This window comes from Rattus norvegicus, chromosome 9 (assembly GCF_036323735.1).
Source record: "Rattus norvegicus strain BN/NHsdMcwi chromosome 9, GRCr8, whole genome shotgun sequence".
Lineage (NCBI taxonomy): Eukaryota > Metazoa > Chordata > Mammalia > Rodentia > Muridae > Rattus > Rattus norvegicus.
The window spans coordinates 47,482,439-47,603,771 of NC_086027.1; the positions used below are offsets into that span (position 1 = coordinate 47,482,439).

A 121,333-nucleotide genomic window follows, 5' to 3' on the forward strand; every position below is an offset into this window, starting at 1 on the left:
TATACAGTAAATACGTGGGCTCTAAACTCAATCATCACGCTAACAATGGGAATCTGGTCAGGAGCTATGAGTGTGGAGGTGTGAGGAACCAGGGCAGCTAAGAGGTCAGGCTCTGGTAGCTGAACATTGAGAAATACTGGGAGGAAGTGGGGACTCTGTCTCTTGACTCCACTGAGGGCATCATTATCACCACCATCCAATTCTTTCTTCTTCTACCTTGCTCTCTAGTGCTGGCTTGCATCCGGATCATCTTCTCAGAAACAGACTGACCAAACTGAATGTCTTACTTCTTTAATAGTTTTTTGAGGGCATTAACTTTTAAAGAGTCACCTTTTTGTTGGCTTATACAAACCCGTAACCGAAGGATGTATACCATGCTTCCTACAAGTGGCTGCTTAGTCTGTAATCTGTTACTTTGATAGAATACCACAGTTTGGGTAACTTACAAAGGAAAGAAATTTAGTCTGGAGCCTAAAACATCTAGTATAGAGATGCTGTCCACTGGTGTGTGCTTTCTGCCCTATTATAACACAGTGGAGTGCATCGTGTGGTAGGAACAAGAATGTGTATGGTCAGCTCTCTCTTCTGGGAAAGCTGATAATTTCACCAAGAAGGAACATCCCTCATGAACCCACCTAATGCTAACTGCCTCCCAGACACTCTTCCACCAACTACATCCACATATGAATTTGAGGACTAAGTGTGTAGCACTTCAAACCAAGGAAATAATTTCCATTGAATTCTTGAGGATCAGCAAATGTCTACACAACAATGAAAAAATGCTTGAATATCTTAATTTAAAACCAATTCTACATATAAGTGTGTATGTAACACACACACACACACACACACACACACATGATGATGGTTGTAGACACTGCACACAACACAAAAATTTCTACTGGTGAATAGTCAGTGTCCAAGGATAAAAGTTGAAAGCAGTTCCAAAGTGTATTACATAGTCTTGGCAAGTACATTTCCCGTCGGTTTGGGTGCACATGAAGATGTATAATTACATCTATAAACAACCTTACAGGTGCCACAGGGTCCACAAAGGTGTAATGACACTAGATGCTCAATTAGGCTGTGTGACCTGTCTCTAGTATTTACTCTCCTCTCAGGACAGAGCCAGGTTTGTTTAGAGAGCATTGTTTATACAAGAACAAAGCAACTTCTGCTCACTCACCATGATCCTGAGGTTACTACTACAGTACACAGAAGTACACAATTCATTGCAGTCGTAGAGACTGGAGAGGACTTTTTATTGTAATGGAAAAGCACGCCGTGGTTGAGACTGCATACTGTTTTCTCAGAGGACCAGAAGGTATCACATAGAACTGGAACTGTAGTTGGTGGCTCCCAGCCACCTGTATTCCAACTCTATGGGACATGATGCCTTCTCCTGGACTCTGCAGTCACCTGCCCTCAACACATGTATATACCACACATATACACATAATTTAAAAAGTAAAAAGTTAACTCCAGGTCTGATTTCTGCATTCACCAGGCTACATGTGGTACACATACATAAGTGCAGGCAAAACACTCATGAATATAGAACAAAACAGATTTTAAGAAATAAAATAACAGATCTTTTAAAAAATCCAAAATTTTAAAAATTCATGGGAAACAACAAAATAAAACTACTAATGTTGCAAAAATTAATATAATTTGGAACACTGGCAACATATACTACAGCAGATGTCATGTAAGACAGGCAGAATATGTATTATAAATCTATTATAATCTATTAATTATGTTTGTAAAATTCACAAGAATTGGTTAGAGTCTCTAAAATTGAGTTATAATGTTCATTTCTGCCTTAGTTACATTGCTGGTGCACTAGGCCAATTAATATTGTAGTATTTTTCTGTGGAGGTGTCTAGGTTGCTATATAAAATGAAGATTAGGAATTACTGACTAGGACAATAAGCAAATAATATCTTTCTTCCAATCTTCATCGGATGGCCGTCTGTAGTCGGAGAAGGCAGGGTTACTGCACGCTGGCACTCTCTCTCCCTACCACAGATTTTATTTTTAGATTCAACCAAGAAATCACATTAGTGGTAATAAAAACTTACCTAAAGCATCTTGTGTGATTTGTGTCTAATAGAAGAGGTCACGCTACCACACATGCATACTTGACTATCTCTGGCTGCACTGTCATCGTGGGATTGGATGTGTTCCTTCTTCTGTGAATTCTAACCCAGTGAGGTACACCTAAGACAAGTGCTCTGCTGCTGTGGTGACAACCACACTCTGGTTCTACAGTCTTGTCATTTCAGGAGACTTTTGTAAGTTATAATACACCTATAGAGTGCTTTCCCTCAAGAGTAAACAAAAAAATTCATTTTTAATTCAAGAATGAATTGCCAAGAAGGCGGTGGGCGAGTTCACGCTGACCCATGGACTCAGACTGTCAGTGGTAAACTTTGAACGCTGTTCATTTAAAGGACGTGGATTATGTGAGGCTGGACATGTGGAGATCACCTCTTCAGACAAGCTGCTTTGGGAGCTATTTAACATAAACGCCTTCTGATAAAACATGCTGCTTTTCCAATTCAATTTGGAAATTACATAAAATTTAAAGATAATTGGTCTCAGGGGCAAAGGAGTAACACATGCAGGGGCTGAGAAGGTAGGTCAATTACCCAGGGGTTTTTATGTGCTTGTGGTGTGCTTTTCACATCTTGAGACCCAGATATGGCAAAGGTTTAAAACGTTCCTCTCTGATAGTTTGCGATTTGTCTTGTGGCACTCGGTGACCTTTGGTTTGCTGTGAGTACTGATACACAGTGGGCTGCAGACAGGTGGGCCGTGAGGACTCTTGCTTTGACTGGCAGCTCTTATCCGACCTTGCTGTGCTAAGAGAGTCTCTTCAAATTAGTTACAAATGTTTCTGATCCTGTAAGGAATGTAGCTTTGAGCACAGCATTAGGGAAGCCAGGGAGACTCTATTAAAGTCAGGACCAGATTTTCCAGGGAGACACACCTGGGACAGGAAGGAAGAGCAGACACCCATACGGACTCTGAAAGCATCGATTCTCATGGTTGGAGTAACATTTTAGTTAGTTTCAACCTCTGTGTTATGTAGTTGGCACTGTCTGAAAAACAGTGGACTTGTTATGTATTCCGATTGTTAAATTTTAATAAAGGGATATTCTGTGGTTTTAAAAGCTGCAGGTGGAACCTGGGCCTTTGGAAAAGCAAGGCAAACTCTACCATGGAGCCACACCCAACCTCTAATAATTTTATTATAATCACAAAACCTAACAGGCATTCCCTTTGAAACGCTGTCTTATGAACATCAGCACAGATTCTCATGCTCATACTTTACTTCTGAAAGAAAACTGGATGAGGGTTCATAGTAACTCAAGACCAAAAAAACCCCAAGGGTACCTAGAACTTTAAAATGGACTTGTTATAGAACGGTGCTTTTTGAGGTAGGTTCTATGTAGCTCCAATTAGCCTAGAAGCCACTAGCTAGCACTGTAGTACTGGTCTTAAACTTTCAGCAATCCTCCTGCCTCTGCCTCCAAATCCTAGGATTAAAGGTGTGCACAGCTCAAAAGGTATTTTGCCCTGTGAGTTAACAACACTCTTTATCAAGGCTTGTTTCAGCAGGAGTTGATATTTTGTATTGAACATAACATTTCTGAGCTTAGAGACCTTTTCAGGAGATTCGTTGCTGCTGTGTCCAGGAAAGAATACGTTTGGTGTTCTGTGTTTGCAGCCAGGCTTGACGACATCAGCAGGCTACTACATACTCATATCAAGCATCAAGAATCCCATTTCAAACAAATATTCTTGACTATTATCTTAATGAAGAGAGTGCCTTCAAAGTTTCTACATAGAACACAGGCAAGGCTCTTCTTGCCTCTAGGTAACAGTGGTCCCTTTGTACATAACAAAGAATTTTCCTTTGAAACAGTTTGTAACTTGGCACAAGCCAAGTACAACTTTAATCAAGTACGAGGATACTTTCTTTTTTTTTTTTTGTTTTTTTTGTTTTTTTTTTGGCGCTGAGGACCGAACCCAGGGCCTTGTGCTTGCTAGGCAAGCGCTCTACCACTGAGCTAAATCCCCAACCCACGAGGATACTTTCTTACACACTTTATTCCCATGCCCTCTCCTAAACCTGCATATAATCTGGCATGTGTGTACCATCGGTAACATTCCGCTCTTGTTGGCTTTCTAGGTGAACAGATTAGTATTAGCACTGTGATCCAAGGTCACTGGATCACCTAGTAGAGGTTAATTCTGCAGTATGTAAATCAGTATGTTCTGTGATATGAGCAAGAGAAGTTACTTTGCACATTAGTTTTAAAGCATTTATGAACAGGTGATCTTTTAGCCAGTCTGTAATGATTGTCTAAAACAGGATGAATAAAGGTTTGAAATGCCAATCTAAAGTGAGTATATGACATGAATTTGTTATAAAGTATCAGAATACTAATGATTATGTTCTGATGACATAAGATCTCAAGAGGCTGCTACCCTTGTCCCTACTGCCATATCGAATAATGACTAGATACAATGAGAAATGGGCCATCATATAATACTATTAATGACAGGGCTTGCTTTTTTATTAAAATGTAAGAATACAAATAACTTATATCAGTAAAATACAGTAGCATTCAGGCTCTAATATCAACAGTAAATCGGCCTACGGACACAAAAAACGTAAGAGATGCAGGTGAGGCAAAGGAAACATCTTGTCACTCTAGATTACAGACAGCTGCCACAGGCAAAAATAAAATAAAATAAAATAAATAAAATGGCAATTAAGTTCATTGTGGTACTCGAATGTTTTGAAGAAAACTTATTGAGAATACATATTTTTAAAAAATCTTACATTCGGATAGATAGACCATCACCTACCTTTCTAACAACAGTAAGAGCAAATGCTATTGTGAAAATGCTTGGCGCCTGGGCTGCGAGCTGCAACAGCGTGCACCAGAGCGTGGCATGCTCGTACTTTGAAGGCAGACTGTGGCATGGGAACTATGGCAGGTTGGTTCCAAAATGTGACTCTGGGTCCCAGGCCAGTGCTGCTGGGCTGTGCCCATCTTGGCCCAGCTTCCCGAGCCATGAGAATATACATCACAAAGAAAAAAAATGTAACCAACCAGTCATTTGAGATAGCAAGGAAGGAAAGGAAATCAGTTTTGTAAAAACACTTTTCCCTCTTTTTTAAGCTTCTTTATTTACTCCGGACAGTTAACAAAACAGTGCTCAGTAGTGAAGTAAGCAGATTTTACACTCACTATCACTGTGTGGATAGAAAGAACCATATGCATTTCGTTTGCATACATCAATCATCCCAGATTTCTGTGGTAGGGCACTGGAGAACAGACTCAGAGGCACAAAGTTAATAAATACATTTAACCCTGTCAAGCATTCAAAAGATAAATGCAATCACATAGCAAAAAATCCATTTGTATCTTTGACCTTCCCAAGGCTGTGGAGAATCTTTTCACATGTCAGAAATCTCTATAGCAAAGATTCCTATAATAGAAAAAACAAAACAAATCAGATTAAGGTTTTAAATTAAATGACGTTAGCATGTGTAAAAGGAATGGATTATGTGTTACTGTAGCAGTTCTTGGGTTTTATTCCCTCAACTTCTGGGAAGGGAAGTGACATAGTGAACGTGTTCATAAAATATGGTATGTTCACACCATAGAGTACTAATTCAACTTCCTAAGAATGAAATACTGAGACGTGCAGTTTGCATAGTTGTCATGGGCATTACGCCCAATGGAAAAAGTCTCAAAGGTTGTGCTGTGTGCACAGGCTCCTCAAAGGGATGGAATTATAGTGTGGAGAAGTCAGTTGACCATCTGGTAGATACACAGGAGGTATGGATCCTAATGCTAAGGGGATGGGTGCCACAAGGGAGGATTTTCTTTTACACTTGATGTTTTTAATTAATAATGGGCATTTGCATACATATGTTATTTACATTTTTCTATTGTATCCCTGCCGCAGTGCCTCTCCCACCGTCCCCATCTGCAGGTCCTGTTATCCCATAACAGCTGCCCCTTCTGCTTTCGCTCACCCTTCCTTCAGACCTTCTCCTAAGTAAGTTCTCTGCTGCAGATGGGACAATTCAGTATCCAGTTATTAGTAAGTGATGAATACCAAGACTGCGCATGTGTGAACATGTGTGGACACTGAATACATGTAAAAAGCTAGGAAAATATGAATAAAGTCTGTGCACTGAGTTACATCAGTACTGACTTCCTGTTTTGCAAGGAATTGATGCTGTGGGAACTGGAAAAGATCTATGAAATTCTCTGCCCTGTTTTCACTTCTGCCTCTAAGGCAGTAGCCATTAAAAACATTTATGGTCCATCCATTCATCTGATGAATTCTTTTTTTTCGGAGCTGAGGACCGAACCCAGGGCCTTGTGCTTGCTAAGCAAGCGCTCTACCATTGAGCTAAATCCCCAACCCCTCATCTGATGAATTTTAAATGTTGCTCAGCAGCTAAAGGAGACTGCAAGACTCTGTCCAAGACTTGAAATCTATTATGTTGAGACTAAGTCAGTGCCAGAGGCTGTATGCTGTGTGAGAGCAATTCTTTCACAACCTGGTAGAGATGAAACTAGAGGCAGAGGAAACAGAACTGAAGGTGGGTCCTCTGGCAGAGCTGCAAGCACTCCTAATTACATACTCATCTCTCCAGCCTCGGGGGTAACAGTTTAGTTGACAGTGAATGATGAAGTTTAAAAGTAACACATAAAATACAAACCTTTCTATAACAAAAGAAAACCAATCAAATGGAGAAATACCGGAAACAACATAGTGCAAACAGCAAACAAGATATTGTGAGCGAGTGAAGCCAAATGGAACAGTTACAGCAACTGTGCAACGTGTTTTATCTCTATTAAAGTTTTTAACCTTAGTAAAAAATTAAATGGCATATAAAGCAAAACTCAAAACAATACTTCATAAAAGAGACAAAGCGAGACAGAGAGATCCAGAAAGAGCTAAGGGTATTTGCCAGGAGAATGGAGACAGTAAGAGCGGATCAGCAACTTGGACACACAGTATCAGGCACCAGACCAAACAAAGAATATAAATGTTTCAGAGAAGAACACTTCATAAAAGTTACACACAACAAGGAAGGATGGCAATTCAGAGTGTCCAGGCAGCAAAAGACAGCAAACCATATGGGAAATAATCTCTATGAGAGAGACAAATGCTGGTGCTTCGACAAGCACCACAAGTAGAGAGGAGACAGAAAATCAATGACCTGTGCAGCAGGCTGGACTTGGGACTGACTTCCCAGCAGTGAGATGCTGTACCTGTGCAAAAGAAAAAGGGAGCGCATCTTCCAAGTTCAGTTCAGTTCAGTTTGATTCAATAGCCGGACCTAGAAGGTGATTGATTAACAGCAACTAGGTATTCAGGAGTGAGGCTAAGTTCCAAGGTGATCCTGTTGTCAAGAAAATGAAGGCTGGGTAGATGGGTCCATCGGTAGAGTGCTTGTCTTGTAATCATTGAGACTCATGGTGGTTCTTGCTTGTAACCCCAGCACTGGAGACAAAGTGATGGGGAGCCTAGGGGTGACTAGATAGCCAGCCTAGACTAGCTGGAGAGATCCTGTCTCAAAACAAAGAAAAATAGTGGACAGTACCTGAGGAACAACAGCCAAGGTTGGCCTCTGGCCTCTGTATATATTTACACAAGCATTCATGCACCTACCCCTCACAGAAAGAAGACTATTCTTTGAAACTTTGGTCCAGAAGCAAGTGAAGGAAACCACGGCTTCTAAAGAAAGCAAGTTCCTGCCATGAAGTGCTAGCTCCTGGAGACTGCTGGTGCTCAACGTCTCTCATTAATGTCTTATTAGAATTTGATAGATTAAAATCCCTAGTATTTGATGCTTCTGAAATTTCTGACTTTTGAAATTATGTTTTGTTTAGCGCAGCATGTAGACTAATATTAGATCTCAATAGTTTTTATTCCAAACACGTGTTAATATATGCAAACATACTTACTAATTCTAAACTTTTACCTCTAGATCCTTTCTTCTCAGCATTTACAACCTTGCCATCTTTGAGAACAATCCCTATGTCCCTGTTTCTATGTTCAGGGCTCCTTTTATTTCACCACTCTTGACATCACTGCAGACCTCTAAGAGAGTTGGTGTTAGTGGTCACTATTCTATTTTTGAAAATAAACAGGATTCTGTGCCCTGAAACATAGGAGGATGGAGAAATTAAGACATTCAGGAGACTTTAAAATTCTATTCACAAGAGAAGACAGGCCAAGTAGACAGAAGGTAATCAGATCTGCTTAAAAGATGTGCATAAGCCACACAGTCAGTGCGTTGTAGATGTACTACTACGCTGCAGACAGAAACATGCTGCGCAGGTGCACACATTTGTGAAGACTGGTCCTGTGGAAGGTGTGTGACCACAGAGCTCAGGAGACAGAGGTGGTAAAGATAGCATTTCCTAGTCATGATGTGAACACAGCAGAGAAAAAACCAAAACTGAATACACCCATCCAACTAGAAATGCTAAGATCTCCCATCAACTCATTGACAAAAGTGAAAAAACAGAAATCAGAGTCTCACAAACAGGGTGACAGAAAAGCAAGACATTTCAGAACACATTCAAAGATCATTCAAAGCAGCAACAATGAAAATGGAGAGCTCTAAACCTCCAGCAGTTAAACAAAGAACAGCAGTAAGTTATTCATTTCCAATCCCAAAAGGTAGGAGAAAGCTCCAACAAAGTAAAAAATAGCAAAGGAAGAAAATGATAAAAAGAATAAAAATTAATAATAGAGAAAATAGATCAAAAGTAGTAGATTAAAATTCTGGGGTGTGTGAGGCTAGAGACAATTCAGTGGTTAATACGAGCCAGGTGTTCTTCTAGCTGACTGGGTTTCATTCCTCATGGTGGGTCACAGCCTTCTGTATCTCCAGTTCCAGGGAACCAGATGCCCCCTTCTGGCCTTTGCAGGTACCAGACATACATGCATGCAAAATACCCTTCCATATATATGCATGCACACACACGCTCGCACATACACACACACACATGTGCATATATATGTGTGTGTGCGCGTGCGTGCATGTATATGGATATATACATTATAAAGTGGGGGTGTTTTTAGTATTTAATGTTTTAGTATTTTTAGACTATTACAGAAAACACATTATGCCCACAACGAGTTATCATACAGGTATTAGTGGATCATAGGTGAATACAAGAAAAAATTTAAGTCATTCATGAACTCGATATTTGGTTAATGCTCTCAGGAAAAATAGGATTCAAGGACAGGAATGACGGCCTGCAAACAGATTCTGATCTTTTCCATCATTCTATTTCCTGAACTGATGGTGTTGGAAACGTCCAGAGGCTGTTCAGACATGCTGTGGGCTGAGTGAGTCAGGAGTGGGGATGGGTGTTGTTGGTGTTGAGCCTCTGTCCTCGTGGTGACAAACACAACATGAGGAAAGACAAGATGGATGCCCACCCATGGACGGGGTTGGGGGTGGAGTGTGAGGGATGGGAGGGGAGAGGGAGAGAGAAAGTAGTGATAGGGGAAATATGCAGTAGTGTGGGTACATGAGACACTTCTTTACACAATAAACAAATGGGACAAAATGGTAACAATAGTAAATTGAATGCAAGGTATTTTCATTTTTATACATTTAGTTCATACATGTTTTTGAATTATTCCCAAATAAAACTTTCAAACATTTGTGAAATGTAACAACCAAGTCTGCAATGAAAGTAAATAGTAAATACTTTCCTGGTGCATATGTCTTCTATGGTGCAACAGCAACTAACCCACACTTGTAATAGCTATCCAGGAGAAGAAGTAAAAAGAATTCCGACTTTGACCACACAGCATGCAGGGGACGGCCCAGGTCAGCCGAGTACCATGAGGCCTTAGCTTTCACTTCAAGGATTACAAAGGAGAGGAGGAACGGAACACTTACAGCACAGAACTGGGTAACCCTGGGATCCATTTCATATTCATATGAAACACACTTATAGACAAAAACCCTTTAGTTTTGGTGTCACCATGTCTTATTAACCAGGTTTAAGTATCAGTTTCCTGGCTTCCTCACACCTCACTGTGAACACCGCTACACTCCAGGTCCTGGGCACACTTACTCTTCCAATGATCGGTCGAGGCCTCGGTCAGGAGATCGATGGTGAGCTCGCTCTGGTGAGTGACACTTTGTATTTGGCTTCATTGAACCCAAATGATAAGCATTGCTTGAGTAATTCTGGCGGCGAAGTTCTTGGACAGCCCTTTCCCTAATAGTAATTAAAAATAATAATAATAATAATAATAATAATAATAATAATAATAATGCTTTAAATTTTACATTCAGTGGTATTATTAAACCTGTCATAAAACTGTAGCTCACCTCAAACTTTAAAATCTACCCACTATGAAATAATAAACTCCTGACTGAGCCAACAGACTCTTATAACAGCAGCATTCTGGAGGCTGAGGCAGGAGGATCAGCAGTTTGAAGCTAGCCTGGGCTAGAATGAGACCTTGCCTCAAATAGGAAAACAAAAAGCAAAAACACAAATAAGACACACATGTACACACACCAGGAGCCCCTAAAATAAGCCAACTGTTAGCTAAGAAGCAACATATTTAGGCTGAGTATTATACAGAGGTTAACTCACCTTTCAAATCGTTCTGTCCCTAGTTGTCTTTTTGTAATGTCCAAATCTGCTTCTAACTGTGTTACAACGTTTCTGAACTGTGCCACATCTCTACTCTGGATGGCCCTGTGCAAAAGATCAGAGTGAGAGTTGATTAAACTCAAAATATGCCTGCAACCCCAAGAATACATTAAGTATAGTAAGTAAGCCATATTGCCAATGGCATCTTAGCTGGATCCAAATACATTGTGGGTTTTGCAGGTTATTTCATGAGTGTGTGGTATGTGTGATGTGTGTATATGTATGTGTGGTGTGTATGTATGTGTTGTTGTGTGTGGTATGTTGTGTGTGTGGTATATGTGTTGTGTGTATGTGTTGTATGTGTTGTGTGTGCGTTGTATGTATTTGTGTGGTGTGTAGTATGTGTATTGTGTGTGTTGTGTGTATGTATGTGGTCTGTGTGTGGGAGGTATGTATGGTGTGGTTGTGTATGTGGTTTGGTGTGTGTGTGTATGATGTGTATTATGTGTTGTGTGTGTGTTGTATGTGTTGTATGTAGTGTGTGAGTGTGTGTGTGTATGTATGCGGTCTGTATGTGTGGTCTGTGTGTGGGGCTGTGTGTATGTAGTGTGGTGGGTGTATGTGTATGTGTGTATATATGTGTTGTGTGTGTTGTGTGTAGTGTGTGAGTGTGTGTGTGTATGTATGCAATCTGTATGTGTGGTCTGTGTGTGGGGCTGTGTGTATGTAGTGTGGTGGGTGTATGTGTATTTGTGTATATATGTGTTATGTAAATGTTGTGTGTGTTGTGTGGGGGTGTGTGTATGTGGTGTGTATGTGTGTATGTGTATATGTGTGTGTGTGTGGGGTGTGGTATGTGTATGTGTGTGTATGTATGTGTGTGTGTGTGGTGTGGTGCATGTATGTGTGTGTATGTGTGTGTATGTGTGTGTGTACGTGTGTGTATGTGTGTGGTGTGGTGCATGTATGTGTGTGTATGTGTGATGTGCGTGTGTGTATGTGTGTATGTATATGTGTGTGTGTGGTGTGGTGTGTGGGTGTGGTGTGTGTATGTGAGTTTGTGTTTGTGTGTGGTGTGGTGTGTGCACACTGAACTTGCTACTTGCTACTGTCTGTGTATATGCACATGTGGGGTGGGAAAGGCCAGAGGCTGAGTTGGGCCTTTTGCTCATTCACTCTCCACTGTATTTTTAAGAGGGTCACACACACACACACACACACACACACACACACACACACACACACACACCACATCCATCTGGTATGCTGTCTGGCCAGTGTCAGGGATCTGTCTGTTTGCAGTGTAGTTGCTGCTGCTGCTCCCCAGTTTATATGGATGCTAGCAGGAGAGCCAAACTCAGATCCTTATTTTTGCATAGCTGGCACCTTACTGACTGAGGTAGTCCTTGGTCACGCACACACTTTTTGGGGCAGATTTACTGGTGTGTGTTAGATATATTCAGTGCACACACTTAATTACTTGAAAGGCCTCAGCCATCCCAGTCATGTTCAATCAAACCTTGTCCCAGTTCTGTACCCACAAACGGGGCAGCATTATCTATCACCAGTCTATATATTCACTTGTGCAAATGTTCTTCACAAATGTGCTGTTTAGAAAGTTCCCACATAGGCTAGCTCTGAGTTGCAGTGCTCAGCAGCAGTCTGACACTGAGGACAGCTCATGGTGGGAGTTTTCCTCTTTATTAAGGTGTGTCTCCCCTGGGCAGTCTGAGAAAGGGACCCTGAGGGACCTGCTGAGATTCACAACAGCCTCTGACTGGAACTGACAGAACAGCTCAGTTACAGCCAGGAGGAGCCAAGGGACTGTCAAGGAATGAACTGTGGCTTGGGGTCCTTGGTGGCTGAGTGCTGAGAAAGCACTTACCATGATGGCCCAGGTACCAGGCTCAGGTGTGAGGAAAACAGGGTGACAAGCCTTACAGGTGACCCAGAGGAACAGAGGCTGAGGACCCATTAGTGACCAATTTCATAAACTTTCACTACCCAGACACTGGGATATCAAACTAAGGGTGTTTGAATTAAAGGCTGGTATAACTGAGGGTTTAAAAAACACATACTAAGATAAAAACACACACTAAGATAAAAATTCTGAGGGATTCCTCAGTGTCTGTGGGCTCATTTCCTCTGGGCACACACAGGGAACTGTGATGTGACAAATGGGGGGACAGACAGCAATACTAGACGGCCATAAACACAAGAGTCCTTGTGGTTTCATGGTGCTTGCTTTACATTTCTTCATGGCAATATTTTATATCAGACCACTATGTTCAAAACAATCAGCAGAGATCATTGCATTTAAAAATCTTAGATTAGAAAAACTAGACTATGGCATTGAATCTTGGGCAAATCACAATATTCCCATTTCTCAGCCTAATTAATGGCAAACTGGGTTCCAACCTCTAGATCCCAGCTTTAACATTCTCCTAAATGACACTGCGGGCCGGCTCACATTTTGTTCTCGGCCAGGCAGAGGTGCTCCTTCAGCAGCTGGATCTCAGACTCCTTCTCCTGCAGAGCTATCTGAGACTGGTACTCTTTGTCTCGGTTGGCCACCAGCAGGGCCTCAAGATTCTGCATGGAGATCCTCTCGTTTGTCATCTGACTCCGGAGCAGTTCTATTTCAGAGCGTGCTGAATCCAGCTCGTTCTCCATCTGTGTGAAGGAAGACAGCCATGCTTATTCCTGTCCGCTCACTCAGCTGACACATTATCAGGGTTCTGTGGTGTACCCTGAGCCATTGTTTCTTGTTAACAATGGCACACACAAGGAACATGTGTTGCCACTTTCCCCTCAGGCTTTATCAGAAAATCCACTATTTAAACATTCTGTCAGTCCCAATTGCAAACACTTTCCATTTCCAGTTTTGGTACTTTCTCTTGTAGCTTTGTAAAACTGACAAGATGGTGCTTGTGACTCCAGCATCATCCCAAACTGGATGTGTTAGGACTAAGTGCCTTATGACATATCACTGTACTGTAGTGGCCAGGAGTATGAAGGATAGACGTACCATCCACTCTCTAACATAAACCTCGGAAAGACTTGCCCTTTGGAAAGGTATTCTGAGCTCAAAGTGTGCTCGATAAGCTGACTATTTCTTCAAAAGAATTATCAGTTAAAAGATTGATTTCTTGTGTAATATGTAAAACTTTATATGCACTTTAAAGCTAATAAAGAGACAAGAATAAAAATGACATTACTAGGGGAGGGGCAGATACCTCAGTAAACAGAAAGAACTTTCTAAGTTACATAATGAACTTGCATAAACTGAGGAAAACTAAAAGTAATACTATGCTCAGAAAAAAATTTAAAAATACAGTTAAATAGCAAACACACTGGGGAGAAAACCTGTGATCTAGTTTTTTTTCTGTTGTGATAAACACCAGGACCAAAAGCAACCTGGAGAGGCTTCCTTTGGCTGACATTTCCAGGTGACAGTCTGTTACTGAGGGAAGTCAAAGCAGAAACCATGAAGGAATGGTGCTGACCAGCTCCCTCCTGCTCATGCTCAGCCAAGCTTTCTGATTTAGTCCAGGACCACGTGCCTAGGAGTGTCGCCACCCACAGTGGACTGGCCACTCTTGCATCAGTACTTAACAAAGACAACCTCTCACAGGTAAGGACAATCTGATGAAGGCAGTTCTTCACTTGAAGTGCCCTCTTCCCAGGTGACTCCAGGTTGTTCCAAGGTTACAATAAAAATTAACCAGAATGCCTGGGTCGTAAGTTTCAGAGGGAAACAAAGAACCCATCTGGGCTATTTAGGTGATATTTTGGACTAGGAATCTGTGCAAGTGAAACCTAGGACAATGGCTGCTGACGATCTGGGGCTGAAGAATATCTGTGAGTAATAACAGATCAGCATCATCAAGGTGGCATCTCCTGAGAAGAGAACTGTATTTCCTCAGTCAGCAAATAGAAGCTAGTCTAAGGAGACCAAGGAAACAGCTCAAGATGGCAGGTGAACTTGGCAATGTGTAAGAGTCCTCACATGGTACTGGCTTTGAAGGCGCAGAAGAGAGTCATGGAGAAAAGATGGAGCTGGGCAGTGTGGCGGAGTTCGAGTTTCCCTGAGGAGAAGTTAAAAGAGGCCATTGGTAGGTGAAGACCCCAGGTTTGCAGGGGCCATAAAGAGAAATGGAGGTTTGGAACAGTGTGTTAGCATTGGAGTCTGTGGTGGACAATGTCAAATGTGTGGTAGAGCCATCCTGAGCCTTGGAAACAACTCTCTGGTTGAAGGTGGCCAAGCTAGAGACATAGCCTGTCCAAGCCTTACAGAGGCAAGGCAATTATGTATAAGTCCTGAACGCTGGGCTACTGGGTTTTATTTATGTTGATTTGGGGCTTTTAATTTAGTCTCATTATTCCTATGTTCTGATTCCTCTCTCTGGAGTAAGAAGTATTTAACATGTTATTTTTTTTAACTTTATAGGAGTCTGTATACAAGATACTTTGGATCCTTAAAAAAGAACTTAGGCTTTAAAACTACTGAAAACTGGGGTTGGGGATTTAGCTCAGCGGTAGAGCGCTTGCCTAGCGAGCGCAAGGCCCTGAGTTCAGTCCCCAGCTCCGAAAAACAGAAAAAAGAAAAAAAAAAAAACTACTGAAAACTTTAAAGATCGTGGGACCTCTAAAAATTGGATGTGTTTTGTCTTGTATTACTAATATTAACATGCAAAAGAAGGAGACAAACTGAAGACAAAGCAAGGAAAGGTTGCCATTAAATATGCATGTCAAATAAACATGTCTGTGCTTAGGTTGACAAGGGATGGATTGTGCTGGTTAGTTTTTATTGCCAAGTTGACCTAACATAGGGAATTCTACCCAATTGGGAAGAAGAAACTTCAATAGAAAACTTGTCTCAATCAGATTGATCTATGACCAATCACACTGACTGATGTTTGATAGGGAAGGGTCCATCCCTACGTAGGCAGCACCATCCCAAGGTAGGTGGGTCTTACTGTATTAGAAAGTTAGCTGTAAGGATGGAGAGATGGCTCAGCAGTTAAGAGCAGGGGCTTCTCTTCCAGAGGACATGAGTTTGATTCCCATCACCCACATGGCAGCTCACAACTGTCTGTAACTCCAGTTCTAGGGTGTCTAACACCTTCTTCTGGCCTCCACAGGCATCAGGCAAGAAAGTGGTACACAGACAGATAGGTTGGCAAAACACCTGTCTGAGTTAATGCTTTGTGAAGAGATACCATGACAAGGCAATTTATAAAGGAAAGCATCTATTTTTGGAGACCTGCTTGTAGCGTCAGAGGATTCGCTTATGATCATTATGGTGGGGAGCATGATGGCAGGAAGGAAGGCCTGGTGCTAGATCAGATGACGAGAGCGTACTCTTATTCGCACCACAGAGCACAGGAGACTAGGTCTGGTGTGGCCTTTCGAAACCTCAAAGTGACGCATCTTCTTCAATAAGGCCACACCTCCTAATCCTTCCTAAACAGTCCATCAACTAGGAACCAAATATTCAAACATTGAGGTGTATGGGGGGCCAAACTCATTCAAACTATGACAGAGCGTAGACACACAAAATAAGAACAATTTAAAAAGATACTGAAAGAAAGAAAGCTAGCTGAGAATGAGCAGAAAACAACCATCCAGTAAGCAGTTCCTCCACGGTTGGTTTCTGGTCTAGGGACCTGTCTTGAGTTCCTTTCCTGACGTCCTCCCATGATGGATTGTGACTTGGAAGCATAGGAAGAATATCCCCTTTCTTCCCCTAAATTGCTTTTGGTCACAGCAGCAAAGCAAATTAGGACACCCTGCTAGTAATCAAACAAATACAAAAAACAAAAAACAAAAGCAAACAAACAAAATGAGGAGCTATTTCTAGTCCAGAGTTTCTTATCCTGACACCCTATTTACCATGAGAATCACACTTTAATTTGAATGACTCTGCTTATGGAGCTGCCTGACCTCTATTCACCAGACGCCAGTAACATTCCCCACTCTAGTCATAACAGTCCAAAACTGTATCTAGACATTACTAAGTGTTTCTCAGTTGAACTTAAAGCCAACAAGACACTGTTCTTGTCTGTCAACTGACTTAGTCAGTTTATGTTCACATCACAAAAATGACAAGGATGGTCTCCTATATTATGCTAGCAGGACTATGAAATAAAACTGCAATTTCTTTGGCAGCAGCTTTATTGGGGTATAATTAATATGCCATACTACTCATGCAAATGAAGTGCCCAAGTCAATAACTTCTAACATATTAGTATTACCAAATATTAGTCACTGCCAAATTCAGTAAGAGATTATTTTATTCTTAAAAAAAAAACCACCCACAAAAACTCAAAAGTATAGTTACACTAGTTGACATGCCGATGTGGATGAAGCCCCACCCCTAGGTGAAGAGATGTGGCTCCTACAGAAGCGAATCAGTCCTCTCCAAGGGACAAACCCACTGATAGGTTATCCTACTGCAGATGTTCATCCCTGTGTGTATATGCACATCAGCAACACTGAACAAGCCCGCACATTACGTGTGTGTGTGTATATATGCATATACGTGTTAATTAAAGAATAAGGTCATCAATTTGAGGGAGTGGGAGGAACATAAGAAGAGTTGGAGGGATGAAAGAAAAGGGGAAATGATGTAAAACTATTTGTACATGAAATTTCCCCAAATTAATAAAAAATATATTGGGAAAACTGGAGAGATGGCCCAATGGTATAGAACAGTTGTTATTCCTATAGAGGACCTGGGTTCAACTCCCAGAACCCACATGGTGGCTCACAACCACACATGACTCCAGTTTCAGTAAATATGACACCCCCTTTTGATCTCTGCAAGCACCAGACATGCACATAATATACATGCAGGAGAAAACATTCATACGCACAAAATAAACCCACGATTCTTAATGATATATTTTAAAAATAAAAACAAATGAATAACTAAACAATCTGCACATCTACTGTGTCTCCATAGTTTACTCTACTGCACCTCCATGGTTTACTCTACTGCACCTCCATGGTTCATCAAACTGTGGATGTCTTTCCATTCATTCAGTTGATAATTTCTTTTAACAATAATGTGTTACTTGTAAAGTGAAACTTTTATACTTCAATATATTTCTTCCTAAGCTGGAAGATGGCTTAGAAAGTGAGCACCTGCATATAAGCCTAGAGCCCTGAGTTTAATCTAACACCTACTCGTGTAAAAGAAGAAGGAGAGAACTGACTCAACACTTGTGTTCTCATCCCTACATGCATGCCATGGCATACCTGCCCACATACATGTGCCATATATATATATATATATATGCACATAGTAATAAATAAAATTTAAAAATTATTTCTAAGAACTATGTACTTTTCTGATGCTGCCTTTTTATGCTATTCAAGTTCATGGAACTGTTTTTATTGTCGTTTCCATTTGATAATTGCTCATAGGTGGAAGTAAGAATTATACTGAATTTTTTGACACATTGGGCTAGTGTTCTACGATTTCATGGTTGTATTAGTTCTAGTAAGTTTTTAGCAGTTTCCTTTCTGTATAAAAGACCATGTGACCTCAGAGACAGTTTTGTACCTTTTTCTATTTGAATGTCTGTTGTCCCTCTTTCTTGCCTTGTTACTCTGGCTAGACCCTCCACTAGATAGATGTTCAGCAAAATGCTGTGCTAGGCATGTATGTCACTGTCAGGGAAACGCCAGCTATCCACAATCAAGTATAGTGGTCACTGTAGGTTTTTCATAGGTGCTTTTTATACAAATGAAAATATTTCCTATATTCCCAGGTTATAGCTATTCTTTCTTACTTAAAAGTATTGGATTTTGTCAAATTCTTTTTCTTTATCTATTTGAGAAAATCAGTTTTGTTTTTGACTATTCAATATGTATTACATTGATTGGTTTCAAGTACAAACCAATCCCCTACATTCATGGGATAAGTCCCATTTGATTAGTGTATAAATTCGTTTTATAGACTGTTAGATTTAGAAAGAAAAGAGGAATATGTGCATGCCAAAAATGTATGTTGTGCATGTTCACATGTGTATAGATAGAGGTCATAGGTCAACTTAGGTCTCTTTTACAATTGCTTTTCTACCTTACTTTTTGTAGACAGGGTCCCTCACTGAACCTGGAGCTCACTGATTGGCTAGAATAGCTGCTCAGTGAGCTCCAGGCATCCACTTGTCTGCACTACTGTAGGACTTCTACAGGCCCCTCCAGGCACCCAGATTTTACATGCGTCTTGGGATCCAAATGTAGGTCCTTAGCATTAATCTTACATTCCTGGCCTGCAAGCATTTTACATAGCATAATGTCTTCCCAGTTCTGTATTGGTTTTGTAGTTATCACATTAAGAGTTCTTAAAGAAATTATAGTCATAAGAACTACTGGTCTTTAGTTTTCTTTTCTTGTGATGACTATGTAAGTAAATATAAACTGTAAGTTGGAAATACAAGGGGACATCCTGAATCATAAAAAGTCATCTATGAAAAGTCTACAACAACCACTATACTTAAGGATGAACACCTGAATGCTTTTCTGAATTGACACAGAAACACTTCACATGCCATTTCAGTCCAATATTTGAGTAGGGGCTCCAGCCAGGGATGGGCATCATATTGGTGTCCTGGAATGTGTTAAGACATATTTTCTCTTATTTGGAGGAGTAAAGTATTTTTGTATTACAGTATCCTTCAACATTCAAGGGAATTCACAACTAAAGCAATCTAGATCTCAATTTGCTTTCTGGAAGTTTTCCAATTACTGTTTGAAGGTCTATTATCTGTTTGGAGGTTTATCCAGGTTTGCTGCTTTTCCCTAAGCCAGTTTCAGCATTAGAAAGCCAACAAAGCATGAGAATATAGACAAGTAACAGGAGACATGCAGATGGTGAACAATGTCACAAAGAAAAGATCAACTTTGCAATCCAGTAGTCCATGCATATTTAAATCACCCTGATACAGTGCTGTATGCACAGAAGATTGCTAAAGCCCTATAATTCAGTTGACAACAGGTTTGAACAAGGATGCAGAGAACTAGATCACTCATTCATCATACATAGACAGGAAAAATGACAAATACTTAGGCAAACTGCATGGAACTTTTCTGAAAAAGTAAACCACATAATTAACATACCACCAAGAAGTAGCATTTGTGAGCATTTGCACAGAAATGAAGACTTTACAACCAAGTCACATGGTGAAAACCTGTCTCAAAAAGCAAATAAAAAAGAACAGAAACTGCTCACAGATGTTTATAGTAACTTTATTTTCAAAAATTCCAAACTGAAAACACCCAGATGATCTGCAGTGGGAGAATGGCTAAGCTGTTATACCAACGGCACAGAACATTCCTCCACAGAAATGGAGGAGCTATGACAGACACAGCAGCCTGAGTGAGTCACAGTGTGACTTCATATATATTAGCATTTTAAAATTACTTTTAGTTGGCATAGAGTATTTCATTATATCTGTAAATACGTAGTATGCATTGCTGTTGTTTACACCCCTACGGCCTTCTTTGTCCTTCCCACACTCTTGCTGGTTCTTGAAGTGACACAATTACAGAAGTGGGGAACAGGCTAATGGCTGACAGAGGTTAAGGAGCATGTGGATAGGCTGTAGTAGAGAACTATGTAAATCTGCAAAAGGCAAATGTGATAGATTCTACAGTGGAAAGTCTCCTGTTTGCCTGGATCAAAGTTAATAGTACAATTATATCAGACTATAGTTTCGAAAGCTGCAATCACTAAGGGAAACTAAGTAACAAGTACTCTTCATATAATTTATTAAATCAGATGCAAATCTATAACCTTAAAAACCACAAGTTGTCTTAGTTACTTTTTGTTGCTGTGATAAGGTACAAGGCATCTTATAGAAGGAACTGTTATTGCTTTCAGTTCCAGAGGGTGAGTCCATCACTATCAAGGCAGGGAGCATGGCAGTGGGAAGAGCTGCGAGCTTACATCCTTATTAACAAGTAGGAGGCAGAAAGACTGCTAACTGGCAATGCTTGGGCTTTTGACACCTCAAAGCCCAGCCACAGTCCACCTCCTAACCTTTCCAAACAGTTCTTGAAAGCATTTGAACATACGAGCCTATGATGACTACTCTCATTTAAACTACCACAGAATGTTTTAAAATCTCCACAACAACTGAAAGTTTCAAAAATAAAAGGATGATCCCCGCATCTAACATCACAGCTTACCAACAAAATCAAGACAAAGATAGCTCAGTGTCTCGGCAGTTAATGTCTCAAGTAATTCTGAAGAGCTAGGAAGAGGAAGCTACATTTACAGTGAATGGGCCCTTCAATTATGCTGTTTTCAAGCTTTAGATAACAGCTGTATATAAGCCCCTGTGCTGGGGGCCATGATGGAAACTTTAAGACTGCTGCGGAACTGCACTCTTCTTTCAAGTGGCATGCTAGCTTATAACCTCTGAGATTGTAACTACTGCAAGTGCCATTTTATATCATTTCAGTTGTTACAGTAACATGCCAAGACTTTCCCAATTAAAATAAATCAAGTGAATGTTTAAGTAAAAGGTTACATTTTTAAGTTTTTACAGTAGCAAATTAATCTTTCAAAAGTTCATGATGCAATAAATAGTGGAAAAGGAGTGAGGGTTTGGGCAGATGGCACTTCATTAAAAGATTAATAGTAGATTCTTATAAACTAGACACATGATTCTCAAATGCACCATAAAGGGTGGATTAACAAGATAAGAAATTCAATAAGGTTTTATAATAACCAATAACCAAGGTGACCAAATTTGCTGACATTTCAGTTACACTGTACAATGTCTACACACTCAGAGTTGGATTCATCTCTCCAGGTTTATTTCCAGATAGTTCTTCTTACACTAAAAAGTACTTATTTCGGGGGCTGGGGAGATGGCTCAGTGGTTTAAGAGCACTGACTGCTCTTCCAGAGATCCTGAGTTCAAATCCCAGCAACCACATGGCGGCTCACAACCATCTGTAATGGGATCTGGTGCGTCTGAAGACAGCAACAGTGCACTTATATATAATGAATAAATAATTTTTTAAAAAAGTACTTATTTCCATTCAAGAATCTACATGGACCTCTCCACCATCACCGATGTGGGAGGTCCCAAGCTCCACAGTAATTCCTATAAGCTCCTTCTATTTCTCCGATTATTCGTATGCCAACATTGGGAGGTCCTGGGGAGCCCAGGCCTGTAAGGTCTGAATATTCTATCTGTAGTGTAGGCAAAAAGTAGATACAAGCGAGCGCATTACAGCGTCAGACCTCAGCCTGTTATCTCATCATGCTCATTACTGAGATGGGGAAGGTTTGTGGTCCCTCGCTCACAGCTCCGTCAAAGTGCCTTATAGTTCTAGCTAAATGTAACTGCAATCTACAAGTTCAAAGAAAGGGTTTGCTTTATGTTCTTGAATTCTTTAGAATAAATTAACTTTTTAAACTTTAAAAATAAAAATTAAAAAGCAAAACAAAAACAAAATTTAAAGCTAAAAGGCATAAATGTCTGATATAGTATTTTATGAAAAAAGCAAAATGCTTTTTTCAAAAGTAAAGTACTGTTACAGTAGCAGCAATCATAGACATACTACATACCATCTCTATTTCCTGATCTTTGGCAACCAGCTGTCGGTTAAGAAGTTCTTTGCTTGAGTCGAGTTTAATGCAGAGTTCCCTTGTGGAAGACAAATCTGCGAGCGCAGACACCTTTTCAAACTGAACCTTCTGAAGCTCCTCCTCCATCTTCACAAGAGACTTGTGTAAAGTTGCAATCTGGGATTTGTAAGAGCGCTCTGCGTTTAAGTGCTGCAAGGACAAGGTGAGTGTTTACACAGATGGAGAGAGTTAGGCCGTAAGAACGTCCAACAGGCAAATCTCTCATCACTGGGACAGCTGACTCAGCACTCAGGTGCTGATGTGACACACGTCATGCTCTCAGAGAGACAAACTGAGGCTTCAGCTTTCCTTCAATAAATCCTATGAGTAGTTCTTAAAGTGCAATTACGAAAAAAACTGTTTCCTATTAAAATGCCCACAGGTTCAATGCCAGTGAAATATCTACAGTTTGGTCTGCAGTTGTATCTGCATTTCACGGTTTGCATGGTCTACAACACAAATATTGCTGCTGCCAAAAAAATAAATAAAAGATGCTAGCCACTGCCTCACTCAGAGAATTCTTTTTCAATTTTTGACTGACAGGCTTATCTCGGTCACGCTATCATAAAATGAGGACTGATAATTTTCTAACACTAATACTTTTGAGAGAAAACACTTCTGAGCTAGTACAAATTAAACACAACCAATTATGGGGAAAAGCATATTTTTAAAACCGTAATATGAGATTCAAGTTACATAAATGCTTTCAAATGTCCAAAATAATTCCACTCTCCACACCCTTTTCTCCTAGCAGGCTGCTGACGTCAGTGCACCGCCTCCTACGGAGAGAAGTATTTGTTTGCTACAGCATCAAGATAACAGATCTGGGAGGCGACAGCTGTGTGTGCTTTCACAAGTGCTTCTGCACGAATAAAACACTAAAAATTGTTCCTGGCACATTTCTTTGCCATAATTCAATGACCCGTCCATTCTTCTGAGCTCCCTTCCTTCTGTAGCCATTCCTACTCACTCTTCACATTATCTGTCTAGCTGTCCATCTACCCATCACATCTTTACAGAAGACTTTGGACGCTATAGTCACTGTGCCCAGAGACAAAAATCAGTGGGAAACAAAATTACCTCTGTGTTGTTGTAAAAATATAAAAATAAAAAAGAGTAGTTGTCTTTTACCCAGCTAGCTCTACACTGCGGTGCCCCAAGATATCTGCTAGGTATCTGGGCGGAAACACATCCTAGCCGCACACTTTCTTACACTCAAACCCTCACATTAAAGAACACACAACACAACAATCTTTGACCCAATTGGTAAGATATAATTGCCCACTTAAACATACAAAGCCCGGTACTATCCATCCCTTGAGAACATTAATAACAACCTGTAAATACACAGAGCAGAATCTTAACATCTCCTGCCATCTTATCCTACCACGGCTTCTCCCTCTCTCCCTCCTATCTCTTCCTCTCTCCCTTAGTCTCCTCCTCTTCCTTCAAACTTCTCTCCCGCCCATCCTTCCTCCTCCTCCTTCTATCCTGTACCTGCCCCTCACCAGTACTTTACAAATTCAATGGAGAGGTAATTCTGGTGAAGTGACCTGAGTTCTGAGTCCTTGACTAGGCAGCTGTCCTTGGGGCAGTGGAATTAGCATCAAAATACAGTAACTACTGGGCAAACCACAACACCTCTGTTCTCACAAACCTCTACTACTGAGGGAGTCTGGTAGCAATCAAATATGCTATAGATGAATGTATAAATACAGACCGTATGAAGCTCAAGAAGAAGGAAGACCAAGATGTGGATGCTTCAGTCCTTCTTAGAAGGGGGAACACAATACTCAGGGGAGGGAGAGGGTAGGGGGGACTTGGGAGGAAGAGAGGAGGGTAAGAGGGGAAGGGGGAAAGGGGAGCAGGATAAGGTATGAGAGGAGATGGGGATGATATACAGAGGGGTCAAGAAACTGAACAGAGGTGTGTAGCAAGCGACGGGAAATGGGTAAGTGGGGGTAGCCACCAACAAGTCCCAGATGCCAGGAAAGCAAGAGGCTCCCAGGACCCAACAGGAATGAGCTTAGCTAAAATACCCTACAAAGAGGAGGGAGAACCTCCAAAGACCATATTCAGAGGTTAGGCAAAGCCCCCAGTTGGGGGATGGGGCCACCCAGTCATTTCCAAAATTTTTAACCTAGAATGGCTCCTGTCTAAAGGAAATGCAGGGACAAAGAGTGGAGCAGACACAGGGAAAGGCCATCCAAAGACTGCCCCACCTGGGGATCCATCCCACATGCAGTCACCAAACCCAGGCACTATTGCGGATGCCAAAAGTTCATGCTGACAGGAACCGAATACAAGCTGTCTCCTGAAAGGCTATGCCAGAGCATGACAAATACAAAGGCAAATGCTCGAAGCCAATCACTGAACTGAGAATAGGGTCCCCATTGGAGGAGTTAGAGAAAGGATTGAAGGAGCTGAAGGGGTTTGCAACCTCATAAGAACAACAATACTAACCAGAGCTCCCAGACACTAAACCACCATCCAAAGAGTATACATGGGACAGACCCATGGCTCCAGCCGCATATGTAGCAGGGGATGGCCTTGTCAGGCATCAATGGGAGAAGAGGCCCTTGGTCCTGTGAAGGCTCGATGTCCCTGTGTAGGGGAATGCCAGGGCGGGGAGGTGGGAGTGTGTGGGTGAGTGGGGTAGCACCCTCATAGGAGGAGTAGGTATGGGATAGGGGAAACCAGGAAAGGGGATAACATTTAAAATGTAAGTAAACAAAATATCCAATAAAAAAGAACATATTTCTGGAAAAGTAGACAACAAAAGTACTGGTGTATGCTGAAGGACTCAGAAAGTCAGGAATGGCCTCCCCAGGGAAATGACTGAACAGTGAGCAGACAAGTGGCAGGAGCAGGCATTTCAAGCTGAAAAAAATGCAAAGCACCACAGCTCTGTTGGATGCAAGAATAACATGCTCCAAGAACTGAAAGAAGGGAGTGTGAGTAGAGCTTAGAGGTCACAGAAAAGTAACAGGAGATGCAGAGTCAGGCAGGCTTTAGTAAGTTGTGCTCCTCAGCCAGTGGTGAGGTGATCAGGCTTCTTGTGTTTTTGGAAGCTCACTCTGGAGGTTGTAGATGCTACTAAGATGATTGGCTAAGCTGAGGAAAAACTCTCAAGATGATACTGAGCAACAAACATCTTGTGTGTTTTGATACAAGGTCTCACTATGTAGTCCTGGCTGGCTTGGAACTCACTATGTAGACCAGACATAGACTAGGCTGGCCTTGAACTCAGAGAGTTCCTCCCACCTCTGCTTTCCTGTAAGAAAACATTTTTATCAATTTTATATCTGAGCTTACAGAGAAGAAAGAAATTCTCATTTCCATAAAGGGAGCAAAGCAAGAGAGCACTGAGGTTTTGCAGTTCAGAGATACAGCACTTTGCCTAGCAAACATGAAAAACTGGGTCACACGCATACACACACACACACACACACACACACACACACACAGAGAGAGAGAGACAGAGAGACAGAGAGACAGAGAGACAGAGAGACAGAGAGACAGAGAGACAGAGACCAGCTTTGACATCACATGGTAAACTGAGGTAGACTGTAAAAGGGTATGGTGATTGCAGTTAATCTGATAACAGCCAATTGGCCCCCACCACTTGCTGATAGTGGTGGGCAATTTTTGGGGTCAGCACTACTGACAGATTAAAACTTAATTGTCTGGGTTGGCCCAGAGAGAAACTCTGAACTCTTTCAACTCTTAAGTGTACATGCATACAGACAGAGAGACATACCTCCATTTGATGGATAGAACACAGTCCTAACAGCCACACTTTAATTTTTCTCTCAGTCTTTTTATACCTTCTGACAAAAGTTCTTCATAAAATTATGCATAAATAAAATGTTACATAGAAGGGGAGTTACAGAAGGACGTCCATAGTAAGTTTGAAGCAGTGTTTTATTCTATGAGCTCATTATAAGTTCAATGCAACAGTCTCACATGGCCAAGCTTTATCATAGTACACACCTGTGGTCTCACCCTTGGATCTCACTTAGAATGAATGTTTTTTCCCTTGATCACAAATCTGTTCCAAGCCTATTTCTCTTATTAGGTAATTGATGAAAGCTCATTGTCGTCCTTATTATGCAGCCTTTACTGACTGTTTTGGGAGGAGGGGGCACATTCTTTTCTTTATTCTAACTTCATTACATCTCTCTAGCTGAACAACTAAAACTTTCTCTTTAAACTTTCTTTGTAAAATTATTTTAATCAAATCAGGAATTCATTAATTCATCTAAACAGCATTAATTCATGAAGTTCATCTTCATGTTATCTGCAGGAGATTCGTCCTATAGGGTGGGCTGATGCCCAGGAATCACTAGGCTATATGATAGTGGCAGGAAAGGCATATCAACAGTGAGACACAATCCTGGGATAAAGTCTGTAGGATGTGCCTCTCCAGAGTGCAACCATTGCAGCCATGCAAACTGTGGGCCCTTTCCAGAGCTTGCTTGCCACAGCCTTTCCTATATGACTTCTGTCAACACACACACACACACACACACACACACACACACACACACACACACACACACAAAAGAACCATGACCTCTATATAACCTGGGATTCTTGGATAATGTGCTATAAATGAAAAAGGGGGAAGTCTATTTAGCCATACAGAAACCACCAAAAGCTGATCTGGACCCGACCTCTGGATAGGAAAACAATGTCTTCTGTGATAAACATAAACTTTGATTCTAATAATTTTGAGATGCTACGCTACTCATCTCTACTTCTAAATGTTAACATACAGTTTGTGCCCTGTCAGTAATAACCTGGAGTCACTGTACAAAAGCAAACCCACGGCACCACATGAGATTCCATGCAGTGGAGGATTCTGTTTAAGAAAAGTCTGAGAATACAGGAGGCCAAAATCCAGCTCAAAGCGGAGTCAGAGCAACAAAATAAGACCACACTTCCAGAAATCCACATTACTGAGCAAAATGTGCTGAAAAGTACAAAGTCATTAAGGAAGGAATCTGAAAAGAAAAAATAACACATGGAAAAATGGGCACATTTGAAAAAAAATAGTTGAACATCACTTCTAGAAAGAAACATAGTGTCTCTAGTGAAAACCATAGGAAGGACCAAGAACAGACTAGAACAGATGAAAAGGGACCAGTGCTGTGGAAGACGAAGCACAGAACACAGACGTGCACTCACTATGACAGAACCAATAGTGAAGGGAAATGAGTCAAGATAAAGCAAGACTTGAGGGGACAGGAGAGGGGACTTGAAAGCTGGAATGTTCAAGAAGTAATATCTGAAATATTTCCAGAACTAATAAGAAGTACACGTACTCTGAATGAAACAGAGAAAGAAAAATCGAAAACACCAAAGCCAGAGGAAACAAACCCCACACATGGCAGAAGAATTTAAGCAATGAGAAAGACAAGACCATAATGGGAATGTTGACAGAGGCAGGCAGTAGAGGAGAGAGACTAGAATGAAAAGAGATCTACCAACAAGGACAGGGGCTACTGTCTTGAAGATTTATTTCTAGTTTTCTTTGTGTGTGAATGTGTGCATGTGTTCACCATGGACATGCAGGTACCTGGAAGCCAGAAGAAGGCATCAAATCCCCTGAGTATTAGAGGCAGTTGTGAGCTGTCAGATGTGGGTAGGGGAACTGAGCTCAGGTCCTCTGCAAAGGCATTCTTAACCACTGAGTCAGTCCTCCAATCCCTACCAGGTTATTTTTAAAGTTATAAAGGGAAGTATTCTCAGTCCAGAATTCTATGTTCAGCTAGACTAATTCTCAAGACCAAGGCTACACTAGTCATTTTCAAAGAGCTGGGAAAATGAACATCCTGGTTTCTGCAGAAAGGAAGGCCAGAAAAGGAAACTGAATAAGGAAGAAACAGAACACAAGAAGCAAGTGAACAAAGGATTTATACGCTTCTATGTACATACAAACAGTACTGATCACGAGAACAGCAATGATTATGCACTGTGGTATATAAAGACCATGAAACTAAAATAGTGCATGATAAGGTCGTGAAAATGTGGGGGAGGTGTGACAGAGAAAAGACAGTGTATGCTAGTGAGCAGGATGTGGTACTCATTAGTCAAATATTGCTAAGGAGTTAGTGATGTTAATAATTATTTTAACATCTAAAGGAAAAGGTATACAATGTGTAACCTATAAGCAGTGGCAGCCAGAAATATATAAAGAAGACAAATATATAAAATGGAAAAATAGAAAGAAGGAAAATGATCACAATAAATAGAAAGGATGAATCAAATGACAGTGAAGCTAAGTGTGCTGCCAACGTGACAACTTATTAGTGAACGGAAAGGTACTGTGCATTTTGAGAAACACCTAAAGAAATGTTCAACATCTTTAGTCATAAGGGAAATGCAAATCAAAACAACCCTGAGATTTCACCTCACACCAGTGAGAATGGCTAAGATCAAAAACTCAGGTGACAGCAGATGCTGGCGAGGATGCAGAGAAAGAGGAACACTCCTCCATTGTTGGTGGGATTGCAGACTGGTACAACCATTCTGGAAATCAGTCTGGAGGTTCCTCAGAAAATTGGACATTGAACTGCCTGAGGATCCAGCTATACCTCTCTTGGGCATATACCCAAAAGATGCCCCAACATATAAAAAAGACACGTGCTCCACTATGTTCATTGCAGCCTTATTTATAATAGCCAGAAGCTGGAAAGAACCCAGATGCCCTTCAACAGAGGAATGGATACAGAAAATGTGGTACATCTACACAATGGAATATTACTCAGCTATCAAAAACAACGGCTTTATGAAATTCGTAGGCAAATGGTTGGAACTGGAAAATATCATCCTGAGTGAGCTAACCCAATCACAGAAAGACATACATGGTATGCACTCACTGATAAGTGGCTATTAGCCCAAATGCTTGAATTACCCTAGATGCCTAGAACAAATGAAACTCAAGACGGATGATCAAAATGTGAATGCTTCACTCCTTCTCTAAAAGGGGAACAAGAATACCCTTGGCACGGAATAGAGAGGCAAAGATTAAAACAGAGACTGAAGGAACACCCATTCAGAGCCTGCCCCACATGTGGCCCATACATATACAGCCACCCAATTAGACAAAATGGATGAAGCAAAGAAGTGCAGACCGACAGGAGCCGGATGTAGATCGCTCCTGAGAGACACAGCCAGAATACAGCAAATACAGAGGCGAATGCCAGCAGCAAACCACTGAACTGAGAATAGGACCCCTGTTGAAGGAATCAGAGAAAGAACTGGAAGAGCTTGAAGGGGCTCGAGACCCCATAGGTACAACAATGCCAAGCAACCAGAGCTTCCAGGGACTAAGCCACTACCTAAAGACTATACATGGACTGACCCTGGACTCTGACCTCATAGATAGCAATGAATATCCTAGTAAGATCACCAGTGGAAGGGGAAGCCCTGGGTCCTGCTAAGACTGAACCCCCAGTGAACTAGACTGTTGGGGGGAGGGCGGCAATGGGGGGAGGGTTGGGAGGGGAACACCCATAAGGAAGGGGAGGGGGGAGGGGGATGTTTGCCCAGAAACCAAAGAATTATTATTAAGTATTAAATAAATTTAAAACAAACAAACAACAAAAAAAAAAGGTACTGTGCATTTTTTAAAAATCGGTTAAACTGGATTGGTGACCCGGGCCTGTAATCTCAGATACTCAAGAGGCAGAAAGGTCCAAAGTTCACAGCTGTCTGCACTTTACGGCTCTCAAAAAGTGAGAGGACTAGGAAATGAATCAGCGGGAGAGGGTTTGTCCAGACTCAATCATCAGTAACATACACAAAAGGAAATTCAAGGCTATGTAGCAAGTTCAAGTCAAGTATGTGCATATTGAAACTGTCTCAGAAAATAAAACTGACAATGAATGTAAATGTAACATTTCAGACATATAAAAATTTCACAAAAAATTGTGTCCACAGCCAGAATGAGCATCAGTCATTGTAAGCAGATGTAACACTGGAGAGAGGGCAGGACCTCTCTGCAGACAATGAGCAAAATACGCAGAGACCTACCCTGGCTGATTCTGTGTTGTACCCGTTTCAGCTTTCAGTGTCCACCTGACCCCTGAATGACTACATTTTACATAGCAACAGCCTTGACAACATGAGTTACTCCATTTTAAATATCAAGGAGTGACTCTACGTTTTCTCTCTTTGTCTGTCTCTGTCTCTCTGTTTCTCTCTCTCTCTCTCTCTTCGTGTGTGTGTGTGTGTGTGTGTGTGTGTGTGTGTGTGTGTGGTCCAGAGACCAACACCAAGTGCATTCCTTAGTCACATCCATGTTACTTTTTTAAGATGCATTCTCTCACTGAGCCTGAAGCTCACCAATTCAGCTAAATTGATTGGCCAATGAGCTCTAAGGATCATGCCAATGAATAATGACACTGGAAAACATGCCACGTTATGTTACAAAGACCAGCCTCCTGAGGAGAAATATGCAGAGCCTTCGTAATCTGCAGAACAGGATCAAGTGGCCCACACATTTGTACTTTCAAGTCCAGAATCTTAGGCAAAAGAGAAAAAACTATCAATCAGAGCAATGGAACCTTACCCCAGACTTTAGAAGAAGCCTTTCAAGACCAAACATTGGCAGGCCCTCTGCCTGGTCAGTACCTTCTTATGAGTCTTGTCCAGGAAAACTGCCATAGCAAAGGACCCCTGTCTCTGCCCCTGGCCTGCATCTAGATCCTGCCTTGAGCAGCTTTGCCCCTGTGGTCACAGAAACTCTTCTTGTACCTGTGTTGAGTCTCTACCTCCAACTCAGAACAGCCTTTCTAAACTCTAGTGTTTTAAGCTCTTTCGGGCATTCTATAACCCTGTGCATGGATATGCACAGTATTAATTACGTATTAGCAAATAAGAAAGGTATCGAGGGGCTGTTGGCGCCAGCAGCTAGCTATAAGGCAGAATTGGTATCACTGGGCAAACAGAAACTAATGAAACCAATTTAGGTTGTGAATGTGTTGTTATTCAATTAACTGTGACATTGTATAAAGATGCAAATGTGCTCGTCTGTTTTTTTACTACATAACACACTCACAACACACAAAAATAGCAATGATACAAAAACAGAATCCAAAGACGAAAAGACAGGGAAATGTGCAGCTTTCATAATCTGTGGAATAGGATCAGGTAATCCATACATTTATACTTTTTATTCCAGATCTTAGAGAAAAGGCAAGGGGAAAACTACTTGAGTAAATAAATGGCAAAAGATATTCTCAATTTGATGAAACCAAGCAAGTGTGATTTATCAAATAAAATAATTATAAAGATATACTGTGTAGTTAAATCAATTCAACAAAATTGACAAATTACTAAATGACATGAAGTATTAAAATTAATAAAAGAGAAAAAGAATAGGCCTGTAACAAAGAGTCTGACTAGCAATTTAAAAACTTTCCAGAAAGAACAGGTACAGATGGCTTCAGACTTCGATTCTACCAAACCTTTAAAGAATTGGCAGCAAATACATACAAGCTCTTATAAAAACTAGAAGCAAAAGGAACATTTCCAAGTTATTATATGAAGTCAGTGTCATGTGGATCCTACAACTACCACTTGGATCTTATACAAACATAGGTTGTTACAAGAGAAAAACTTCAACAAAAATCACTAGAAAACCAAATCTAGCACCAAAAAGAATAATTGTTATTCATAATGAGCAAGTAGGATTTATCTTAGAGATGCAAAATTATACTTAATACCTTGTATAAAATTTAACCCAGCATGGATCAAAGACATGAAAGAAAGTGGAGTGGCTGGTTATGACAGCTAATGGGCACACTGTTTTTGTTTTCGTGTGATGAAAATGTTCAAAAGTGGTCATTTTTACAGGGTCATAACACATAATATTCCAAAGACCACTGAATATACCTTAAATAGGACAACCGTATGGCAGGAATAATTCATGATAAAAGGTATTAGAAAAAGCAGTAACTTTAAAATTTGCAAGGCCGGTGTGGCGGTACATGCCTATAATCTGGGAGACATAAGCAGACATGAGTTCAAGGTCAGCTTGGGCTGTACACTAACATCCTATCTCGAAGGAGAATAGAGGACAGTAATACTCTGTAGCTGAAGACACCACACACGTTGGTCACCAGACATGACGAAAGCAAGCTGGAGCTGACCAGGGCAGTAACCATATTACTGGAGTGTGTCATGCAGGCTGCTGGGAGTGGACAGTCATCAATGGTCTTACCCAGAACTAATAGTTAATAATAGCATTGACCCTGCAAGCTATAATAGCAACTGGCATGGCAAGATACACCCTGGATGCAGAGTGGTGTGGCTGTTTTGAGGATAACCGTCAGGTTTATGGTCTACCCCAGGTAGGGAAATTCATGCCTAGTGCTGGAAATCTGGGTAAGAACCTGTGGCTAGAGGGGCCCAGGTCCCAGGGTAAGCCTGCTACAACTGTGGTCCTCATCAGAGCAGCAAGTGTCTTTTCCTTTGGCGATAGTTAAAGTAGAGACTCCACTTGATCAAAGTGCAGAGAATAAGTGTTGGGATGCTCAACCACAGATGGGATGCATGTGTCACTGCCTCCCTCAGACCCAGAGGTATAGAGCGGTGACAGAGATGTGCTTATCCACACAAGTACATTTTCAGGATAATTTTTGTCTTTAAGTTGACATCATATTTGTGGAATATAATACATTCACACAGTATGCCATGATCAAAGCAGGGTAACAACAGATGTACCTCCTTTGATATCAATTTCTGATATCAAGCAGCAGTCGTTCACTGCTGTAAACTGTACTAACCTAGAATACTGATGATGTTATAGGCATTTCCCTGCCTTGAGTGCACTTTGGTAATGATTACCCGCTTTTCTCTATCCTCCCTCTCTCTTATCTGTCTCACCCTCTACATAAGTTTAAATGAGCATATAGGAACATAGCTTCCAGGTCATAGGACACTAAAGAATTACTTAAGGAAAACGTAATTCATATGGGAAAGATTCATAATAATTATAAGTGCATCTGCATTTCTTTATCTCGCAAATCAACGAAAAGACAAGTTAACTGTTAAAACGGGGCTGTGATCTAAAATATTACAGAGAATTCCTGCCACTTAATAAGAAAAATGTACAGCCAGTGGTAGTGGCAACGCCTTTAATCCCAGCAATTGAGAGGCAGAGGCAGACAGGTCTCTGTGAGTTCAAGGCCACCCTGGTCTACAGAGAGAGTTCCAAGACAGTCAAGGCTACATTAAACAAATAAATAAACAAAACCCTGTCTTGAAAAACCCACCCACCAACCAACCAACCAACCAACCCCAACCAACCAACCAACAATTGAATAGAAGCAAGGTATACAAATGTAAGGAAAGAAGAATCATCCCAAGGTCTGGAGAGACTGCACAATGGCTGACAGCGCTTTCTGCTCCTGCAGAGGACCAGGGTTTGGATCTAGCATCAGCATGGCTGTATACAATCATCTGTAATTATTTCCCACAGAATCCGATACCCTCTTCTGGCTTCTATGGGACCCATTGACACATACATCCTGGCCAACACTCATGCACACAAAACTTTAAATTTTTAAAAATGTATTCAAAAGAAATTTAAGAGAAAACCCATCTGAAAGGTGTTGTGGATTTGGTCTAATGTTTACATTATGTTATTTGGGTTCCCAAAATTTCCCAAGAGTCAGTATGTAAGTAAGATGCTGACGGTTCCTGCCCCCTGTTGGTTCTGGTTGGTACATAAAGTTGCCAGCAGCCAATGGCAGGGCAGGAAGACAGAGGTGGGACTTTAGGATTTGTGGTCAAGGGGACCAAGGGTAGAAAGGAGATTCGCCATGCCAGAAAGGAGTAAGATCCAGGCTTGAGAGCTGCAGAAGAGAGAGAGCGCATGCTGATCATGGAAGAGCCAGGGAAAAGCGGCCCCAGCTTCCCCCAACACCCTCCACTGGGTCTAGGGTAGCAAACATGGAATATAAATTTTAGTAAGTAATAACTCAGGAGTACCGGAGGGGAGGCGTTAGCGACATGGAAGTTTGGGAGTGGCCCAACCATTAAGCTGTTTAAGGCATATTAAAATAGAAGGCAGTGTGTGTGCATGTGTTGTGCATGTGTATGTGCATGTATGTGTGTGTGCCTTTCATTTGGGAATCCAGAACATTGAGGCGGCAGCAAGGAATTCACACCACCACCACTGCCGGGACGATTTAGAGTAGCGTTAATCACTAACAGCAACAAGAGGAACCTTAACTGGTCAATAAACACTGAACCCTGTAACTTGTGTCTTTACCAGACATGTGCCACCCGCTACTGACGAAATGTGAGTCAGACAAGTGTCGGCCAGCCTTCTGCCAGGAACTCCCGGCTTCCTGCTATTGGGCTGTTAGTGCTGGTTTTGCTCTTGCCGAAGGGAAAGCCTCAAACATCTTAGCCATATGTGGCGGGAGTTCCTTAAAGAGGTCCTACATATCCGTCAAAGATATTTATAGAACACAGTCTTTTTGGCACAGCGGTCGCTTACTCTAGAAAGTGCTTTGCTAACAATGTATAGAAAGGAAACTTCCAAATGAATTTCTGGTGCACAGTTGCTTCTGAGAGTTTGTGTAATTTTCGTGGGTTTAGAGGACACATTGTTTTGGTAAAAGATTCAGTTGTAGTTTTTAAAAAGCAGTATTAAGGGGCTGGGGATTTAGCTCAGTGGTAGAGCGCTTACCTAGGAAGCGCAAGGCCCTGGGTTCGGTCCCCAGCTCCAAAAAAAAAAAAAAAAAAAGCAGTATTAAAAGACATTCAGTTTCACTTGTAATCTAGGAAACAAAACACAACTGTGGAAAAAAAATAAGGCCCATAATACTGAATATAGTATTTAAGCAAATTATAAGCCATGATTTCTGGCAAGAGAAAATTTTTAGAAAGCAATTTAATAAACTAAGTGAAATCGTGTGTGTCTCAGACTAGGCCCTCACTTTCAAACATAAGTCTAAGAAAACAGAGCCAGAAGAAATAAAAAAAATGTTTGTTACAGACCCCTTCACTATGGAAAAGGGGGGGAATTCCCCTTAATAAGGGGATAATGTAAGCAAGAAAATATTTACACAACGAATATACATCACTGTTTGACGTATATGTGTAACGAATCAGATGAAGCTTTAAAGTTGCTGCTGACCTTACAAGGGCTGGTTGCAAACACATAACTAGTATATTTTATTACTTAAGTAAAATTATTTGTAGTGCCTAGGATAAATTTGGGCAAGTACCCAATACTGAACCAAATCCCCAGCCCTAACAAATAAAGACGGCATGACAGAGACTGGAGAGACAACTCAGCAACTAAGAGGACATATTGCATTGCCAACCAAAAGCCTGATTCCCAGCACCCAGGTCAGGCTGCTGACAACCATGTGTAACTCCAATGCCAGGAGATCCAACACCATGGGCACTGTACTTACATGCACAAACACCTTCCCTCTCCCTCTTTCTCACATATGCACATACATCATACATACATACATACATACATACATACATACATACTTACATACATACATACACTAACAATAAAAAACAGGGCTAGAGAGATGGCTCAGTGGTTAAGAGCAATGACTGCTCTTCCAGGGGTTCCAAGTTCAAATTCCAGCAACCACATGGTGGCTCACAACCATCTGTAATGGGATCTGATGCCCTCTTCTGGTGTGTCTGAAAATAGCAACAGTTTACTCATATACATAAAATAAATCTTTTTAAAAAATAAAATCTTAAAACACACACACACACACACACACACACACACAAAGGGGTAGGGAGTAGGTCTAGGAAGATAGCTCAGTCAGTAAAATGTTTGCAATGCAAACCTGGGGATCTGAGTCTGACCTCTCAGAAACTATATGTTAAAAAACAAACAAATCCAGACATGGCTGGCGGGGCACACCTGTAACCCCAGTACTGGAGAGCAAAGAAGAGGAGCTTTCTGGGGCTTTCTGACCAGCCAGGCTAGCTGAGCTGTTCTGCTCCAGGTTCACTAAGAGACCCTGTCTCAGAAAACAACAAGAAAGGTAGAAAATGACTGAGGAAGATGCCAGTTGCCAACCTTGGCCTACGCACACGAATGCACGCAAGCATTTACAATGGCAGGTGGTACACACATGCACATCTGCAAACCTGACCTGAAAACAGAAAACATATGTCACTGGTAGGTGAGAGATGCACAGAAAGAGTGTGGGCTCATGAGAAGCAGCCCGAATAATGTCAAAGTTACACGTCCCCAATACGTGGGTGAGAAGCTTAATGTCCAGTAGACTCAATGTTTGCTTTCTTTTGATTTGATTTATCGTGTGTGTGTGTGTGTGTGTGTGTGTGTGTGTGTGTGAGAGAGAGAGAGAGAGAGAGAGAGAGAGAGAGAGAGAGCGAGCGCTCATGTGCTCCCCACCCAATGTGGCTCCTGGGAATGGAACTCAGGTCCTCTGGAAGAGCAGCAAGAGCTCTTAACCACTGAGCCACACTGCTCCTGACTCTGGTGATATTTCATGAAAACACGTGAAACAAATGCAGCAACATGCTAATGCTAATGTTCTTACACATACAGGATAGAAACAGATCTAGTTTATTGCTTTTTTTAAAAAAAATTTTTTTAATGGTTCCCAACTAAGAAAAAAAAGCTGGTGATTACTCTGTTTGTGGGTACTGAGAACCAAGGTGGGTAGAAGAACAATCAAGAAGTTCTATCTTACAATGCATTTATATAACTCAACTGTTTGTCACTATGTTGAGCCCAACCAAACTCACTAATGTGACATGTGGCACCGTGTAAGCACATTTCTACACTTACTTGCTCAACTTCTCTGTTAAGGGCATCGACTTTTTCCTTCAGTCTGTTGCCCTCGGCTTCCGCGGTGATAAGCTCCAGTTTGAGTGTGTTGTTTTCTGCCTCTAGTTGGCGGGCCTTATTTTCCCAGTTTTCAGCATCTTCGTTGGCTTTTCGGAGTTGTTCCATTATTTGCCGGTTCTCAGATTCCTAAAAAGCAAATCTTGTGTGTTACTTTAAAACCTTGAAAGTGTTTAACATAAAGTGTGTATGGAACAGTGTGATCTGGGCCTTGGGAAATCACTTGCTACACAACCCTGAGGAAATCCTACTCACCTGAACCTAGAAAGGGCCTCCTGTAAGGGATATAAAGAAGTGTACTCCAACCTGCGTCAGTCAGGCACCCTCTCAGCACATGACTCATCTTCAGGACTGGACACACAGCCCGTGCTTCTTCTTAGGGAATCTTCCCTCCATGACTGCTCACTGAACCCTGATGGCCTCAGCTGCCAACCTCACACCATTCCCTTGCTTCCAATCATTTTATTGAGCTGTATGTACTGGTCACAGAATTTCTACATGACCCCTTCATAGCTCATGACCGCTTCATAGCTTAAGTGTCAATTTCTGATGAGATTTATTTTTATTGTTTTTAAGTGGGGTGTGTGTGTGTGTGTGTGTGTGTGTGTGTGTGTGTGTGTGTATTCACGTTGACAGCTGGTGCCCTTGGAGACCAGATATTTGGGTCCTCTTGAGTTGACCTTGGCTCAGAACACTGCCCTTGAGTCCTCTGTAAGAGCGCTCTTCACCACTAAGCCATGTCACCTGACTCTGAGGCATCATTTTCTTGTCACAGACTATAATCTTTCTTGGGCTTTCTACTATTAAGCTGTCAGAAATTGCTCAAAAGTATTACTCAAAAAATACCAAATGTATGCTCATAATATACACCTATGTGTAAGTTGTGCGTACAATACAGAGCCCAATCATTTTTGGCAGTCCTGGGACTGAATCCAGGACCGTGTACACACCAGGCAAGCACTCTTACTACTGAGCTGTATCTACCACCTGTGGGAACCAGATTGGTTTTTTAAATCTTCAAAGTGATACCATAAATAAATTTAAGTAAGACCTGCTTTCTATAGGCAAAATTCAGTTCCATAAATAATATACTATGTTAAATAACCACTGTTGGCTACTTCAAAACCATATCTTACCTTAGGGACTGGAAAGATGGTTCATGCTGCTCCTGTAAAAGCCCAGGTTTGGTTCCCAGCAACAATATTGGGCAACTCACCACTTTCTGTAGCTCCAGCTGGAGGGCATCTCACCTCTGCGGGCGTCCACACTCACACACAGGTAGACACACATGTTCACACGGAATTCACATGCATAGGAAGGAAACAGCCTCAGGACTGTAGTCTGCCCAGCCTGCTCTTTAAATATCAGTCATTATCTCAGTGATGTCTGTCAGGAAGGCTCTCCTTCCAGAGACAGTGCATTCCCCGTCAGAAATCCTCAGCTAATAAAACAACCAAAGAACAACAAACGAGTCCCCACTATTTCTAATCAAACTCAGACCCAGACGTTCCAAAGCTCCTGAAGCAACAGGCACAATCCAGGAATCCTAAGAATGCCTTATCTCACCAAGCCCTTAAAAATGTTGTTTAGCTGGGGATTTAGCTCAGTGGTAGAGCGCTTACCTAGGAAGCGCAAGGCCCTGGGTTTGGTCCCCAGCTCCGGAAAAAAAAAAAAAAAAAAAAGAACCAAAAAATGTTGTTTATGTATGTTATGAACACATGGTCAAAATATGTTTGTATGCAGATATTAAGTGAAGTGTTAAATGAAATACACAGCTAGGGAAGTAAAGTTCCCACAGACACTTTGAGTCTCATGTGGGACCAAAGTGTATCACACCACACCTGTGATATTGATCTATTACACTATGTTAGACATTTTATCTAAGTACATCTCTGTGTACTGAATACACAGTAGTACTAAGTGCATCTGATGTTCAGACAAGCTGTATATTACAGAGCTCACACACTCCCAACACACACACACACACACACACACACACACACACACACACACACACACCTTAGATCAAGTAGTGGCTAAAGAGATGTGCAAATGACAGCAACCTAATGGTTCTTAGAAACAGATGGTCTCAAAATAGTGTGATCCATTCTGCTCTGTCCAACAGGAAGAGCCACTTTTGTCGTGTATAACAGAAAACACAGTATTTTATGCCCCTTGTTCTTCAATTAGAGAGAATCTACTTACCTGGGCTGTTTACTCTGAATTTAGCAAACTGAAAGGAAATGTGCTCAAGAGTCATCTTACAGGACACTGGTGATTCTGAATGCAAATGGTTAATCTGCACAGTCAAAACTGTAATATCTGGTTAGATAAAGGCTTGGTTCCCAATTCTGGTGAGGGTAGTAGATCACTAAACTCGGCCTTATGAAAACTTGTGTTCCGAGCAAGGAGACCCATGTCTGCATACCTCAGACTTTAATATGTTCTTCAGCTTGTTAACCTCCAGGTTCGTGTCCTGGACCTTCTGCTTTATGTCGCTGAGCTCATTATGAGTGTCATTCAGTTTTTTGGACAGCGCCTATGGGAAAAAAGATAGCTAGATTTGACTATAATAAATAGACACTACTATATGTGAAAGCATCTAAAGTGTAAATATCTGAATCGGATGATTATATAAAATTAATATAGTAACCATGTCAAAATCTATGTGAACAAGGTTAAAAACAAACAAAAAACAAAAACAAAAACAAAATACCAAAAGAAAACAGGCAAAGAGCCCAGACGTCAGGGAGCATGAGTTGGTAACACTAAATTAAGCTTTAGTAGTAATCAAAAATATGCTAATTAAGACAACAGAATAGCATTCTGGCTACCAAGTTGGTGAAGAGTGAAAGTTTCAACTGTGGTAAGGAATGGGAATTTCCGCACATTGTTTACTGTAAAAGAGTTTTCACAGAGAACTTGTGAACCATTCTCATAGAGACGTGCTGAGCATTTCCAGATGCTCAGAAGAGAGAAGCCATTCTCTGCATTTGAAATGTAAAACATTCTAGTCACAATGTTGCTATGAAATCAGTAAAAATACACATGAAAAGCTAACACAACAGTAACTGGATGGTTAAGACCCCAAGAAATATTTCTTTTTCCTTTCCTTCAAAATAAAAGTTCTATAATGAACTTATAATTCTGTTAAAAGGTGTGGTACTAAAAATAAAACTTTCTAAGGTTCCCATTTTCCAAAATTTCTACATTGTTCTTTCTTAGCCTGTGGTTTACAAAAAGACTTCTCTTATATGACCTACGGGAAGAAGAAAACTACCCTAGAGCACATGTAAACTCTTATGATGATAGTTTTCTTCTGGAGACCAATCAAGAGTATGCAGTTTAAGGAGGCAGAGAAATTTATGTCATGGTCAGCTAATAAGTGACATCCCGGACACTATAGTAAATGCTTCCCTTGCCATCCACTTTACAGATCATGCCTTTCTTAGAATTTAAATGCATGATAATACAGTCCAGCAAAGAGAGCCAACCCCATGTGAGCTTAGATAACTAGGTCTATTGCCTCCTCGCATAGAAAGGGCAGCCGGTTTCATTCTACCTACATTTAAAAAGTGTTCGTAAAAGCAGTATGGTGGCTTAAAGGAGAGGGGCCCCATAGCCTCATGTGCTTGAAGGTTTGGGAAGGATCAGGAGGTGTGTCTTGTTGGAGTGTTGTGGCCTTGGAGGAGATATGTCAGTGGGATGAGTTTGGGTTTCTAATGCCCATGCCAGGCCTCTTTTTCTCTCTGCCTGCTACCTGCAGATTAGCATGGGAACTCTTAGCTACTGCTCCAGGAGCATAGCATGCCTGTCTGCCTATCTGCCTGTCTGTCTGCCTGTCTGCCTGTCTGCCTGTCTGCCTGCCTGTCTGCCTGCCTGCCTGTCTGCCTGTCTGTCTGTCTGCCTGCCTGTCTGCCTGTCTGCCTGCCATTGCACTCTGCAATGATGATCATGGACCAATCCTCTGAAACTATCAGCAAGCCCTCAATTAAATTACTGCTTTTATAAGTTGCCTTGGTCGTGATATTTCTTCACAATGATAGAACAGTAACTAATAGAATTAGAATTTTGAATTTAATGAAATAAGCAGAAATACATGTTAAATGTCAAAAGTAGCTGTTAACTCAAGTACCCCAGAATGACCTCAAAGTGATTACAGCCAAGCATAACCTTGGGCTCCTGGTCTTATGGGTTCTACATCCTGAGTGCTGGGACTAGGGGCACCAGTACCTGGTTTTGTATGGTTCAGGGTGTCAAACTCAGGATTCGTGCTTAACAAGCACCTACTAACTGAGATGAGTCACTAGTTTCTGTTACTTGTTTTCTATTTTTTTTCAAGAAATAGAATGTTTTAATGTTCAAATTTGTAGTGTTATTAGAACTGAAGACTGTCACTGAAATACATTGTGTTACAGAGTAAAAACTAGAATTTCCCTAAAAAGTATCATAGTGCTAAAAAAGGTCCAAAAATGTACCATAGTCCACACATAATATTTAATCACAGTAATACATAGTCCATCATAAATATGCCACTGCTTTAAAGCTTTCCATAGCTTTTAATCCTTGTTTGTTTATTCAAATACCCTTTGATACAGAAGTTTTTCTAAGGTTTAAAACAAACCCATTCTATTCCATTCCTCTTTCTTTAATATCTAATACTTTCTGTCTGAGACTTTCACCTAGAAATTATATGTCAATCTGTTATAAAAGTAAAAAACAAGAGTGTTGTGAGTTTCAGTGTCTGGGCTTTTCTACAAAATGAAATAAGGGCTGTGTCTCTGAAGAAATCATTTTTTGTCTTTGAGAAGAATATTCTGAGAACAAGAAGTATACCTGGTTTTCTTGTTTGACTTTGGCAAACTGTTCTTGAAGATTGTCATTCTCATGAGCCAAGATATCTCTCTCCCTGGCGATCTGCCCCAGCTCGTCATTCGTTTCATCCAGCTGCCGGCGCATTCTGGAAATATCTTGTTCGCACATAATTAGGGCTTCCGTAGACTGTCTATTCCGCAAATCAAACAGTACATAAGAAGAATAGCTTACTGAAATAGAATGACAGATTCTCACAGGACAGAAGATGGACAGTTAAAATGAAAACTAACTGTAAAGGTTTAAGACGTTTACATTTAAAGGAGCTAACGCTGTAAAGACACTTCCCTTCTCTCTGGCAGTCCCACACTTCAGTATGGAAAGTATAAACAGACAAGTCAGGGGGTGGGTCACTGCATCTCAAACTTCTGACACATATGGGAAGTTCACCATACTTCTAGCCATTTTTTTTTTTTCGGAGCTGGGGACCAAACCCAGGGCCTTGCGCTTGCTAGGCAAGCGCTCTACCACTGAGCTAAATCCCCAGCCCCTATTTCTAGCCATTAAGGCTGACTCTCCTCTGCCACATCTTCTTCCCCTGTGCCTTTAAAAGTCCGTTTTCATTTATTTGTTAGAGTCACACCAAAGTATTTTCTATTATTTGTGACTATTGTGAAGGGTGTTGTTTCCCTAATTTCTTTCTCAGCCTGTTTATCCTTTGAGGAGAGGAAGACTATTGATTTATTTGAGTTAATTTTATATCCAGCACTTTGCTGAAGTTGGTTATCAGGCTTAATAGTTCTCTGGTGGAATTTTGGAGGGTCATTTAAGAACACTATCACATCATCTGCAAATAGTGATATTTTGACTTCTTCCTTTCCAATTCGTATCCCTTTGACCTCCTTTTGTTGTCTGATTGCTCTGGCTAGGACTTCGAGTACTGTATTGAATAGGTGGGGAGAGAGTGTGCAGCCCTGTCTCGTCCCTGGTTTTAGTGGCATTGCTTCCAGTTTCTCCCTGTTTGTTAATGCTGAAGCAGCTCATCTCATAGAATAGTGGAACAGCCTTTTAAGAGCGAGTTAAAGCACCTAATATGTGGCAGTAGCTCAGAGGGTTAGGGCAGGGCTTTCCAGAACACTGTGTATGTTCTGAATCAATGTCCAACATACGGTACTATTTCCCTTTAGCCAGTATTCATGGTCCGAGAATTGAAAAATGGAAATCAAAATGGTACCACTCCCCATTACCCCTAGTGATCTACTAGAATGTTTACTTCCTATTCCCACAACATTATATTGTGGTACCCTCCAAGCTTTGGTTCTAGAGTGGGGAGAGGGTTTCAATCAGGAGGTACAAGAACCATTCCACTGATCTGTAAGCCAAGGCATCCTCCTGGCCACTTTGTGTTCCTGAGTCAGCATGCTAAGAAAGGAATTAAAGTATTAGGATTGATTCAGAGTACCAGAGGCAGACTGACTGGTGTCCCACAATGAAAGAAAATAACAGCATGTCTGAAATGCAAATCTTTTAGGGCATCTCTTAGTGTTATGATGCCCTTTGATTAAGTCAATGGGAAAGAAACTTCAACTTAACCTAGGTAGGATGATAAAAACCCCAGGTCCTTCTCGAGTGAAGGTGTCACGCCCCCATATAATGAATCTAGACTTACTGAGGCAGTTTTTGAAGGCACAAGAAATGAAACATGAATAGTACATTATCAACTACAGCCACATGACTAGTTACAGAAGTCAGGATTCTAATTACCACACATCTCCTCTGTGTGTGTGTGTGTGTGTGTGTGTGCGTGCGCGCGCATATGTGTTTGTGCATGTGTACATGTACATACATACTTATTGAGCAGATCTGTGTTTTTCTTTCCTGTATTACAGTTTATCAGATAATACACTAATTTAGTTGCTTTCAGAACTTATGTGCCATTATATCTATATTATCAAGTTTAATTCATGAATTATCAAAAAAATAAACATTCCTCAAGGGACTTTGCCATTTTTATGGAGGAAGAATTAGTGCATTTTCATTTGGACACAGGATGGGTATTTCACATCACCTGGACTTATGACCTTGTTACATTCTTCATTTAAAAATTAAAAAAGACATTAGATGTGACTGTGTGTCAACTTGGTGAGAGATAGACTTGCGATGGCTGGTCTTATCAACTGGGTGACACTTAAAGACCCTGGAAAACACACCTCTAGGAATAATGTCCAAGATGGTGTTTTTGGAGAAGCTTAACATACTGGGGAAGCCCCACCCTCAAAGTGGACAGCACCCCTTAAGTGGCTCTTCCAGGAAAGCAGTGCTGTGTGGCCCCAGCCCTTCTTACTGAATGTATGCAGCCATAGCTGCTCCTGCTGTCAACAGACTCCAGCTTCACCAGTCCTTCGATGTAGACTGAACACCAGCAGCTCCAAGGTGCTCCAGTCCCCAACCCTGCTCTCAGGCTGCTGAGGTGTCTAGCTTTATGGACTGGGCCGACACAGAGCTCTGCTCCTGCAGTATGCCCACCACTGTTGTAGGATACTCAGCCTCTGTTGGATTCTGTCCCTTCTGCGCCTGGCATAGTTCTCAGCTCCACGGACCCCTCAGAATCATTGTCTTCGTGGTTAACTCCCTGCTAACATTGCAGATGCTTCCTGGACATGTCTACAACAAGTTCTCAGAGGCTCTTTAAATTCAGAGGCAAAATCCTTTCTCTGAACACACATCCTGTCGTGTGGGACCTGGAAGCCTGGTGTTTCCTAAAGTCTCTCATCATAAACAACTCATTCCTTCTATTGTTCTTCTTTTTTTTTTTTTTTTTTTGTTCTTTTTTTCGGAGCTGGGGACTGAACCCAGGGTCTTGCGCTTCCTAGGCAAGCACTCTACCACTGAGCTAAATCCCCCAACCCCCCTTCTATTGTTCTTATTTCTTCTAAAGCCCAATTTAGTACCTCTTCTTCCTGTAGTCCAATAAAAATTACTTTAAAACTTTAAAACCCCTAATAGCCTTTACTCCCAAAGGATGAAAATCAAACTCGCTGTGTATTGTACAGGCCTCTTCGCATGTTTGGCTCCTCCTTTCATCATTTCTTTTTATCCAAAGATTTAATTTCCCATGTGTGTGTTCTGCCTATAATTTTGCATATGCACCGCATGCATGCCTACCGCAGACAGGAGAGTATAGGATCATCTGGACCACCATCCACTGCAAGAACAGAACATGCCCCTAACAGCTGAGCCATCTCTCCAGTCCCTTCACTTCACTCATACTTGAGGGAGCTGTGATCCTTGCTACTATGTCTGCTTTGGAAGCCCTGCCCTTTATTTCTCCTGGTGCACACCATCCTCTGCTTTACTCTCCAAGACAACCTAGGCCTCTGTTGAACATCAGGCTGGATACATAACACAGCCTCCTGACTTTCGGTCTCTTTGTATTATACGTAAATCCTACTGACTCCAGTAAGAGCTCCAGTATTGTTGAAGCATTTACCTTGATGCCTGTTCCATCTCAGCAATGATATTCTTCATGCCTGAAATGGTCTTTTCCTTAAAATTAATAAAAATATTAAGTTAAAATTATTTAAAAGTAGTTCCTACTAAAGCTGAATGAATAAAAGAACCCTCCCCCATGATTTCCATTTGTCTGTAAACACTTATACCATATTTTATATACTTTAAAGCCTATAATCAATGTATATACTTATACTAGGTAAAGTTAATATATTCATAAAAGGGAAGAATATACTTAAGTATATTGATATGAGATCATATAACTAATATTGTGTTAAAAGATTTGTGCAATCATCCAGCTATAGAAGACCCCCATAACTACCATGTTTTAAATGAAATATTCCATACTAAATAGTATTAATTTTTTCTATATGTTCCTTATATTATAAAACTTGGGAAAGTGAATGATATGTAACTGAATTTGTTTCTTTTTAATTATTTATTTCATTTTTAAGAATATAATATAACATAATAAGGCCATTTCCCTTTACCTTTCCTCCCTCCAAACTCCCCCATGGCTCTCTTTCAAATTCATGGTCTCCTTTTTTTTTTTTACTCGTTGTTGTCATGTACATGTATGTATATGTATATACACACATATCCCTAAACACATAAATGCTAACTGCTCAGTCTGTATGGTATGTGTATGTGTGTTTTCAGGGCTGACATTTAGTATTAGATAACCAATTGGTGAGCTCTTCCCTAGCCTCAATCCTACATATAGAACCATAGGCAATTATCTCTTAGAAAAAAAACAACTGAGTACATTATTTATATTAGCAATATAAACTTCAAATATCTGTCCCAGTATATTTCAGAGCTGTTGTGAAGAAAATACAAAGAGTGGACTCAGTAGAGGCTGAAATGGATTTGAATGCTGCCTCTGATACTATTGCCTTCAAACCCTCAGTGAGCATGCCCTGTCTTCATGTGCCCCACTCTAGGCGATCGTTAGCTTGTGCTCTTTGATAGAATGATGAAGACTCTGTATGTGACAGTGTGACCAAACATATTTGGCCAGGGTATTATTACAGCCCCCATTAACAAAACAATTCATACCGCTGAAGAACAAACTCATGGAAGAAAACCTCACGCATGCGCACACACACACACACGCACACACACACACACACACACACACACACACACACACACACGCACACACACAAAACACGCACAGTGGGAAGGTAGCTCACTCTGTAAAGCACTGCTGTGCAAGCCTGTACTAGCATGAGGGCCTCAGTTGATCCCAGCAGCCGTATGAGGTGTGCACGTGCGATCCTAGCTCTGAGGTGGAAACAGGAGATCCCTAAGGCTTGGCAGCAGCCTCCAGCCAAATTAGTTGCTTTGGGTTCAGTGAGAAATTCAAAACATAAGGCATACACATATCACATGCGCGCACGCACGCGCGCGCGCGCACACACACGCACACACACATACACACACACACATACACACACATTTTTAAAAAGTAAAAGAGTCAGTTTATACAGGGTTTTAAGCAAGTTGTGATGTCATACATTAAAAAGTGAATTTAGAAAACTTCACTGAACATCTAGTGCCTTAAAAGACATTACATGATTAGGTACAGATTATACTTTATATCCCTAAACAGGGCCTCTTTTTTTAATCAAAAGGATAAAAAAGTGAGATTCTGTAGGAATATATAAAATATCCAGGGCAAAAATTATTGAGTAGAACCCAATAATATATCCTCTCAGACAATTTTTTCTTTTAGTAGAATCCTAGTATCACTATTCTTCAAACCTACCAACATGAGAATATTTAATATTCCTAGAAATAAAAAGAAAATTTAAAATCATTTGCACAACCTGAGTGTGTTCTTCCAGTGAGGAGCACATGCTCACATAAACTGTTAAAACACACTTATAAAAGAAGAAAAGCTAAAACTTTTCAATTCTAGCTTTTCATACTCAAAAAAGGCTATGTGTTTGCTCTATTTTCTACCATTAATTGATACCAAGTAGCAAAACATGTCTTAAAACTAGGATTGGCAAGGGCTGAGATTTGTCCCAGTCGTTAGGAGCACTTGCTACTGTCCAGAGGACCAGAGTCTGATTCCCAGCACCTATGTCAGGTGGCTCGGCTAACTGTAACTCCAGTTCTAGGGATCCAACTTATTACTATGGCCTCCTCAGGCATTCACACATACTTGCACATACTCACAGACACATACACATGAATAAAAATAAAACCTTTAAAATTAAAGGTAAGATTACCAGGGTAAATCAGTTTATTCACTCTAATGCAGAGTACTCCAGATTACCTTATTTCTGTATGGCGACATTAGACTACGAAATGTCTTACTTTCTACTTATGGGCTCTGGTAGTTCAGTTCTGAAGTGTCACTAAAGTGTCACTACAGAGGACATATCACTTTTGTTTGTTTGGGTTTTTGAGAGAGAATCTATATATCTCTGGCTAGCCTGGAACTTGCTGTGTAGTACAGGCTGGCCTTGAGCTCACAGAGACCTTCCTGCCTAGGTGTCTGCCTTCCCAGGTTTACAGGCCTGTGCCACCATGCCGGGCCTCACTTTTAGTTCTCTAATGCTATCTTAACAAATCATTTTCCCTTTAGACGATGTATGGTTCATACAACCTGTAAAAATTTAAAAGATAATTTCAGCAAGAAAACACACACACAGAGGCACACATAGAGACTAACACAAAACACAAGTGCATGTACACACATGCACTGAACACACATGTATGTGTACATATACACATGCAGGTACCATTTCCTTCAATGACTTCAATTATACTTATGATTTCAAATTTATTTTCAATTTTCACTCTAAACCTAAATTCCATCAGCCTCTAAGTATGACATTTACAGGTCCCAAAACCAATTCCAATCAGGAGGTCAGAGACCACTCTTCCCAGGCATGCTCTGTTTTTTGTGTTCCTTCCTCACACACAGGACTACTGAGGAGGCAGAAAGCAAATCTCAGTCCTACTTCCTTAACAGATCTGTTCCTCTCATGACCTCACAGCTTCTGAGGACGGTTCTCATGGTCCTACGCTTTACTAGTCCCTGTCTCTCAGGTCCTCATAGTCCAGCTTTCATGCCAATTTGTAGCCAATAAAATATTCATTCTAAACAGAGATACAGCTGTAACCTCTCCTCACATCATCACGGCTATAAAGTCCACAGTCCGCATCACATGGGTCGTTGTGATTGGCTCTTTCTCTATTCACTGGTAGCTCTTTGCAGCCTATGCTCTAGCCATGAACTCTCTGGACCTGTCCTGAAATTCTCCCACGAGAGTCAGTGGACTCTAGTGTAAGCGTCTCTGTTTGTCTATCACATTCCCACTGTCCTTTTTCCCTAAGTCCTCTCTGGCTTATTTCTAGTCATCTCTTATAAAAATTTAGATATGTCCCTCCCTAGAAGGCTTCCTAGACCTTCTCCTGACCCAAGACCCAGGCTGGATCAGATGTGCTTCTCACAAACTCCAGTAACACATGGCAAACATATGGTCCAACCCTGTCCTATAATAGTAGGACCATCTCTCTATTACCCTGTGGCCCCATTGACCCTCAATTTTTATTATATCACCCAGGGCATGTTAATAAATACCTGTTGAAAGACTGGATGGACAGATGGATATATTAATGGGTTAGTTCCCTTAGATTAGAGAAAGCTCCTACTTCAATGATACAATTTTTGCTAACAACAGATAAAAACAAACTAGACTTGCATTCAGGATCACTTCATAAGCTAAAAGGGGGCTTTCGTGTTTTTCTGTTTTCCTCATAAAAATCTTCTGTTATTGTTTGACAAGAAAAAAATCATGGGTGACATTATTACCCAGCTTTATGAAAAGGAAACACACAGCCTATTCTCAAAGACTGACAATCTGCACTAAAACATGTGCCCCAAAAATACCTTACATAAGCTGGGCTTGGTGTGCACACCTCTAATCCCAGCATTTGGGAGGCAGAGGCAAACAGACCGCTGGGAGTTTGAGGCCAGGCTGGTGTGCACACTAAGTTCCAGGTCATCCGGGGCTACATCGTGAGGCTTGTCTCAAAAAACAAAATATGTTCCTATTTTATAACCACAAAGGAAGTTTTAATGGAATGAACGTATGACATTCTAAGGCATTCTAAAATGTTTGAAAGAAAAAACCATTCTTATCACTTTGATACTAGATTTAATCATTGTCAGTGGATATGAATCACTAATTCATGATGGAAAAGAACATTTAAAACACTAGCTAGTAGATTTGCATGCATGCTTTCTAAAACTTGCTTAAAACATTTCAACATCGGATTTTAAAGTTTTTTCTTTCCAGGAAAATCTGAGAAAATCCCATTCTTTATTCAAAGTCAAGTAACCCAGTTTCATATTTAAACATTTCATTTAAGCATATCTTGTCTAGCAGCTCTCAGAACATACTTTCATTGCCAAACTCTCTCCAAGGGATGCAATGTTCTCAGACTTTTTATCCAAACATGTTTGCAGGCACTCCTTCTCTTTAGCCAGGTCATTGAGGGTTGCACCAAGGATGCTGATTTCTTCTCGCTGTGCAATATTTTGCCTCGTAAAATTATCTAAATAATTATAAAGGCGTTGTTTTAATCAGGATGGAGTCCTTTTCTAGTTCATCAGACTGCGATAAAATTATCTAAATGATTATAAAGGTGTTGTTTTAATCAGGGTCCTATGTTACCCAATCACCTAAGAGCACTACACCCCAGATAAAGTCTTTGTGTGATTACAAACAATAGTGAATCACAAAGTTCTAAATGCCCATAAATGTAAAGGCACAATTAATGCCTTTGAATTATAGCAAGGGAAAGCCCTATATCCACATCTGACCAGACTGATCTCCAAGGGGAATGCATGAGGCAGGTGGACTATCGAAACAACCTACAGATTTTCTCCATTAACTTCCTCTCCCTTCTAGCCTAGAATGCAAATTGAATATAAAGTTGACAACAACATTTAATAGAATATTATAATCAAACCAGCTTAGAGATAATTGCTTCCCAATATTTTGATTCTTCCTTACTTTTCTAAAATTTCTAAGAAAGAGAATCATCTGTGGTACTCTCTTTCTGAGAACTCTGACAAGCCAATATCAATGTTGAAGGCACGAATAACTTTTACAAAGCAGAGATTTTTAAACTGTGCTTTATCACCCAACTCTGTCAGAATCACCTAAGAAATACACATTGTTATGCTTTCCATGGTCCTACTGAATCAAAAGTTCTGATAGTGGGCACAGCAACTTGTATTTCAGCAAGCACGCCATGCGCCATAGCCCACAGTGGTTCTAATCCACAGTAGGTGAGACCTGTTGGAGAGGCAGATGCTCTAGGACAGCAGAATTACCTCGCATAAACCTTCAACAAGTCTGGCTCCAATGATCTTTGTTAACCTTCTAGGAGACTGTGTCCCACGCCAGAGTGTGAGGAGCACTCTTCCAGTGCTGAGAGGAGAGTGCTGGTAGACCAGTCCTCTAGAATGCTGCCTATGGAGTTAATCCCTGTCAAGAGCCATTCCAGCGCAGCGCTTACTAGGTAATACCATTCTCTCCCATACAGTACTTAACAATGGCGTATCTTTCTGTATGAGCAGTAATGACTCCCAGGCACACACATGTATTGTTGTTACTGTATCTAAATACATTTCTACTGAAAACCAGCCAACCTATCATCCAGCTATCATGGTGATGTCCACAAAACGATCTAGGATTCATCTGAGACAACGGTCTTTTGGTATGCCTATATGGATTTCTCTTAATTTCATTAATTGATGTGGAAAGACACTTCTGACTTGGGAGAGGGAATATCATCTAGGCAGTAGGTCCTGAACTGCATAAAACAGTAGAAAAACGTGAGCTGAGCAGCAAGCACGTTCCGTTCCGTTGCTCTCTTCTGTCTGTAGACATGTCTGCAGCTACTGTAAGCTCCCACTGTCTGGGCTTCCCTGCATGATGAGCTGGTACTTTTGAACTGTGAGCTGAAATGAACCCTGCCTCCCTTGAGGTTCTTTTGCCAGACTACTGTGTCACAGCAACAGAGACTCCTGATAGCCATTTCTTTAAAACTCTAAGCCTTAGCTTGATGCCTTCGTATCTCACTGCAGCTACCTCTCTGTTTTCTTGATACTTTCCATTTCACTGTATTATGCTGGTTTGAACTTTTTTTGTTTTGCTGGGTTTTGAGACAGGGTCTCATGGCATAACCTCAGCAGCAGACTTGGGACTTGTTAAGTACCCAGGCTGCCTGGAACTCATGGTCTTCCAATTTCAACCTCCCAAGTGTGAGACTATGGGTATGAACTACCATGCCGGATTCTGATTTTTAATTGTTCGGGATTACAAATAAAATTACTTGGATAAAGTTCCCATGTGTGTTGATGTGATCGTACCTAACTCTACTTAGAAGTAACAGGTAAATTTTTGTTAAGTTTATGGAAGATGAAATCATTTCTAATATTTGGAATTTTCAGAAAAAAACTAGCCTCCCTAGGGAAGAATACAGCAATTTATTATCCAATATAAAATGTCTCAACAGTCTAGCCCTCTATTTTGTGTAGCCATATATATGTATATGTGAGTGTGTGTGTACGGAGGCATCTGTACTGTTCGATCTGTCATAAAGTCTCAGGCTGGTTTTACTTCACAGCAGCCTCTACCACTGGTGGGCAAGCCCTGGCATCTTCAATATGAGATCATCTCATTGCTTTCCTGGACTCACTTCAAGGATTCTGACCCTATTTCATGGTGCAAATGTGTGTCTGTATATATTTTAATGTATATATATGCATATACATACATATATACACAAGTCTCCGGACTTTTCTGTTCTTTTCCACTTCTATTTGAATTCCCATTCATTCCTGAATCACTGCTTCTTCCACAAATAACACTCCAGGCTTTTCTTGTCACTGTTAACAAAACAGCCAGGGAGCTAAAGCTGACTGACATTTTTAGCTCTGTGTTATTTCACTTTCCAAAAGTCTCTAACAAGAGAGCACACCTCTGCTTTAAAACACCTTTCTTTCCTGCCTTCCAAATGGATTCACTTCTGGGCTTTTCTCCTACTTCTGTGGTTTCTTCTCATCCTATTTTGGATTCTCTTCTTCTTATTCTCTGCTTTTTCCCCTCCCCCCTAGGTGACTTCATGGTTTTAAAATGCCCGCTTACATAAGGTATCTTATTATATTATCTTCCATATTTCTCTTTGACTATTTTCATGTCTCAATCAGTAGCAATCCCACCTACCTAGCTACTAATGCTAACATTACTAAACAAAAGAAAGGAGTTTGAGTAATTACTTTTTGAGATTATAATTAAATCATCCAACCTCCTTTCATTTCTTTCCCACAACCTCCCACATAGCCCCCTTGTTCTGTTTCAAATTTATGACCTCTTTTTCTTAACTGTTATACATATGTGCATGTGTAAATATTTAGATCCAGCCTGCTCAGACTACACAGTGTCACTTGTATGCATGTTTTCAGGGCTGACCATTTAGGATTGGACAATCAATTGATGTACTTTTCGAGGTAAAGACGACTTTTCCCTAGAATTCTGAATCATTCCCTTTTGGTTTTCCAAGACAGGCTTTCTCTGTGTAGTTTAGGCAGTCCTAGAACTGGTTCTGCAGACCAGGCTGGCCTCAGATTCACAGAGATCTGCCTGCCTCTGCCTATCAAGGGCTGGGAGTAAAGGTGTGTGCTACCACCACTCAGCCCTGATTTTCTCTTCTTTAGTCTTCCATAATCCAGAGAAAAACTTATCTGCCGCTTGTAATTGCAATAAGACGTTCCCATTATCATAAATGGGAATTTTTACCAAAGTGATTTTTATAAACTCAAATACTATTGTTGATATAACTGAATTATCATACAGAAAAAGGGGCTGTGGCTTTAACTATCTCTTGATTGATGAAATTCAAGTCATAGCTAAGTATTTTCCTTCTAAATCTAAGTTTTAAAATGTTACAGTCAAGTAAAAATGCATTTTCCATTAATCTTATTCATAAACTTAAGGCTAAGGACTTCTCTTTCAGTCCTTAAGAGTGTGTGTGTGTGTGTGTGTGTGTGTGTGTGTGTGTGTGTATGTGTGTGTGTGTGTGTATACTTCATATATGTATACTGTATATATACTTTAATTGTAACATTGAAAAATGTATATTTTGGGGTTGGGGATTTAGCTCAGTGGTAGAGTGCTTGCCTAGAAAGCGCAAGGCCCTGGGTTTGGTCCTCAGCTCCGAGAAAAAAAAAGAAAAAGAAAAATGTATATTTTACCAAACTTAAGAAAAATAAAAGGCAATAACAGAAAAAAACTTACCAATTTTTTCATCCAAGCACATAATTTTCTCCTGAGTAAGCTGTAGTTCATATTTTTTCTTAGCAAGATGTCGCTGAGTATCAGAAAGATCTTTTTCTGTATTTTCATATAAAAGTCTGAAAATATTTTAATAATAAAAACTAATTCTGGAATTTTTATGTTTTGTCAATGTTTAGTATATTTAAATCCAAAAGCTCTAAGTGCACTAATATGTTTTCCCCTTTAATATTGACGTCCTTATAAAACCACACTACAGAAAATTTGCAAAACAAGGAACTGGACTAGAAAGATAAACGCCCTACTGCGCAGACTGAGGACTGAGTTGAAATCCCAAATAACAGGCTGGCAGCCACTAAGGATAACGCGAGCACGGGGCTGGGAGAGGGCAGGGAGCATACAGTTCTGAAGCTCACTGGTAGGCAGCCCACCCAGTCAGTGAGCTCAGGATTCACAGAGAAGGACTGCAACTCAAAAGTAGATAGAGAGCAACTGAGGAGGGCTCCCCATGGTGACTTGTGGCTTCACACACACAGACAGACATACACACAGACACTCATACACAGACGCACACCACGTGCACACACACACTCACACACAGACACACTCACACACAGACACACACACTTACACCCCCAGAGACACACTCACACACAGACACACAGGCATGCGCACACACACGCACATACACACACTCACACTTAATATTTTTGCTTTGTCATGTTTGCTATGCACATTTTAGAGTTATGCTATAAAGATAAATTGAAACATCTTACCTAGACTTAGTATTTAGTACCTTTAAATCTTATGACACAGCTCTCCAGACCGTGATTTTCTGGCTGAAAAGTATCACATGAGTGGTAATCATGGACTTTGAAGCAGGATCATGGATTCCTTGTTATCAGACTTCTAGGTTTATTCTGGGCTTTCACCTTTACAGCTAAATCTCCCGTAAACAGATTTTATTTACCCCACCCACATTGTCTGGCATGTGTAAGCACACTGGCACTAGAAGTTGAGGAAACAGTGGTGAACGGAGTTGGCACTGTTCATAGTCTCAGGAAGTCCACTGTCCCCGCTGTGGAAGTAAAGCGGCCTCCATTTCTTGAAATATGGAAGCCCATTTATCAAAACCACACTTAGGCATTTTGAAGATAATGTGAAGCCACTTTATTTATTTATTTATTTATTTATTTATTTATTTATTTATTTGGTTGGTTGGCTTGGTTTGGTTTTATGAGACAGGATTTCTTCATGTAGTCTGGGCTGTCCAGGAACTTGCTCTGGCCTTGATCCAGAAATTCACCTGCCTCTGCCTCCTAAGTGCTGGGATTAAAGGTGTCTGCCATCACTGTGTGATACTACACACACATGACATGGTATGGGAAGTCTGCTTGTGCACAATCTCAGCCATGACACTTATACTAGTCATAGTTCAGTTTGTCTGACTCGATGGCCTACAAAAGAAAAGGGTGCCACAAGATATCTCTATCATAAAGAATAGACTGAAGTAGCCCACAGAAGCCCACTGAGCTATACCACTAATGGAAGAACAGAATCTGGAAGTTGTTAAAAGCCTCAGGGAACTCTTCCTTGTGAAATTCTTAGTTTTAAAGAAAATAAAAGTCAAAGTTGGTTCCAAGTTGGACACATAGATTGTGATTCTGGTGAAGCTTCTCTGGAGGCACTGCTCTCCGTCCAGGTGAAAGCCGAGGCTCAGGAGCAGTCCTGCTGGAAAAGGTCCCCACCTCAAGTGACAGACTGTGCTGGGAAACAGTGCACACTCAGTAAGAGGCTAAAACTAAATTAGATAACCCCAAATTCCAGAGTGCAGCACTAACGAACTGAAGCTTTAAAACAGATGTGTTAAATACAATCATAAAATAGAACACACAATCAAAAGAAAAACAACTTTTAAAAATATATCACAAAATTAAACTAATACCATTAAAAATTTTAAAACAACAAAGCTCAATGAACAAGTTAACAGATAGAGCTAAAGAGAAAACTAGCAAAACGGAGCAAACCAATCAGAGGGAATCTCCTTTATTAAGAGCACAGATAAGAAGGCAGGAAACTGAGAGAAAGAGACATAAAGATGGAAATGTGAAGGTCTGCTGTCTATCAAGTCAAGTCAAGGAAGAGGATCAAGGCAGTGTTCAAAGGCATGGTGGTTAATGAAAGACGGAGTCTTAGAAAAGGAAGCACTAATCTGAATCTATTAGGGCAGACGTAAGTGGATAAAAGTAAAGAACTTCAGAGGAATGAAAGGAGGGTAGGGGCAGATTAACCAAAACTAAGGGCATGCAAACATTATGGAAGCCCACTTGAAAGTGAGCTAATTAAGAATAAAGCAGCAGGGGCTCTGGAGGCAGAAACACCTGTCGCTCTTGCAGAGAAGTCAGGTTCTGTTCCAGCCCCAGAGGGCTTCACTCCACCCCTCATTCCACTTCAAGAGAGCTGATGTCCAATTTAGACCTCTACGGGCACCAGACACACATGTGTTACATAGGCATACATGCAAACAAAATACTCATAAACATAAAAGACTGTCACAAGAATGAAAAAGAAGTTTGAACAGAGGTATCCTGCGTGAAGAGCCATGCTCCAGAAGACATAGGTTACTAAATGAAACTCTCAATGTTAGGCATAGGCTACCTCCCTATGAGTCAATAGTCAGGGATGCCCCCAGAGCAGTGGTTCTCAACCCTCCTAATGCTATGATCCTTTAACACAGTTCCTTATGCTGTTGTGACCCCGCTCAACCATAAAATTATTTTTGTTGCTACTTTATAACTGTAATTTGCTACTGTTATGAACTGTAATGTAAATATCTGATATTTCCAGAGGTCTTGGGTGACCCTGTGAAAAGGTCATGACTCACAGGTTGAGAACTACTGCCCCAGAGACACATGCTTAGGGAACATCGAGAAAGAGAAGGCAAGAAGACAGTAAGAGCCAGAGGGTAGAGAGGAGTGTGTAAAATGCTGTCTTCAGGACATAATATGAGTGTTGAACACATGAACTCAAAACTACGCTTACCTGTACAAGATCAAACTGGTTAAAAATTCTAACATGGTGGTGGGAGTGACTCCCAAGGCCATGACTGCAAGCCAAGGATCTACTGGTAGTTGATTGCTGCTATGAGAGGGAGAGTCACTTTTTTAAGGGGTAGCTATTGGCAGCTTGTCCATGCCCCCAGTAGACAGCACCATAGCTGTATGCACCCTGGCAGCACTGACTGGGTTTACTGGATGTATATATTTTTGGAAGACTTGAATACACACACACACACACACACACACACACACACACACACACACACATTTGGAGGGAGGGAACAGAAGAGTTAGAGGTAATAAGTATTGTATATATCTATGAAATTTTCAAGTAAAAGAGAACTTTACAGGGAAGCAAATTTCACCAAAAATAGTATACTAACACAGTAAAAATATAATACACCCATACACATCAAATTCTTCAATGTCAAGGAAAGCACTTAAAGTCAGAATTAATGAAAACAGGAAACAAAACTTAAAATGAGAGAATGGAGTCATATTCACAGCTGCACTAGATGAGTCCACTCTACCTTGCTTTTATAGCCCCACACTGAAACAATCTGGATATGCTTACAGTTTTCATGCCACCAGAAGGCACCAAGAAAGCTTCCAAAGAAGGGAGGCTGTCAACGGCCCTACCCAGTAATGATGCCTACTGTCCACATCAACAACCAGCAGGACATGAAACCCTAAGGTGCAGCAGTGGCACACACAGCTTGGCGGTAACCAACAGCTCTCTGAATGGACTTTAGATGCCCTTTAGAAACCATGTCTGGTACTGGAAACCTAGCTAACTACTTGGTGCTAGTGAGTCATGGCTATTGGAGGAGAATCTATAACCTCTAATTTACTAAACTAATATCGTCCCTGACAACCTATAAGCATCTGTCCTTGAACCCACACTTCCCCCTCATCAAGGAAAGCTCTCTCTACAACAGACGGACAGCACCACAGAAAACCACAGCCAATCAAACTGCAGAGCTATGGAGCCTGGTCCAATCCCAAGGGACACATCGACAGACACTCCCACACCTAAGGCTCAGAGAACACTGCAGAAGATGGGCAAAAGATGGAAAGAACCAGAGGGTCAGGGAGTTTGCCATGAGGCTGTTTCTCCTAGTAACATCAGAAACTATGTCCATCAAGTCTGACCAATATGACCACCCAATGTGATCCAAACATGTAAGACACCAATGGACTCACCAAGGTGGACAGAGGAGCCTCAACCCTACATAAAGAACTACAGGCAACTGAGGCAACTGAGAGTCAGAGAGGCAGTGTTCCCTTAGGAAAGAGCACACTAATTGGTTGTCCAGTGCCAGTCAGCCAGCCCTCTAAACATATATACAAGTAACATGTAGCCTAAACAGGTCATACTTAGCAATATATATGAATATACACATATACATGCGATAACAGTTGGTGGGGGGAGAAGAAGGTTATATGGGAGAGTGTGGAAGGAGAAAATGTTATAATCTCAGAGATAAAAAGAACAAATGTACTGTGTCAGGAGAATAGTTGAACTACTTGTGGTACAATCATCCCGTTGAATACGACTCAGCAGTAAAAAGTGACTTTAAAAATCGGATGGGTAATTTATTTTGCTTTTCAAATTTCACATTTCAGCAAGTCCAGATATTTTTTAGAGCAGTGGTTCTTAACCTTCCTGATGGTTTGTGCATTCACAGGTTTTGATCAGTATGCACCTTTACATGTGTGCTGATTTCAACTTCTGCATATCTTCAAAAACATTCTCGACACACTGTACTATTTTATGTCAGTTAATCATGTATGTTTCTCTTCTTTGGGAATTCTTTTGTGTATCTGAAGGAAATAGAACACGGAAAGGTTTTCCCATGGTTTTGGTAGTACTGGTGGGTTTATATAGTTTTTGTTTTGTTTTAGTTTATTGGGTTTTTTTTCATTCATGAGGTGTCTCTGCCATACACACTCATGCATGTCTTTGACCAAAAACAAACAAACAACAAAAAACAAGACTACTAAAACCTCTCCCGTCTGCTTACGTATAGGTGTCATTCCAATGTGTGTCCTTTCCCAAAACTGACGAGTCCTTGGCAGCCAAAGCCTTCCCCATAGGACATACATCCATAAAGGTTCTTTCCCATGGGAGTCCCTGTATGATTCCTAAGAGAATGGAGGAGACTGGAGGCTTTATCATAGGCTCGTCTTTCTAGAGTTATCTTTATAGGGTGTCTCCAGTGTGTTTCTTTTCATTGTTTCTGGAAATAAGGTTTTCCAAAATTCTAGTTGGTTTTTGTTGCTGTGAAAAATCATCAGCAAATGCAGCCTGGGAGGAGAGGGTTTATCTGGTTTCATTCATGATATGTAAGGAGGGGAAGTCAGGGCAGAGCTCAAAGCAGTAGCTTGAAACCATGGAAGAATACTGACTGCTGGCTTGCTCCTTGTGGTCTACTCAGCTAGCTTTGTGTACAACCTGTGCAAAGATAGTACCACCCACTGTGGGCTGGCCCCTCCCTTGCAATCCCAACAACGCCCACAGACATGCGCACAGGCCAATCTAATGAGAGCAACTCTTCAACTGAGGCTCTCTTCCTAGGTGTCTCAGCTGACGACCAAGGCTGGCCATCACAGTCACATTTTGCTCCAGTCTCCTCCTAATCATACTACTTTTTTCTCTGTATGAGTTCTGAAGGGTGAGTTTGGGGAGGAATGACAAACACAGACTTCTCTCTCTCTCTCTCTCTCTCTCTCTCTCTCTCTCTCTCTCTCTCTCATACACACACACACACACACACACACACACACACACACACACACCACCACCACCACCACCACCACCACCACCACCACACAATGGGGGGGTTGGCTTCACATGCAGAAGTCATGTTAAAAATATAATCTAGATTTTAATAACAGTTTCTTCACTTGTGATCAGAATATCTCTACTCCTTGAGTTATGCTGTGGCTCTTGTTGCCCCCTTCAGTGTTCTGCCCTCCTTACTTATTTTGCAGCACAGAAGACACATTTCCAAGGCTCTTCTACCAGCTGACTTGTATGTATCACCCAGGACTTTGGTACCATCTCCAATATTCTGGTCTCCACACATTTTTTTCCCTATAGAAGCCATGCTCTGGAAGGTTTCCTACATCACATGTCTTCTGGGAAGGATTAAAAAAAATCATTCCATGGCATGAAGTTGGCAACCACAGCTTTGAAGGTCAGTAACTACTTCCGGTTTCTGGTGTTCCAGGTTCTCCAGGGCTCTGAAAGCTTAGGAAGGTCACAACACAACAAAGAAGGAGCCACCAGAGTCTCTCCGAACAGCACACATCCAACAAAAGCTTTTAGATGAATTTACGCAGTATTAGTCTGAGTTTTCAAACTTATCTCAAAATCTATATCCATATAACTATATTGATACAATTCTTGAAGTGGCAAAATGATAAGGCATGTTAGTGAGAGCCAGCTGTACGGTATTTGGAGGTAAGGAAATGAGGTCTATGAGGAATACCAAAGAGAATCACTTTGTAGGGGTGCACCGGCTAGTTTTGTGTGTCAACTTGACACAAGCTGGAGTTATCACAGAAAAGGCGCCTCAGTTGTGGAAATGCCTTCACGAGACCCAGCTGTAAGCATTTTCTCAACTAGTAGTCAAGGTGGAAGGACCCAGCCCATTGTGGGTGGTGCCGTCCCTGGGCTGGTGGTCCTGGGATATAAGAAAGCAAGCTGAGCAAGCCAGGGGAAGCAAGCCAGTAAGTCACATCCCTCCATGGCCTCTGCATCAGCTCCTGCTTCCTGACCTGCTTGAGTTCCAGTCCTGACTTCCTTTGGTGATGAACAGCAATGTGGAAGTGTAAGCTGAATAAACTCTTTCCTCCCCAACTTGTTTCTTGGTCATGATGTTTGTGCAGGAATAGAAACTCTGACTAAGACAAGGGGTAATTCTGTATCTTTAATATGGTGACTGACATAAAATATTCATATGGTAAAATGACATAGAACTATATACATACCCATTTGTGCCTATGTAGATTTCCGGATTTTGATATTATAGTCTAGTTATGTAAAATATGATACTGGTAAAAAAAAATGGGCAAAGGATAAATGGGCTTTTCTATATTTTGCAACTCTTGTAAGTTTTATTTTAAAGTACTAAAATAAATTCCTGGGTCTAGATCACAGAAATAAATTATTAAGTAAAAAGCAAATCTATGGGAGTGGAAAGCAGGTAACACTAATTTTTTATAAAAGTTCTGCAAAGGAGGCTGGAGCGATGGTGTGCTGGCTAATTTTATGTCAACTTGACTGACACAAGCTAGAGTCATATGAAAGAAAGGAGTTTCAACTGAGAAAATGCTTCCACAATATCCTGCTGTAGGCAAGGTTGTGGGACATTTTCTTGATTCGTGATTGATGTGGGAGGGCCCAATCCATTGAGGGGGGGCACTTCTAGGGTGGTGATCATGGGTCCTATAAGAAAGCAGGCTGAGGGGGAGTTGGGGATTTAGCTCAGTGGTAGAGCGCTTGCCTAGCAAGCGCAAAACCCTGAGTTTAGTCCTCAGCTCCGGAGGGGGGAAAAAAAAAGCAGGCTGAGCAAGCAAGAGGGGAGGAAGCCAGTAAGCAGCACCCCTCCATGGCTCTGCATTAGCTCCTCCTCCAGGTTCCTGTCCTGTGTGAGTCTAGCTCACAACCATCTGTAGTTCCAGTTCCAGGGAGTTATAGTTGGAGACCTGACTAACTTCTTCTGATTCCTACAGGCACCAGGTGTGCATATACATACACACAGGCAAAACACCTGAACATAAAATAAAGCAAATAATACATCTAAAAGTTATGAAAAGTTTCATTTACTTTGTCAAGAAGCATACAAGTGCAAATCCGACAAAATATATGTTATAAAAAGGGGTAGTTACTTCTCACACTTAAGCATATGTAAAGCACTGCTATATACCCTAGCTAGCCTTGCATTACTAAAGCCACACAACCATATATTTTCTTTTAAAAAGATCTCTATAAAACACTTGTGACCTATATAAGAAAAAGAGTAGAAAGTTGGAAACTATATATAGTCATCAAAATAGTCAAATTAAAACTCACAACAAACTAAACCAAATCTTCAAGTAGGCATTCAGAGATATGGTGATAGTGGCTCCTATATGACCATGCCTTGGGAGTTTCTGGAAGCATGAGGATCAGGAGTTCAAGATCATCCTCCACTCAAAGTAAGTACAGAGGCAACCTGAGCTTCATGAGACACTCTAAAATAAAATAAATCAAAGTATTCCAGAATCTTGTGGTTCAAGTGTCAAAAAAATACATCAGAGAAAATCCCCCAAGATATTTGGCTAAGCTACCATTTTTCTCACATGCCCATTTTTGCATATTAAAAACAACTACTAAACTGGCAAGGTGGCTCAGTAAGTAAAGGCACTCAGAACTTGGGCTGATAGCCTGTGTTGACCTCTCAGCATACACTGTGGCACATGTACACCCACACCGATCAGCATCATCAACATCAAATATAATTTTAAAATCCCTCATCTTTGTGTAACCTGGACAGAAGATTTGAAACGAAGACCCTTTCAAAGGAGCGGAAGGATCTCAGAAACACACACACACACACACACACACACACACACACACACACACACACACAGCTGGTTAGTGTTCAGCTGTTACCAGATGCGGAAACGACGAGGAGAGTGCACATGTACATGACAAGATGGCTCGGCAGATCAAAGCACTTGTTGCGCAATCCCAGTGGACTAAGGTGGGTTGGCAAACCTCCCTACTTTGAATGGTTTACAATATGGAACAATCACAAATTCAGGAACCTGGGGACAGCTTGCCCCTGCCTCATGATGAAAAACAAGCCTAGGAGGCAGTCATGGCAATGGGGGTAAGAGGAGGGCCCTGTAGGGGGTAGTGATGGAGAGGGAGGAGCTGGGATGTTGACCAGTGAGTGTTTCAGACAGCAGGAAGGTCAGTGGGGCAGTGAGCTGTAAGGGGTTAGCTAGTAGCTTTAACTCTGGCTAGGAGATGAGGGTAACCATGGAGTCCTATGGCCTCAGCTTGAGGTCAGAAAGCAGATCAGCTGCTAGAGACATGGTTCTCAACCTGTGGGTCAAGACCCCTTTAAGGAATACTATATCAGATATTTACATTACAGTTCATAACAGTAGCAAAATTATTGGTACTAAGTAGCAATAAAACAATGTTATGGTTGGGGTGACCACACATGAGGAACAGTATTAAAGGGTCACAGCAGGTTGAGATAGGAAGGTTGTGAACCACTGCTCTAGAGCCTTCTGTCACTGCTGAAGGCCTGAGAACTGTGGAGCGCCAGTGCTATATTTGGCTTCCACAGCACATACTATGACCAAAATGGCTTCATTCCCTGGATGGGATTTTAAACACAATGGAAGAAAAATAGGCTGTTAATCTTATCTCATTGTCGTCTGGCCGTCTTTAAAAAAGTCTCTCTCTCTCAAACACTGATCCTACTGCCGTTAGACCAGGTAGTGGGGCTGGCTCAACAGTCAAAAACATGCTTCTCTTGGACCAGTTTGGCTCTCAGCACACATGGTGTGCCCACAACTACCTGTAACTCTGGCTCTATGGACATCTGACATCTCTGACATCAGGCACCTACAGTCTGTGCATATGTCCATACTCTGTGGCTCGGGGCTCATACAGCAGTTCCTGAGGATCAAATGCCCTTCTCAGGCCTCCATCGTCACTGCACTGTGACTTTGCAGACATATGCAGACAATATGCCCACATACACAAAACAAAAATAAGTAAAGAACAAAAGATTTATATAAAAGATATATACCTGCCTTGTTCCTCAGAGTAAAAAACAAAGTCATTAAGCCAAACATTCACCAGCTAATTGAATGAACACGTGTAGTATTATCAATTCCACAGGGCAGTGCATAACGATTTAAAAAATATTAAATCACTTAAAATGTCACAGATGACTCTAAACAGCATTGTGTTGCAACAATAACATATACATTTGAAAAGCATATTCTCCCAGTCAAATGTAGTCACTTTGAGTTTCCTGCCTCTCAAGGACCATAAAATGATTGTATAAGAAGTCCAGAGTTGGGGATTTGGCTCAGTGGAAGAGCGCTTGCCTAGTAAGCGCAAGGCCCTGGGTTTGGTCCCCAGCTCCAAAAAAAAAAAAAAAGAAAAGAAAAGAAAAAGAAAAGAAAGAAGTCCATGCAGAGAAATTTTTAATAATCAATAAAAAGTTTTCACAGTCTTTAAACATTTTCCAGGCCGGATGGTGTTGGTGTTGGTGGTGTGCACCTTTAATCCCAGCTGTCAAAAAACACAAAAGGCAGAGACAGGCAGGTCTCTGTGAATTCAAAGCTAGTTTTGTCTATAGAACAAGTTCAAAACCTTGAGAGAGACAGAGAGAGAGAGACAGAGACAGAGAGAAGGAAAGTTCTGCTCAAATGTAACTTTCTTGCTATTAGTCATAATCATATAATAGAGAATTAAAACATTAAGCCAGTATATATGAAATACATTAACGATTAACATGTGTAAATCAAGAGGATGTTTCTAGTGATCCTGGAAATCAACATGTAAGTTTCTAGAAGAAAATTTAAAACTAATCTACCGTACGAAGCAGAAGAGACAACCTGTAAACTCATGGCCACAGCACTTAGAAATACTGCTGGAGAAGTGATGAGTGAAGAAGAGTGAGGACCATGGACCCTGGAGAGAGCTAACAGTCATCTGCAGGAGGGTAGAGAAGATGCAGACGCTAAGGAAACACTGACTGAGACACCACACTGGGGAAAATATAACATCTAGATATGAGCGTCACAAGCCTCTTAGCAAAACCAGGCATGGTATTATACAACACAGATCAAAACTGCAATACCACTTCACTCCTATAATGACAGCTACCATTTATTTTATTTATGTATCGATTTTGGTTTCTTTTTATTTCTTGTTTTTAAACCCTTCCCTCTACTCTTTCCAGTTCCTTTCTACCTTCCCTCCATTCAAACTCCCTTTCTGTCTCTCATTAGAAAAGAACAGGCTTCTAAAGATACTGTTGAATTATAACAAAATATTATAAAATAAAAACTATCATATCAAAGTTGGACAAGACAGACCAACAGAAGGAAAAAAGGCCAAAAGAAGGCACAAGAAGCAAGAGACCCACTTGCTTGCACACTCAGGAATCCCATAAAACACGAAGAGGATCTGGTGCAGACCCATACCAACCCTGTGCCTACTGCTCCAGCTCTGCGAGTTCACATGAGCTTTGCTCGTGTTGCTCATAGAAGGCCTTGTTTTCTTGATGTCCCCATCCCCTCTGGGTCTTACAATCTCTCTGCCTCTTCTTCCACCAGGTTCTCTGAGCTCTAAAGGGAGGATCTGATGGAGGCACCCATTTGAGTGGGGCTCAGTGTTCCTCTCTGCATATTGTCTGGCTGTGTGTCTTTGTGTTTGCTCCCATCTGCTGCATAAAGAAGCTTCTCTGAAGATGGCTGAACAAAGCACTGATCTATGAGTATAGTATTTTATATTTTTAAAAAGTGCTTTGAACACTGAAAGATACAGCTACCCCACTGATCTAGTCAAGCTGCTTATGTACATATTCACCCGAAGAGTATTTGTCTCCACAGGCAGTGGACCTTCCCTGTGAGTGACCATATAATCGGTCACAAAACAGGCCTCAGCAGATACAGGAAGAGAGGAATAATCCCATGCATCCTATCAGATCACTACAGACTAAGGCTGGTCTTCAATAACAATAATGACAAACACCCACATATACATGGAAGTTGAACAATGACCTACTCAATGATAACTTGATCAAGGAAGAAATAAAGAAAAATTAAAGACTTCTTGGAATTTAATGGAAATGAAGATACCACATACCCAAACTTATGGGCCACAACGAAAGCAGTGCTAAGAGGAACGCTCATAGCTCTGAGTGCCTGCAGAAAGAAACAGGAGGGAGCAGCAGCAGCTTCACAGTACACCTAAAAGTTCTAGAACAAAAAGAAATAAATAGGGGCTGGGGATTTAGCTCAGTGGTAGAGCGCTTACCTAGGAAGCGCAAGGCCCTGGGTTCGGTCCCCAGCTCCGAAAAAAAGAACCAAAAAAAAAAAAAAAAAGAAATAAAGAAAAGAAATAAACCCAAGAGGAGTAGAAAGCAGGAAATAATCAAACTCAGGGCTGAAATCAACCAGGTAGAAACAAAAAGAAATATACAAAGAATCAATAAAACCAGCAATCCCACTAAAATCAGGGACTAGACAAGGCTGCCCACTCTCTCCCTACCTATTCAATATAGTGCTCAAAGTCCTAGCCAGAGCAATCAGACAATGAAAGGAGGTCAGGGGATACAGATTGGAAAGGAAGAAGTCAAAATAGCACTATTTGCAGACAATATGATAATCTATTTAAGTGACCCCAAATGTTCCACCAGAGAACTACTAAACCTGATAACAACTTCAGCAAAGTGTCTGGATATAAAATTAACTCAGACAAATCAGTAGCCTTCCTCTACTCAAAAGATAAACAGCTAAGAAAGAAATTAGGGAAATGACACCCTTCACAATTGTCCCAAATAATATAAAATAACTCGGTGTGACTTTAACTAAGCAAGTGAAAGATCTGTATGACAAGAACCTCAAGTCTCTGAAGAAAGAAATTGAAGAAGATCTCAGAAGATGGAAAGACCTTCCATGCTCATGGATTGGCCAGATTAATGTAGGAAAAATGGCCATTTTGCCAAAAGCAATCTACAGATTCAATGCAATCCCCATCAATATTCCAACTCAATTCTTCATAGAATTAGAAAGAGCAATTTGCAAATTCATTTGGAATAACAAAAAACCCAGGATAGGGAAAACTATTCTCATCAATAAAAGAGCTTCTGGGAAAATCACCATCCCTGACCTCAAGCAATATTACAGAGCAATAGTGATAAAAAAAACTGTATGGTATTGGTACAGAGGCAGATAAATCAGTGGAATAGAATTGAAGACCCAGAAATGAACCCACACATGTATTGTCACTTGATCTTTAACAAAGGAGCTAAAACCATCCAATCGAAAAAAGATAGCATTTTCAACAAATGGTGCTGGTTCAACTGGAGGTCAGCATGTAGAAGAATGCAAATCCATCCATTCTTATTGTCCTGTATAAAACTTAAGTCCAAGTGGATCATGGACCTCCACATCAAACCAGGTACACTCAAACTAATAGAAGAAAAAGTGGAGAAAAGTCTCGAACACATGGGCACTGGGGAAATTTTCCTGAACAAAACACCAATGGCTTATGCTTTAAGATCAAGAATCGACAAATGGGACCTCATAAAACTGCAAAGCTTCTGTAAGGCAAATGACACTGTCATTAGGACAAAACAGCAACCAACAGATTGGGAAAAGATCTTTACCAATTCTACATCTGATAGAGGACTAATATCCAAAATATACAAAGAACTCAAGAAGTTAAGACTCCAGAGAGTCAAATAACCCTATTAAAAAATGGGGTACAGAGCTAAACAAAGAATTCTCAGCTGAGGAATATCAAATGGCTAAGAAGCACCTAAAGAAATGTTCAACATCCTTAGTCATCAGGGAAATGCAAATCAAAACAACCCTGAAATTCCACCTCACACCAGTCAGAATGGCTAAGATAAAAAAACTCAGGCAACAGCAGATGCTGGTGAGGATGTGGAGAAAGAGGAACACTCCTCCACTGTTGGTGGATTGCAAACTGGTACCACTCTGGAAATCAGTCTGGAGATTCCTCAGAAAATTGGACAATCCACTTCCTGAGGACCCAGCTATACCTCTCCTGGGCATATACCCAAAAGATGCCCCAACATACAACAAAGACACATGCTCCACTTTGTTCACAGCAGCCTTATTTATAATAGCCAGAGGCTGGAAAGAACCCAGATGCCCTTAACAGAGGAATGGATACAGAAAATGTGGTACATCTACACAATGGAATATTACTCATCTATCAAAAACAATTACTTCATGAAATTCATAGGCAAATGGAATGAACTAGAAAATATCATCCTGAGTGATATCACAAAAAAAAAAACAAATACCACATGGTATGCACTCATTGATAAGTAGATATTAGCCCAAAAGCTCGATTTACCCAAGATGCAATCTATAGACCACATGAATCTCAAGAAGGAGGATAACCAAAATACAGATGCTTCACTCCCTCTTAAAAGGAGGAACAAAAATATCCATAGGAGGAGAGATGGAGACAAAGTTTAGAGCAGAGACTGAAGGAACGGCCATTCAGAGCCTCCCCCACATGTGGCCCATATATATATAGGCATCAAAACTAGGTAAGATGGATGAAGCTAAGAAGTGCATGCTGACAGGCACTGGATATAGATCTCTCCTGAGAGACACAGCCAGAGCATGTCAAATACAGAGGCGAATGCTAGCAGCAAACCACTGAAACTGAACTTCCTGTTGGAGGAATTAGAGGAAGTATTGAAAGAGCTGATGGAGCTTGCAACCCCATAAGAACAATGCCAACCAACCTGAGCTGACTAAACCACTACACAGACCCATGGCTCCAACTGCATATGCAGCAGAGAATGGCCTTGTTGGGCACCAATGGAAGGAGAAGCCCTTGGTCCTGGCAAGGGTGGACCCCCAGTGCAAGGGAATATCGGGTGGTTAGGGGGGCGGTAAGGGTGGGTGGATGGGGAGGTGAACACCCTTATAGAAGAAGGGAAGGGTAGGGGCTTATGGACAGGAAACCAGGAAAGGGAATAACATTTGAAATGTAAATAAAGAAATATCTAATAAAAAAGAAATAAACAGGTCTTTAATGATAAAAAATAAAATAAATAAAAAATAAAAAATAAAAAGAAAGGGACAAAGGGCCAGAAACGAATGCCTAGTTGCTAGCACTGAGTACTTACCTGTACAAACAGGAGCTGGGAGCAGAGAACACAGCAGGCAAGTTCACAAAGTATCATTTCACAGTACATCAAAACACTATACTGTAGTCTTTAAATACATACAATTTCTATCATTCCACATTAAAGCTAAAATTTTTTATAAAATTTATAAAAGAACTATACAACAAAGTAATAGCTGGTGTTAAAAATGAACTGCACATCAAATGCCTGTAAGATTATGTAACTACTAAAAACTCAATGCTACTGGAGAAATGCACACTACTACAGCCACACTGAGAAAGACGTTAATGGTTTCCCCGAAAGGTAAACATATACTTAGCTATTTACTCCTAGATATTAATCCAAGAAATAAAACATGTCCACACAAAGACTTACAAGGGCCAGGACTTAGCAGCTTTATTTATTATAGCCACAAGCTGGAAAGAGTGCAGCTGTCAAAGCACACGCCCACACTATGGCACACAGCTCAGCAACCAAACAGGATGGTCATATGCAACATGAATGCATGAGGAACAAACTTAAAATAACCACACCAGGGAAAGTAGCCTGATGAAGCAACATAGACGACAGGATTTCAATGGCTTAACTTTTTAGAAAATTCAAATCCCTCCATGCCTGAAACAAAACCAGTGGTCACCCGAGAATCACTAGAGTGTGAAATTGCAGGAGGAGACTTACGAGTGCAGAGTAAGCTAGAATCTGACTGTGCTGCTGGTTTTAAAGGTTAAAGTTTTCCAACCTTAGTATATCAAACATTGACCTTCTACTCTATGTGCTTCAGCTATACGTCAGTAAGAGTTTTCGAATAATCGAGCATACATAAAAAAAAAAATCCCTGGAAACCACTGGGCAGGGTGCACACTGCTGTCCTAGAGAAGCAGGGACCTGCAAAAGTGCTGAGCCACACAGCAAGGCCCTGCATCAAGGCGCAAAGCACAGCCAGGCTACCACCATGTGTAAGACCTTCTAACAACACAGAAGGCCTGTGGGAACAAATTGAAAATGCCAGGTATCAACTGCCTCTGGCTGAGCTCAGTCACACGGGAAAACTCCGTGCTTCACTGGACACATTTCTTGTTAGAAGCAGTTCTACACTAACCTTCTCCCTTTTATATAGGTGACTTTAACCTTTCCTTGCTTCTCTTTATTTCTCAAGGCTTGCATTATTATTGTTTTCTTGCTTTGGTATCACTTGCATTTTGTGTGAGCTTACAGCAGTGTTATAAGGAAGAAGTTTTCCAAGGAAAAGCAGGAGGTTGAGTAATTATCTGCCCCGACAAGCGGTTCCTACTATGCATCACAGGTCCTCAAGATCAAGGGCAGACTCTGGCCCAATTATTTTCTGTAGATTTAATAATATATTACACATTTACATCAACTAACATTTTTCATGTTTACAGATAAAGAGGAATGCATCTCTACTGAAACTTGAGTAGTTTTGTTTCACATTAACAAATTCTAACATAGGATCTCAGATATACAAGTGTCTTCCTGCCCACACAATGCTCTAGCAGCAATCCTCCTGCCGTTATACTTGTGCAAAGAAAGGATTAATCAATTTACTCCTATTCCTTAAGGTTTTGAGTTTGGGCTTTCTTAAACTGCTCAGTATATGAGGATTTTCTGGCTAAGTGACTTGGGGACACCATTACATGTTGCTGAGGTTTCTACAACTGCTTCCTATAAATGTTTTAAATGGGAGATAACAGATAATCAAGTTTTCACTATGAAATGTACTATGAAGCAGAGTGGTTCAGTACAGCAAACTTTTGGTTGTTTAATGGCAATGTAGGTTTACCTCAAAGAATTATTCTCTGCTTTCTGTCTGCCAAGCTCACTCTCGGTGTCCATTGCCTTTCTTGCTAAGGATTTCATTTCTTTTTCCACAGTGGTTATGGTTTCCTTCATCAAAGTCATGTTTGACATCTGTTCCATGCGCTCATCATCCAGCTACACAAGTGGAATGACAAAGTGAGCCACCATCAGTGTGCAGCCTTATTGGTCCAAGCCGCAGAGAGGCAAAGCGCAGGCTCTACACAATCAGACAGTCACTAGGGTAGACCTGACCCCTGCAGAAGGCTTTGTAAAGTATTCCACAGTAGGAGTAAAACCAAGTCACCACATAGCGTCACTATAAAGCCTGTCTGTCTCAGTATGTCAGTCTACCTTTCTCAGTGAGGTTCAACTTGACTATATGCATAATGAATATGCAAAAGATTCATTCATTAGCCAAGGTTAAATATTACATATAAAGCAGGATTATGAAAATAAATATTTTCTCTTCTCTGTTTTTTACATATAGGAAAATACCTCAAATGAACATATCATACATTCAAACCTGTAACTGTTTTTGTACTGCAAATATGTATCAAGAGCATCTCAAATGCTTGATATACTCATATTTAGCAATATTATCTTTAACTGAACACAGAGATCAGAAAACAATGAAAATTAGCCAAGCGTAGTGGAACTATAATGCCAACACTCAGAAGCAGCAGAATCATGGGTTCAAAGCCAACCTGGACTACATAATGAGACCCTGTATCCCCCCAATAAATAAATTAATTAAAATTAATACTTCTGAGACTACATCTTAACAATGAAAACAAAAAAGCTGTGCAACCAAACACACCAACAATAAAAGGCTGCAGCCATTTCTAGAGGAGACTGAGTGTGTGAACAGTGACGGAGGACTAAGGAAATAACACATCGTGCAGACCACCTTAGACAGTTTAGGACTGCAAACACAATCTTAGAGAACTACAGGGATTCTTCCTAAGGCAGTACGAAGAGAATGGAGGGGACATGGGAGCATGGGGAGCAGGAACTTGGTTTTACGTTGTGAACTGTGCACTCCAGCTCCTCTATCCGCTGTTCCAAGTGAGCCTTCTCGTTGAATGCCGTCTCTTGAGCAATCTGTTTAAGACACAAGCACAACAAAGCACGCTCAGTGCTGCTGCCTTCATGCTGTACCACTGAAGACACACGGAATACTGCCACACCTTGAGCCTTTCCCTCAGACTATCTCGCTCGGTGGTCATTCTTCGTAAATCAGTGAAGGCGACATCTCTTTCCGTCTCGACGCGGCGAAGAATAGCATGTGCTGTAGTTGATTTAGGAGACTTGCAGCTTTTCATCATTTCTCGTCGAAGTCGAGCAATTTCTTCCTGTGCCTATGGTAGAAATACATAGAATTTTTAAAAAGAAAAACTTAAATTACACATAGAGCATATTCAGTTGGTTAAAACCAAAACCAGAATAATATGCAAGCATTGAAGAAATAAGAAAATGGTAGAATTTTTATTTTCAAGCGCTCACAAATAAGTGTGTGTGTGTGTGTGTGTGTGTGTGTGTGTGTGTGTGTGTGTGTGTGATATGTATGGTTGTATGTGTGCATGTGATATATATGTATGGGTGTATGGGTGTGTGTGTGATATGTATGGTTGTATGTGTGCATGTGATATACATGTATGGGTGTATGGGTGTGCATGTGATATATATGTATGTGTATATATGTGTGTGTGATATATATGTGTGTGTGTGTAGCTAAGATAGATGTGGTATATTCCACTTACCCGCTCTGAGACATAAATTGGACCTCAGCACACCTTGGTGGAATATCTGTCTAATGGCATCCACAGTGCTTCTCTCTCTCTCTCTCTCTCTCTCTCTCTCTCTCTCTCTCTCTCTCCCTCCCTCCCTCCCTCCCTCCCTCGCTCCCTCCCGTCCTCCCTCCTCCCTCTCTCTTGCTGTAACTCTCTCGATGCTATTTCTATGTCTTGGTACAGCTACCCTGAGAGAGCTCCACCAGTCCTTGCTCACAGCTCACCATGATCTCTGAACACTTACTCAACAATCCTGAGGCCCCAGACCCCAGAGCTGCCACACATCTACAGATGATTTTATGTCCCACTCTGTTCTCTGACTCTCAGTTTTGATGACTATCTACTCAGTGGGTGTGGTGGTTTGAATATGCTTGGCCCAGGGAGTGGCACTATTAGGAGGTGTGGCCTTGTTAGATTAGGTGGACTACTATGGGCGTAGACTTTAATAAACTCCTAGCTGCCTGGAAGCCAGTCTTTTCTAGCAGCCTTCAGATGAAGATGTAGAACTCTCAGCTCCTCCTGCACCATGCCTGCCTGGATGCTGCCATGCTCCTGCCTTGATGACAATGAGATGAACCTCTAAACCTGTAAACCAGCCCCAATTAAATGTTGTCTATGTAAGAGTTGCCTTGGTCATGGTGTCTGTTCACAGCAGTAAAACCCTAAGATAGATGGTCTCTTGATTTCAAAAAAAAGATACACAACTTTTCAATATCTATATTGGCCATGCCTAAAACATAGATGTGCAGGAATGAACATGGAGGAGAGACTGAAGGAATGACCAACCAATGACTGGCCCAATTTGAAACCCACCCCATGCGAGACAGCCAACTCCTGACATGATCAATGATACTCTGCTATACTTGCACTCAGGAGCCTAGCATAACTGTCATCTGAGAGGTTTCATCCAGCAGCAGATAGAAAACAATAAGAAACCCATGGCCAAACATTAGGCAGAGCTCAGGGAGTCCCGCAGAAGAGTCAGGAGAAGGATTGAAGGAGCTGGAGGGGTCAAGGACACCACAAGAAGACCTACAGAGTCAACTAACTGGGCCCATGAGGGCTCACAGAGTCTGAACCTCCAATGAAAGAGCACATGTAGACTGGACCTAGGCCACCTACAAATATGTAGCAGATGTGCAGCTTGGTCTTCATGGGAGTTCCCCAAACAATTTGGAGTGGTGGCTGTCCCTGTCTGACTCTGTTGCTTGTCTTTGGATCCCTTTCCCCAATAGCTGGGCTGCCTAGTCTGGTCTCAGTGTGAGAGGATGTACTTAGTCTTGATGAGACTAATTGAGCTAGGGTGGGTTGTTACCCCGGGCAGGGTGCTCCCCTTCTCTGAGGAGAAGGGCAAGGGAAGGGGGAATGTGAGAGGAAAGGAGAGAGGGTGGATCTCGGTAGACAGAAGGGCTGCTATCAGGATGTAAAGTGAATAAATAAATTAATTAATTAGTTAATTAATGAAAAATTATTACACTGAAAAAAAGAGTGCCTTGAGAACAGGGCTGTGGATGTAGCCCAGTGGTAGAGTACTTGCCTAGAGTACCCAACCAAGGTCCTGGGGTTTGATTCCCAGCACCACAATAAAAGAAGGAAAAGAGAATATCTTAAGAAGAAATATAATTCCGAGTGTTAGATTAATTTGACTGCCATGTTTACTTGAGGTCATAAAGCCTACACAGTAATTGCAAACCTCTAGAAGTGAGTGCTGTTACTTACACAGTCTGTGTATTGTGTGTTTACCTGCTCATAAAGGAGGAAGGTCTTGTCTCTCTCAGATGTGAGAACCTTGACATTACCCTGGATTTCTGCCAAATGGCGTTCATATTTTTCCAGCATACACTTGAGCTCTTCACGGTCTCTTGCAGTTGACTTCAGAAGGTCTACATCACAGTTGGCGGCCTAGAATTATTATTTAAGATGGCTCAAGTTCTTGCTCTACTTTCTGCTGCTGAGGCAGAGTCTCAGACAGTTCAAGCTGACCCTGAGCTCACTGTGAAGCCGGGGCTAACCTTGAATTCCTGACCCCACCTCTGCCCACCAGGCGCTGAGAGGATACACCGTGTGGTCAACAGTACTCCTGGCCTGACATTCTCTCACACAGCTCCGAGGAGACAGTGTGGCTGCTGGCAGTGCAGTCTCTCCTTAAGTGACCATAACCACAGTTAAAAGGAATGGAGAACAGCAAAATCGCCTTTTACAACCTCATCCAAAGTGCACCATGCTGGGCTAATTACCCCAACCACACTTTTACTAAGAATTAAGACCTTTGTTGTTCACTGTGCCATCAAACAGACCTGACTCCCAACCTCTCTGATACTGCAATTTATACAAAATCACATTAGTTAGTCCCAAGTTAGATAAATCAAATAATAAAAGTCAGAACTTGAGAAACAAACTAAAAGATTAAAAAATGTCCTCCCGGGGTTGGGGATTTAGCTCAGCAGTAGGGCGCTTGCCTAGAAAGCACAAGGCCCTGGGTTCGGTCCCCAGCTCTAAAAAAAAAAAAAAAAAAGTCCTCCAAACCTACCCGAGAAGTTGGTGATGGGCGTCTTGGACTCTTAGATCTATTTCTCATCATTTTTCTCAAATTCTGAGCTTCAGCCTTATAATAATCTCTGTCTGCTTCTAAAGTCTTGACAAAGGAATCAAGTCTAGAAGGAGATGTATTTTGTACTTTTTCAGTCTCTAAAATTATCTTGCCAAGGAGGGAAAAGTTAAGCAATTATTTTAAGCTAAATTATAGCATCCTTTTAAAAATAGAAACACAAAAAAGTCTTCAAAATATTAGTTAATATTTTAAAAAATAGAACATGTAAAAACTTACTATTTTAAAACATCACACCATTTTTTATCATGTCAAACCAGGAGAGGAAGAGAGGAAGAGAGAGAGAGAGAGAGAGAGAGAGAGAGAGAGAGAGAGAGAGAGAGAGAGAGAGAGGGAGAGAGAGAGAGAGAGAGAGAGAGAGAGAGGAAACATCACACCATTTTTAAAGCAATTTTCGCCATTTTGGTGAGTTTTATTTGAATAAAACACTATATTTAGTTAATCATTTGGAGAAGAATATATGCTAGTATATATTATATGTTTATTATATATTTTATTTATATTCAATATGTAATTATATACATACAATCAAACAAACATACATACATAATTAGGGATTTCAGAAACAGGCAGACCTGAAGCACATCTTAGAAACAGAATGACTGACCCTGGAAATCTTCACTACTGTATCACTCTTCAGTGTCTGTGTTCAAGGAACGGATGTGTAATAAATCCTGAACAGTCGTCCAGACATTCAGTAGTCATGCCATGAATGCCCATTCACATGGACATTTAGAAAAACTTTTAAGATATTTTTAAATTTGTTTTATGAATACTGAGAAAAAGTTGACGTGTTTCAGATGGTGTTTTAAGTATTTTAAATAACAGATTAAAATAATTAAACAGAAGACTTTTCATTTCATGCTCTAAGATAAATAAAACATCAATTGGTACTAAGTAATAATTTATAACTTAAAAATAATTATGAAAGACATAAAAGTACAGAAGAACGTACCTTATATATCAAAATTTAAAATTCTGAAGCCACCACTTTAAAGCTAGTAACAGTTAAAAGCTCTTTGCTAAAGCCCACCAGAGGTTATTGCCACCAGCTAGAAGGAAGCAGTGATGGCAGAGAGGCAAGAAGGCGCCCTCTAAGACAGGGATGCCCAGAAGCCTCTCAGTGGGAGTTAATTAGAAAACGCTGTTGTACTGCTCACAAAGGCACAAGTCAAAGGGTGTGTTTAATTCTTTTAGTGACCTACTAACTAAATAAAAATGACTACTTACCACATACTTAGGAAAAAGCATACTTACTGACTTAAGCTTTTTAATTGTATCTTCTAATACTGTTATGTTATTTTGCTGGCAAATGAGTTCAATCTGAAAAATTAGAAATTCTGTCATTTATACTGAAGATGCTTAAATTGGTTTAATTGGAAAGAATATAAAGAGGAAGACATTTAAAAATAAAAGCGTTCACACTGAATACCTTAAGCAGAAGGTAACCTGTCCCCTATGCTTGCCCACCTTCAGCAGTAAAGGAACCCAGTCTTTAAAAAGCAGTTCCTTTATCCAATGTTCTTCATAAAATATTAATTTATTATATTGTACAAAATTATATCATTAACTGGATTGAAATGTTGAGATTAATTATAATTCTGAGGATTGTAACAGGAAAGCAATATAAGACTGGAGTGGGGGCTGGGGATTTAGCTCAGTGGTAGAGCGCTTACCTAGGAAGCGCAAGGCCCTGGGTTCGGTCCCCAGCTCCGAAAAAAAGAACCAAAAAAAAAAAAAAAGACTGGAGTGAAGTATTTTCAAACTCCTATTCAGTCTTCTTTCTCTGATGAACTATTTTAATGCATTACTTCACTCAACCCATGAGACACTTTTTACATCAATTTTATGATTGAGCATATACTCCATTTACAATATAACTATCATCTATAGCTATATATGTCACACATCTATGCCAAATGTTTCAAAACAAATGACTTTTTTATTACAGATACTAAAGTTCTCTGCTTAAAGGCAGCAAAGAAGTTCAGCAAACACATTTATAATTAATTAACATCACATTATTGTCTCATTATCCTGAACTAAGATAAACATATTACAATTTAAATTAGAATTTCCTGGAACAATTAATTACCTTTGCTAGGATCCAAGCTCCAGGCCTCACAAACACTAATTAAAAGTCCTATCAGTAAAATTCAATATAACCCCATTCCATTTTTCTTTATTATCCTTCTAAGATCCTTCTAGAAGTCCAACCGAAGTTTATAAAATATTAAGGGACCCTAATGTTTGGAACATAACTTATAGTTTGTATACGCTTTGTACAACTCTGAATCACTAATTTTCAGGGTTTTATTTTATGTTACCATGATGGTTATTCTTGGTTGTCAACAACATCTGGAATTAGCTAAAGGGAAAGCAGGCAGGCACACCTCTGAAGGACTTTTCTTAATTAAATCATTTGAAGTGGGAAAAAACGAACTACTTCTGGATATTTGAGATAGAAAGATGCACCTTTAATCTGGCCACACCTTCTGGTGGCAGCCTATCTAAGGACATGGAAGGAGTGCTTGCTCTCTACTTGTTATTATTCTCAATGGAGAACAGGGCATTCCTTGTTTCTTCATTCCTACTTCTTTGAGATTCTGTCATATACTGAGGACCAGCTGAGGCATCCAGCATCAAGGATGAAGCAGCTATTGGATTCTTGGACTGTCCGTTGGTAGACAGCCATCGTTGGACTAGCTGGACCACAGCCTGAGAGCCATTCTAACAAATCCTCCTTCCTATATACAGATTCATTTTACAACAAACATATAGAACCTTTATAACAAAGGTGCTAAGCCTACCCTGAAAATAATTATAAATGGCCCAAAGAATAAGTGTTAATCCTGTGTTTTTTGCCTTCCTAACAACTGGTTAGTGGTTGCTTACTGTGTGTGTCTAACGGTGTGATCTGATTCATGCTGGGAAACATGATAAAGAATCTAGGCAAAGAGAGAAAGATGATAGTCAAAATATATATCAAGTACTGCCTATGTCACTCAAAAATACAGAATAACCACTCAGATTCTAAGGCACTTGTGATATTTTTAAGATTTATTTTATGCATATGGGTAATTTTGCCTTCATGTGCATCTGCACACAAGAAGAGAGCATCGAATCTTATAGAACTATAGTTATAAACACTGTAAGCCACCATGTGGGCACCAGGAATTGAACTCAGGACCTCTAGAAGAGAAAATGGCAATCTTAACCATTGAACCATCTTTCTAGCACCCAAGAGATTTTTTTTTTAAGCACATAAAATAATTGAAAGTTTTTGACTTTAAGGACACCTAATATTCCAGCTGGGAGAGATAAATTTGCTAGCTTGAATAAGAATGGCCCCCATAGGCCATTTGCACACTTAGTCCCTAGCATATAGAGTTGTTTGAAAACATTACATGGCGTGGCTTTGTTGGAGCAAGTGTGTCATTAGGAGTGGGCTTTGAGGTTTCAAACCATACTAGTCAGTCTCCCCTCTTCCTATGGTTCCCTCTCCTGCCCCTGCAGCCCAGGGTGTAGCTCTTGACTGCTTTTCTAGCACCATGCCTGCTGCCATGCTCGCCACTGTGACGATAATGGACTGACCCTCTGAAACTGTAAGCCAGCACACAGCTAGAAGCTTTCTTTTATAAAAGTTGCCTTAGTCATTCTGTCTCTTCAGAGCAACAGAACAGTAGCTAAGATTTTTTAAGTTAAAATAAGTTAACATCAAGTTATAAATCATACTGACCAAGGAAAGCAGAGCTAAGGGTATTATGATTATGGAAAACAAGACTGGAATTTGGAACAGAGTTATCAGGGAGTCTCCACAGACCGGCATCCTTGAGCAAGGTTTAAATAAGAGGGCACAGGAACATCTGGGTGAACATTCCAGGGAAAGGGTACTGTAACAGCAGATGTCCAAGGGCACAGGAATCCCTAGTGAGTTCAGTGAACAGTAAGGCGGCCAGTGCTGTTGAGGCAAAGTGGAGGAGGGAAACAGTGTGGGAAAGAGCTACACAAAGAATAAAGCTAGGGGCTGCAAAGAAAGCTCAGCAGTTAAAGGAGCTGTGCTCCTGCACCCACATAACGGCTCAGAACCATAACCAACTCTAGTTCCAGGGGACCTGATGCCCTCCTCTAGCCTCCACGTGCATAAGGAACACACGTGACACACAGACACACATTCAGGCAAAACAATCATATACGAAAAATAAAATAATTGTAAAATATATTTTTAAAAAACAGGATATGGATTTTACAAATATAAATATTAAGTTTTACACAGTATTTTCTATATGGTAGGCTCAATTATTTTTGGCTGATTGAATGCCATGTAAAAGTAACAATAATAAAAGGGTATCAGAGATCTGGTTCAATAATGGTCCCATGTCAATTAGGGAGAATCAGTTTTCCCCAGAGATAAGCCTTCTAACTGGTTACCAATACCAACTGGTCATCCCTAAAAATATGTACATACAAGCAACACTAAATGGACTCAGTAGGTTATATTTGAGTATTTATATGTGTAACATAATAATTAAAACAAAGAAGACATGAACTTGAAAGGGAGTGGGATGAAAAGGCATATGGAAGGGGCAGGAGGGGAGGAGGAAGTGGGATATAGTACACACATATGATATTTTCAAGAAATTAAAACATTTTAAAGTACGCATGCTGGGGCTGGAGAGATGCGTCAGAGGTTATAAGCATTTGCTGCTCTTGCAAAGGATCTATTTTCGGTTCTCAGTATCTACACAGTGGTTCACAACCATGCACCATTCCAATTCCAAGAGAGAGATCCTTGGTGACCTCAGCAGGCACTAGGTGGTACATATGAGGTGCATAGACACATGCAGGCAAGGAACTCAGAGTCAAACATAAGTAACGAAAATAAAAAGGAGCCTTACAGTAATAACTATAATATCTCATATAGAATGTATTAAATTTTAAACTCATTGGTGCCATCTTAGAAATGTCTTTTAATTAAAGTCATAATTTAGTTGTGTTCAGTTTAATTGCAAATATCACTGAGCATGATAGCTAGTCACCTTTCAGTGACTTGTGGTTTAGGTTACTTTTCCTTAACACTATCACTGTTAAGTTGTGTTTCAAACAGATGTGTGTGTGTGTGTGTGTGTGTGTGTGCGCGCGCACGCACACTGACATATATGGTATATGAAATTAACAATGCTAAACTTGCAATTCTACTCTTCGCACTACAGAAGCTGCTGTGTTGTCATGGATGCTAACTGAAGCTGTGAGGACAAAGGCGAAGGGCTGCAGTTTTGATACGTGCTCAAGGTCTAATGCCACTGCGTAAGAAAGGCCTCCCCTTTAGAGCAGCTTCTAGACAATGCCACTTTGTTTTTCCCTGGATTGGTCTTTCTATGCAGCCCTGTGAACTGCGAACTCACAATTGTCTTGCCTTAGCCTCTCCAGTGCTGAGATTACAGCGTGAGCCGCCACGCCCAGCCCTAGTGGCTCACGTGAAAAAGCAGACTGCAGAAATGTGCAGTGCAGAGCCCGGCTTCTCGGCACTGGTGGGTCACTGGCTCAGGAAATGGAGTCAACGTCACTGTACAGAAGACTCCTGCTGAGGCCCCTCACGACTGCGGGAAGCTATCTGAGAAGCAAGTTCTCTAGTAGTAGTTAGTGCATGACTGCCAATCTGGCCATCACCTTTCTTACAATTTCCTGGGAAACTGAAGCACAAGCACCACCTCACTTGAAAACTCACTTAGCTTCTGGGGCAGCGTGTTACATAGCAATAAAGCACACTAGTAAACAAAGGCAGTTTAATGCAAGAGGTTACTGCATGAATACTTAGAAATAAAACCTACCAAAATAAATCCTTCTCAGTGAATAGAAGTGATCCTGTCATTAGCCTTAGAGTCTACTTGTACATATCTGACTATGATAGGAAACAGTAAGAACACAAGCATTCAGCAATCAAATCAGAAATGACTTCAAATTCTCTCCCCAAACTCAGACAAGTGTGTGTAGTGATAACCATAAGCCTACAACACAAAGAAGAGGAGAACAGTGCTGGTGTCCACAACCTAATGGTCCTGCACCTTTCTCTGCTCTGTTCCGCCCTACAGTGTCCTAAGGTTGTTGCTCTCCCACTTCAAGGTGCCAATCCTAAAGCCACTCCTCTTTGATTTACTGTGCTTGCCCACATTCTCTCTCCAGCAACACTACCCCAAAGATGCTGGGAACCTCTTTCTCAAAAGCTCAAATAGCTTTCAGTTTTCCAAGGTAGCAGAAATTCTACACCATACATGAATACCATTTTTCTAGAGACATTCTTTTCTGAACCAGGCAAAATTTCAACCTATGAATTTAATATTTCATTTTTACTTAAAGCCTATGCTTTATAATTCAGAGGGTTTCCATTCCTGGAGTTCCTCCTTTTAACCCCAAGAATTTACCCTGACACCTACCTCCTCCCTGCTCCCATCTGCTCAGTAGACCCTAAACAGCCTCTAAAGTAGATGCTTTCTGTAAAGAGCACACTCAGGGTTGGAAGTCAGCCAGTCATGTTACCTCTTCAGTCTGGGAAGGAGTCAGTTAATTTTTAATGTGAAGAATGAAGGACAGTAAAACTCTCAACTTGACAATGTTCCCAGTCAAGATGAAGACTGTACTCTGTTAACCACTAAGCTATGCTTGAAAGGTCAAAATAAACTGACCAGTTTATTGGGAAGTATTGAAAATGTACAAAGTGCTTTTAGAGCCTTTTCAATACTTGTGTGGTGACCATGTGATGTACATCATTACAGGCTGGAGATAAGTCCCAATTCTCACTGGGACTTCTAGGGTCTTCTCTAGCCAAAGTCTTACAGATTAGTGTCCTCAAATGAAAGGACTGAGCTTTATATGTTACGAAATGTAAAGGTGAATTTTAGAAGTTAAATTTATAGTTCTTGACATAATAAAGATCTTCCTACACAAAAACTAACTCTTAAGTCAACCAAGATGAACATATTAGCAACATAAAACACTTCTCTTTTGGTTAAAAGTCAAATGATAGACCATTGTGTGTACAAATTAGATAGAGCCAGGCATGGCACCTGGAATCCCTGTCCTCAGAAAGCTGAGGGAGGCAAGAAGATCCAGAGTTGCAGGCAGGCCTAGGCTAGAGAGCGAGCCCGGTCTAATGAAGGCGGGGGGAATGCATCCGTCTGCAGAGATACAAGGAGAAGAAACGGGAACGCAGAGCAGTACTGTGTATACAGACTATTCTTCTTGCTTTGAAATTTTCAGAATAGCATCATAAAACTTAGGGGGAAATAGGAGCAAGAAAATTATAAAAAATAAAGTATGAGAAAAATATAACTTAATCCTTATGATAAACAATATAGGCCAAACTACAAAGCTTCTAAATTATATGAAATTTTCACTTTTCCAATTTTCTTTCACAATCTCATGTTTAAAGCACAACCAAGACATTATCGGTGGTAAATTTAGTTACCTTTGCTTCTTCAAGTTCCTTGTCGGCAGTGTCCACCACAAAATTCTTTTCTTTTTGCAATTGCTCTGCTAGTTGGTCAAGTTTAAGCAACTCTTTACAAAGATGCTCATTGTGGTTGGTTAGATCATCTACTTGAGTGCTTACCACCTCTTTACTATCCAAGAGTTTCCTAACACATTCTTCCAGGTCATGATTTGTCTGTTTGAGATCTTCAATCTGTTATAATCAGAAAGAAAGTAATCACGTTAAGAGAGTCCCTTAGCTTCCTTCTGAGAAAAGCAATTGGGTGTTAGAATCAGAAATTGCTTAACTGACAAGAACACCTACCTAATGGTACAGTCTTGGTGTCTTTTATCATTTTGTACCATGTGAATATTACCTATCTGGAAAAAACCACTAAGTGAGAATATGAATTAAATAACTAATCAGTGTGGTAAGGGTCAAATCTAGGTCGCCATGCATGGCTGGGAAGCAGCCTAAGCCACAATCCCAGCCACCAAATGATTTTTCTTAATAACTGCATCTTTTGTATCAAATTTCAGGGGTTATATTTTAATAGAAATACTATCAGTGACGGTGCATGTCTCTAATTCCAGCACCTGAGAGGCAGAGGCAGGCACTCTCTGAGTTTAAGGCCAGCCTGGTCTACAGAGTGGATTCTAGGATAGCCAGGGCAACACAGAGAAACCCTGTCTTGAAAAACAAAACAAAGCATAACAAAATTAGTGCTTTAAATAGCTTTAAAAAATACTTGCAATTTCTCTTTTCAGAATTTCACATAGCATGTGATACATTACACTCATGTTCTCCCAGCCCCTCCTGGATTCCACTCCTATAAGTAACCCTTACTACTGCCTTACTATAGCTTTCTAAGCAAATTATTGTTAAAAATGTCCAAATAACCAGGCATGATGGCATATGCCCATAATCCAAGCACTCAGAAGGCTAAGGCAGGATGATCACATCATGACTTTAAAACTAACCTCGCTATATAAAGAGACCTTGTCTCAAGGGGGAAAAAGCCAAATAATTTATCTGCAGTAAAGAAATTACAGTTAATTTGAATAATTAATGACATTTACTTCTCAAGAATCAAATTTCTACTTGCTGTTCAAAACTGTTAACTCTTTAGAAAAGTCCTTTTGAACACAATAGCTTATTTGCCTAAACTAAATGCCACATCAATCTGGTATCTGCTGATTAATAAGGAGGACAACAGTTTCCAACCCAGTATCAAACTATCAATAGGTGTAAAAAGACATGGACACACACACACACACACACACACACACACACACACACACACACACACACACAGAGCAGACTCACTGAACAACAGGAACACCAGAAAGCACATGGAACTCCAAAGACCCCAAGGACAGACTAGATGCCTACTGTCAGAGAACTTTGGTTTCGTTGAGGCACAAAGCATTCAGCACAATAATAGGGAAGCTTGTGAGTCACTCATATTTAAGTTATCTACAGAGCACACACTATATTCAAGACCCTGTGATGGTCTCCTTCAGAAGGTTAACTCAATTTAAGTAAGACGTATGAGCAACCCTACTCCCTGCACCCTGCACCCCCCCCCCTCCGCAAAGCAATCTAAGCCTTTGGGTAGCACCTGAAATTGCTAAACGTCTAGGCTTAGTTTTGAGTCAGTCAGCCTTAGCCTTGAATGTTTCAAGTAACTGCAGAGGTAACTTCTTTCAAAACTGAAAGTACTTTAAAGTATAAACTGTATTTGTCCCTCTATGAAGAATATCCTATAGTTCATGAATTATTCCTTTTTCTGTTTTTGTTTTGTTTGTTGTTGTTGTTGTTGTTGTTTGGGTTTTTTGTTTTTTATTTTGACATCTGTGTACTTTATTTCATTTTGTAGCAGAGTTACAAACATCAAAATGGTTTTACTTAAAAACACAAAACTGTTATAATTCTCAAACATTCTACTTATTTATTTTAGTAGATAATAGCAAAATAGAGATGCCATGATGAATAAAAAGAATCTTAAATGAGATTTTTAAAATTCTTACAATGAAAACTGTAAAACTATATGTATGAACAAGAAACTAGTTAACAGGAGCACATATTTGTGCATATACATAAACATTATATATGAACAAAAATATGTTTTCTATATTAACAAATATAGTATTTCATACTTGCCTATATTTTATTCATGCACACAAAAAGATTTTTGAAGTACTATAAGAAAATGGAAGTAATATCTAATACCAAAAGTATTTCACCAGAAAGGCATAAATGGCAGCCAATAAAAATGTAGTAACACAACTTGTTCTTCATTCTTTCAACAAAACATGTAACACATATCTAAAGCATAAGATAAATCACTCATATTTTATAACTATCCATAAATATACTAAAGATAAGCATCCATAAGACTTGTTCAACTTTATCTGGTATTCAACAGAGCAATTAGCTTTTTTTTTGGATATTTCTTTATTTACATTTCAAATGTTATTCCCTTTCCCAGTTTCCTGACCATAAGCCCCCATCCCCCCCTCTATAAGGGTGTTCCCCTCCCCATCCACCCATCCTTACCGCCCCCCTCCCCTGACATTCCTCTGCACTGGGGGTCCAACCTTGGCAGGACCAAGGGCTTCCCCTTCCACTGGTGCCCAGCAAGGCTATTCTCTGCTACCTATGCAATTGGAGCTATGGGTCAGTCCATGTATAGTCTTTGGGTAGTGGTTTAGTCCCTGGAAGCTCTGGTTGGTTGGCATTGTTGTTCTTAAAGGCTTGCAAGCCCCTTCAGCTCTTTCAATCTTTTCTCTAATTCCTCCAACGGGGGTCCTGTTCTCAGTTCAGTGATTTGCTGCTAGCATTCACCTCTTTATTTGACATGTTCTAGCTGTGTCTCTCAGGAGAGATCTATATCCGGTTCCTGTCAGCATGCACTTATTAGCTTCATCAATCTTATCTAGTTTTGGTGGCTGTATATATATGGGCCATATGTGGGGCAGGCTCTGAATGAGATTTTTGTTTTTTTGATACATGGTCTCACTTTTAGCCTTGGCTCATCTGGAACTCCCTGTATAGATCAGGCTGGCCTCAAACTCAAGAAATCCATCTACCTCTGTCTCCTGAGTGCTGGGATTAAAGGTACGCACCATCATACCCAGCAATGAATTATCTTAACTAAATATGTTGCAATGTCATTCATTATTCTAAATGGGTCACGTTAGGAAGTACACAAGGTCATTACGGTAATCCACCCATCACTGTGGTACTTTGTGAATCATACTAACATGTGAGATTTAAAGTCTACATGATCAAAACCAGGAAACAAAAATAGGAAGGGGAATCTATAAATACACAAAGAACTTCCCCAGTTCAATCTTTTACGGTGACTGGCCTGAATTTCTCCCAATACCTTCTCTTTTGGCCTACTTCCATATACCAATTAAAGAAAGTTCTCTGAACCACTAAAAGGACTCATAGGAAATTTGAATATATAGTTGTTTTTAAAATAGTGTGTATAGCTATAAAAGTTGGACTTATTTTAATTTTAAAAGAAATTTTTTGAAAATGTAAACTGGAAGTAACCGTGTCACTAAGAATTGTGACCCCAGCCTTTCTCATCTGTGCACTCTGGGTTCACTGTCACCAGTGTGTGCACCTATGTTGCAGACACACTATAACACTTCCTGTAATGGTCTAGAAACATTTTTATATATTTTTTATTTACATTTCAAATGTTATTCCTTTTCCCAGTTTCCTGTCCATAAGCCCCCAGCCCATCTCCCTGGTCTAGAAACATCTTAAGTATTATAGTGCTACATCCTATATATCATAAAATCATCTTCATGATCAGTGTCAGGAAAACTTCAGGGAAGAAACTGGCTCTTTCCTGACCTAACAGGTAAAGAGTGTTTAACATTTTCTTCCTGCTTCCTGTATACCAAATGTGCAGCCCAACTGCTGGGAACCTGAACAAAAACCTCATGCTAAACTACCTGCTCTCCATTCTACCACCAGCTCTTCACAAAGCAAACTGGAGTCTTTCCTGGACACTGTGACACAATTCCTGAGAGAATAACTTAAGGTGGACACAATTATCTGGGACCATGGTTCTTGAGGGTCTATGAAGGATGTGGCAGAAGTTTCACATCAAAGTCATCCCAAGAAGCAGAGCACTCAGGCAGGTTTAACCTGAAAGGTCCGCCCCCAAGTCACTCACTTTCCAAACTTAACCCAATCTCTCAAAGGTTTCTCAACTTTCAAACACTGTTCCAGCCAGGGACCAGGTGCCCAGAAACTTTCAACCTCTGGAGGACATTTCACATTCAAATCATCATACCAAATTTCTTCATTTTCCCTACCTTTCTTCTCTCAGGTACTGTGATCAATAGTGTGCTATTTTTAATAAGCTGTAAGATGTGAGTGTTGAACAATTCCAACAATTCATCTGTCTTCACAGTTCTGTTGTATAGGTTATTCTGGAGTAGTGTGTGGCCACACAGGTGTGCATTCACATGTATGAGCAGGCGGGGTGAAAGGGTAAATGTACACATGTGTACGCATGTGGAAGAGAGCGTGTTCTCTTTAACTGCTCTCCACCTTATGTACTGAGGCAAGGTCCCTCACTTTAACTCACTGCTCCCAGATTTACCCCGTCTAGCTAGCTAACTGACTCCCGAGTGCCAGGGCTATCAGAAGGCCACCAGCCTACTCAGCATGGATGCTGGAAATCTGAACTTCATTTCTCATGCTTGTACAGCAAGCCCTCCACCTCCTGAGCTGTCTCCTCAGCAACCCCTCCATGCTATGAAAATGTGTGGTGTGTACTACACATATGCTCATACATGTGCAGGCCAAAGACAACCTCAAATGTCACTTGTTAAGCACTGTCTACTTTGGCTTTTTATAGACAGGTCTCTTGGTGTCCAGAGGACCCCAGGGATATGCCTGCACCCACCTCCCCAGAGCTGGAATTACAGGCAGAATTATCACCATGCCTGGCTTTTCCACAACAGGTTTTGTGGTTTAAACTCAGGTCTTTGTATATGCATTATATTGAATTAACTTCTCAGCTCTTTCTTAGTATTTTATAAGATGCATTAAAATTATTTATTTACCTGTCCTTTCCCCTAACTTCTAAGCAAAATACAGAACTCCTTTATGCATCATGAATTATGTATTCTGTACATAATGCTCATTTTATGTTAAGTGGGCAAATAAAACAAGTATATCATTGATAAATACATGAAAATCCTCCTTGCCCCCGACAGTAAGCCTGCTATTATTCAATTCACGATATAAGTACTTTAGAAGAGGCAGGCTGGAGTCCTCCATGCCTGGAATCTGGTGCATGTGCATCACTCTGTAAGTTCCAATGGACGTCAGTATCTCAGCTCGGCTAGGCCCTGCTGCCTTGAATGCACAAGGGCTCTCTTTGGGCAAAACCTCCTTGGTGATACAGTTTTCCTCAGCAGATATCTCGGCTCCTTCAAAACTCCAACGTCCTGAGTCTTTACCACAACTTGGAATTCACCTTCAAAGCTTCATGCAAAGTCACTGAAGGATTCCCTGTAGGGAATCTGATCATGCTACTCGCTGCTTTCCTTTCCAGACTTTTGTCAAAAATATTGGTGTAAGCCTCCAAGGTAACTAGAATTCTTACCTTCTGCATGCTGCCAAATTAGTACGTAGATGATCTTGTGTTGTGTTGTCAGCTCAAGAACTGGGACCCAGGGACAGCAGCTTGAGTAGCCTCAGAGTGCCTGTGCACTGAAAATCCTTCCCTAGGTCGCCTCAAAGAAAAATCTCTGAAATGGCTTTTCAGTTTTGCATCCTGGAGCCTTTCATGCATCAGGTGTCCCCTCCAGGCACCTCTTGCCGCAGTACAAAGCGAGTGAACGGCTCTTTAACAATGTGTGCACACGCTTCTGCTGCAGTTTTGAACATGTGCATGCTCCTAAACTGCATGTGTTGCACATCTTTCTCCTCTACATCCTGTCCCTCATAGAAACCTGACTGCACATAGTAAGCAACAGGCATGCTACAGCCCAAATATTGTGCAGTCTTGAAGCTTCCTCTTCTGAGATCCGGGGCATTAATTCAATGAAGAGAGTGTTAAACATGTGCAGGGCCCTGGTTTAATTCCCACCACCACACCAAGAACATTTGAAATTTCCTCCACCAATAAATTAGTTCATTACCTTTTAATTCAGCCTTACTGTTCCTGACACAGGCAGAATGCGCTGGTCCACATCTTGGTGGACTAGGAAGCAGAGGGCAGACTGGAAGCATGGGCAGTCCCTAGTGGGCTACTTCCACCAGCCAGGCCCCACCTCCTAAAGACTCCCCCTCTAAAATAGTGCCACAAGCTGGAGACTGCCCACTTGATACAGAGCCTATGGGGAACAATCCAGATTCAAATCAAAGGAGAGGCCTTGTTGAGAAATGAAGTCCTAACTGCTCTGACTCTCCTCTGACACCTCCCTAGCAAGAAGGACGGGTGGGTGCCTCTTACTACAGGGTAGGGCAGATGCTCTGGTGCCCTCTGTGGTCTCTACCGACCTCAGAGACGATGCACCTCCCTACTCCCTGATGGAAATCAAAGTCTTGGTTGTTTACTTAGTTTCCTGTGACACCAACTCTTCTCAGGGGTAGAGGTAAGGAAATGAGGCCAAGGAGAGGCACAGTTGAGGATCCTTGTCGCCACCTGAAAGGATCAAAGTCTAGATGCTGGCAGGAAAGGTCTGCAGTCTTCTTTTAACCTGCTTGCTTTTTAGGCAAGCAGTTATTATCTTAGTCATTCACTTTGTGTTTCTCTGGGATGTGTTTTAAGTCCACATTTTATACATTACCTTATATGTGGATATTAGCCATTAAAAAATGATAACCAAGGGCTGGAGAGGTGGCTCAGTGGTTAAGAGCACTGACTGTTCTTCTAGAGGTCCTGAGTTCAAATCCCAGCAACCACATGGTGGCACACAACCATCTGTAATGAGATCTGATGCCCTCTTCTGGTGTGTCTGAAGATGCTAATATATATATATATATATATATATACATACATACATATATACATATATACATATATACATATATACATATATATACATATATATATATAGTCTTTTAAAAAAATGGTAGCCAAGCTCTACAATCCATAGATTCAAAGAAAATAGGTATAGAGGAAGGAACACACAGATAGACAGACAGGCAGACAGGCAGACACATAGACACAGACACAGACACAGACACACACACACACACACACACACACACACACACACACACACACACACGAATCTCCCTGGGAGGGGAATCAGAATAAATATCAAGGGTGAATGGAGTGTGGGGGATATGAGAGTGGGAGGCTGGGGTGAGATATGGGATTTAGGAAGAGAATGAGTGGAGAGGCAACTAGGAGTGGTATGGAGACCTAGTGCAGTGGAAAGTAACACTAAAATGGCTTCTAGTGATACTCTGCTCCACTCATACATCAGTGCCTTGTTCAGTCAGCCATCTTCAGAGAGGCTTCCTCCTGCAGCAGATAGGGACCAATACAGAAACCCACAGCCAGGCATTATGCAGTGAGAGAGACCATGGCACACACAGTGCTAAACACGTCTTCATCAAACCCCTCCCCTCAGAACTTAGGGAACCTCACAGAAGATGAAGCACAATCACAGCGCCTGCAGCAGCTCCCTGCACCACAGCTTCAGTTTAGTACTCTTATGAGACTGTGAGAATGAATGGTCTGGTTCTTGTGCCCACTCTTGGGGCTCTTTTAGTTTTCTGTTGATTGGCTTGTCCAACTTTCAATACAGTGTGCTTTATTTTCTGTTATTAGATTTTACATGTTTTATGTTTGTTGTTATCTTGTAGAGGCCTGTTCTTTTCTAGTGGCAGACAAAAGGTGAGTGGGTCTGGATGGGAGGGGAGGTGGGAAGCAACTGGGAGGGGTAGAGGGAGGGGAAACTGCACTCAATGTACTATATGATAATACGGTGTAGTGTTTTTTTTTTTTTTTGGTTCTTTTTTCGGAGCTGGGGACCGAACCCAGGGCCTTGCGCTTCCTAGGCAAGCGCTCTACCACTGAGCTAAATCCCCAGCCCCGGTGTAGTGTTTAATAAAAGGGAAAAGTGTTATACTGCTTTATATCTCCCGTGCACAATAGATGCTGTATTTAACAGGAGGAAACAGGAAAGGAGATGATGGATCCACTTTATGTTCCCCAAAGTCCCTGCTTTCCCACCTCCAGAATGAGAGTCTCCTGGAGGCCCTGGCTGGCCTCAAACTCATTGTGAAGTCTGAGTATTACCTTCAACTTCTGATCCTCCTGCCACTACCTCCTGAGTGCTAGGATTACAGGCGTGTTCTACTCTACCCAGTCTGTATGGTGCGTGGATCAAACCCAGGGCTCTGTGAGTGCTAAGCAGATTCTCAATCAGCTGGGCTGTACCTACTCCGGGAAGGTCTGTTTCAGAGCCTTTGTTGTATCATGTGCTAGATGGGCTCAAACCTGTAGCACAGAGCACTCTAGTTAAATCCCTGCTAACTTGGAAATACAAAGAAATCCTGTCTGACATTTGCTAGCTAAACGGCATAACTCTTTAACCACTGGAAATTTAACTGCAGTGTGTGTCAATAGAAATGGCCACTATTTCACATGGTTGTATATGGCCAAGTAAGATTCTGCAGTAAAAGCCAGCGGATAGGGGGCTGGAGAGATGGCTCAGTGGTTAAGAGCACTGACTGCTCTTCCAGAGGTCCTAAGTTCAATTCCCAGCAACCACATGGTGGCTCACAACCATCTGTAATGGGATCTGATGCCCCCTTCTGGTGTGTCTAAGGACAGTAACAGTGGACATAGACACGTAAAATAAATAAATCTTTTTTTTAAAAAAAGCAGCTGAAGTGCCTGGCACAGTCTCATCACTGTAACTCTAGAATTTGTGAGGCTAACACAAAGGAATTACTGTGAGTTGAAGGCCAACCTGGGTTGCATAACAAGATCCTGAAAGGAAAAAAATACTGCATAATACATAATTTCCACTCACTAACTCTGAATCTATTATATCAAACTCATTAAAAAGTTGAATGAAGCCAGGCAGTGGTGGTGCAGGCCTTTAGTCTCAGCACTCAGGAGGCAGAGGCAGGAGGATCTCTGTGAGTTCAAGGCTAGCCTGGTTTACAAAGAGAATTCCAGGACTGCCAGCGCTGTTACACAGAAAAACCCTGTCTCAAACAACTAAGCCCCCATCCCAAACTGAGTGATTTTAGAATCTTTAGATTTAAAAAAGCTCTGAATTAGTAATTATTTACTCTACATCTTCTTGCTCTAAAATAAACCCACATGTCGAATTAGTTAGGAAAAGTATTTATGAATACATAAACCAAGGCTAACCTGTAATTTCAGTGTAGAGATGACTCTATCTTGGGTTCTCCCTTCTTGTTCTAGTTGGAAAGTATTCTGGTTTCTTCCAGCTTCAGAAACTGGAGCCCCGAGACCAAACTGATGTTCTTTGGTGGTAACCTAGCAAAAAGAATGAGATATAAAAAAAGAGCTGTAACTTCTCATTTCAGTAAGTTTTGAAAACCAGTAACAATCTATTTCATTCATATTTTCTACTGTTTTTAACTTTCTCCTCTGTAAAGCAGAGTTTACCAAGTTGTACTTTCTTAAGAATTTATGGTGTAAAACCTGGGGCTAGTGAGATGGTTCAGCAGTTAATGGTGCTTACTCAGAGGACAGTTAGATCCTAGCACTCAAACTGAGGGACGCAGCTCATAAATGCCTCCAGCTCCAAGAGATTTCATGTCTCCTTCTAGCTCCTGTGGCTGTGGGCACCCTTGTACACATGCATGCATATGAACACAAACAAACACACCCACATAAAGTAAATCTTTAAAAACAAAAGAGATAATTCAATAGGAGAGATATCATGATATCCTTCCTAATCAGTGCCAGTGACATCATGGTTATTGGAGGAGAAACCAATAAATTGTACAGATTTACTAAACCAGCATAATCCCTAACAACAATCTGTACAGACTTGTCCTTACATCCACAGATGAGCATAGTCTTCACCCCTCATCAAGGAAAGCTCTCTGTACAACAGATGGAGATCATGACAGACAACCACAGCCAATCAAACTGCAGAGCTGTGGTTACATCTACAGACACGCCCACACCTAAGGCTCAGGGAACACTGCAGAAGACCAGCAAAGATCATGAGGGTTAGGGAGTTTGCTGTCTTGAGACTGTGTCACCTAATATCACTGTCACCTAGTACCATCAGAAGCTCTACCCATAAAATCTGACCAACAGATGTGAGCTGAGCAAGGAAGACACCAATGAACTTCACAGGGAAAAGCCCACAGAGCCTCAGCACCACACAGAACTATAGGCAACTGAGTAATGCTGGGGGCAAGAGATGGGAGCTGGAGAGATGGCCTAGTGGTTAAGAGCACCGACTGTTCTTCTAAAGGTCCTGAGTTCAATAGAAGAGCCAACCACTGGTTGTCCAGTGCCAAACTGTCAGCTCTGAAAGTACACAGTAACAGTATATGAACTCCACAAGTTATAGTTAGAAACACACATGTAGATACAAATATGTATTTACATGTAATGGCAAATGATGGAAAAAGAGATTTGAAGGAGAACTGGGAGGGAAATATGGGAGGCTATAGAGAGGGAAAGGGAAGGGAGAAAAGGTGTAACTAAAATACAACTCCAAATATTAAAAGGGGGGGGGAAGGCAACAGGAAAAAACTGTATCTGTTTTTCAAATAACACTATGCTAGTGAGTGTGCTTTTTAAAGATATATGCCCTGTCCTGTCACTTTCCTGAAGAAATAAGAGTTGGTGGCAAATAAGAATCTACTCCAGACCTGTGCTTGTCAACTGTGGCAGTCATTAGTCATGTTAGCTACTGACATTGTATAGTAACAAATGTTCGCTACTCATCCACTAAAAGCAAAAGAAATATTCTAGCAGAAAGATCAGAAGAAAAGTATGAATACTTACAGAAACATTCAAAAATGCCCTTGAGAGATGTGATATGAATTAAAACAATACTGAGTACTCCCTTTTAACCACCACCATGACAAAGGCCAATTGAGCTGGATATATGATTTTGTGTGTGTGTGTGTGTGTGTGTGTGTGTGTGTGTGTATGTGTGTGTGTGTAATATGCACATGAGTATATAGATGTGGAGACCACAGAACATTTTGATCACGTTCCGAAACCTTACTGCTTTGTGAGTTAGGTCTTTCACTGAACTGGAAACTCATCATTTTGGCAAGACTGCCTGGCCAGAAAGCCACTGGGATCCACCTATCTTCATTCTCCTACCCTGGGGTTACTTGAATGTAAATCCATGCCTGTTTCTTTTTCCATGAGTGCTAGGGACTCAAACTGTGGTCCTCACACTTGTATACAAGCACTCAACCTCTGAGCTACCTCCCGAGACTAATACATTAGAACCTAACTTCACAACTATACATCATCGTGGATGGTAGTATAAAATGACAGTTTATGGAAAACAACTGTACAAAATCTACTAACACTGAAAGTATACATATAGCTTCCATCCAAGTTATCTCATGTCTGGGACTCTATCACAGATGCAGAGCTACAGAATAACACGTGTTCTAAGTCTTCCAGGATATCACGGGAGCCCAGGACTCCACAGCATTTACACAATATATCTGAGAAATGATGTCATTTAGAAAGTATTAGAATCTTCCTGACTCAGGGCTATCATTCTATTAAAAGTGAGAAATTGTTGATGAGTGTAGTGGTGCAAGTCTTTAAGGGGCAGGTGAATATCCATAAGATCATCTACAAAGCAAGTTCCAGAACATCCAGGGCTGTTACAGAGAGAAACCTTGTCTCAGAGAGAGAGGGGGGGGGTGGGGGAGAGGGAGAGGGAGAGGGAGACGGAGATGTAGAGGGCCGCAATAACATTCGCCACCACTAGATGGCGCTGGCTTCCACTGCACCCCACGTGGAAGGCCGAGCTAGACAAGATGGCGCTGGCCTCCGCCACGCCAGCCGACTTCCTTTCAGGAAGTTAACTGTGTGCGCATGTGCAAGAGTGCCTTCGTGCCAGGCCTTTGCCCACTCCGGGGTGTGCCTAATGAGATCATGGGTAAGCGACCAATCAGGTGTGGATGCACCACGCTAGGGTGTATATAAGCCGCGCCATGCCGGCACACGGGGCTTCTCCTTAAGATTTCAATAAAAGTTTGGCTGTAGCAAGGATCCATATGTCCCCGCGTGTTTTCTTGCTGGCGAGAGGTCGCGCGCGGGACAATTGGTGCCGAGAACCCGGGATAAACGCCTCATCATTGCCGGCGCTGAAGGAGAGCCTCCGTTCACGGAAAGGATCCAGAAACTGCGGAACGCGGGTGAGACTCTGAAAGACGATGTTTAGCCTTGATCTGTTCCACCTCACTCCTCTGCTAGATGCGGCGGAAGCCTCTATGGTGGTTGTAGCAGCCCTCGGGCTTCTTCTATTGACCTTTGAGCTTCTAGCTACCGACAGACGGCGTCAGAGGTCGCATGGGAGCCGCCCAGTTGTAACAGCAAAGCGGAGAGTGTGGGGGAATGGCAAGGCGGCGTGTGAGAAACAGGGTTAGATAAGAAATTAAAGAGCTCAAGGAAAGATTACAAGAAGTCAGTCCCCTCTGCAGAGGCGAAAGAGTGGGGGAAAAACGCCCCGGGAGAGATAAAACAGAGAAGGGAGAAAAAGGTCTTGAAAAGGAGAAGTCTTTATCCGGTAAAGGATTCAAAGACTTCAGAGCTTGATAGCTCAGAGACAGACGAGCTTAGCTCCTCCGAGGGAGAGGATTTAGAAGATGAGGCAGCTCGCTATGAAGAAGAAGGATACTACCCAGATGAACAACGAGCTAACAGCTTGGGTAAACAGAAGGAAGTGGGAGGTGGAAACCATGCGGTTTCCCAGCCTATAAGCTCCAGCGCCCCTTCATCTTATATGGAGAGATTCCACTCAGATTCCTTCCTCACTAAAGAGGAACAGAAAAAGATACAGCAGGCATTTCCGAAGTTTGAGGCCGCTGATGGAGGCCGTGTTCACGCACCAGTAGAATATGTTCAAATTAAGGAACTTGCCGAGTCGGTCCATAACTATGGAGTTAGTGCCAATTTTACTATTGCTCAAGTCGAAAGGCTTGCCACTCTGGCCATGACTCCAGGAGACTGGCAGACAACAGTGAAGGCTGCGCTCCCTAATATGGGACAATACGTGGAATGGAAAGCCTTGTGGTATGACGCCTCTCAGGCACAGGCCAAAGTCAATGCCATTGCTGAAGGCGATCAGAGAGATTGGACACTTGATCTGCTAACAGGACAAGGGCAGTATGCCAATAATCAAACTAACTATGACTGGGGAGCATACGCTCAAATTTCCGCTGCCGCCGTTAAGGCGTGGAAGGCACTTTCCAAGAAGGGAGAGTCTGGGGGACACTTAACGAAAATTATACAAGGCCCCCAGGAGCCATTCTCAGACTTCGTGGCTAGGATGACAGAGGCAGCAGGCAGGATCTTTGGAGACCCTGAACAGGCAATGCCTTTAGTGGAACAGTTGGTCTATGAGCAAGCCACACAGGAATGCAGAGCAGCTATTACACCTAGGAAGAGCAAAGGATTACAGGACTGGTTGAGAGTTTGCCGAGAACTCGGAGGCCCGCTTACTAATGCCGGCCTCGCAGCTGCTATCCTACAGGGCCAAAAGTGCTCAGGTACAGGTGATCGCAAGGTCTGCTATAACTGTGGCAAACCAGGACATCTGAAAAAGGAGTGTCAAGCCCTCACAAGGAAGAGAGCACCAGGACTGTGTACTAAGTGTGGGAAAGGCTATCATTGGGCTAGTGAGTGTCGCTCAGTTAAAGATATCAGAGGCAGGCTTATTCAGCCTGGGCCTCCCCAGGCAGAAAGGTGTGTAAACACTCCAAAAAACGGGTATCTGTGCCCCAGGTCTCAGGGCCCCAAAACATATGGGACTCCAGCTTACAACAGACGGACACCACGGTTCGGAGAGCCACAAGAGGCTCAGCAGGAGTGGACCTCTGTTCCACCACCCAATTCATATTAATGCCACTGATGGGTGTGCAACCTGTCCCCACTGACTACAAAGGCCCCCTACCTGTGGGAAGTGTTGGCCTTATTATGGGTCGGTCCTCATTAACCTTAAAGGGACTTATTGTTCACCCTGGAATAATAGATCAAGATTACACGGGAGAACTTCAAGTTCTCTGCTCTTGCCCTCAAGGCATTTTTTCCATTTCCTCAGGTGACAGGATTGCTCAGTTGATTATTCTTCCAAGCTTACATGATCATTTTCCTTCTTCCGGGGTCCCTAGAGGCACCGCGAAGTTTGGCTCTTCTGGGACTGATTCTGCTTATTTAATGATGGACCTTAATTCCAGACCCTCTTTAGAGTTGAATATAGAAGGGAAAACTTTTATGGGAATTTTAGATACAGGGGCTGATAAGAGCATTATCTCCTCTAATTGGTGGCCTAAGGCATGGCCTGTCACTCAATCATCCCATTCCTTACAAGGACTAGGGTATGAGGCCAGCCCTACTATCAGCTCACGCTCCTTGATCTGGCATGCTCCAGAAGGCCAATCAGGAAGGTTTATTCCTTATGTCCTCCCTCTTCCTGTTAACATTTGGGGGAGGGATGTCTTACAGGGTCTAGGTCTGACATTGACCAACGAGTACTCTCGACAAGCTGTCGAGATTATGAAGAGAATGGGCTACGAGGAAGGAAAGGGATTAGGAAAAAAGGAACAAGGAAAATTAGAACCGGTCCCACAAGAAGGTAATATAGGAAGACAGGGCCTGGGTTTTTCCTAGGTGCCATTGAGGGTTCTATGCCCATACCCTGGCTCACGGAGGAGGCAAAATGGGTTCCTCAATGGCATCTATCCTCTGAAAAATTAGAAGCTGCCACTAAATTGGTTAATGAACAATTACAGCTTGGTCATTTAGAACCGTCCATTTCACCTTGGAATACTCCTATTTTTGTGATAAAGAAAAAATCAGGAAAATGGGGACTTCTCCATGATTTGAGAGCCATTAATGCACAGATGCGTTTATTTGGCTCGATCCAACGAGGCCTACCCTTACTCTCCGCCTTACCTAAGCAATGGAAGATAATAATTATAGACATTAAGGATTGTTTCTTTTCCATCCCCTTGTGTCCACAAGACAGACAGAGGTTTGCATTTACTATACCAGCTATTAATCATCTTGAACCTGATAAGAGATTTCAGTGGAAGGTCCTGCCTCAAGGCATGGCCAATAGCCCCACTATTTGCCAACTATATGTGCAACGAGCCCTTGAACCTATAAGGAAGCAATTTCCATCTTTGTTGCTGGCTCATTACATGGATGATATTTTAATGTGTGATCAAGATTTAACAACCTTACAGAGCTCATATCCCATCTTATTCAAAACATTGGGACAATGGGGACTATAAGTCGCTACAAAAAAGGTTCAAATTGCAGAAATTGGCTCATTTCTGGGATCGGTCATTTATCCTAAAAAAATAGTTCCCCAGAAATTAAAGATTCACAGAGATCATTTACATACCTTAAATGATTTCCAAAAATTATTGGGAGATATAAATTGGCTGCGACCATTTTTAAAGATTTCCTCTGCTGAGTTAAAACCTTTATTTGATATTTTGGAAGGGGACTCTCATATCTCCTCTCCGAGAGCATTGACGCCAGCCGCAAACCAGGCCTTACAAGTTGTAGAAGAGGCCTTACAGGATGCTCAATTGCAGCGCATTGATGAGACCAAGCCTTTTGATTTGTGTGTTTTCAAAACTATACAATTGCCAACAGCTGTCTTGTGGCAGGATGGGCCTTTATTATGGATCCATCCCAATGCATCTCCTGCTAAGATTATTGACTGGTATCCTGATGCAGTTGCTCAGCTTGCACTCCTCGGGTTGAAGGCAGCTATTACTCATTTTGGGAAAGAACCCAAAACCTTGATAGTACCATATACAGCCATTCAGGTTCAAACATTAGCTGCTACCTCAAATGCTTGGGCAGTGTTAGTCATTTCCTTTGCTGGACAGATTGATAATCATTATCCAAAACACCCGATCCTACAATTTGCTTTAAGCCAAGCCATTGTGTTCCCACACATAATGTCTCAGAAACCACTTGTTGATGGGGTTGTAGTGTATACAGATGGGTCAAAAACTGGTATAGGTGCTTATGTGGTCAATGATAAGGTAGTATCTAAACAGTATAATGAAACCTCACCTCAAGTTGTGGAATGTTTAGTGGTGCTAGAGGTCCTCGAGACCTTCCCAGGCCCGCTTAACATTGTGTCAGATTCCTCTTATGTGGTTAATGCAGTTAAGGTTCTTGAGGTGGCTGGATTAATCAGGCCTTCCAACAAACTTGCCAAAATTTTTCAACAAATTCAATCTACCCTTCTCAGCAGGAGATCCCCTATATTCATAACACATATTAGAGCTCACTCAGACCTTCCTGGGCCAATGTCCCGCGGAAATGACCTAGCGGACAAAGCTACAAGAGTGATTACAGTTGCCTTGTCCCTTCAATTAGATGTAGCAAAAGAATTTCACAGACAATTTCATGTGACGGCTGAAGCTTTACGCCGCCGATTTGCTTTGACTAGAAAAGAAGCTAGGGAGATAGTTACCCAATGTCAAAATTGTTGTCAATTCCTGCCTGTACCACATGTGGGAGTTAACCCACAAGGAATCCGACCACTACAGGTCTGGCATATGGATGTTACTCATATCCCTTCTTTTGGAAAACTTCAGTATCTACATGTTTCTATTGGCATTATTTCTATTGGCTCTGGCATTATGTTTGCTACACCTCTAACAGGAGAAAAGGCCTCGCATGCAATTCAACATTGCCTCGAGGCGTGGAGCGCTTGGGGTAAACCCAAACTCCTTAAGACAGATAATGGACCAGCTTATACTTCTCAAAAATTTCAACAATTCTGCCACCAGATGGAGGTGACTCATCTGACTGGTCTCCCGTATAATCCTCAGGGACAGGACATTGTAGAACATGCCCATCACACTCTCAAATCCTATTTAATTAAACAAAAAGGGGGAGTCGAGGAGGCTCTACCCTCAGTACCAAGAGTAGCTGTTTCCATGGCACTCTTCACCCTTAATTTTTTAAATCTTGATGCCCAAGGCCATACTGCGGCCGAACGTCACTATTCAGAGCCTGATAGACCAAAAGAGATGGTAAAATGGAAAGATGTTTTGACTGGCCTATGGAAAGGCCCGGATCCTATTTTAATAAGATCCAGGGGAGCGGTTTGTGTTTTCCCACAGGAAGAAGACAACCCATTCTGGCTACCGGAACGACTGACATGGAGAATTCTGACGCCTAGAAATGACTCCCGGATGGATCCTTCGGAAACTACCTCTAGCCCTCACACTGCCTCTTTGGATTTGGATTCCTAGTACTTCTAAGAATGGGTGGGGGTGGCTCTGTTTGGTGCAGCCCTATGCTGTGGATTAGTGTTCATGCTATGGTTGGTTTGCAAACTCAGATCTCAACAGAAACGTGACAAGGCCGTTATCACTCAAGCACTTGTGGCCATTTGAACAAGGGGCCTCCCCTAAAATTTGGTTATCTATCTTCAAAAATTAGTCGGTATCTGAGTTCTCTGCTCTTGCACCCCATGGATCTGTGGATCCATTGCACTGGGATGAGAGAGACTCAATGATTTTTTGATCAGCCCTTCTACATCGCTGAGGTTTCCTCATTGCACGCGATAGGGTGATCATGATCTCCCCACTAACTCACCTTCTGGCTGGCCTCTTTTTAGAGTTCGCCCTAGGTCATTATCAGTTACTGTCACACAGCACTGTGGTATCCAGAGACGGGCAACTTTCCTCATGCACAGACCAATCTAAGACACGGGGCCCGGTGGCGATAGGGTTACCCTTCGACGGATAAGACTGTGACATAGAGGAACGACCAAAGACAGGAGCCACAGCAGATGGACATAACTGCAGGGACCTAGACCAGCCTAGACAATAATTTACTGTTATTAATTAAATAAAATAATAAGGGGGAGATGTAGAGGGCCGCAATAACATTCGCCACCACTAGATGGCACTGGCTTCCACTGCGCCCCATGTGGAAGGCCGAGCTAGACGAGATGGCGCTGGCCTCCGCCGCGCCAGCCGACTTCCTTTCAGGAAGTTAACTGTGTGCGCATGTGCAAGAGTGCCTTCGTGCCAGGTCTTTGCCCACTCCGGGGCATGCCTAATGAGATCATGGGTAAGCGACCAATCAGGTGTGGATGCGCCGCACTAGGGTGTATATAAGCCGTGCCATGCTGGCGCACGGGGCTTCTCCTTGAGATTTCAATAAAAGTTTGGCTGTAGCAAGGATCCGTATGTCCCCGCGTGTTTTCTTGCTGGCGAGAGGTCGCGCGCAGGAGACGGAGACAAAGACGGAGACACAGACACAAACAGACACAGACACAGACGGAGACACAGACACAGACAGACACAGACACAGACACAGACAGACGAACAGAGAGGGAATTTGTAAGTACATCCTAGACCAATGGTTCTCAATCTGTGGGTCTCAGCCTCTTTGGGAGTTGCATATCAGATTATACATTATATCTACTACCCCACCTGAAATGTCAGCACACATCTCATAGACTACTTGAAGTTATGAATCATTTAGAACTTTATGAAATATATAAAAATTCTACCACTTCTCACTTGGTTTCTGTTGACAACTATGTTCTTATTTACAAACATTTGACTCAGAAAAGCAGAAGAAATAATTTCTCACTTTGGCAATTAATTTTTAAATTTTGGTGAATAAATGAATCACAAAGGAGTGGTATTTAAATGGAGGTCCTTATTCACTGTACACCTGACACCCTGCAAATCTATTATTGCCTTTCCACCACAGTTTGAATTGCCAAGATCTACTTTTGCCAAACATACAAAGCTCTTCACAATTTGTTCCCTTCTACTCTGACCACTTTATATTCTTAATACATATACCTAGAAATACTCTTCTTCGCTAACATTTTAAGGCTCAGTTTGAACTCCATATTCTCAAGATCTCTTCTGTTTTTTATGCTATGAGGAGGGTGTCATCTACAAGACTTCCATACATATGCTGATTAGGCAACAATTTAGGTATTCATGTTTTCTAGATATATCTTCCTTACACGTTTACTTGAACCTTAAAAAAAACAAGCAATGTCTGAAAATTATGTCCCTACCAGTCTGGGGAGAGGGAGAGGGAGAAGAGGAGAGGGAGAGGGAAGGGAGAGGGAGAGGGAAAGGGACCCTACAGGAAGTGGAGGAAGACAGGGAACAATCTCAAGTGTCAGCCCAGCTTTTCCACCTTATTTTACACAGGGTCTACTGTCTTATTACTGAATTACCAGGCTAGCTGGCCCACAGGTTTCTCCTGAATCCACCTTCCATCCGTTCACTACCATCTGGCTTTACATAGTGTGCTGGTTGGTTTCTGTCAACTTGATACAAGCCAAGGTCGTATAAGAGGGGAGTTCAGCTGAGAAAACTTCCATCATACTGGTTTGTAGGCAAGTCTGTAGAGCATTTTCTGCATCAATGATTGATGTGGGAGAGCCCAGCCTATATGAGTGACGCCACTCTTGGACTTAGGTGATATAAGAAAGCAGGCTGAGCAAGCCATTAAGCAACATGCCTCCATGGTCTCTGTCTCAGTTCCTGCCTCCAGGCTCCTGCTTTGATTCCCTACCCTAGCTTCTCTTTACGACTACAGCTGTGTGGTGACTTGATTAAGATGTCCCCTGTAAGTCTCAGTCATTTGAATATTTGGTTCCTGGTTGGTGGATATTTGAAAAAGATTAGGAAGTGTGACCTTGTTAGAGGAGGCATGTCACTGGGGGTGAGTTTAAGATTTCAAAAGCCTCTGCCATGTGCCCTCTGTTTCTTGTCTGTGGATCAGGAGATGGGCTATCAGATGCTCCAGCACCATGCCTGCTTGTCTGCAGCCATATTCCCCACCATTGTGGTCATCAACTCTAAACCTCTGGAACTGTAAGCTCCAAATAAACCCTCTCTTCTATAAGTTGCCTCAGTTATAGCATTTTATCACAACAACAAAAAAGTAACCAATGCAAACTGTAAGTGGAAATTAGTTCTTTCCTCCCAAAGTCCCTGTGGCCATGCTATTTTATCACAGGAATAAAAATCTAACTAGAACACATGGGTTTTAGGATCTAAACTCAAGTCTTTATCCTATCACTCATGGAGCTATCTCTCCAGCCTCTAGAGCTCTTTACTAACAGGAAGGCCTCTGAAAGTAGTAAGCTAAACAAAACTAAACTTTTCTTTATTCTCCGTGGTAGACTGACAATCAAGTGAGGATTCTACAAAAACAGATACTAGGCTAGTCTAGTAATTAAATAAGAAAACCTACTTGACACTTCATGCCAAGCTGCTTCCATCCTCCCCTAGCTGTCAAGGCAATACTATGGGTAGTAAAGAGAGATGTATATCTGAAACTTCAGTGCCTGGCCTGCCAATTTCCACACCCCATACCACACAAATGATCTCCACATTCCAGTGAGCACTAATATCTATTTACTTAGATATTAGAATATTTAGAACCTACTACTTTCCATTCCCACAGACCTATGGACAAGCCTGCATCAAAGCACTTAGTGCTGTGCTGCTTTCATTGGACAGTCACTGCCACAGCAACTTGAAGATGTCTGAAACAAACCTCCGAAATCTCTCACTGCCCTTTGCTCTCTTTGCTTCATATTCTTTTCAGATCTCCATGAGGAGCCACCATCAAGTGTGTATATGCACAAGGTTAAAAATAAAAAATACAAATATTTTAAAAGGAGGGTGTCTTTGACTCTTTTCTTTTCTTGACTCTCACCTAATATATCAACGAGTTATGTTGGTTCTAGCTCCAAAATGTATATCCTAAATCCATCTGTGGTAGTTTCAATAAAAATGGCCATCCACATTGGGAGTGGCACTATGAGTGGGTGTGTCACTGGGGATGGGCTTGAGGTGTCAGAGCTCAAGCCTGTGGAGGATGTGGAGATAAACCTGGTGGAAGAAAAAGTGGGATGGAGAGCTAGGTGCCACAAGTTCAAGACTCCTTGAAGAGTCTAGATCCACTGTCTGTGATCTGACGTGGATCCCAGCACACCAGTGAGAAACACAAAGTACCCAAGCCCAAGGTGGAGACTGCTTCCTGTCTTTACTGAAATCTCCCCCAGGGGACTGGACCCTCCCCTACAGGCTCAAGGACAGGCGAGTCAGATTCTGCTAAGCAACCCAGGCTGCCCCACACACACACCCCATTTGCCCTTGAATACATAAACATATCCTAGTTGGCTAAAAAGCTATAGAAAGCTTATGTGACAAACAATAAAGTTAGATCTGCACTCTGATGCTGGTTTCCAGATTCTGACTCCTGGCATCTCTGTGAGCTCTCTTTCCACTTTCTTCCCACTTCCCAGTCCCTGTTCCCATACTGCCAGGCCCAGTGCTGCTATCTCTTCTTGCTGCCTGCAGATCCAGATGTAGAACTCTCAGCTGCCTCTCCAGCACTATGTCTGTATGTTGCCATGCTTCCCACCTTGACCAAAATGGGCTAAACCTCTGAATTATGAGTCAGCCCCAATTAAATGTTGTCCTATATAAGAGTTGCCGTGGTCATGGTGTTTCTTCATAACAATAGAACCCTACCTAAGACAGAAGTTGTTACTAGGGACTAGGGTATTGCTGTGATAGGCTAGACTATGTTTTTATTTGGAGGTATATGAAACACTTTGGGACTTTGGCCTAGAAAAGTGACTGGAGATTTTAAATACAGCTTAATGGGCTATCCGAGTAAGAACATGAAAGACAGTAGTACAGAGGATGATTTGAACTGTTGGGGTCTGGCTCAAAAGATTTCAGAGGAGAATATTATTACTATGTGTCCTAGAGATTGTTCTTGTGTTATTTTGTCAAAGAATGTGGCTGCTTTTTGCTTATGTCTGAAAAGTCTGCCTGAGGCTAGACTGAAGAGTTTTGGGCTGTGTTAGCAGAGATTTGAAAACAGCCTAGTGCTGACTCTGTGCTTATTAGTGGCCAACTATACACAGATCTGTAGTGAAAAGGAGAAAGGTGGGCAAGGAAAATACAAAACATACAGTTTGAGGAGAAAAGAAGCACCAGGATGTGTACACAGATTGAAGAGAAGCCTGATGCTAAATGGAGAGAACAGTGATCTCAGAACAACACCCCAACAAGGCAACTTGTGGAAAGCATTCAAGAAACACGAAAGGGGTTTCACAAAGCTTAGAGCTCGGTATGGTGGTGCACGCCTTTGATCCTGGCACCTGCAGGGCAGAGGCAGGTGGATTTCAGAGTTCAAGAACAGCCTGGTCTACAGAGTGAGCTCCAGGACAGCCAAGTTTAAGCGTTGAAGCAAACCATCAAAACATAAAACACATTCCAGCTCCCCCAAGCAGACTCAGCAGCTTCGGCCACATGGTTTGAACTTTAGAGTCAAGGGTACAAGAAAGGAGTTATAGAATCTCTTTCCTCAAGTAAGGAAAGTCACTGAGGTCAGTTCAGCGGCAGGGGTGTCCTTGAATGGAGGCCCAGAAAGACCACTGCATGAAGCTGTAAAAGAAAAGCCTGGATTGCTCTGGAGACCCCAAAATGATAAGAGATGCCAGAGCCACGGGCTACCTGCTGAGGAAAGTGGGACCAGCCCAAGAGAGAAAGAAGTGCACTGCAGTCAACAAAGCTGAAGGAATCTGGAGGTCTGAAGAGGCTCTGACATCAGACATGGAGATGCAGTTTGGAGTGTGCCGGCTGGTTTTCAGTCTTGCTTTGGTCCAGTCTTTCCTCACTGTGCTCCCTTTTGGAACAGTAACGTCTATCCTGTGCCATTTTATGTTGGAAGCATGTGATCTGATTTTTCATTTTGACTTTACAAGGAACCACAGATAAGAAACTACATGAGTCTCAGAAAAGACTTTTGAATTCTGGACTTTTAAACAGTACTGAAACTGGGGTAAACTATGGGAACTTAGAAATTGGACTAAATGCATTTTGCATTATGATATGGTGATAAGTGTATAGGCCCAGGGAGTGAAATGTGAGGGGCTGAAAGAAAATGGCCATCCTAGGCATATAGGGAATGGTACTATGAGGAGGTGTGGCCTTGTTGGAGGAAGTTTGTCACTGATGAGCTTGAGGTTTCAAAAGCTCAAGCCAGGCCCAGTGCTGCTGCCTCTTCTTGCTGCCTGCAGATGCAGAACTCTCAGCTGCCTCTCCAGCACCACGTCTGCGTGCTGCCATGCTTCCCACCTTGACCAAAATGGACTGAACCTCTGAAGTATAAAACAGCCCCATTTAAAAGTTGTCCTTTATAAGAGTTGCTGTGGTCACGGTGTCTCTTGTCAGCAATAGAAATCCTAAGACATCATCCATTTCTACACACTATAAGGATATGCCTCAAGTGCACCCTCCCCCCACCTAGATTACTGCACGTTTCCTACTGGTCTTCCTGCTCCTTCCCTTGCTTTATAGAACTTATTCTTCACCCTAAAATGAGATGAATCACTTTAAAATGTTTAGAGCCTGTTCAAAAGCACTCCAATGGCTTTCTGCTATAATTAGGACAAAATCTAAACTTCCTTAGTCCATGAGTTGGTGCTTTCTCTTTAAAGATCTGGTACTTTCTTCCTCACTTATCAATTAGCTTTACTATCTATCTGTCTGTTCCTCTCATGGCTGCTCTGACCTGAAGAACTGTATGTCCCTCAAGCTAATGCCACAAAAGCCTCGTCCCCAGACTTACAGCCTTAGGTGGTACAGGAGCCAATTGGTATGCAGAACACACATATAGCACTTTTGGGGTCAGCTCCTAGCACCAAAAAGTAAACTAGATCATGGTCAATTACCTGTATAGAAGAGGCCCCAGGCCTCTCTCACACTTTGTATCATGAGGAAACAACAATAAGGTATGTATGAACCAGGAAAAGGGCCTCCACCAGATATGATCTTCCAATTCCCAGCTTCCAGAACTGTTAGGATTAAATGTTTGTTGTTACAATCTCCTGAGCATACAGTGTTCTGTTGCAGCAATGCAAATGAGCTACGATGTGGTCCATTTCCATTTGACTTCATGCTCTCTTCCCACTTTTCCCCACCAGGAGCGTTCTCTCCTCAGCCTTTTTTTTTTTTTTTTTAAGATTTATTTATTTATGTTTGTAAATGAGTACACTGTAGCTGTCTTCAGACACCAGAAGAGGGCATCAGATCTCATTACAGATGGTTGTGAGCCTCCATGTGGTTGCTGGGAATTGAACTCAGGACCTCTGGAAGAGCTCAGTGCTCTTAACCGCTGAGCCATCTCTCCAGTCCTCTCCTCAGCCTTTTACCTAACTGACATCTTCTCAACCTCAGCTCTTTGGTTTGAACATCACAATAGCTTTTCTCCCTCAATCTCCTCCTTTAAGCAGATTCTCTCTCAGTCACTCTCCTCTCAGGCTACTACACTTGCCCCTATTGAAATTGTATTAGTTATTTGTCTCCCTGCTTTCTGTCTATTTTCTTCTACCGGGATATAAATTCCAAGACTGCTACGCTGTTGTCTGGTTGCTATGTTTGAACAAAGTCCACCAAAGTTTCTCTATGGAACATTTGTATTTACTCAATGAATAAATATTTAGAGTTAATAAAACATTTTTAAATAATGACATTTAATTAAACAAAGCAGTTTCTGTGGTGGAATGAAAGTAAATCCCAAGAGGACTAATAAATGAATAAGGATTAAAAATCAAAATATAAAATGTAAGCCTTTAATCAGAATGGCTACAAGAGCCAAAGAGGCGGAATAAAAGTTAAAGGAAGGGGGCTGGGGATTTAGCTCAGTGGTAGAGCGCTTACCTAAGAAGCGCAAGGCCCTGGGTTCGGTCCCCAGCTCCGAAAAAAAGAACAAAAAAAAAAAAAAAGTTAAAGGAAGACTAAGGCTGTAGAAGGTTCACTGCCAAAAGAGAAAAGTATGCTCCATTCTTTTCAAGAGACCCCTTCCAGAGTCAAACAAGTACTGTGGCTCTCAAGAAAATGCAAAGAAAGTCTACACATCCTTACTCTGAAAATTCAAACCTGAAATCCTCACAAAGTTTCTGAGCAACAGCATGAAGCTACAAATGGAAAAGTCCATACCTGACCTCAGGAGAGTGGCCAAAGTCAAAATCCCAGGATACCAAAAGTGTTACGGAAAATGGATGTAAAGTTCATATGAAACAAATTAATTTTCTGTTTAGATTTGGCCCCATCCCTGAGATGCATCATGTACATGCAATATCCCAAAGTCCCCAACCTCTGAAACAGCAACACTTCTGATTTTAAGCATTTCTGATGAACAATATCTAATCTGCATACACAAAACCACTTCAATATTTCCTTAGGGCCAGGACCACTGAGATGACTTAACTGATAAGGGCACTGTGCCTGAGCCTGATGACCTGAGTTTGATCACCCAGGACCCATATAGTGAAAGAAGAGAACCGACTCTCACAGTTCCTCTATCTCCGCACAGGCACTGTAGCAAGCATACATCCTGGCAAGCAAGTGTGCACACATACACATAGAAGTTGTCCTCTGACCTCCTCATGCACATAATGTGCACGCACATGCACAAGCACAAACACACACACACACACACACACACACACACACGCGCGCGGGGGGGGGTTGAAAAAGGAATTCACTAAAGTAATGCAAGTAATGAAGTCCTACAACAGAGAAAGAATGAAGACATAAATTAATGTTGATTGGTGGAGAGGCAAAAGGTGAGTAACATGAGGAAACCCAGGTAGCAGGTACACTGTCCTCTGACACAGAATGAGAAAAGCAAAGGTAAGTGGAATTTTAAATAAGGGTTAAATATGAGGAACTTCCTTCCTAGTGGGACTTTAATTTTTCAGTGAAATGAAGTTAAGATTATATGTTTAAAAACTATCAGCAAAAGGCGGGAAGGGTAGGGAGGATCAAGATAAAACAATATATGTGTGTGAAATGTCATGATACAACAGACTATTTGTATATTAACTTCTCTCCTCTGGTCACCCCCTCCCACTGTATACTAACTTTCTTTTTAAAGATTTATTTATTTTATGCATGTGAGTACACTGTAGCCGTCTTCAGACACACCAGAAGAGGGCATCGGGCCACCATGTGGTTGCTGGGAACTGAACTCAGGACCTCTGAAGAGCAGTCAGTGCTCTTAACCGCTAAGCCATCTCTCCAGCTCTGTACACTAACGTTTAAAAATTAGTTTAAAAATATATCATTAGGGTCAGGAAAGTACACACTGTACACATAGGATCAGAATTTGGATCATAGCATCCTTGTAAAGAAGACTGGGCACAGCAGTGGGCAGCATGTGCCTGTGATCCTAGCATGGGACAAGCAGGGGATAAGAGGACCACTGGGCATGCTGGTCAGCCAGACTAACTGTACTGACAAACTCCAGGCTCAGTGAGAAATGATGCCTTAAAAATAAAGTAAAGAGGGGCTGGGGATTTAGCTCAGTGGTAGAGCGCTTACCTAGGAAGCGCAAGGCCCTGGGTTCGGTCCCCAGCTCCGAAAAAAAAAGAACCAAAAGAAAAATAAATAAATAAAATAAAGTAAAGAGGGATTAAGGGAAAACACCCAGGTCAGTTTGTAACCTTCACACACATGTATACATGTGCATGTAACACATAACACACAAAGTATCATTGCTCTTAAGCAAACTGAGTCACACAGTACACATTTGGCAAGTAGCTATTATATTGATACAATAATTAAAAATACTGTAGTATTTTCAATTCAGTCCTGAAAACTGGTTCTGGGAAAGCTAAACTAGGGTTAAGTTTTGCTTTTTTTTTTTTTTAAAACAATTCTCTCCAAAAGTTAGATTTACAGACTCATCAAAGTAGGATAGAAGTGCCTACCAGGAGATATGGATAATCCTACAAAAAGGTTATGAATGTCACATTTATATTTATGACAAAAATAAGTGAGTATGTTTTGAGAACTCACTTCAAGCAAAATAGTAAAGTCATTAAAGTTTAAACTTTTCTTAAGGTAAACAACAACAAAATCTCCCCAGTCATTTCACTCCAAGCTCCAAGCTCATCTCTGTTTCTACAATCCAGTCTCTAAAGAAATAACTTATGTTCTCAATGCAGCATGAAACAATGGAGAGGCAGTGTTTATCAAGACCTTAGAAACCCAAGACGGAGTTAGCTGTTCTCTGAAGGCTTTTCTAGACCAAAGGGATTAGTAATTTAAGACTAAGACTAATGGTGCAACTAAAACAAAAAGAACTACCTTCCCCACTGCCTCTCCTCAAAACATGAGATGCATATATTTTAATACCCATAACCCTGTCAGATATTTGAAAACCCACCGACAGTAAATTGTGGTATATCTTTACAGTGGAACACTAGCAAACTACCTAGAAGCAGTAAGGATACAACCTCTAAGTGTTGAAAATAAGCTGTAGAACACCTGCTACAGTTTCCCTTCTATAAAGTCCCCTAACAAGGCAGACTGTAAGCTGTACTTTTGCACAGGATGATAAAACTACTAGGAAAAGCAAGAAAATGGCTAGCATTGCCAGTATGGGGAATAAAGGAAGCGCAAGAGCATGTGACTTGTTAGGGAATAAATTACACCTGTTTTAATGGCCTCTACTTGTGGAAAACTTTAAAACCAAATGATTTTTAAACAAATGAGACATTAGACTGAAAACAGAACCCAGAGGCTCTCTCTTTGCCTGGTTATATTCTGGGCTACGGCAATGATTCTTCTTTGGAAAATAAGTAAAACCTGTTTTTAAAACTGCCATTAAATAATATCGAGGTTTGGGGGTTTGAAAGGAATATTGGTTGATGTAATATATTTATTATTTCTTTCCCAGTAATTAAGACAGAAGGACTTAGTTCATTGCTTAATTAAAATACAATTGTTTTGTTCTTCAAGCACAGTTAAATATAACTTCCCTTTAGCTTAACAACCTATTCTATTCCGAAATTACTATGACTTTATTTCCCGAAAGTGAACAAAATGTACTCGAAATCCTGAAAACCAGTAGAATAAAATGACTAGCTAGTACCGTGGGACATGCAGGTCTGCAGGGGCTTAAAGAAAACACCGAACCCTGTCACTTGTGCAAACCTTTCTTAAAATCTAAATCGTTGACTGAAGATTATATACAAATACTTATGTACATATATACGTCGGCATTTTTAGATATTAAATGCATGACAGATGCCTATTTGAGTCTTGAATAAGTTTTCAAACAAAAACCAGCCTACCCTGCCTTTCCTCTGTACAAACTAGGAGATTGTGAGATTTTTTTTTCATGCAAAATTCAATTTCTCCCTTCATCTGCCTTCTAATCTATAAAGAAGAGATTGAGGAGAGACTGGGGGGTCCTGAAACAGACAGGCTAAACTTCCAAATGCCACAGCTTCACCTCAGTGTCTCTAAGCAATCAGTCCCCCAACAACCAAGCTGAGGCAGGCAGCAGCGAAGCGGTCACCATAGGAACTGGGCTCAACCATGAACTCCCCAGAAACTAGGGTAAATTTTGCTCCTGGAAGCCATCCTACCCGGCGGGTTACCCACGACACAGCTGCCCAAACAGCGATGCCCACCCCGGGCCACCGTGAGGCTCTCCCCACCCTCTTGCAGCCGCCCCGGAGTGGCTCTCTTCTAGCCCAGCGCACCTCCGAGGCTTCTCCCTGGAGCTCCGCAGCCCTCCCCTGGCCTCCGCGGCCACCGTCCTCCCCGGAGCTCATCCCGGCCACTATGGGGCCTATGGCCTTGCCAGAGATCCAGCCCCACCCCGGCCTCCATCCTCCGCCCCTGTCTCCTTCTTCCCGCCCCCTGGCTCCGCCCCGGCGGAGGCCGGCGCTGGGCAGGGCGCAGCGGGAAGAGGGCGGGAGCGGTTAGCTCGGGGCTGGCCGACGCCCCGCCCTCACGCTCTGTACCTGAGCGGGGCTCTCCTTCCACCTCCCCGGCGCCTCCGCTCCACTTCCGTCCGGCGCGCCCTAGCCCCCGTGCGCACGCGTACTTGGCTCGACACGCCCTCTCGTGGGGGGGGGAACTACGGATCGTGCGCGCGCACCCGAGCGAGCACGTAGCGACGTAGACAGCAGCGGGCCCGAGCTGTCAGGGCTCCGACTTGAGGCCTTTTCCTGGTCCATCCGCGCCGCGCAGGCGCACGGCCACGCAGCGCCGTGATGGCCGACCCGTGCGTCCAGTCTCTTAGTAACCATCCTCCAGCCTGCGCTTGCGAGGAGGTAGCCGGAACGCGCAAGCGCGGTGGCCGTCGCCCGGCGCTGGCGCCCCTGCTGCGGTCCCAGGAACCCCAGGCGTTTCTAGCTGAGGGAGGCGGTTACTCCCTAGAGCTGCTCCGGTGCGCAGCCATCGTCAGGAAGCTGTGCTGTGGGAGCCTTAAGGTGGGGGACCCTGTCGCAGCTTCCTGGCGGGAGACGATCTGTCCTGGTGCCACGGGTCTGCTCGGGTCAGGATGGATCTGGGAAATGGCAGATCCAGCATTCATCTCCCCCATGCCAGTCGGGCATTTCTGTTCTACACGCCGGTCCTCTCTAGCACGCTTAGCAATGAAAATCAAGAAAGGATATAAAACCTCGTGAGATGTTAAATACTGTATCTGAAGGTTTTACCCCGAGTTTGGCTCCTACCAGCGAGCAAAATTGGGCCTTTTCTTATCCGACGTATTTTTTTTTCTATTCGAGAGCCTTAAAATGGCATCTCGAATCTTTCTAAATGGAAATGAGCCCCGCGCTGTGCTGCCATTGTTTTTTTTTTTTTCAGTTTAGCATGAAAAGTATTTTGTCATACTGCTTTTGTGAGTGCGTTACCGCTTCTACCCATCTTAGCCAGAAGGTTTTTTTTTTTACCCCGTTTTTATTTATTTTATTAGGACGCAAAGTAAATAGGTTTCTTTGTGGCATTTGCCTTCAAAATTTGTTTCTGTTGTCCACTCCCCTTGCCGTTCCACTCCAGTGACCCCAGTGGTCCCTGCCTTTTTCATGTCACAGTGTTCTGTTACCCTCAAACCACTCTTTCCCGCCTCACCTTGTAGTTTCGTGAGCTATGTCCACATTCACACCCGTATTTACCCCCTACATGTAAAGCTAGAATCGGCATGCAAGAACATAATGGCTTTTGACTTCGTGAGTCTGTTATCTCATTTAAAATAATTTCCAAGTCCGTTTTTCTGCAGATTTCGTGACTTGTTTTTATGGTAGAGTCAAGTTTCGTCGTATATGTACAATGCTCCCATTATTGGTTCATCTGTTCAGGATATTTAGGCCGGATCCATTCCCTGGCTCTTGTGAATAGCGCAGCAATAAACAGGAATAAATAGTCAAGTGTCCCTGTGGTAGCGTGTGAAGGCCTCCGGGCGTATCAGAAGCAGTAACTCTAGGTCGCGGGTAGCTCTGTGTAGTTTTTTGAGAAGTCTTCACACTGAGTTCACGTCAGTTTGCATGCCTTCCAGCACTGTGAAAGGGCTCCTCCACATCCTTGCCAGCACTTGTAATTTGTTTTCACAATGATAGCCCTTCTGATTTAGGGTACAAACCTTAATTTGCACGCCCCCCCCCCCCAACCATGGCTAATGCTGTTCAGAACTTTTCAAAACATTTACTGGTCATTTATGTTTCTTCTTTTGAGAATGGCCCATTTCGTTAGCCCATTTATTGATTGTAATTTTTATCTGGGGTGGGGAGCAACAGTAAGTTTTAACGTCTTTGTAAATTTTAGCTTTAAATTTTTTGGTTATTTTATGAAAATCATTCAGCCTCAGTTCTTCAGTTGAAAACTGTTTTCTGGTGCCAGGCTTTGCCATAGTGTTTGTAATGAGTGAGAGTGCTTGGGAGGTAGAAGCAAGAGGATCTGGAATTCAAAGCCAGTATCATCTACAGTGAGTTCAAGGTCAGCCTGAACTGCATGCACTGGGCTACATGAGACCCATTTCAAAAAAGAAAAACTTGGGGTTGGAAAGCTAGCTCAGTGGTTAAGAGCACTTGATGCTGCTCTTCTACAGGACCCAGGCTCAATTCGCAGCATCGCTTAGATGACTCACAGCTCTCTAATTCCCGTTACAAAGGATCTGCTGCCCTCTTCTGGTCTCCACGGGCACTGCAGTCACACTGTGCACACATACCTGGCAGATATAGATAAAAATAAGTCTCAACAAAAATTAAAATTGATTTTTTTATTGCTGAAAGTTTGATGTTTTAAAAGAGAAGTCTTCCATTATAAAACATAGCCTGTCTAAACTGGCAGTGGTAGCACATACCTTTAATCCCAGTACTCAGGAGGCAGAGGCAGAAGGATCTCTATGAGTACAAGGTTTGGTCTACAGAGCGAGTTCCAGGATCGCCTGGGCAACACAGAGAAACCGTGTGTGTGTGTGTGTGTGTGTGTGTGTGTGTGTGTGTGTGTGTGTGTGTGTGTAGATAAGTTTGTTTATACACACACAGACACACATTCTCTGTATAATTTGTTCTGCCATTATCTTGGGAATATATAAAATAGTTAAATGACTATATTAAAGTACTTATGTATGGGCTGGAGAGATGGCTCAGTGGTTAAAAGCACTGACTGTGGGGCTGGGGATTTAGCTCAGTGGTAGAGCGCTTACCTAGGAAGCGCAAAGCCCTGGGTTCGGTCCCCAGCTCCGAAAAAAAGAACAAAAAAAAAAAAAAAAAAAAAAAAAAAAAGCACTGACTGCTCTTCCAGAGGTCCTGAGTTTCAAATCCCAGCAACCACATGGTGGCTCATAACCATCTGTAATGGGATCTGATGTCCTCTTCTGGGGTATCTGAAGACTGCTACAGTGTACTCATATAAATAAAATAAATAAATCTTTTTTAAAAACCCAAAAAAGTACTAATGCACTAAATCCTATAATTCATGATATTTTTAAGTTTCTTTCTATTAGCTTTTTGGCCTCTTCGTTACAGGTTATATTTTTCCTGCTTGTTTTCATGACTAACATGTTTGCTTTCAATCTTAAAATTAATTTAGTCAGCATGCAAAAATGGATTTATATGACATTTACATACATGTGTACCTACATAAAACTGCAAAATCCTGTTTTGCCTTTCCCTCCTATTTCCCCCCACACTACCCCCGACTTGTTCCTCTTCTCCCTCCCCAGTGTTCCCCCTTCTCTTTCATGTCCTTTAGTGCTTTTTCTTTTCTGCATGTATGTTTGGTATGTGCATGTGCGTGTGTTTACATGTAAATGGAAACCCATTGGCCTGTGTGTATGCATGGGTATCCTGAAGTAGACGTTTGCTGGCTTCCTGCTTTTATTGATTAAGACAGGCTCTCTCCGAGGTCCTGGAGCTGGCCAATTCTAGCTTGCCTAGCTGGCCAGCTTGCCTCTAGGATGCTCTGTCTCTGGTTCCCAGAGGCAGGAATTGGCAACATGTCTGCCTGGCTTTCCCATGGATTCAAACTCTGATCCTTGTGCTTGATGGCAAGAGCTTTATACACAGAACCGTCTCCCTAGCCATGGGTATGGGTTTTGTTTTGTTTTTTTTACATTTAGATTATGCATATGAAAGGTTCGTTTTAACATAATGTTTCATAGCCCCAAGGGACATAATTTCATCCTTCTTTATGTCTGAATAAAACTCAGTGGTGGATATATGCCACCTTTCCTTTGCACACTTAACTGTTGTTGGGCATCCAAGGTGAATCTATGTCTGGGTTGCTGTGAATAGTGTAGAGATGTGTGGATATCTCTCTGGAGTGATGACTTAGAGTCCTTTGGGAATGGAAGCAAGAGTGATACACCTGGAACTTATGGTGTTTCTCTGGGTTGCTTGAGCCCCCCTTACTGACTTCCTTAATGGCTCCATCAGTGTCCATTCCTGCTAGCAATGAATAAGGACTCCTCTTCCCCTTGCTTCTTCAGCCACATTTGTTGCCATTTGTTTTCTTGACAGTAGAGGGGCAATATAGATTTGCAACAAAGTTTTAATTTGAATCTTCCTGGTAGTGAAGGAGCGTTTGGTGATTATTTACTTAACCTAGTAGCAATGAATTGAAAGTTTTTATTAGTGAGAATTATAGATAGGACTAAGAGAAGTTGAGAAGTTCAATTATTTTTCTGAAATGGAATAAACATAAAATCAAGAAAATTCCTCTTTACAAAACCTTTTGGAGACAGGAGAGGTGGATCAGCAGTTAGGAGCTCTTGCTCATTTAGAGGAACTGGCCTTGACATGTTGGCTCATAACTCTAGTTCCAGGGGATCCAATGCCCTCTGCTTGCCTCTATGGGTACCAGGCGTACACATGGTACATGTATTTGCATCAGCAAGACATTCATAAGCAACAAATAAATTAATAATTAAAAATACTTTCAAGGAGATTGACAAGGTAGCCTAGGGGATAGAGGCATTTGCCACCAGCCTGGTGTCACAGAAACCAGAAGGTAGACAGTGAGAACTGACTTTCAAAAGTTGTTCTCAGTAATTCTCTGACTTAGACATGCATACGTGCACACTGGGGCACCCACATCCACAGATAGCGAAAGAGAGACAGAGACAGACAGACAGACAGATAGACGGGGTGGGTGTAAGTTTTAGAAGACCTTCAAGGAAAAAAATGGGCCCCACATTCTTTCTCAAAAAGAAAATGTAAATAAATGTAAAGGGGCTGGAGAGACAGCTGATCCCATAAGAGTGAGTTCTGCTCTTGTAGAGAATCCGCACTCTCCGGCATCTACATTGGGCGATGTTCAAGGATCTGGGCTCACTGGGCATTGCACCTACCTACACAAATCCACACACAGACATGTAATTAAGAGTAAAAATAAAATCTTTTGCTAAAAAAGAGAAGCAGTCATGGAAGGGTAGAGCGCAGTTCTGTGTTCTCACCATCAGAAAACCATTCCGCTCAGAGAGACATCACCGTGAAATTGTGGGTTCACTTGTTACCGATTTTCTTTCAGTAATACAATTGGAGAACCATTTCCACTTCTTAAGAGAGGTCCTCACACTCCCCTAATGTTTGACCAGCAGTCCTGATGGGATTTTTGCTGAGTAAAGCTGCTGCTACTCACACACCTGCTGGGCCGATAGATCCGAAAGGGAATGATCACTTAATTGGGGGAGCTGAGAAGAGTAAGGCGGGACCAGTGACTCGGTTATTTCAAGACACCAAGAAAATAAAGTTAGAAGACATAAAACAAGAACACTACACAGGAAAGGAAGGAGCTGACACAAGAGGGCGTTCCATGGGCTTTGTGAAGGAAAACGATGGCCTGATAGTGACAGATTTGGAATGAAGTCGCCTGGACATTTACCAAAGAGACCAAAAGTTGCTTTTGATAAGAGGATGTGTTCGATGTAGCCAAAGCCCGTTAGGAAGCCTAACAAAAAGAAGGAAGAGAGGGCAGGCCCTTCTGAATCCAAAGTGGATTTCTGTGGGCTCTATCCTATCCCTGTCAAGCACCGCAGGTATTTTCACTAAATTTCTGGTGTTAACACACTTTACTGTAATTATAATAAACCTTTTAGCAAGTAATCGGAAGGGGTCTAAGCAAAACAGGACTACTTCACACCTCCTGCGGCGAGTACTTTAATACACTGAACTTCCGGTGTGGGAGTTTGCCATGGAGCCCTCTTCCTTCCTACCTGTTCTGCAAAAGAGCTCTGCTGACAAGAACCATAAGCCACCTGCCTTCAGAAGCACTCCTCACCCTGAGTCTCTTCTGATGGATTGCCTTCATTTCAGAGTTAGGAAGTAGTTCTTTCCAATTGTAATTGTTTGTCTTGTGGTAACTATCATTTTATAACACAGTATCTCCTGTGAGAAAAGCTAAACTTATATCTGTTGTCAGGACACCACTAGTATTGTCCCAAGTAACAATGGAAGAAAGGAAGACTACTTTGTATCTGAATACGTGGTGACTTGTAATCATTTATACGATACATGGGTTTCTGTGGTTGCCTGCTTGCTTGGTTCATTGTTTGGTTTCCATTTTGGCTTGATGCTGGGAGTGAATCAAAGGCATGGGACATGCTAAACTTGCAACTCTACCATTAAGTTCCACCTCGTGTTTTGAACATGTTCTTGTATGCTAATATTTAATGACTGTGGGCTGGAGAGATGGCTCAGTGGTTAAGAATACTGACTGCTCTTCCAGAGGTCCTGAGTTCAAATCCCGCAACCACATGGTGGCTCACAACCATCTGTAATGAGATCAGATGCCCTCTTCTGGTGTGTCTAAAGACAGCTAGACAGCTACAGCGTACTCATAAACATAAAATAAAGAAACAATTCTAAAAAAAAATTTAATGACTGTATCTATTGCCTCACTGCACAATCTCCTTAATATTAACTAAAGGGTAGAGAACAGGGCATCTTGGGATTGGAGGGGAACAATATTTTATAAATCAGGCCAACACTAAAGAAATTAATCTTGAGCCTAGTATTAAAAAGGTAGTTAAGTTATTCCATCTATCCTTCGTGGTACCTAGTACCCTCAAACTGTAATCCCCAGTGAACAGGTTCTTCTGAATCAGGTTCCTTCTGTCAGATATTTCGTCAAAGCAAAAACTAACGTAACAAATTCACCTAATCCAGAATCACTCTTGGTGCTGGGAATAGAAGAGCCACTGCCTTCATTTCATGGTGGTGCCAGAGAAGACACAGGCAGTCAGCAGTAACGTACAATAAAAGCTGCGGTGTGCAGTGTGCCGTGAAAAAGGAAAGGAGAGCACTTGAAAAGCCACGAAGGCAGCTATCACATGTGTGTGATTTTAATGGTTGCAACTAGGAAGGCTTCTCTGGAGGTGGCCATAGCTTCAGCTAAGTGGCCATCCAAACAGCTAATGACAGCGGTGTTCCCAGTGAGATGGAGCAGGATACAGCGAGGGGTCAATGTGAGATGTGGCCAAGAAAAGGAAGCGGGTAGATGCATTGAGGTTCCACAGAAGGATGAGCAAACTCAGTGCTGTAATTTTAGATCAAGTTTTCAACAATGGGACGAAGCTCAGTTTTTCATTTGGATGCTCTAACACCCTGCCCTCCATTACACCATACTGTGTAAAACTGTGTTGTTGGTTTTGTTTTGTTTTGTTTTGTTTTGTTTTGTTTTGTTTTTTTCCGGAGACTCCATTGTATAAGCAAATTCGACTCCATTTGGGAGATGACCGCACTTGGGTGAACATATGACCTATACTGTCTGTCTTGCACCCCGCAGAAGCACAGATTAATAAATGACTTGTGGTGGACTGGTTTGATAGGGAACACATGCTGTATTGGGATGATATCAGAGGACTGTAAGGTGGGCTCAGCAGGTAAGACACATGCCTCCAAGCCTGACTATTTGAGTTTGAAGGAAAGAAAGAGCCAACTCCTGCATGCTACCCTCTGACCTCCATAGCACACATACATAAAAAAATAAGTGAAAACATAATGAAACGCCAGGAGAACATACTAGATACATAGGCCATGGAAATCAGACCCCACAGAGAGGCCTATGACTGTGATGCTGATGGCCACACTATCCTGTTGTCTGACTATCCAGTGTGGGTCTGTGTGAGAACATGACAGCTCCCAGCTCTCCCAGGGGCTTCAGCCTCACTTTGTTCCAGCTCGTTAGCACAGACTACTCAAACTGCCATCTGCCCGCTGTTTGCTTCTCCAGACCTGTGTCTATCTGTCCACCCACTTGCTCTTATGGGCCAGGTTCCGCCCTTTCACCTCCGCAGCTGGACTCAACTGTACAGCTCAACTCTGACCCCGTAGCCTGACTATAGCAGCAGCCACATCTTTTCCAAAAACATAATCTGGTTTTTATATCTGACAGCCATAGACTCCTTTGCTTTTCTGTCAGTTTCTAGCTTCGGGCTCTGGGATCTCTTTGAAATGACTTAAAACTCCTTGTTTCTTTAACCCTCTGTAGTCATTCTGTGTAATGGTTCTTCCTGGCTGTCAACTTGACTATATCTAGAATGAACTACAATCCAGAATCAGGAGGCTCACCTCTGATCCAGATCTTGAAGTTTCTGACCTGGATCTTGGCTTGGAGATCTTGAAGCATAGTGGCTCTGAATCCAAGGAGACTAAGGCAAGGAGATTTTTGAGTTCAAGGTTGGCCTGGGACAAAACAAGTCCCAGATCTAGGCATGGTGATACACACCTTTAATCTGGGCCACATCTTCTGCTGGGGACCTACATAAGGACATTGAAAGAAGGAAGATTCGATCTTCTTCACCTGCTTGCATTTACTTGCCAGGACAACTGTTGGAGTCTACTAGTCTTGTGGGACTGAGCAACTACTAGATCCTTGGACTTCCCATTCACATCTGACCATTGTTAGACTGGGAGTTAGGCTACAGACTGTAAGTTATTATAACAAATTCCCTTGCTATATAGAGACTATCCATAAGTTCTGTGACTCTAGAGAACCCTGACTGATACATTCTGTAACTTACATATATACATACATATAGATTGACTTGCTGTATAGTGTGTGATCTCAGCCTTAATATGGTGATTAATATTTAAATAAGAGAACCTGGGCTGAGCCCCATGCTAATGCCTTTAATCCCATCCCTTGGAAGGCAAAAGGCAGGAAGATCTCTGTGAGGCCAGCCTGGTCTGCTTAGTGAGTTCCAGGCAAGCCTGACTTACAGAGTGAGACCCTAGCTCACACACAAATAGAAGTTTTAAGAAGAGCAGACAGAGCTGGGCATGGTGGAACACACCTTTCATTTCAGCACTCCAGAAGCAGAGGCAGGTGGATCTCTGTGCATTCGATGCTAGCCTGGTCTACAAAGTGAGTTCCAGGACAGCCAAGACTACACAGAGAAACCCTGTCTTGGGTTGGGGGACTGAGCAGAGAAAGAAGAGGAGAGGGAGGAGGAGGAGGAGGAGGAGGAGGAGGAGGAGGAGGAGGAGGAGGAGGAGGAGGAGGAGGCGGCGGCGGCAGAATAAGACTCAGGAGAGGAAAATTGCCATCACCAGAGGACTATAAAGCATGTTTGTCATTGGAAATTCCAATGGAGAAGCTGAAGAAGTAGAAAAAGAGAGTAACTGGTCAAAGGACAGACATCTTAGAGCAGAGTGGAGAACTGAAGGAAGGTCACGTGAAGGAAATTAAAAAAAAAAAAAAAGCCTGTACCAGCTCAGATTTCAAAGAATACAATTTAGAAGCAGATTACTAATTTAGTAGCCCTATTAAGGGCAACACTACGTGGGGCTATTTTGATAACTAGCAAAATTCCTACAATGATAAATGAAACAGTATCCCTTCCCACCCTCATAATACCATCCAGCAGAAGAGCGACCTCATCAAAGTTGCAATTAACAGACAGGAGGTGTGCCTGTGCTAATTTACATACCCTGGTATAGCTCTGTTCATTTACTGTGTTAAGAGGAGCAAACCGAACACAAGTGCTTCTTACTCCAAGAGGCAAGGCTGGAAGGCTTCCATTCTAACTGAAGGAGAGACTGGTTTCTGTGAAACCAGATCGAGGGGTGACCACAAATTCTTGGAGCTCTGCTCATCAAGAAGTGGGTCTATGATCTCGCTCTTTAACTTGTCTGACTTTTGTTCCTGAGGCCTTAAGAATGTGGCGGAAGTGCTGCCTCCAACTGCCTTGAATCAACCGCCCCAGGGGCTAAACAGAACCTACCTGAGTGTGAGTAGAGACTGCACTGAAGGAAACCAGCATAGGAATAACCCAGCTCGGG

General features: G+C 41.7%; 2 protein-coding genes across 14 annotated transcripts; one reads left to right on the plus strand and one right to left on the minus strand.

Annotated features, from left to right (window-relative positions):
- Positions 1–4,568: 4,568 nt before the first annotated feature.
- On the minus strand, positions 4,569–111,763 carry Tsga10 (testis specific 10). 13 transcript variants are annotated; one of them, XM_063266671.1, is made up of 21 exons: positions 111,305–111,423; positions 91,894–92,022; positions 82,512–82,727; positions 76,304–76,369; positions 74,969–75,136; positions 74,182–74,340; positions 71,836–72,006; positions 71,672–71,749; positions 70,632–70,783; positions 53,857–53,972; positions 49,950–50,104; positions 45,507–45,562; positions 42,041–42,209; positions 39,633–39,743; positions 37,148–37,333; positions 22,270–22,479; positions 13,147–13,349; positions 10,677–10,781; positions 10,146–10,292; positions 7,262–7,313; positions 5,181–5,508 (listed from the first exon to the last, which is right to left on the minus strand). In XM_063266671.1, exons 1-21 carry the CDS (start codon positions 111,374–111,376, stop codon positions 5,494–5,496), a joined length of 2,736 nt encoding a protein of 911 aa, XP_063122741.1. In that variant the 5' UTR covers positions 111,377–111,423; the 3' UTR covers positions 5,181–5,493. The 13 variants fall into 13 exon arrangements, with proteins under 13 accessions (NP_001380638.1, XP_063122741.1, XP_063122749.1 ...); NM_001393709.1 differs by lacking the exons at positions 7,262–7,313; positions 111,305–111,423 and adding an exon at positions 111,569–111,623 and having other exon boundaries at positions 4,569–5,508; positions 74,969–75,126; XM_063266679.1 differs by lacking the exons at positions 7,262–7,313; positions 111,305–111,423 and adding an exon at positions 111,569–111,763.
- A 2,560-nt stretch (positions 111,764–114,323) lies between these two features.
- Positions 114,324–119,395, plus strand: C9H2orf15 (chromosome 9 C2orf15 homolog). The gene has a single exon (XM_063268119.1). It carries the CDS (start codon positions 116,655–116,657, stop codon positions 116,913–116,915), a length of 261 nt encoding a protein of 86 aa, XP_063124189.1. The 5' UTR covers positions 114,324–116,654; the 3' UTR covers positions 116,916–119,395.
- Positions 119,396–121,333: the final 1,938 nt, after the last annotated feature.

Coding starts and splice junctions, on each gene's coding strand:
- Tsga10 (XM_063266670.1), bottom strand. CDS start 111,376: ATGAGCTCCGGGGAGGACGGTGGCCGCGGAGGCCAGGGGAGGGCTGCG. Junction 76,370..82,511: donor AGGAACTTGAAGAAGCAAAG/GTAACTAAATTT, acceptor CTAATTTTTCAG/ATTGAACTCATTTGCCAGCA. Junction 37,334..39,632: donor AGAACATATTAAAGTCTGAG/GTATGCAGACAT, acceptor TTTGCTTTTTAG/GAATCTGAGAACCGGCAAAT.
- C9H2orf15 (XM_063268119.1), top strand. CDS start 116,655: ATGGGATTTTTGCTGAGTAAAGCTGCTGCTACTCACACACCTGCTGGG.